A 139228-nucleotide genomic window follows, 5' to 3' on the forward strand; every position below is an offset into this window, starting at 1 on the left:
TCCCAGGAGCTAGTTGGTCCTGCCAGGGACCCGCAGCTCCTGTTCCTCCTCCTTCCTGTTGTTCTCGAATCGAAGTTTTGGTCACTAGGGGTCAGTAGTGCCCTCTGAAACGCCCCAGCGGATTCCACTCCGTGAAAGAGAACCTTGTACAGTTTCATTTCGGGCAGCATGGCGGGAAAGAGGGCGCAGACTTGCGAGCAGAGTAGCCGTCACAGGTACACACACGCACGTCGCCACCGGGCCCCTTACGCACTTTTAACATGTGAGGTGTATGGATGCGATCATGTGCCACAAAAGTCCCCACACAGCCAAGCAGCCTCTTCTGCCGTGCCGATGGAAGGGACCCCCGCAGCGCTCGGTAGTAACAATGGGTATGCTTCCCTTTCCCGATGAGGAGACACAGGGTCAGGGTGGACCTCTGCTTGCCGAGATCACTGCGTCCCTCAGGGTGGCATTAAAACTTAAGCAGACGAGGGCCAAGGCAAGCCACACCCGTCACTCCTCAGCTGTCCCCCTGGCCTCCAACCCCCCACCTCCCTCCCAGGTACCTTATCGGTGAGGCAGGTGCCTCACTGCGGCTCCCGGAGACAGGAGAAATAGAGAGGCTGAGGTTTGTGAGCTGGGGTTTCAACAGCCACCTCTGTCCTCACACCACTGGTAAAGTCAAGTGTGGTGAGGGCAGGGTGGGGGACGTTGAAGGAGGGTCCCTAACTGCTCCTGCAGAGCCCTGAACACATCCCGGACTGCTCCAACAACACACCCATTCCTCACGCTGCTCTGCCTGCTGCTCCCCCATCGGAGCTGTCCCCCTCCACCTGCCCCCGCACCCAATAATCAGCAGGGTACCCAGGGAAGCCCCAGCCCATCCACTCCTGCTTTCTGCCCCGTGGATACCCAGTGCCCTGGTCCCTGGTGTAGGAAGCAGCACACTGATGAAGAGGTGCGTGCAAACATCTCCAGGCTTGGGAGACAGATGCAAAACGGTGTCCGTGCAGCCAGAGCCGGGCCTGTCCCAGGTGGGACAGACACAGCGCCCAGTGTGTCTGCACTTCAGGTCGGCCACGAAGCCGGTTTGCCGTCACTAGCCCTGAACCTTGCGAAACGGTTTTTTAAGGCAGAAGTGATTGATCTGAAAGACAAGTCAATGGGCGGGCGTCTCGTGTTTCTCCTTGTGGAATGGCAGGTTAGGGGCCACATCCTCAGGGGGCAGGGGAGGGGTCTCAGGACAGGTGTGTGGTTCACAATGGAGACAACAAAGGCAGGAGGGAAGTCTTGGAAACGTCGGGAATTCCCAGCTGGGTCCCAGCCAGCAGGGACTTTTCACTTTCTTGGAAAAGGGTTTTGTGCATTTTGGGGAAGTGTGGCTCCCAGCGCCTGAGGGTCATTGGAGTGCAGAGGCTGTGGTTCCTGGCAAGGCTGGCGGCGGGTCCCCAGCCCTCCCTCGCGGGGACGGGGGTGGGGGATGTTTTCTGGATGGAATCATTCCCACCAGACCGCACATGTTCAGCCCCACGGAGCTGCCGCGGGAGGGAACTTAGCCTTTGCAAGGAAGCAAGAACTCAAAGGCATATTTCGGGATCTCCCATGGCTGATGCTTCCTGAGTAATTTCTCAGGAATGGTGGATTAAAGGTTAATCTGTTCGTGATGATGTACAGTCACTTTGTATTCTATTGTTGGTTTCCAGTGGGTTTTCATAAAACCAAGTGCGTGTAAATGCTCCCAAAGGCCTGTTATTTCTTCCTACGCACCTCGGGCCACACCCTGTACTGTATCCTATTCTTGGCTTTTGTTTTTTTCCCTCGTGAACACATTGTAGAGCTAGTTGTGCACCCTGCTGCCGGTGAGACTCATTTCTCCCAGCCGCTGCATTGGATACAATGTAGGACTGGCAACAAAGTGTTCCTGTTCCATGTACTTGTAGACTTTCAAACTGTTGGCACTTTTTGTTTCTTTGTTTGTTTGCTTGTTTTGACAGCACAGCAAGGAGCAGACTATGTCTCTGAAGCCCAGAGCCTCACGGGTAACTCAGGGGCAGCTGGTGAGAAGTTACAGTCCCAACCTTGTTGCCCAGTTCGTCCCAGGGGACTGCGTGCCCCCCACAGAGTGCCATTCGGGGAACACGTGTCTGGCCACGTGTGTGTGCAGTGCTACCTTTATCAACCTATCAAATCGTTGTTTTTATTGTGAGAAAACGCAGACCTTTTGTGTCTGCGTGTGTGCACCTGTGTATATGTGTGCGTACACAAGGCGTGTCCAGCAGGTACCCAGTGATGTACTATGAGAAGTAGAGACATTTACTGAAGAAGGACAAGATACAAGAAACATTGTGCACAGGACAGTGACGCCTCAGTCCCCTTCAAAGTGGGCACCTTGGGACCTCACACAGTTCTCCCGATTGCCATCAGCCACCCTGCCATATTTTCCTGAATCTCATGGACAGTCTGAAATCTCTTCCCTTTCACAGACTTCTGGTCCCCAGAAGTCGCAGGGCACCAAGCCTGGGCTGCAGGGGGCTGAGTCACCTGGGGGATGTGATGCTCCGCCAGAAAACTCTGCAGGAGTCGTGATGCCCGTGTGGCCAAATGGTCGGGGTGAAGCTGCCAACCACCAGCTGCCCGCAGCCACAGCCTTCTGCATAGTTTCCGTGGAGGAACGTTCAGGGTTAATATACAATCTGATGCAGATCCATCGCTCTGCTCACTCAGTCATTTTGAACGTGACGGCCACACAGGACACGTGCTCACTCAACGGTGTCCACCGCCCCCCACGGACTAGTACAGTGAAGTCGTCATTGTTCACACATGCGCCTTCCAGTCCTCTCTCCTTGGCTGCCGGGTTACAGGATGTCGTACAAACCATTCTCATTGTATTAACAATGGATGGACTTTTCCCCGCACAGACCTGGCACACGCACATGTAAGATATCTGTATTATCTACCTGTGCACTGGACGTGTGTCATCCAGGCCAGGCAAAGCAGCTGCCTTTGCACACAAACACACCTGTGTGTGTCTCTGACACAGGACCCGGCGTGATTCCCAAGGGACAGCGGGTCAGCGATGACGTTTCTCAGCTGGTCCGGAACTGGTTCTCTGATCAGGTTGGAAGACACTTGTGACTCTTTCCGGGAGTCACAGCACCACCGATAGTCCTCGGGGAGCTGTGAAGAGAGAGAGAGAGAGATGCCACATAGCACCCTCGAATACTTCCGATCTGATTGACAGAGAGCCCCGCCTCCAGGCCGCCTTCAGGCTTCTGCTGCAACCTGAGCTCTCCCCCGGGGTCTTCAGCCTGCTAGTCCCCCCTGGCAGGTTTTGGACTGGCCGGCCACCACGACCCTGTGACCAAGTTCTTAAAATGTCTTCGTCTGTCTCTCCTCATGCCCACATTCCATGGGCTCCGTGTCTCGGGAGGAGTCTGCCAAATAGAGTTTGTACCAACACTGTGGGTCTAGACCTGGGCCCAGAGGGTGGGGTGGAGGAATCAGCAAGTAAGAGCTTTGGTAGGTAGTCTGTTTGCTTAGAATCCTGCATCAGATTTTCACAATCTCCATCATTGCTGTGATTATCAGCATCATCGCCACCATCATCATCATCACCAGATTGCGTCCCTCCCGCTTCCCTCTTTGCTGGCTCCTCCTCCTCCTCCACCTCAATACCCAGCCTTTGGTCATAATTCCGTCCTGGTCATTCTGCCTGCCCCTGACCACTCACAGCGGTCTGCCCCTGTCCGGCTATCCTTCTGCTCCTCAGCGTTAAGAGACAGCTCACGTAGGGGTCTGCAGCAGCCATGCCAATGTGGCCATCAGGTGCGATGACCAGCCAGGCCAGAGCCGGCTCATCTCAACCCCCAGCCCCAGGCAGCGTGAGCTGTGGGCCCAGCCTGGGTGCGTACCTGCCCACTCACGACAAAGACGCTCATCCCAGCCCAGCGCCGCGCATGACCACCCGCTTCTCCTTTAACTCAGGAGGAAGTTACCACATCCTGTGTGGTAACATGCAGCTCTGAGCTTGTGTCCCCTCCTCCCGTGGGCCTGCTGCCCAGCCTTCTCCCAGTGTGAGCCGCCAACGTCCTTGCTACCCGCTGTGGTAGGTGCCCACACCTGGGGCGCTCGGGAAAGGTCTGATGAAGCGAATCACACAGAACTGGCCCAAGTCCCACAGTAAGCAGGCAGGCATGTGTTACCGAAGACAAGAAGACCCAGCGTGGTGTCCACTCTGAGCCCCCTCGTGAGTCTGTGGACTTCTTGGGAAGGTCCCTTGCTCTGTCGATGCTCCAAGGCCTTGATGGCGTGGGCCCCACTGAAAACAAGAGATGCACCGCCGTGCCCCCTCGGAGCAGGGCTAGCCGGGGTGTTGCTCACTCATTGGCAGGCGACCTCCCCTCAGTTGTGCCTGAAAGGAGGCATCTCTTCCATGACCAGGCAGCCTGACAAACACCTTCCATTCAGTCACCTCTCCTCTGTGCGGTCACGAGAGAGTTAACGTCCAGCTCCCTTTTGCAGGCAGCTCTGTGGTGCCCACAGCCACCCGCGTACGAAACAGAAATGAGGAAGAGCGGCGAGAAAAGGGGGAAGGTTATGGAATGAACACGTAAGAAACCCTTGAGTGTTGAGCTCGCACTTCCTGAGCGCAATCACTGTGTGTAACTTTCGGGCACTAACGAGATGCTCGGAGGTGGGCGCGTCGGCAGACCGAGCGCATAGAGGCAGGTGGGTGCGAGAGAGCCTGGCGTCGGAGGGTAAGCCTGTGCCACCCTCTGTGGGCGCCGAATATGTTGTCACCGCTGTATGTTTTTCTCCTTTCGTTGCTGCTGCTGGCAGGGTCGTGCTCCCGGTCCGTGGGGAGGCCAGGGTGGGACACAGGGGGTGGCAGCATGAAGAGCACCCAGCTAAGAAGCATAGCCAGGCGGTGACTCTAATGCACGTGTGTTAAGGTGGCAGTTGGCCGCAGGAATTTGGCAGCACGCACCGGCAGCTTCCTGATTTCCCAGGGGAACCGGGCCTGTCCCCAGGTGCTTGGAAAAATCTGGAAGCAGCGGCAGGTGTGGCATGCTCGGGGCGAACAAGGGGTCTTCGCGTGTTGGGAGATGGTTTGCTGACAGTCGCTTTATCTCGAAGCTCCGGCCAGCAAGCTGAGCCGCCGGCAGGGCAGAGGTGGAGCTGTCGTGGGGGACCGTGGAGTTCTGTTCTGTGTGTGATTGGACGACACCATCCAGGCTGCGGGGAACTCGAAACCCAAGCTCATCCGAGCGTCCTGCCAAGGGCAGCACTTGATTCTCCGGTCCGACTCAGGGCCACGGGACACTGCGTGCAGAGGTGAGGGTCAGAAGCCGTTCCGCCCAGCTGTCATCGCTAGAAAGCTGAAATCTAGGTCAAGGAGAAGGGGAATGGCGCGGTGACGGCCGAAAGAACAGAAAGTGGGTGGGAAGTCCATGCCAAACACCCAGATATGGTATGAGTTTCCGTTCATCCGAAACGCCCGAGCATGCCTGCAGAAAGCCACGGGGACCCAAGGCAGGCGGTTGCCAGGGGCTGGGGCAGGGGGACAGGAGTGACGGGTCTCATTGTGGGGGACAAAACAGCTGTGGAAGCAGAGAGAGGCGATGGTGGCCCCCCGCGTGGCACAGGAGTGTAGCCTGGGCTTTACAACAATCCCAGCCACGTGACAAGAAATCAGTGGGACGGTCCCGAACTTCAGGTTTGGGGAACGATGCGGTGGGGATGGCAGGGTGTGCTTCGTAAAAGGGGCCCAAGGGACAGACAAGGGACAATGAGGCAGGTGCTCGGCGGGTGACCGCCCTGCTCCTTTTGGGCCGGGTCCGAATCCTCCTGCAGGGGAGGGTGGGCCACACTCTCTTTGCCCAACAGGCCTGTGTTGTAACTGCCCGTGTATTTAAAAGTGAAAGTGTTGGATAGGTTTCTCGGGAACATTTTTTCCCTTGAGGTTTTTCTTCTAAGTGAAGTTTGGAGAACTTCACAGGGTTTCCCAATCGTGGTAAAAGGGCGTTTGGCTTAGAAGAAGCGGATGGGGAACTGTACTTTCGGGGCTCGGATATGGATGTCACTTCTGTCCAGCGGCTACTTCCCTCCTGGAGGGACACCGCTTTCGGGGCTCAGAGCCGGCACCGCTTCCCTGCGGCGGGCACGCGGACACTGGGGTGACGGTGGCAGGCTCTGACAAGGAGAAATGACGTGAGAGACAGGGGCTACAGCCACGGAGGCCTGACACGTCCCAGCCTGTGTCCTCTCTCCTCCTGTCCCTGTCCTCACGGAGCACAGTGCAGCTGCGAGGGGCGGGGCATGGTGATGAGTGGCAGGTGTACAAATGTGGGCAGAAGCCAGGTGCTACTAGAGAGGGGGCCACCGTTGCTGTGGTCACTACACCCAGGAGGGGTCCTCCCCTGCAGCCCCGCCCCCTGGGCAGGGAGCCTGGGGTGGGTGGGCCTGCTTCCAGGTGGAGGAAGTGGGTGCTGCCCCAGCTCATCGCGTGGGGACTGGCCTGGGCCACTCAGAGGTGGTGTCCGGGGCTGCAATTTCCCCTTTGGCAGGAAGGAAGGCTCCCTGCACAGGGCTCACGCAGGTTGGGAGGGATAGGTGGGAGGCTAGGCGGCGCCCCCCAGTGGTCACTGGCCCAAGTGCGCATACCTGACATGCGGAGTGGGTGGGGCTGTCCACAGCGGGCCGCAGCCAGGAGTGGGGGGTCAAAGGCCAGAGCCAGCAAGGCCTCTAAGATCGCGATGAGCCAGCGGACGCTTCAGGAGATGTGGAAGGTGGAGGTGCAGGCGGGTCGGTGGGAGACAGTGGACATTTAAACGTTTAACCGAACGTGCGACGTTCAAGCTTTGTGTTGCCGGGGAGTCCCAGAGATGGCTCGGGGTGCGGGAGGACAGGTGGCCTGGGACTGGGGGATGGTGGCTGGGGTGGGACGGGGTCAGACCCCCGTGCACCGGTGTCTGAGGTGATGGAGTTGGTCCATGGCACGGGGGAAGTCTCCCCGGGTGACAGAGACAAACGGCGGTCAGCTGGGGGTGGAATCCGGACACAACAGGACTTACCCGTCTGTGGAGAGGCCTTCAGCAGGGCGGCGGGTCTTACAGGCAGACAGGGGGCCTTGCGAGACACTGGGGGAGCCTCGGGGTGCGGTTGCAGCTGAGCTCTGAACAGGGAGGCAGAGCTGTGTCCTCAGCTGGGGCTTCGGCTGCACATGGGGCTGAGCAGAGAGAGAAGGAACGACTGTGGACATGGGAAGGAGTGACGAGGACCAGCGGGACCAGGGGCCTCTGTGGTGGGTGTGGTGGCTGGGGCCCCGGAAGGAGACGCTGGACAGGACTGGACGGGAGGGAATTGATCAGGGAAATGCCTGCAAGGGAGGGCAGATGGGGAGGGAGGAAGGGAAGAAGGAAGGCAGGAAGGCAAGCAGGAAGGAAAGAAGGAAGGAAGGAAGGAAATTCCTGGTTATTTCTTGCAGCAGTCCCCAGAAAGCTAACCTACCAGGAAAATCGGTCACCACATACACCGATAGAGTCCAGGAACCAAAAGACACCCCAGAAAACACGGACCGTGAAAAGACAGAGACGACCCACACAGAAAAAAGCATGTCAGTACAGGGCTGATGTCATCGGGGCCACAGGGACAGGAGGGCTGAGCCCGGGGTCCCTGAGCGGGGGACGTGGAGGGAAATACCCAGGACAGACAAGCACAGTACACTTTGGAGCAGCTGCGAGCAAAGACCCCACCCACCCAAAACACCGTCGGGGCCACGAGCCGCAGCTGGACCCGCAGACGCCGGCCAAGCCCCGTGGACTAAGCAGAGCTCTTTGCTTTTCAAACTTAAGCTGTGAGATCATGTTCAACAGACTGGCGTTGGAAGCTGTTTTTCATTCATTTGTTTCCCAGTTGCGGTGTGTACACAGAACATTACCATAGCTGCAGACACACAGCATAGTGTTCTCACACATTTGTATAACGTACAAAGGGACCCCCCTGATATTCCCCACGCCCACCTGGCACGCTGCACAGTTATCACCACATTCCCGACTACGTCCCCTGTGCTGGAGCTGGCATCCCCGTGATATTCCGTAACGACCATCCGTACGTCTCAGTCCCTCCGGCCTTTTCACCCGGCCCCCAGGCCCCTGCCCCGCGGCCTCCATCGTTGCCTTGGTTTCCTTGTTTAGACCCCTGATATCCGTGAGACCATGCGGCGTCTGAGTTATGTGCCCAACATGTTTCATCACAGAGAAGCAGGGAGAGAGGCACAGAGAGCCCCTGGGTGCCCTGGTCCCCTCCACCCCCTGAGATTTGTTAGTGTCTGGGACAACGGTGGCAACTCTGTCCTCATTTGTGAGCTGCCAGAGACACCGAGGAGTCACGGAAGCCCATGGCGGACATCAGGGTGCACCCCCGCTGTTGGACTCTCTGGGCACGAACAAGTGAGGGAGGCGTGTGTGCGCCATGGGAGGGTCACCCAGAGTAGATTCACCGCCTGACAGTCGTGTGTGCTCCCCGATGCATTCTGTCCCAAATCCTGTGACCACCCATCTGTCACTGTCTCCATACACTCTCCTTTGCAGAGTGTCCCACGGTGAGGACACCACCGTCTGTAGACTGTTCAGATGGGCTCTTCACAGACAGATGGGCATTCAAGTTTCCTCCCTGGCTTTCCATGAAGTCACCAGCTTCCTTCTCTCTCTCTCTCTCTCTCTCTCTCTCTCTCTCTCTCTCTCCCCCTCCCTCTCTCTCTCTCTTTCTCTGTTTTCCCCCTCCCTCTGTCTCTGAAATCAATAAGCATATCTTCAGGTGAGGATTAAAAGAGACCAGGAGGAAAAGTAATCAAAGTGCAGAGATGTCTCCCAAAAGCACGTTAAGTCGATGGTGCCTGGGAACCTGGCCTCCCGGCCCACCTGCAGCTCCAGCCAGCGAGGTGCATCCGAGGTGGGCGTGAGGATGCCCCGGGCCACGTAGGCCCCGCCCTCGCTGTGTCTGCCAGGGCTCTGAGTCAGGAACTCGAAAGCAGAAGAAGCCTGTGGGTAGGGACGTGGGTGGGCCAGCTCCAGAGTAGGAGGTGAATTGAGAGAAATGAAACCTTAGCGTGGAGAATAAGGGGGTAAATCGGCCCCACCGCTGAACTCGGGCACAGAGAGAAAGGCGTGTCCTGGTGCCAGGTATGGGAGCCGCCTGGCCACACCTGGACAGTCCATCTTCTCTGTGCTCAGCTGCAGTGCATGGGTGTATGTGGACGTGTGTCCAAGGGACTCGGTCTGGCCGCTGTGAGGGGCTAGATGGCATCTCCCCCTGCATGTCCTCGTCCTAACTGCGGCACCTGTGGCTACCTGGCCTTCCAGGGGATGTGAACAGGCACAGCCAGAGAGAAGCTAGGAACAAAATACCTACACCTGAAACCCAACACCAGGCCGGACACGAAGGGAGAGGCTGGTAATTACTCAAGTTTATTAAAGGCAACTTGGAAAGCACAGGCCTCTTGTGTCGCTGCAAAATGAGGTGCACCCCTGTGAGGGTTAGGGGGCACCCCAGAATTACAGAGGGTGAAAGGGGAGTGGTCGCAGGTGGAATGGGGGCTCCCAGGGACGGAAATAAACTCCCAGGCCTGATTCGGTCGGGACAATAGGCTGTTTCGGGAACCAGCAGGACGCAAGGCAGGATGTGATTTCCGTCAGGACGAACCTCAATCACGACCAGACACACGGTCTCTCAGGGGTGGCGGCAGAAAGCAACCTGCACTCTGGCCCGTGCAGCCCGGGGCCCAGACGGCCCCCCCGTCACGGGACACTCTGTCCCTCACGCGGGGTGAAGGCGCTTTGCGGGGCGTGGGGTGGGGAGGAAGTTCGGGATGGCGACCTGTGGGGATGGTCCCTGGTGATCGGGTCGAGGTGAGCATGCTAATGCCACGGAGTCTGTCTGTCTGCCAGGAACCCCCGGGGCGGCGCTCCTGCTGCAAGTGTGACTCTGTCTCTGTCCAGCGTTGCCGTGCCGTCGGGCGGCCCCATGGGTCCACTGGCCAGGGCCGTCCTGGTCGCGGTCCTGCTCGACCCGGCGTTCCTCCTCACCCAGCACGGTAAGTGTGCGAACGTGCTTGACCACCTTCTGGCCCTGTCACACCGGTGCCTGGGGCCTGGGGACGTGTCCCAACACCTGGGCCCGATTTCATTTTCTCTCTGACGTTGTCTCATGGACCTTGTATGGGGCTGCCACCCACCACGGCGCTCGGCCGACGAGGACAGGGAGGCTCAGGCAGCACCACGGTCTGACCCCAAATCCATGAGCTCACGGTGAGACCAGGCTGCAGACCTGGGTCGATGTGACCATAGGAGAAGGGGGTTGGCGCGCCCCGACCTTGGCCTCTGCTCACGAGATGTGGGATGGGTCGGTCGTGGGGTGTAGACACCAGGAAAAAGTGATTTCGGAATCTGACGGCCGCGTCTTGCAGATCGTCCCACCATGGAAACCACTCCCAGTATAAACTTGCAGTTCGACCCGAGGAGAATGACCTTAACGTGGGACTGTATGGAGAACATCACAGCCATCACGTGTCGTATGATGAGCAAGGAAGTAGGAATGCTAAAAGTGCAGGTAAGAGGGCTTGGGCACACCACGCCAGCGCCCTACACAGAAATCACACCAGGTCAACCGCGGGTGGGAACGCCAGGTGCAGGCACTAGGGCCTCAGTGGGCAGCCGCCCCAAAGGAGTGCTGGCCCAAGTCTCAGAGGTGTCCAGGGCTGGCACCTCCTATGAGACAGAGGAACTCCCCAAACAGGTCTGATGCTAGGAGCCCAGCAACAGCAGCTGCTCTGCTTGAAGCGAATGAGCTGCGGCTGTGAGAGGTGGCACCCTGGGGACCCTTAGCCACCCAAGGATGGGGAGATGGGGTTGGCTGGCAAGACAGGGGACCCGGAGCAGCATCAGTACATGCCAGATGGGCCCTCGAATGCTCCCATAATTTCCAGGGGTGAGTTTCAGGGGGCAGACATCTCCAGCTGCAGTCATAGGGGGAGACACATGGTTTATTCAGCGACTTGCAGCTCTTTAGAGAAACAGGCCACCCCCCGCCTCATTAAACACCAGCCTTTTGTTGGGTGGATCCATCGAAGATCACCCAGAGTTAACCCTGAGAAACAAACAGCATTAACCCTGAGTGCCGAATGGAAACAATGTAGCAGCCTGACTTGGATACAGTGTAGACAGGAAGCCGGGGCAAAGCTGTGGGCTATGGGATAGGACAAGAAAATGCAAACACATCGAAGAGGGCGCGTGGAGCTCTGTGGCGTTTAAGGCGATGCGGGACGTCCCTATTCGCATTGGGCACCATCACATCGGGCATTTCACGCAGGCAGAGAGACAGCGTGATGGAGGTGAGACAGGAGCAAGCAGGATGGTGAGGAGAGGCGATGAGCCTGCCTCCTAAGTCACTGGCCGGTTGCACCTTTTCAGCTGCGGGAGAAAATGTGCCAGTGCTCTTTTCGAGACAGCGTTCTCCACGGGGGAGCCACACTGACGGTGACGGTGAACATCAGCCAAAGGCAGATTACCGAAAAACTGCTCTACGTGAACCCAGGTGGGGACGATGTCACCGAGACCCTGGCCCACCCCACTAGCCCCAAACGGGACGCCCCTGGTTTGAGCTTTCTTGAGATCGGAGTAGAGCATAAGGATTGAGTATGTGTGCGGGGTTCCAGCGTGCTGCGTTGGTGGCCGTGTGCCTTGTGACACGATTTCCACGATCACACGGCTAACACAGCAGCATCTGCCCAGGTCGTCCTTTCTTTCTTTCTTTGATTGATTTTTTGTGTGTGTGGGGAGGACGCCGGGGATCTGCTCTCCGAGCGGGTTTCACGCAAACGACACATCGGTGTCGTTAACGAGACGGTCCCATCAGGCATCGAGAATGTATTCATTCTTACAACACTGAACGGTTGTTCTTTTTGACCGACATCTTCCCATCCTCCTGCCCGTCCCCCGCTCTCCCAGCTTCCCCGTTGTGGGAGTTTGACTCTTTGACGTTTTACATCTGTGAGACGAAACACTGTTTGTCTTTCTGAGTCCGACGTACTTCACTGAGCATAGTGCTTTCCAAGTCCATCCATGGCGTCACAGATAGCTTCACGTCCTTTGTCCTGGCTGGCTCATATTCCATTAGAGAGATCTCCTGCATTTTTAAATTCTCACTCAAGCGTATGTTCATTGATTTTACACAGAGAGAAGGGGGTGAGAGAGAGAAAGAGAGAGCTCGCTGTTTGAGAGAAACATCCTTTGGTTGCCTGCGTTATGCACCCCGACTCGGGGGTCAAACCGGCAACCTAGGTGTGCATCCTGCCCAGGAATCGAACCCACAACCTTTTGGTGAGCGGGACAATGCCCAACCAACGGAGCCACCCGGCCAGGCATCTACCACATTTGCTTTCCCCATTTATCCATCCATGGAGCATGAGATGCCTTCCATTTCTCAACTGCTGTGAAGAACCCTGCAATAAACATTTCTTCAAGGGCTGGATTCCGTTTTCCGTAACTAAATACCCAGAACCGAGATTGCTGAATCATAGGGGAGTTCTATTTTTAATATTTTGAGGAACCGCTTTGTTGCCCAGAGAGGCTACATTAAATCATACTTCCACCCACACAGCATGAGGGTCCCCGTCCCTCCACGTCCTCACCAGCAGTCATGACCCCTGGCCTTAGGATGAGGTCCTTCCAACAGGTGTGAGGTGAAACGTCTCACCTGTGGTTTTGATTTTCATTTCCCTGATGGTGAGTGATGCTGAGCACCTTCTTCGTGTGTTGGGTTGGCCAAAAAGGAAGTTTAATTTTTTTTCTGTAGAATCAAAGACGCGCTTTTCATTTTCACCGATCACTTTATTCATTTGGATATTTTGAGTATGTCGGCTGTCTCCCGCTATTGGCTTCTAGGGGAGAGAGGCCAGGGGTGCTGCTAAACATCTTCCCATGCATGAGAGAGCCCCAAGCACAGAAGTATTTGACAAAAATGTCAACAGTACCAAGAAACTTTGCAAACCACTTCTGACACGTTCGATCAGTCACAGCACCTTCTCCACACATGACACGGCAAAAGCATTGTGTATCTTCCATTTTCAATGTTGAAATGGCTGCACAAAAATTCAATTTGGATTTTTTTTTTAAATGCACGCTGAAATGACAGCTGTCACAGTACATTCTAACAAAATTCCTTGGAATGAAGTTACAGACAACTTAGAGCTGTCATATGGAAAAAACCCACACGGGCTTTTTGGCCAGCCCTTCCTGCTGCCCATCCGTAGGTCTTCTTTGGAAAAATGTCTAGCCAGGTCCTCTGCCCATTTCGCCATCCAGTTGTTCGGGTGTTTTATTGATTGTTTCCTCTTGCTGAGTTGGTTAAGTTCCGTAGGCACCCTGGGTACTAGCCCCTGATCGGACACACAGCATGTGCGAACATTTCCTCCCATTCCGGAGGTTGCCTTGGGTGTTCCCTGCGTGCCAGGAGTCACGCTCTCTTACCCAATTTGAGGGGTGTAGCAAAATGCCTCTCTGAACTAGGGAGCAACTGGCAGGCTGTTATTTTCCTGAGCATCTCTACGTCAGGGTCTAGCCGGCGTATTTCTTGTCTTGCGTCTCCGTTTGACTTTAATATGAGGCTGATGCTGTGCTTATGAAGGGGGTAGGGCTCCCTCTTTGATGTCTCGGAAGAGTTTAAGGAGGGTTGGAATTACTGCATCTTTGGTGGCTGGCTGGGCAGGCCAACCCTGGAGCCATCTGGTCGACCCCTTTTTCCCCTTCAGGCGCAAATTCCTTTGCTTCTGTGTCTCCACAGGCGGGAACAACACGGCCGCACAAAACTTCTCCTGCTTCATCTACAACGCGGATTTCATGAACTGCACGTGGGCAAAGGGACGAGAAGCCCCCGATGATGTCCAGTATTTTCTGTATATCCGAGACTCAAAGTAAGCGTTCCCTTTGCAGACACACCCCCGTGAGAAACTCGGCAAAGAAAGAAAAACAAAACAAAAGAAAGAAAAAACAACGATGTCCTGATTGCTGTCTCACAGGAAAAAACCCGAGAGACAATGTCGTCACTATGTGACAGAGGCAGGGACCCACGTCGGGTGCCACCTGGACTTCGTCTCCGAGTTGCGTCACCAAATTTACATCCTGGTTAACGGCTCCAGTGAGACCGCGGGGATCCAGTTCTTCGACGACATTTTGCTGCTAAAGAAAATAGGTAAGAAGCAGCGCCCGTGATTAGACCCATGCCTGCATGCCAAATGTAGCTGGCCTTGAAATCTGCCTCTCTTTCCCACGGCTGATGTGGGCAAAAACTGGCCACAGGCTGGAGGCTCAAAACATTCACAATTGTTCTCGTCCCACCCTGGAGCCCAGACGTCTGAGGCCCAGGTGTAGCAAGGTTGTGCTCCCTCCACAGGCTCCAGGGAGGGGCCTTCCCGCCTCTTCCAGCTCCGGGGGCCTCAGGCGTCCCTGGGCTGGTGGCTGCATCCCTCCCGTCTCAGCCTCCGTCTCCACATGGCTGCTCCTCTGGGTCTGAGTCTCCTCTTCTGTCTCTTCTCAGGACACTGTCATTGGACGCAGGGCCCCCCTGACCCAGGTCCACCTCATATCACATCTTGTGTTCAGTCTCATCTAGAAAGATGCTGTTTCCAAATAGGTTTACGTATAATAATAGAACTTGCTTCTTTTAGGGCTTGGCCAGGTTAGGCTTCCTCTTGGTTTGTTCCCTTGGACAGCAAGGGACAACGGGGCCACAGAGTCGAGACACATTGCAAACACACGGTGTCCCCTGTGCTTTTACTCTGAAGTGAACACACGGACATATGCTGGTGCTGGTGGCCCAGGGAGGAAGCGAAGGCCCTTCTACGGCCCCTGTGCCCCTAGGCACGCCCTGGACACTCAGGGGTTATGCCTGCTGTCCACAGCAAAGCTCCCCACCACCCCCCAGGACAAAAGGGTGCAGAGCAGGTGGGGTATGCAGGCCCCTACATGCCAGGAGTCACATTCTCTCTTACCTCATTTGAGGGGTGCAGTGACATGTCTCCCCGAACTAGAAAGCCAGCCTCCCGGGAAAAGCAGGCAGATTCTACACCAGACCCTGTATATAACTCCCGGGTGGCTTCCTGTCTCCCCTCTAGACGCCCCTTCAGAATTCTCCAGTCCCTGGTCCTTGTCACTCACTGCTGGAGTGACAGATGCATTAGAACTTCACAGGGAAGGTTGGGTGGCAGGTTTAACAGGGGGAAATCCGCTCGATGCCACTTCTCCTGTTCACGCCCTTGGGTTCGCCACCTGCAGGCTCACCTGTGTCGGAGCCGCCTACCGTACACACCTGGCCAAGCCCGCCCCTCCCTATGTGCATTCCGGGCAGGGCCAGCAGAAGGGGGCTCCTCGCTGCGGAGAAATGTCTCCCTGGACCCTAATTTGGTGGCCAAAAATCCTCGTCCTCTTTTCCACTGTTTCCGACATTTTTATCCAAGCCAAGACGTCCAAACACTAATTGGAAATCTAATTGTGTGATCTAGAATAAGAAATAGATACTTGTCCTGGAGTTCCTGAAACTCTTGGAATTGCCGGTTGTGAGAGGGATAGCGGAGTCTTTAGTTGGGTTGATGGGGTGAGTTTTGCCAAGGCCCTAAGGGCTGGGGCAGGTCAACTGGGGGCAAAATCATGTGATTAGAGAGCTGGAACTTTCCGCCTTCACCTCAAGGGGGGCAGGAGGGGCTGCAGACCGAGTTCAGCCACCTATTTCGTCAGAGTTGCTGATGCCGCGGAGCCTTCGTGAGAACCCAGCAGGATGGGGCTCGGGGATGGTCCGGGTTGGTGAGCCCGTGGAGATTTGGGGAGAGGGGTGCATTGTATGTTCTGAGCTTAGAAATCCAGGATTTGAGGGACAGCGTCTGTGAACTTACGTGTGATCAGATCTCCCCAAGGCTGACATGCATCCCGTGGGGTTTGCAGCCCTAAGAGGGGCTACACGTGGCCATGCTGTCCAAAGACAACCTTGAACGGTTCCAGCGGCCAACCAGGGCGCTGCGTGGGGAGCTGACCGATCGCCGGTTAAAATGGACTCCAGATAACTAGCGATAGGTACTTCTTAACCCGTTCCTCTCGTGCACCCAGCCCCCGCACCCCCGTCCCCGCCCCACTGGGCCACCCGTGGTCCGCTCTCTGTGTCTGCGAGGCTTTCTGTTGTTCTGCCACATTTATCGAGAACACCACCATGTAAGCTATATAAACATCGGACTGTGGCCGCGTGGCGCAGTGGGTAGGAGCGTCATCCCAGGCAGCGAAAGGTTGCAGGTTCGATTCCCAGTCACGGTGCATGCCTAGATTTCGGGTTCAATCCCTGGTTGGGGTGAACATGGGAAGCAACAGATGGATGTTTCTCTCTGAGGTCGATGTTTCTCTCTCTCTCTCTTCCCCTTCCTCTGTCTCGAAAATCAAAAGTGAATACGTAAAATGAAAGCATAAAAACTATTTGTTAAGAAGGACTCAGAAGCAGGGCTGCCGTGCCGTTTGCTGCCAGAGATGCTGAAACGGCTCCTCAGGCACCGAATGGGCATTTACCACTCATGTACGCCACAGGGTCTGCTCACATGGGTGTGTGTGGCCCCCATTGCAGCCCGCACCCCCCTGTGGACCCTGGGTCTCCGCCGCCCCTCACTTTGGGTCACCCCACACCAGCCGATGGGCACGTGAACCTACAGAGGAGCCGCCTCCCTCTCCTTCCAACCCAGAGCCCTGCAGCAGGGTCCTGACGCCCCCATCCCGCGCCCCGGGGAATGGGGTGTTTTCGCTCTCTTTGTCTATTTTTCCAGCTCCTTCTTTTCCCAGCACCCCGTCCCAGGAGGGCCTCGCGGGGACCCTCCCACAGGCCTGACACGGTCTTTTCTTGCAAAGCGCCCCTTGTCTTTGCCCGCAGGCTCCCTGACCCCATACTTTGCCTCACGCCTCTGAAGCTTGTAGACGCCCCGTGAGCCTCTGGCCTGAGCACCCCATGCACCGCTGGGTAACCCCCAAACCCAACTTCCTGTCCTCAGCTATAGAAGGTGACCCTCCAAGAGAGGCCAGCAGGAAGGGTCTCACGTCCACAGTCTCCACTCTGGGGTGTCACCTCCGCGGCCTGGAGGACGCCTCTGGCTCAGCGGCGCCCCCTGGGTTCTCCCGACAGAAATGCACAGCCCACCCAGCAACATCAGCGTGGGCTGCAACGCGTCCCAGTGCCTCATCCGCTGGGAGAGGCCGAGGAGCCACCTGAGCACGTCCGACAGGGACTTCCAGTACCAGCTGGACATCCAGAGGCAGGTGAGCGCCCGCGGTGCCGCGCACACAGCTGCACGGTGCGCCCAGGACCCCGTGGGAGGTCTGGGGCGGGCGACACATCGGTGATGCGCAGCGCATGCGAATGGAGCGCATGCATGCAAGTGGATGCGGAGGCGGACGCAGAGACGGGGGCACCAGTGGATGCGTGCCCCACCTGCGCGCAGGTAGACCAGGAGGGACCCCCTGCTCCCTGTCCCCCTGGATTTTAACGAGGCTCCGTCACCCACTCGGGTCTACAGCAAGGCCCGCACCCGTCCTGCGGACTACCCGCGGGCGTCTGCCTGCGCTCCCTTCGCGGGCAGCCGGGGGCCACCCTGCCGCCCTGCCCTTGGCCTTGACCTTGGCCACGCCCCCCAACGCCAGACAGCACAAAACGTCAGAGATGCCTTTGCTATAGGGGGAAGGAAACGCTGTCTTTTTTTGTTTTTCCAGAACAAGGAGCAGCAAGGTGACAAGCAACTGGTGAGTTAACGCGGTGTGACGGAAACCCTCCGCCCTCTGCAGCTCCATCGGACACTTGGTCAGAGGAACAGAGAATAGAGGCACACCTGGCCCGGGCGTGGCCAGCGTGGGGCGGGGCTGTCCATCCGGGAAACGGAGGTTCCTAGGGGTGCCACTGAGTCACGGGACAGAGGGGCCCTTGTGGGAATCCCCTTTGTTGGGTCCGCACCTTCGTGCATGCATCACGTCCCAGTTCTTGCGATGGCTTGTTCCTATCGTGTTTGCTGCGGAAACCTGTCCGCATCCGTACAAGCAATTCCGCAAGCCCCACGGTGGTTATTCGGTGAACGATGAATCCCTCCTGGTAGTGACTGGGCTGAGCACTGCCCCCCCAAGTCTGCAGCAGGTGACACCCTGCCAGAACTTCGTAAAGCACGTGGTTTTACTCAGTGCCCCTGTCCCATAGGGTGATGCAACAGTTTCGCTTTGCTGGCAACATTGTACGTTGATTGTAAGAGTTTCAGGCAAAAAACGAGTGTGTCTTTTACTTTATTGTCCATTCCGTGTTTGCTGTTTAGAAAACATCTCCACACTCTACCTTTCCTGTTCCTCCTCTAACTTTCTCTTCTCTAACTTTTCTGTTCTGTTTCTCTCACTCTGTGTTCTCTGTAACTCTTTCTCACTCTGTCGTCTCCCCAAAGGTGGAGCTCTCTGGCGATTCGGGGAACAAATACAACTTCCACAGCCCGCAGCCGAGAGCCAGACACACGGTCCGGATGAGAGCCGCAGACAGCAGGTGGCATCAGTGGGGCGCCTGGAGCCCGCCGGCGGAGTTCGGTAGGTACCCACCACGGCGGCCTGGCGGGGGACCGTCACGCCCTCACTTGACCTCAGAGCCAACCCAGGCGCCTGAGGAATTGCTGTGTGGCGAGGACTTGTGTACTTTGCCCTCCCGACCCTTAATGAAGGATCGTGCACCAACGCTGTTCCATCCCCACAGGAAGGGGCGGACACACGGCCTCCCTCCAGTCCCCACCCCACCAGGAAGTACTGCGTCCTGGCCACATCTAACTGGCCCCAGCTCGGTCTCCGGTCTGGATACAGGGCACATCAAAAGGGGGCCTGTTTCCTCCGACAGAGACATCCTTGGAACTGGGAACCACCCAGGCCCCTGGCTTCCTGCCGCCAACTTTTATAACTTGGCAAGCATTTAGGGATTTCGCCCTAACGCCAATCTGGTCCTTAAGAAGTTTGCAGTCTCGTAGTCCCTGGAAATTCTGACACATTTTAGTGTGCAGCAGGCGTTGTTACACAGAGAGGTTATTTTTTTTTCTTTTCCTGACCCAACGGCCATGACTCTTACAACCCCCAGGGTAGAATTTGTATGACATAGGTGGTCAGCAACATCTCGTCATCTGGAAGGGACGGCTTAGGGCAGTGTGGAATCAATTTGTGGTCTTGGATTTAACAACGGATTTTGGGGTGTGACTCCAAAAGCAAGAGTAACAAAGAAAAAAGTAGGTCAACTGGAGTTTATAAAAACTAAAAGCTGTTTTTTCAAGGATACTCTCAAAGCAGTGGACAGATAACCCACAAAACAGGAGAAAATATTTGCAAGTCATGTATCCCTTAGGGAGTAAGCCCCCAAAACGCAGAAAGTAATCTAAGATGTTGTCAACAACCCAATATAAAAATGGGTTAAAAATGGGCCAAAAAAAAAAAAGAATAGACATTTCTAAGCATGCAGCTGGAAACTGATTCACCTGTATTCAGCTAATCATCTCAAGTAGGCCTTTTTTACAAATAATATGTACTTTTTGTAATAAGGGGCATCATATGTTCATATTTGAATATCGCCAAACACTCCATTCGGTTTTGACAATTCTCATCGAGTCGACTGCTTTTATTGGATTTTGAAATGTGGACAGATAAGCTCTGGCCAGGGTGACTCAGGGGGTGGGAGCATCGTCCGGTGCACCAGAAGGTTGTGGGTTCGATTCTCAGTCAGGGCCCATATAGGAAGCAAGTGATTGATGTTTCTCTCTCTCTTTCTGTCTCCCTCTCTCTCTCTCCCTTTCTCCTCAATAAACATATTGATAGGTGAGGATTACAATAAAGATAATAAATACACAACTATAAGCCGATAAGAGGGGCTTCGTGATAACAAGCACACATCCGACGTAGAAAGTGCCGATTCTGGATGAGAATCGAAACTTACAGCCTCGTGATGCAGGAGAGCGAGCTTCGTCTCAGCTCTACGTCTGGAAATCCCTATTTGTATTTTCACGTCCGTTTTTAAGTCGCTTTCTCGGTGTTTGGGAGGCAGGCTTCTCGGCAGAATTTTATGTGTTGGGCCCTCACTCTCACGGGCTCACTCTGTCTCTCGAGCAAATCCTTGCAATGGTGTTGGAACTGGGTGCGTTTTTGTAGGTGACTGTCCCCTCTGCGCACACCTGCTTCTTCAACGTGAGTGTGCCGGGGAAGGAGGTGGCCAAGCGTGGATGAGTCACCCCAATCGGTCCCTGTGTGTCCTTCTCTGCCCTCAGGCTCCGGAGAGCGGGCACCCAGCCTGGTGCACGTATACCTCCTGGTCATCCTGGGGACCGTCATTGGCGTCCTCATGCTTGGCTACCTCTTTAAAAGGTAACCCCGGTGCCAGGTGGCTGCCACCCTCGCCAACGGGCACAATCGGGATGCTTGTTCCAAAATCGTCCCATTTGTGTCATGAAGAGAAAGTCCCCATGTAAACAGTGCAGGCTGTCCTGGGTCTGCGGGTCAGCGGCCACGTCACCAGGGGTGGCCTGAGAGAAATAGCCTTGCAGGGGGCCTGGGTGGAGCTCAGCAAGCCCCCTTGCGCCCTACTGATCTGATGGGGTCTACACAAGCCAGCTGACCAAAGGGGGTCACGTTCTGGTCCCTGATGGACACCCCAGATGCACATCCCAGGCGCCAGTCACTCTCTGGGCCCCACACCTGTGTTCACGTCCCCCCATAACTCCTACTGAGCTCTCGGGGTCCAGCACAGCCAACCCCCTTGCCAGGAGCTCTCCAGGGACCCCAGCCTCTGACCCAGCGCCCACCAGCTCCCTGACTCACACCCCCCCCAGCATCTGAGGGGAACGCTCTGTGGGAGGTCACAGAGTTCTGCCCTGGGCTCCGGAGGGATGGTGTCATCGCTGTTCACTCGTCACACTCTTTCTTGTCACGGCAGGTTTGTTGGGACGCCAGTGCCGCAGATCAAGGACAAACTGAACAAGGAAGATGACGAGGTTCGTACAGGGAGGGGGGCAGAGCGGTGGGCCAGCATGCAGGGGGCCCAGTGAGCCTAGAAATGTCCCATCGCCTCCCTCTGCTGTGTGCCCCGAACGGGGCCTGCATGCACAATGTGGCTGGAACCCTGGTCCGGGGCTCAGGGGTTAAGTCTTCTCTGTGAGCTACTGTATTTTGCTGTGCAGAAGGCACACTTTTGTGCCCAAATGTTTGAGGGAAAAATAACAGTGCACATTATACACGGGTATAATGATTGGTTACCATGAGTATAATAATCCTGTGTATAAGCACACAGAAATGTGAGCATGCTTTATACATGCCAAAATCCGGTAAGTCTGGGGAAATGGACAGACAGACAGACAGACAGATGGGCGTCTGCCCTGGTCTCCTGAAGGATGTGCCCAGGGGAGTGAAGCATGACAGACAGCCGTCCCTCCCGACACCTCGTGTACCCCGGCCCCTGGGGCGGGGGCCTCGTCTTGCTCCTGCTAGGGACTCAGTTGTTTCCTGTGGCCGCCCCCCAGTAGACTTCCCACCGTGGTCGCAGCCACCTCCTCACAGCCCCTCGCCCCACCCTGGAGCTGGATGTGGCTCACTTCACCATCACGACCCTACGCCCTGGCCCCCCGGCTCGCCGGGACCCCCACGGTCCTGTTCCCCTCGTGTCTGCAGGCTGAGCCACCTCCCCTGTGCTCCTGCCCGAGCTCCATCCTGCCCCAGGACCTTTGCACGTGTCATAGGCGACCTTGCGTCTGCCATGCACAAGCCCTCCGCGCAGGCATCCTAGTCACGCAGCGCCACCGCTGCTGGCCGGGCCCCGGAACACCTGACACCCTCCTTGTCTCCCCCCTGCACAGATCATATGGGAGAAAATCCCTGCGGCCGCGGGGAAAGGCGACAGCGACGACGTCCTAACCGTGCAAGAGGTCAAAGAGTCCACAGTCAGCGTGTGAGCTTTATACGCCGCCAGCCGCGAGTCGTTCTGACACGTGTCTGTGTGTTCCGTGGTGTGGAGCATGAGTGGAGCTTTGTGTGTTTTTTTCACTTGTAAACCTTGAGAAAAAGGGAAGAAAATACGTACACAGAAGGAAGGTACTTGGGTAGGTCACTGAGCTGCCCTCCCACCCTGGGTCCCGCCCACTGAGCATCCCTAATACAGCAGTGCCTGGGATCCTGTTTCAACCAATAGGACTGAGAGTTTCCCCATCCAATCAGAGCTGCACAGCCATAGCCCCATCATCATCTTCACTGACCAACCGGAGCGGCTCATTTATGATCAATCAGGACAGGGCCTTTTGGACAATCACACTGCGAGGACTCGGAGCCCTCATTTGCATGAGAACGGACCAATCAGGGACCAGGGGTGGGGACTTGTGTCTATAAATGTGAGCTCCACGGAGTCTCGTGAGCAGGTTTCTCCAGGGCCTTCTGGGTCTCTGGCTTGTGATGCAGCTGCGTTAGGTCACCTGGGTCACCTGTCAGCTGTGCTTCTCTTTCGCCCTTCCCCAAACTGGTGCTTCCTGTGACCCTTGAGTGCATGCAAAATACCGTATCCTCGCACTTCCAACTGGACACGATTGTGCTAAGTGGAAGAAGCCAGATGGCGAAAGACAAATACCATATGGTGTCACTTATAAGTCGAACCTAAGGAACAGAACAAAAGTAATGAATGAAACCACCAGAGATGCGGGAAGAAGGAGCAGACAGTGATGGGGGAAGGGGAAAATCAAGGAGCATGCATGAAGGACCCCCGGACTTGGAAGAATGGGGGCTGGAGAGAGCCATCAGGAAAAATGGGGACAACTGTAATGGAAAAACAATAAAATTTTTTTTAAGTGACCTTTTCCAAAGACACTTCTCACTGCTGGGATTGTGCAATGGCCTTCCAGTGACACTTTCCAGCGTCCCCCTGCCCAAAGAGTCACATCTCTTAATAGATGTCACTTCTAGTAGATCAGGTGGTGTCCCAGCTCGCAGGCGCCGCCCTGCTGGCCAGGACACCTCATGCCCTTGTCAGAACACATTCAGTGTCCTTTTCCTCTCTGCTGTGGTTTACCCAGGTTAGGACTCCCCCCTGGTTACTGTGCAGATGCCACAAGCTTAGCAACTGCACAGCACACACCTGCTGTCCCACTGTGCGCAGAGCTTCCCATCTGCCTTGCGCACGGGCTGTGCGGTGCCAGGAGGCCTCTGGGAAGCGGAACACCGTCGCGCCCCAGACGTGCATGCCACACAGTTCTCTCTCTGCCTCTCTACCTGTAACTATCCCTCCGTGTCTCAATTCATCTATCATCCATCTATGTATCCATCCACCTATGCATCCATTCATCTGTTTATTCCCTATGTCCTCTCTCCATCCATGATCTCCATATCCACTCATCCATCCGTCCCTCATCCATCTAGTCATCTATTTATCCTATCTATCTGTCTACCTACCTGTCTTATCCACAATCTAGCTAATCTTCCTTTTGCTTTCTTCCTCTCCTCCCTCTCCCTGTTGCTCTCCTTTGGTCTTCCTCTTTCCCTCTCCCCCCGACATTTCTGCTCTGATGCAAGCAGAGCCAGCTGACCGGCTTGGCCCAGGGGTCTCAGGACCCCTTCCTCCCTGTGACACCCACATATGGAGCCTCCTGACATGGGGGGGAGCCCCCCTGTAGTCAGGGACGCCTGCTGCCTTCCGTGGGTGGTGGTGTGATGGTAGCACACAATGTGGAAACTGTGAGTCACCACACCAATGTCCTTACTGCCATTTGTTCCTCCTCTGGTGGGACACCCGCCACCTCGCGTGGGGCCCGCAGCCCTGCAGGGTGGGGCTTGTCCCGCCAGAACCCTGGGACGGTGTCCTCGATTGATGCATGCCATGAAACATGCCCATTCTGAGCACTTGCTCCCGGGAGCTTTTGCACACCTGTGACCTGTATGAGACCCTCACGCCCATCACATGGGGCTTCCCTGTGAGTTCCCTCCCTGCTGTGAGCCAGGCCTTAGCAGCGGGCTGCTATCCTTACAGAGGACAAGCACAGTGTTGGCATCTCACAGGTGACACCCCACGGCAGGGGCCTGTTCAGAGGCTTGGCGAGTGTGGCCCGTCTTTGAATGTTCCCATGTTGCTCTGTTGCACGGAGGGGTCACACTCGCTGGCGAGATGGGTAGGTAGCTTTTGTAAGGGGAGGAATTTCACTTCTGTTCCTAGTTACGGAGAGTGTTTATCATAAATCACGCTGATTGTGGGCAAATGCTTTTGGGGATCTGTTGCTAGAAACAGGTGCATTTCTGAGTTTACCTTGGGGATATGATCAATTTTTCAGGCTGATGTCCTCCACACGAATGAAACTAGCATTTGGGAGAGAAAACTCATGTTTCTGGGGGAAATAATCTGTTCCTTTTTAATTTACTGTTTAAACGTTTCAAGTATAGTTTTCATTCAGTATGATTTTATGTTAGTTTCAGGGGCACAGCATCGGGGTTAGACAACCATACACGTTATAAAGTGACCCCCCAATATTTCCCACCCGACCCCACAGCGAGTCATCACAATATGACACATTTTGTCCCCTGGGCTGGACTTCACTTCCCGGTGACCATTCGGTACTGACCATCTGTACTTGTCCATTCCTTCAGCTTTTTCACTCAGCCCCCACCCCCCACTCCTTGGCAGCTCTGTCTGTTTCTGTGTCCTATGAGTCTGTTTCTCTTGTGATTTTTTCCTTCTTTAGATTCCACGTGTAAGTGAGATCATAGGGCATTTGTTTTTCTGTATCCACCTTCCTTCGGTGACGGTAATGCTCCCTCTAGGTCCTTCCATGCTGTCGCCAATGGTAAGATTTTGGTCATTCTTTCCCTCTTTTGTCCTCGGTCACCCATGTCTTGTCCTTGGCCAATGTGGCATCGATCCTTAATACTGATAGAATCTACAAATGATCCCGACAGACTATCATCCCGTCTATTAGTGTACGACCCCTCACTGTGCTGTGTGGCTGTCAGGTTGGAGGTCTTGTGCCCAAACCCCCAGAATGTCGCTGGGCCGGGCTCAAGACATATACCCCTTTCCAGGACAAAGCAGAGGACCGCCCTTCCCGGCACTCCTGGCCCCCAAAAACCTCCCCATTTGCACTGGGTTCGGGGGTAAAAAGATCAACCCACTCTCAAAATAAAGCACAGGAATCTAACAGCGGCAACATGACGGGGAATGAACCAAAACAGTGACCTGTCCTGCGCCCAGCGCCTACCGTGCCCACGGCGGGCCCCACAGCCCACACACAGCCCAGCTGAGCCCTTCCCCGAGGACGCCTCTCAGCCCAGCTCATCCACGTCGTGGTCTTTGAGGACAGAGACCAGGGGGACTCAGCATGTCTCACGAGGACAGGTCTGCAGCACCCCACTTCTGCAGGACACTGGGGGCGTCCCCACACGCAGCTGCTATCGGGGTGTGGGGTGTTTTCCCAGCATGCCCGCTGGGATTCTGCATCCTGCCCCCGAAAGCACAGCTGGCACGCAGGAAGCAAGAGACAGGGTCCCTCGCCCAGAAGAACCCCATCCATCAGTGGGGGCGCTTTGTGAGGTGGTCGCCAGGAAGGGGCATGCCGATCCTGCCTCCCAGCTCAGCGGGGGCGGGCGGACCGGGGCGGGCCCAGAAGCACGCGCCTCTCCGCACTTCTGGCCGAACCGGATACTGAGGAGTCGCCTCCCACCGAGTGGACAGAGGCCCAGACAGACCGCGCTGCAGAAAGGGGAACCCAAGATGAAGATAAAGGAAAGGCCTCGAGAGGGACAGCCGGTGCAGTTACAGGACTTCCCGTCCGCCACGACGATAAGGCCGCCGGGCAGCGCGCTGGGGCGCAAGGGGAGGCTGATAGCGAATGATGCATCTGTTGAAAGACTGACCGGGAGGGAACTATTTTTTTCTAAGTAAGAGAACCAGAGGCGGCTCTTTCTGCTGCTTCTCGCTGCCGAAACCCCGCGGGCTGCCTCCTTGGGGACGTCAGTTCAGGCGGTCATTGCCCAGAACTGGCCAGCACCAGCCGGGGACAGCAGCCCCAGAAACAGTCCAAGAGAGACCCACGAAGTTGATCGGCCAGTAAGTGGTCTTCTCGCCGTGTAGGGGGCAGGGATGGGGGGACGGTGGGCTTGCCACAAGGCAACACAGCTCTGTGGGTCCCTCACAGGAAGCCGGACAGAGAAACAGGAGGTTTGTCACCAGTGTGGCTGGGGCCTTGGGGACAGGGGAGAAAAGGCTTCGGTGTCTATGTCACTTTATAACATGCTCAGTGGGAGTGACCAGGTGTCCATGGCCCTGCGTCTGGACGATACCCACATGCCACCTGTGTGCCCTCATCTGCCACAAAGCAGTTCCTTTGGGTTCTTTTTCAGCATCCCAGTCGTGACGGGTTGGTCTGGGACGTTAGTGTGGCTCTGACCTGACTCCCCAGGGCTGGGTGGCACAGGCCCTGACTTCCCCATCCCAGTGTGGCCTTGACCCTGGAAGCAAACAGAGCAGGTGACAGGTAGGAAAAGCCAGGCACAGGTGCCCAAAACATCCGGGTGGCAGAAATCGTCCTGCTCGGCCGAACAGCATCAGAATCTGCTCCGTCCTCAGCAGCCGGGGACAGGGGACAGGCCGCTGATGCATGGGGACACAGATTTGGGGACCAACAGGAAGAACAGACCCTGATGCCAGAATTAAAAAGAAATCGACAGAACCCCCTTTCATTAGGTGGAAATATTTTCCGGGTGATGCAGGAACTGCTGTTACTTTCTGAAGCCTTTGGAACACACGGTGAGCCAATGAAATAGGAGCTTTGGATCTGCCTCAAAATGTGCGGGGAGGGAGGACCTTGGGAGGACATGTGTGGGAGTCAGATTTGGGGGGGGGGCTGATCATTGGGAGACAGAAAGCAGGGGGTCCACTGTCCCCTGCTCCCCGTGAAGGTGCCCACGGCCCACCACCACACATGGGCAATCTCTTGGAAACTGCCCCCCAAGTCCAGGAGCAGGGTTTCATTTCTTCAGGGTGGTCGTGGGCTGGCAGCCACAACAAAAAAGCAAGAATCACAGCCCTTAGTGAGAGAGAGACAGGAGAAAAGGAGGCCGCAGGACAGCCGATGGACATGTCATTGGCCCAAGGGGACAGAGTCTGTTAAAATCTAAAAGGCAGAGTCCTGGGGTCCCCGGGGGGCGGCAGAGTCCCCAGCCTGGTGTGGGCCCTGGACAGGGCCACGCCGTCCATGGGCGTCCAGCACGGAAATGCAGAGATGCACAGGTTTATTTTTCTGTGACTCAGCAACATCGTTCCTACGGGGAGCTGTCTGTCCGTAGGAGGTGAGGGACAGCAGGAGGTAAAGGAGACAGGCACAGGGAGGTCAGGATTAAAGGGACCGCGTGATTGCAGGGATGGCAGCTAACTCCCAGAGTGTGGACTGAGGGAGGGTGGTCTCCCTCAAGAGAGCTGGTCGCTGTGAGCCATCATCCCCGGAGGTCAAGCACTGGGGTGGCGAGGGGCAGCCCCCCAACCTGTCCTCTATCTCTGGGAGCCCTGCGTGCAGAGCAGGACTCACGGCACCCTCTCCTCCCACTGAGGGGAGCCCAGGGCTCTGAGATCGGAGCTCTTTCCCTCCCCAGCCACCCACTCAGCCTTCCGAGGGACCCGAGCCCACCCCAAAATACAGGTCTTTGGCACACAGGTGATTTTGAGCTAAAGCCGACCGGAAACCAGCCCTGTCCTCTCCTCCTGCAGCCTGAACAGAAGTGTCTGCATTTCCTCGCCTTTGGGGAAGGAAACTTTCCTTTGTAAAGACGAAATCTCTGAGCCTGATGGTATCACGCAGGGACTCTTATCCACAGCAGCAGACAACCCACTCTTTCTGTAGACTTCCTCCCCGTCCCTCCCAGAATGAGACACCCCCCCTCCCCCCTCTGGCCACCTCCTGGAGTCTCCGTGGTGTGTGCGTGTGTGAACTCTCAGGGGGCAGTCACATCGTGAAAGCTAGCTCTTCTGTCCACCTTTTATCTGGTTAATTGGCAGGCACCCAGCACAGAGGGAAGAGATTTTTCCTCCCACGCTTCCACGCACTGACTGGCCCTTTCCCCAGCTGCTTGCTGGGTTCCGGGTTCCATCCTGTCTAAAAAGACTTCTCAGTTGCTGAGACACACAGAGTAGAATCGAGCTTACCTGTCCCCGCCAGGTAGGGTGATGTGTTTGTCTCTTGTCACAGAACAGGTGATGTCTACCAGCAAAGTCATCCCCAATGCTTCATACTTAGCCCTCACTATTCGTAGAGTTGCGATTAGGAAAAAAATCCACTGAAATGAGCAAAACACTGCCCCTTTCAATCACTGAAGGTGGAGAGATTTCCTCAGTCTCTCACTGGCACCTGCTGTTGAAAGGCACAGGTGTTTCTGCACTTCTGCCACCTCCCGCCCCGTCCGCTCTGCAAACACCGCACACAGCCCGACTTCCACCGGCCCTTCCCCCACAACTCTCTGAACCGAGGTCACACTCAAGAGCTCCCTGCAGGGGAGGGCCTCTCAGCTCCTACTGCACCTGGACTTCTTCCAGGTGGCCGCCCCATCTCACAAGGCTGCCTTCCCCTCAGCTTCTGCCACACAGCCCACTCCCAGCTCCTCCAGGCCACCCCTAGGTGGTTTCCAGGCCACATTACTCACCACATGGACACAGATGCTGGTGACCTGCCTAGGCCATAGTTTTTCCCCTGGTATAATGCCAGGACCTTCGTGAGGACCAAAATATTATAGACCACAGGGGCACCACAGCAGAACCAGAGGTGCTTCATAGCGCAAAGTGGCTGCTGTGGGCTTGCACCCTCATCACATGTCCCTTCTTTTTCCCATTGGCGGCCTCCCCACTCCCACTCGTCAGCCACCATGTACAAGAAGATCAGTTGAAACTCTGGGGTTCTGAGCTCGTGGGGGAGAGGAATGTGGAGCAGCGGTGGCCAGGGATGCGGGGTAGGGACAGACACACAGGGCAGGAGCCCAAAGAGCCCTACAATGATCTGGGGGTGTGCTGAGAAGTAGGGGCCCCTGCCTCCCTTGCGATCTGATCTCTGACCGAGTGTCTCCTCTTTGCACGTGCAGGTCCAGCTGGGGACGTAAACATGGGGTTCCTGTTGGGCTTCGCCAGCCTCCTGGTGGTGCCGCTGAGCTCAGCGCACTGTGTGGACCCCCTCCCGGGTAGGTGCAGGCACGTCCCCCGCCACCTGAACCGGACAACGTACCGTGACCCGCGGCCGCTCCCTGAGCAAATCACAGCAGATGTCGTTGCGTTATCCTCCCTCCTGAAGAAGGGAAGGTCCCGCGGCTGCAGCCGCAAACCCCCCACACAGCGAGGTGTCACACCTGCCACCTGGACTGGGGGAAAGTTAGGAAACACCGTCCCCCGCCAACGTGGGAAAGCTGCCTGCAGACGCAGAGGAGGGAGAAAACGGTCTCCGTATTGACGGGGCACGTAGCTTCAAGGGCGTGTCCTTGTCCCCATCCCTGGGTTGTAGAGCGAAGGCGGTACCTCGCATGCCCTGAGGGGGGCGCTCAGTGGGTGCCGCTGAATTCAGACGCTTTTCCTCGCAGGGGCTCCCGACGGGTGCTCCCTACACCTGCCCACAGGTGTATCGAACTGTTTGAAAAAGTCATATCCGTTCTTAAAGGACACAGAGAGAAACTCTGAGAAAAGAGAGAAGGTGGGGAGAGTCTCATCCCAAATTTCCCACAGGGAGACTTAAAATGTTTTCTTTTTTAAAGTATTTTTTATTTGCTCTTCAGTTTTATCTTTTAACTTTATTTTTCAATGACAGTTGATGTTCGGTGTTATTGTGTGCTGGTTTCAGGCGCACAGCTAGAGGTTACACGTTGATGTACTGTACAAAGTACGCCCCCCCACCCCCCGACATTTCCAGCGCCCACCTGGCCCCGGACAGAGTCGTGACTGTATCTGCCTTTGAAAACCCTGTGGTGGTCCATTGCCTCCTCCACCCTGGACCCCAGCTCGCAGGGGACGAATGCCCGGAAGGGAACCTGCCCACGTACCACGGCGGAAGTGGGTGTCGGGGGCAAAAGGCACACACTTCCCGAATAAAATATGTCCTGGGGGTGTGACATACAGCTAATGCAGTCACTCTAGCTAATACAGTAAACGGTCAATGGCACACGGCATGTTTGAAACTTGCAGAGACAGTAGATGTTAAAAGTTCTCATCATCAGAAAAAAAATTCTGCACCTATGTGAGGTGATGGGTGTTACTAGACTCTGACAACTTCTGCACATAGGTGTACACGCCCCCCCCCCCCACATTTGTCAAACCAACAGGAGGTGGACTGATCCAGTGTTATATGTCCATTACATCTCCATTAAAAATGTAAAGACAAGTCTCAACGTGGGTGAATCTATACATCAAAATTTATAGGCTGAATAAACATAATTACACCCCCCCACACACACACAAAAGTAAGGACTCACTTTGTATTCCCACCAATAATGTACAGCTGTTTCCATTTCCCCACATACTGCCGAACAATTATGTCCCGTTTGTTAAATTGTTGTTATCGCAGCTAACGTCCTGTGGGTGAAGTGGCACCTCATCCAGTATTCTTTGCATTCCCTGGTGACGAGAGCTTTTGAGAAGCTTTCAAGTGCTTATCCACTGCCAAACTGCTCACTTCAACACGGTCCCTGTTATCTTATCAGAATTTGGCCTCGATAAAGGAAAAACCAACAAAAACATTACATCCATCCCTGACGCTTTGAAAAAGGCCTCTCTTCTGCTGTAGTTACCTGCACTGAGGGGAAGTAGGTGTCTTCCTCTGAAACTGTTTTGTTTTCTTCTGTTTCCATTTGCAGCAGAGGAAAATGTCTCTCCCGTTATAAATATGAAGCTAGATCCACAGAAAAAAGTGTTAATCTGGAATTACCGGAGAAACGTCACAGAGCAAGAATGCCAGATCGACACCCCGCCCAGGTCCTCCACCAGGCAACGGCCTCAGGTGAGTTCTCGGCGAAGGACGTTGCTCCTCGTAAATCATGAATTTCCCTGAAATGCCTCTTCAGCGCTCTCCCTGATCCAAATTCCCCCTCGGATGGCTCTTGTAGAAGAGGAAAAAACATTTCCTCTGCCTCCTTAGGCTCTGTGACAGGGGCCGGCACATTAAACAGAAAAGAAAAAAAGAAAAAAAGAAATGAACAGAACAAGCATAATCTTCTGTTCATTTGTTTAATGTTTGCATGGAAAAAGAAGTTAAAAATCTAAAGGAGTGGATACTGTCCACTCTGGAGCTTGTGGACAGGACATTTGAATAAAGGGCAGTACCTCTGGGGGAGACACAGGTGAAGGAGAGGGGAAGGGGGCTTTGGGACTGATAATTTGGCAGACGTGACCTGGGCAGCTCACCCCCAAGGTCGCTGTGGGTGGGCTGAGGGAACAGGTCCGATATGGGGCCAGGACTTCCCTTCTGTCCCTGATGTGCCAAATAAAAGTGGTCAAAAAAAAAAAAAAGGAAAAAAAGCCATTCCAGTATAGCACTACTTTGTCTCTTGATACATTTTAGATTTTTTTTTATGACCATTTCCTCCCCAAAGTGATGCCTCTGGAACTTTTGTTGGAAATAAAGCAAGTCTAGAAATTTGTTAGAAATTGTACCACCTTTCATCTTTAATGTGACCGGGGCTGTTGGCACCGGTGGCTCTGAGAGGCTTCCTTTTATGTGTAAACGATTTGGATTCATTGATGAGTTCTGTCTGTTTTCATGGATGAAAGAATTCCAGGAGCCCCCTTTACTCTTCTCTCTCCTGCTACAGATTTACAGGTGCCCACCCCGGTGGAAAATATTTGAAACATTGCGTTACACTGCTTGCTGCCCTGTGGTTAGCAAATGTTACATTGTTGCTGGGTCCTTAGGTCTGAGGTGGCTGGGTGTGTACCCAGCATTTTTTTTCTGTCTGCTCCTGAAAGGATACAGGGTAACAAGTGTTCACCCGCATTCACACTGTCCAGTGTTGCAAGAAATTTAGACAGGATGTGAAGTCTATGGGAGGAAGCATATAGGCTGGGTGCCAGTACCATTCCATTTTATATAAAGTCCTTGAGCGTTCCCACAGTTTGGTGTTCAAGGCCTGTCCTGAAACCAGTCCCTGAAGCTACTGACCGACGGCTGTACTGCCTTTGCTTTTGTGCCTTTGTTTTGTTTTAAGATTTTACTTGATTTTTTATTTTTAGAGGAGAAGGGAGGGAGAAAAGAGAGGAAGAGAAATACAAATGTGTGGTTGCCCCTTGTGTGCCCCCTACTGGGGACCTGGTCTGCCACCCAGGCATGTGCCCTGACTGGGAATCGAGCCGATGACTCCTTATTTTGCAGGCCAGCATGCAATGCACCGACCCACGGCAGCCAGGGCTGTTGTTCCCCTCCCCCCCCCCGCCCATGGATTTGGCACATACACAATATATGTTCACGCCACCGAGGTGTCTGTTGGTTTTGAAGAAATCTGAACGTGTATCTCTGGCTAAAGAGGGAGAGGTGCCAGCAGTTTTTGCCCATACTCTTGGCTGCCCTTTGTCGCTGTAACCTGAGATTCCCGCTACAGGAAATTGTGTGAGGTTTCCCCGGGCGGCTACTTTTTCTGTGACAGCAGCTGCCTCCAATGTTTGCAACATCTCTCCTTGTTTCAAAAATGTTGTGTTTTGTTTGTTTGTTCTGGAATTTTCAAGCAGTCATTTTTGCTTTTTTTTTTTTCCTGGACCAAATTCTTTCTGCAACAATGTGTTTCTCTAGAAATAGCACCTGCTTTGATTCTATCTATAGAAAAAAAGTCTTCTTTGTTTCGAGGGCAGAGTCATTCTGTTGATATTCTATTTGGAGCCTGTTACTGGAGAGCCCAGGTCCAGCCTGGGCCACACACGTGGAGGCCTGATTTTTCTGCTCCCAGCTGGCCGCTCCCAGAACCTTCTTGCAGAAAGTCAGCCAGACAGCAGGCCCCCGAGTGCAGGCCACGGGCACTCTCTGCGTCCCCAGGATGACGTGTCCCTGCTGTCCCTGTACCGAATGGTCTGACGCAGCCCATTCCCGAGACATCCCTGAGCGCTTCGCTTATAGAAAAATAGAAATAGCAACAAAACCTCCTCGCAACCCAGAAAACCGCTCCACCAAGGTGCAAGGCAAAGAACACAGACTCACTTGTTAGTGAGTGTGAGAGGCCTTTGGGAATAAGCACGCAGAGGTCGGCTGGGGTGACGAAGGCCGCCACCGAGCCTCGGGCCGTGGAGCACAGATGCCCCCTAGCGGTGAGAGAGAGGAAAGGCACCCTTGTCCACACTGAGGTGCTGTGGGCAGGAGCCTGCAAATTGGACTGGCGACAGATGAGAAAACGGCAGAAACCGCCCACAAATTTCACGCGGGGTTAAAGATTTGAGCTGGCGTGGGGCCGCGTCGTAGAAAGAAGAGGAGCCGTTCGACGGAGGCGCGATGTGCCGTGTTTAGCAAGGTGCTACGTGGGAAGACGAAGGGCACAGGTGTTTGGTTTCCCCGGGGCAGCGCACTGCGGGAACGGACACCCCTGGAAGGCGAGGGGTCTGCCGTGGGTGTGTTTTCGCAGCTCCTTCTTGCTGCTGGGTTTCCGTCCCCTGCATGGTCGTAAACGTCCCCAGACAGGGCCCCGTGGCCGTGCTTATGTCTCAGATGTCTCCGTGTTTGCGAGATCCAGGAAGCCCCAGGGCGGGCGTCTTTCTGGCTGTGTTGCTTGCCCACGGCCTCCAGCTGGAACCCATCTCTGTGCCGACGTGGGGTGGCATTCTGCCCCCTGCGGAGGAGAAAGAGAGGCTCACTTTGCCCCAGTGGAGGGGGGTCTGGAGCAGATATAGGCAGCTGCCTGCAAGTGGGGTACCCCTGTGGCCGGTGAGGGGTGCCCAGGGGCTTCGTCTGCGTTGGTGCTCTGCCGGGAGTGGACACAACACTGCGGAAATGTCCCATTGTCCACGAAGCTCTGCCCACCGTGGGCCAATGGTTGCAAAAGCATTTGTTGAGCTGCCCGGCTCTCACGACAGGGTGCCTTCTGCTTCCTGCTTCCTGACGGGGCTCCGCAGGGGTGGGTCAGCGTTCCCCGTCTGTGGTCCCGCCGTGGTCTCTCTGGGTATTTATCTGTCCCCACAAGACACTCTGGCTGAGAGATGGCCAAGGCAAAGAGAAATGTGACCCTTTTCTGCAGCTGAGTGGGGACACCCCACTGCGTTCACCCAGTCGAGGGAAAGCCGCCAGGGTTATTGGGTCCTTGTGACCGAAGGTGAGCTATGCAATGAGGAGGCAGGTGACAGCTACAAGCAGGGCCACCTCTTTCCAGGACATCTGCAGGGAGGTGGCGTGGGACCTCCTGGGAGCACAGTTCAGAGATGACCCCGCCCCCGCTGAGTTGGGGGACCGGGCAGAAGCTGAGCGTTTAGTCTTATGCCGCATACACGAACGTCAACTCAGGCACCTGGGGGAGGCGGTGTGGGGAGAAGGCAGGTGAGCTCCAGGCCCCAGCTTTGCTCTGGGGCGGGAACGCTGGGAGAGGAGCAAAGGTTCTTGGTTGAGCTCTGCCCGGTGGCACAGCTGCGGTAGACCAAACACTGCCGACCCCACAAAATCCCAATGTTGACACCCGAAAACTGCAAGGCGGTGTGACTAGCAGGCAGGGCCTTTCAGAGGGTGGAGGACATGAAGGCCGTGCTGGCCCCTGTCAGGTTCCGTGTCCCTGACCCCTGTCAGGTTCGGTGCTGGGGGCCTGCAAATTAAACAGACAGAGGCTGACTGAGAAGACAGAATACATACAATCCCCCCTCTTTTATTATATATATAATAATGAAAATATCTAATATATGTTTATGTGTAAATATATTATATAAATATATGTAATTTATTATATATTTATATATGTTACAGATAGATGTGTATCATTTTATTGTATATATTTATATACAAGTTACAGATAAATATATATCATCTTATTATATTTTATTTTCTATTTTAATAGATATATTTTATTTATTCATTAAATAAAATGTAATGAATAAATAAAACAATATATTTTTAAAATATATTATCTTCAATATATTTTTAAATATTTTATAGTATATTATTTTAAAATCTTCTTTAAATATAATACATTATAAATAACGTATTTTTAAATAGATTTTTAAATAATAGTTACATTTAAAATATATTAACTTAACATACATTTATATTATTTTACAAATACATTTATGAGAAATAAAATATATTATTTTAAGATGTATTTTAATAAAATGGGAATAACGTAATATATTTTAAAAACTATATTATTTTATTCCTATTGTTTTAATAAAATAATATATATTTTATTGTGACATATGTAATAACAATTATATATGTGCAATTTTTATTGACGCTCAATGCGCCCTCAAAAGGCACGCGGAGGCTTCCTAGACGCAAAGTCACGGTGGGGCCGCCGCAGCCCCGGGGGGCGCTCCCGGGACGGAGTCAGGTGCGCGGGAGCTCGCTGCGCGGGAGCTACACCTGCCCCCACTCTGCCTCTTCCAGCTCGGAGACCACGACGCCTACTTCTGCCGCTTTCCCAACGCCGTGCTGCACCGGGGCGCCAGGCTGACCGTGAACGGGACCGCCGACGGGGCCGCGTTCCGCTGCGCGCTGGACTTCCACAACGCAGGTGAGGTCACCTCGCTGCGATCCCCGCTGTCCCGCACGCCCGGCGCGGACCTCCCCGCGGATACGGGGGCGCCCTCGCTGATGCATTCCATTGTCCTCCCAGGCCAGGAAGGGTCCGGGGCCGTGAACTTCTCCTGCGTCATCTACGACGTGCAGCTCCTGAATTGCAGCTGGGCGCCCGGCCCGGCGGCCCCCGCGGACGTCCAGTACCAGCTGTACTGCTGGGCGTGCCGGTGAGCCGGGGGAGGGCCTGCCAAGCCGGTGGTGGCTCCTTGTCTGTGACCCCCAAACTCACAAGCTGAAGCAGCCTGTGGCCGCTCCCTCAACTCAGGGCCCTTGCTTCCAGGACATGACATGTCCAAACAGCCAAGGGAAAAGGGGTTCAACTCAGCGTCCCCTCTTTCCCGTCTGCTAAACGTTTCTTCACTCCTGGAGGGCCGTGGAAATTGGCCGTGTGCCTGAGGCCGGAGCTGCGAAGGGGTGTCTCCGCCCTGCTCTCCAAACGGGAGGCATTTCTTCTTGCGTTGGCTGGCTCTTCCCGATGACCTGGCACCTGCATCCCTTACGTTCATTCCCTGCCTTTTCTTGTCCCTTTTTGGCGGCTTTTTCAGGGGGCTGGGAGTAAGGGGATGCTGTGTCTGCAAAAACGGCGCCCGCTCTGCCTCTCCTCTGATGTTTTTTTCGGAAATTCCAGGGATGAGGACGGAATCGAATGCCCCCACTACATCCTGCACAGCACCGGGGCCCGCGTGGGCTGTCATTTTGATGCGCTCCCAGAGCCGCGGCCGACAGACACCTACGTTTTCCTGGTGAACGGAACCAGCAAAGAGGCTGGCATCCAGTTTGTGGACTTCCCTCCTTTTAAAGCCATTCAGATGGGTAAGGCGGCTTCTCGCCTGGTGCTTGTGCCCCTGCGGGAGGCATCTTGGGTCACTGTGTCGTGGGTGGTGCCAACATTTCTTTGGGCAGCGTTCCGGGTCCCTGACCGGCCTTAGCATCACCCTGGGGTCGAGAACCAGGGTCTAAAAAAGTGCCGAGCGGGAGGTAAGGTGCTCATGCCTTGGCCGAGGGGTGGGAATCAGCACAGGTGCACACACCGCTGTTCCGCGTGAAAAATGGCAGCCGCAAGCGCTTTTCGATATCGATGGTGGCGATGTTCTAGAAACTTCACAAAACTCCGAGTGAGCAAATGCTAAGTCATCACATCTAGGGAAAAAACAAGGCTAGTCCCTGGCCACAGCTTTTCCATCAACGGGTCCACCTATCCGTCTGTGTCTTTGAAGTCAGCTTCCTGAATATATGGCTCATGCCTTCACCTTGAACGTGGGGCCAACGGCTCTGTGCTTTAAGCCCCCGCAAAGCTTATCGGACGCACACCTTCTCTGAGGTCACCTCGTGCTCGGGGAGTATGAGGGAAGAAGAAACTTTTCTCTGCCCTCTGAGGTTCTGAGACCGGGGGCGTGCATTCAAACACTACGTGAAAAACATATGTCTTAAATGTAATTGTGACTTTTTACGTGCGGTTTGGTGCAAGCACTTAGTAAGTTCCTTTGTACCAATTTATCTTTTTTTTTCCTTAGGAGAGAGTCTAGTTTTAAATTTTTTTTAAATATATTTTATTGATTATGCTGGTACAGTTGTCCCATTTTTTTTCTCCCCTTTATTCCCCTCCACCCTGTACCTGCCCTCCCACCACCCCCCTCCCTCCAAACTTAGTTCATGTCCGTGGGTCGTACATATAAGTTCTTTGGCTTCTCCATTTCCCACACTATTCTTAACCTTCCACTGATGATTTTCTACTTATCATTTGTGCTACTTATCATTTATGCTACTTGTTCCGTGTGCCTTTTCCCTCATTCTCTCCCCTCCCCCTCCCTGCTGATAACCCTCCAAGTGATCTCCATTTCTGTGATTCCATTCCTGTTCTAGTTGTTTGCTTAGTTCTTTTTGTTTTGATTTTGGGTTGTTTTTGTTTGTTTGTTTTTTAGGTTTGGTTGTTGATAGTTGTGAGTTTGTTGTCATTTTTACTTTTCATATTTTTGATCTTCTTCAATTTCTTAGACAAGTCCCTTTAACATTTTATATAATAAGGGCTTGGTGATGATGAACTTCTTGAACTTGACCTTGTCTGGGAAGCACTTTATCTGCCCTTCCATTCTAAATGACAGCTTTGTTGGGTAGAGCAATCTTGGATGGAGGTCCTTGCCTTTCATGACTTGGAATACTTCTTTCCAGCCCCTTCTTGCCTGCAAGGTCTCTTTTGAGAAACTGGCTGATTACTGGTGAAGCAATAGGAAAGGCACCTGGTCCATGAGTCGTTGAGGGCCCTCCCAACTTGCACTTTGGCGATCGTAGGTCAGAGTTTTATTTGCATTCCTGGTTGAACAAATACATCTCTGGAAGCTCTCCTTCCGGCAGAAGGCCCGTCTGCGTGGTGTTTGGTTGCAGACTAGCCATCCGGTGCACGGGCAGGGGTGTTCCTTGGCTGGGCACTTGGATGAGTTCGGGATGACAAGAAGCCAGCCCGTTTGGTTGGCTTGACGTCGGTGGTGGCTGAGTGGACCCCTGACGCTGTTGGTGAGGAGACGGGAGAAGGGAAAGGAGGAAGTTCTCCCCAGTTGGCATCTCTAGGTGCGGCTCGCGCAATTGGGAGACAGAGAGGCTGCGGCGTGGGGTGAGGATGTCTGCTCGGCAGGGGTTCCATGCTCTACAAAGGGGACCTCCTCAGAGCCTCAGCTGCCCTTCATGTCTTGCTTCCCAAGACAGTGGTTTTTCCCTCTTATGCAAGAAACATAAAACAGGAGAAGTGACTCACCAGACCATGTCATTGCGTCTCATCCACTTGACATGTATATACGTCCATCGTTAAGCTGTTCGTGGTTTTGCCTTTTCTTAGAGAAGTTGAGCCCCCCAGCCAACGTGACGGTCGACTACAATGGGTCCCACCACGTTATTCGGTGGGACAACCCCCAGATGCGCTTCGACCTTCTCAGGAGCAGCCTGTGCTACGAAGTGGACCTCCAAGTGGCGGTGAGCGCGGGGGCCGTGCCGAGGGGTCCTCCCTTTCTCCCGTTTGGAGTTACATCATCACCAACGGGATCTGCGGTCCACTCCACAGTGTGGCTCTACTTAGTCCTGGGCCCCGCTCTTCTCCCTCAAAGTGCCGTCTGCTACTTTTTGATAAAGCCCAACGATTTCTCTCTCTTCTCCTTCTTAAGCTTTTGGTGTGTGGGCTCGGAAACCACTTGGCGTGGCCCACGGGGTGGTCACAGCCGCACTCTAGTCTGAGAGTCCCACCGTCTGACGCTTACATGTACCTCCGCCATGCACGCAGAGAGAGCTTTTCTGTTCGGCGTGAGGCTGACGTCCCGTGCCGTTCCTCTGTAGGAAGAGGTCTGGTTCTGCCCGTGCTGTTTGTTGCAGAGGTTATCTTTTCGCCTTGACTGCTCTTGCTGGCCGTGTGCACAACCGTCCGGCCACGCACGTAGGGTCCATTTCTGGGCTCTCTGTTTTATCCCGTCTGTCTGTGTGTCTGTCTGTACACCGTTTTGATTCCTGTCACTTTGGGCTAAGTGTGGAGATCAGGAAGTGTGAGGACTTCAGGTGGAGATTGTTTTGGTTACTCAGGGGTCTTTGCCACCAAACGTGAATTTTTGGATGCGTGGGTACAATTGTGCACAATGAAGAAACGAACAAGAAAACAGCCAGGTCTCTCACCTGGCTGACCTCATACATGTCACCTCACACAGGCCACACACAGGTGACCTCCGCCAGGTAAAATCACAGGTGACTTTAGACAAAAGCCGTCAGCATGTGGCTTCACACAGGCGAGCCAGCTTGGTTCTGTCCTCTGCTGGCCCATGCCTGCTCCCAGGCTGGCCCAGGCATCCCCGGCATCGGCCCCGTCTCTGTTAGGTACCGCAGACTCGGAAGGGAGCCTGTGCAGCCAGAACTATAACCATAAAGGACAAGGGAAGGGTCAGCCCCCACACTCGGGCAGGTGTGCTCTCTGCAGAGTGCCTGGCACATGCATTGTGTACACACCCCCTGTGGGATGCCCGAGACACTCACAGCACATGGCACACTTGAGCGTTTACTGAGAGACCTAATGCTCCTGCGGGCTCTCCATGCGCTGTCACTCATGAGGTCCCCGGGGCAGATCCGTTCACCGGCGGGAGCTCGATTCGGAGGAAGCGCATGGTGTGTTCGGTGCAAAAACGCCTCCTCTACCCTCTTAGGTTCTGCACCGGGGGCATGCAAATTAAATCGGCAAGCAGCCGATGAATGAACATGAGCAAAACAGGCAACGTCTATTCCTGTGCATTTGGCAGCTGACAAAACAGCTGAGGCCTCAAGTAACTGAAGACAGGGGCTGATCCACTCACCTTCGTAGGAGAAAGGGAAGGGAGGGAATAACTTCTGTGGAAGGAAACAATGCATCGCTTTAGCAAAGACAAGTGAGAGGCAAGCAAATGGGGGTAATGGTTGTTTATCCAGGTAATGGGTGACCTTTTCTGTCTCCTTGTGGCCATGAAACTCCCCAGGAGACAGGATGTGGGACAAATTCCCTGTTTCCTTCCAGGGAGTAAACTGAGTCCAAAGAAGGAAGTCCCGAGTCATCCCATGTGTGTCCCGCTCTCGGCCAGATAAGGGGAGCTCCCCAAAATCTTCCTTCTGCCTCTGCTGACTCCCAAATAGTTTCAGCTATGAAGAACATTTGCACCAGTCCTGGGGGTCTGGGTGGGGGGCCCTGCCTTGGAATCCAAAGTTGCAAACACCCCCTCTCACCGTCTCCCTTTGCTCTGCTTTCCCAGGGCACCTCGTCCCGGGAAGACCCCGTAAGTATCTGTTTGCTTCTGTAGGACATCTGTGCCGTGGCCATCGGCCCTCACAGTCCAGCCCTCCCTACGCGGGTCACTCAGCTCGGCTGCGGGGCTCCAGCCAGCCCCTCCGGGCTCACCAGGGTTTGGGTTTAGAGGGAGAAGCTGTGTTCTTCACGCCACTGGCTAAGGCGGCCCCTTCCCCATTTCCAGTTTGAATTGTGGTGACAAAAACAGAGTGCACCCCAAATGCACGCCCGCCTGGCACCTCAGGATGGGACCGTATCTGCAGACAGGGTGTTTGCAGATGGGATGAGTGAAGGATCAGAGAGGAGGTCACCCGGGGTCAGGGTGGCCCTGCGTCCAATGACAGTGTCCTGAGGAGAGACAGAAGAGGAGATACAGACCCAGAGGAGAAGCCACGTGGAGACAGAGGCAGAGACGGAGGGATGTGGCTTCTGGCTCAAGGACGCCTGGAGCCCCAGGAGCTGGAAGAGGCGGGAAGGACACTCCCTGGAGCCTGTGGAGGGAGCAGGGCCCCTGCTGAGTGCTCCCTGACTCATCACATGGGACCGTCACCTGCCCCATGCACCATAGTCGATGTGGTCTAACGGTGTCACACAGCCATCACACATGACTTTCCACAGCCCATGGGGCTCCTTGGTGGCTGGGGTCTCACAGTCTGCCTTCCTGGGGTGGCCGGCAGCTCTCTGCGTCCACATTTGCCCTCGGGTCACTGCCCGTGGGCCGTCGTGAGTAGTACAGGAGGCAGCCTGGGACCTGCTGCGTCTGAACTGAGCCGCTGAGAAAAGCCACCATCTGGGACCCCACACAACACAAATGCAAGACAAACACGCTCGGTTCTCTGAGCTGAGAGGAACCTCCGGAGTGTGTCCATCCTCCTAACTACGCTTTGCAGACACATCGCAGGCTCGGGAAGACCAGGAACTGCGTCTGTCTGTCCTGCTCAGTCCCGCTGGGCCAGGGCTGGGCCAGACCTCCCGGGGCATCGGGTGGAATCACTGCAAGACATGCGAACTTCTCCGAGGGGCCTTCAGCGGAGTCTGATTCCCACTTCAGCTGGGCCGCCGACACTGTGCCAGCACGGCTGCCGTCCCCCTTTCTGTGTAACGGGACCCCTCCGCTGGCACAGGGGACTCGCCCCGGTGTGCACAGAACACAGGGGGGCGGGTGGGGGCTGTGAGACCCAGGCGTGCAGGGGGCCCCTCACGTCCGTCCCCTTTGGGCTGAAAGGAGGCAGGACAGACAGTGGGGGCCGGTCTGGGTGGAGCAAGGACGTCAGCGGTCACCCAGGGCGTGACTGCCCTCCTCCAGCTCCTGCCCCTCCCCGCTCGGGTTCTCACCCCTGCCGGGCGCTGCAGGTCCTCTTTCCTTTGCCAGGTTTCCCAGCGAGGACAGGAGAAGAACGTGTACGTGGTGCCCGGCGCGGCCGGGAGAGGCGAGTACACAGTCCGCCTAAGAGGGAAGACGGTGCCCAGCGCCGTGTGGAGTGACTGGAGCACCACGCTGCGCTTGGGTGAGAGCCGCCCTGGGCTGGGCGCTGCGTCCCTCCCGTCCTCTGTCCTGCAGACCAGGTGTCTGAGGTCGACATGTCTGGGGACCGTGCTCCCTCCACAGGCTCCAGGGAGGGTCCCTCCTGCCTCTTCCAGCTCTGGGGGCTCCAGGCCACTCTTGCTGCCTCTCTCTGTAGAAACACACCCTCTGAAGCCTGTCCTGCACCCCCTCCTATGTTTCTGGGGTCCCCCAACAAGGAGGTCCCTCCCAGACTCAACCACAGGGGCACAAGCCTGTCTTTGTCACTCACGTCCACTGCACAGGGACGTGTCTCCAAGGCCCCAGCTGCAGACGCCATGACCGGGGCTCGGCCGCCCTGCTCCACCCCCTCATGTCTCCCTGCTCTGTGGGTGCTGCTGGGTGCCCCTCCCACCTGCCCCCTCTGGAGCAGCAGGTGGGGCTCTCACAAACGGGGCGGCCTGTGGCACAGCAGTTCCCATTCGACAGAACTGTGAAGGCAAAGCGGCCGGCTGGAGCCGTGAACACAGGGCGATGCAGCTGCAAGCATCACTCCGGCCGCCTGGGAGCCTGGCCGCCCCGTAGAACCGGCAGCAAACCCACAGGGCCAGGGTGCTCCAAGGCTGCGGGCGAGCGGTTCCTCAGGCTCCATTCAGGGGCCAACAGGGCATGAATTCTGTGTCGACACCTGCTGGAGGCAGAAGAGCTGCCTTGGCTAGTGCCCTCTAAACCCCCCACTCAACACCCCCCACACAGCCCCCCAAGAGGAGCTGTCCAATCCACACGCGAGCCTGTTTCCTTCTAGGCAGCAGCTTCACAGGTCAAGACGTGGTCCAAGCTACACACACACACACACACCGCATCCCAGCCTTCACATTTCACAGTTACGCATTCAGTCCTTTGGCTATGTCAATGCAGTGTTGAAAGTAAACACCCACTGGGAACGAAAGCATCGCATGGTGTTGTGCCCTCATGGAAATGTATTCAGGGAGCTCTGTCCTGTGAGCAGGGTGTGGAGAAAACGGGGACTCAACGGGGCGGGGTGCACACAGCACCCGAGCAAGGACACATTTGTCAGCACCCATATTTCCAGCTGTCTCGGGTCCCGGTGTCTGGAAGTCCCGTCCACCTGGGTCCAGCCCTGCTTCCCGTGACTGGAATCCCAGCCCACACTCTGATCATGTGCCGGGGAGAGAGGGCTGATGTGTTGACCTGGAGGTCTGGCCCCTGCTGACCGTCTGCTCCTGTCTCCGCTCCCCGGCAGGGCAGCCAGAGCCGGAGGTCAGCGGCACCGCTGTGGCCCTGGTGGGGCTGCTGGTGGGGGCAGTGGTGTTCGTCATCTCCGTGCTGACGTTCCTGTGTACAAGGTGAGTCCCCCCCACAACTTGAACACACTGAGGTCCCGCCTGATGCCCTGAGCCCCCTGCAAAGCTGGGACAGTGCTCAGCCTGTGCTTGCTCACGGCAGCCTCCAGGGGGCAGCAGGCGTTTCCTGTGTCCCCCATCTCGGGTCGCTGTCACGGGGTGGCCCAGGCTTGTGCAGAGTCCCCTTGCTCACACGATGAAGCCGCAGGACGCCCGGCCAGCGTGCCCGGTCGGGCTTCTCCGTGTCTTCCACAGCCTCCTGTGCTCAGCGACTCCCTGCTGGTGGCGGGGCCGCTGGAAAGGGAAACAGGCCCCCCGCCACCCAGCCTTGCACCCGGCTGTGAGCACGGGAGGCCGCATGCACCTTCTTTCTTCGGCAGGTGGCCCCTGAGGCAGACGCTCTTCCCGCCCGTGCCGCGGGTGAAGACGGAGCTTGCGGGAAGCTTTGCGCCCTTCCCCGAGGTAAGCGTGGCCAGCGGCCACTGTGGACGGGCCTCCTCTGGACGTCTCTCATAAACAGAATAAGACCCACAGGACTGTGGGTGTCTGGCGTCTCTCATGGAGCCTCCTCTGTTCAAGGTCCATCCACGCTGCAGGCTGAGTCAGAGCCTCGCCCCCTGTTCCTGGCTGCGTACTATTCCACTAAATGGGACACGCACCCCCCGCCCCTGCATACTTGGGCTGCCGTGAATGCTGGTCCTTCTCCCGTTTTGTGACGGGCGAACCAGGGACACCAGCTGCTGGCCTGTGCTGTGCTGTGTTCTCTCTTAGATCATGTGGGACAGGGACGACCGGCGGCCGAGCTTACAGGAACCTGAGGACATTGTCGCCGTGGAGGAAGTGCCGCCCTGTGGGAGCGGACTAGCAGACCTCGCGGACCCAGCGCCGCCCCGCCCCCCTTCTGAAAACACCAGTTCGGAACATCCTGCCCTCGACGTATAGAACGTGTGACTGCCGTCGAAACGCCGCCCTGGCATCCCAGCCGCGTGGTCTTTTCTGTCTTCTTGCCGCCCGCCCCCCACGCCCAGCCCCACACTCCTGCACGCCCCCCACGGGAGGTGGCCCGGCCAATTGCTCTGAAGCACCTGGCAGGGGCATCGGCTCCCATGTGGAAATGCAGACACCCCTGATGGCCTGCCCCCCACTATGCAGTGCCAAGGCTCCTGCAGACCGTGGACACGCCTGAGGAACCATCTCAGAGCAGTTTTCCCCGGGGCTGGGAGAAACGCCCGTGCAGCTTGGGGCAGGGGCGGAGGGCCAGGCTGGGGCAGAGAAAGCTCCCTGGGGCCCACGCGGCCGGCTCTGCACTCTCACTCACGTGCGTGGGGGGCTTCCCAATTAGTTCTGTTGTTGCTTTGGGGGTGGAAGGCGCAGTCCCTCCTGAGGTGAAAGCTTCCATGCAGGTTTGGGGGTGAAGGGGGCTGCTGTCCCCACCTGCGTGGGGGCCACGCTGGCTGATGGCTGTTTATCTACGTGGCCAGCTGCTGGATCTGCCATAAAGAACGTGCAATAAAGCAAAGAACATGTGTGACACAACTGGCAGGTGTGAGCTACGCAGCCCGCTCTCCCGAAGCTCGTCACCATGCCCTACACTGTCACCCACGGGCTTGTAACAGCTCGCCCGGCCCACACGCTCCGACACGCAGCCCAGGGACAGGCAGCGGTGGGCTCACAACGGTGACAGAAATGCCTGCGTGTTTGCGAACACAGTGGCTGTGACAGCACGGGGCGGCGGTGCAGGGATCGGGGAAGGGGACACGGTTGTGTGTTTGGCTGTAGGACATGTCGCTCCTGCAACATGGGAACATGTATGGCGCGGCTCGCAGGGCGAGGTGGCGTGTGGGTGCGTGTTGATGGGTGTGGGTGCATGTGTGTGGCGTGTGGTCGCACATGTGTGTGCATGTTTGCATGTGTGTGCCCGTGAGAATTTGACACCTGAATGTCCGGCATGTTTATCCTCGAACTTCAGGAAATGTTTAGTCTTCTGTGTTGATATGTGTGACTTTTTAAAAAGCCCGTTTTTACAAGGAAAATAAGCTCGTGCTCAAATGAGGTGGGTACAGCGAGATCTGACGTGGGAACGCACCAGCGATGGGAGGCTGGGGGCAGCCGAGCATGACCGCCGGCGTGGCGTTGTCCCCGACGTCGAGTGTCCTCTGTGCCTCTCTGCCCCACCCCCCCACTGCCTGGGGCACACACGCGGGCTGCTCCCTGTGGCCGGGTGGGGGCACATGTTCTCACGAGAGCGATTCTGCCTGCAGAGAGACTGCGGGGTCCCCCGTCCACTTGGAGAAACTCGTGATGACAGGGCAGAAGCCGGTTTCAGAAGCAGAAACTGGAAGTGGGGGTGTGGACGCCCCAGAGCAGGAAGACACCTGCCCAGTGGGTTCCAGGGAGCGGAGGGGCTCGGTTCTTCGTACTCATACACCCCGACTTGCTAGCTGGATGTCAGGGTCCCATGATTGGAGGGAAGACTCCACCCCCAAAACAGGTGTGTGCGTCCTGGGTGGCAGGCAGAAGCCTGGCCTTCAACCACCAAGGGCTTGGCTCGCACCCTCTCACCTGGCAAGTGGTAGCGGGGGAAAGAGGGTGAGGTCTGCTGGAACCCCACTGTGCCCCTCTCAGCTGGGGTGGGGGCCAGGCGGGCCCGGGGGAAACGCGGGCAGGCACCCAGCACCCTGCATGCACCCACGCTGCATGCACCTAGACTGGCAGCGTCCCCGAAGCCCCCACGCTGACCCCCACCCTGAGTGCACCGGCCCTAAGCTCCAGCCGTCCATCCAGCTGTCTACACTGGCTGTCCCCACAGCGGCCACCTCGGCAGAATGCCCACGGACCTCCAGACTCCCAGCTCCCAGCTCGGCCCCGCCAGCCCCTCCGAGCCCCCAGCTGCGGAGCTGGACTGGACCCCAAGAACAGAGGGTCTTCCCAGCACTCGGCCGGTGGCAGTCGTCCTGTTCGGGGACAGGGACTGCACAGCTCGGCACTGTTCTCACAGGCGGGTGGGTGGGGGCATGTCTGCAGCTGTCAGGACACGCAGCAGAGTCGATGCAGGTGTCAGGCGCCCCTGGTGGACACTCTCAATATCGTCCCCAGAATGGCTTCTACGCACAGGAGGGTCCGATGTCCATCCATGTCTGTCTGTCTGTCTGTCTCTCTCCCCTATCTATCTATCTACCTGTTCCTCCTACAGCTGTAAGGATGAGCAAAGTAATTGAGGAAAAGGGTGTTTAACAACCCCCCAAGGTGGCAGATGTCAGGCAGCCCCAGCTCTCTGAACAAATACCAGGCGACCATCCTCATCCATTTCCTGATGAAGCAACTGATCTTTCACAAGGGACCACAGCCCCCGATAAGGAAGATTTTTGCTTTCAGACAGGCACCCTCTTGGGTGCGGCAGAGCCGAGATAAAGCGGCGGCTAAATCTTTCAAAACATTTTCAGAGAGTAAAACAAGGTGTGTGTTCTTGGAAGGGGATGCCCTTATCGTGGGCGCCGGCTGGGGTTGGGACCGAACATGGCCCGTGTTGCAATCTCCCGACACAACCGTGCCGTTGGTGACCCCCGGGTGGGGCGCCCGCCCCAAGAGGACGGTCCAGGTGCCGCACGGTCCGTGGTGGAAGCATGTGAGTGACGAAGGTAAGTGTCTCCTGGAAACAGAACTGGCAGCTTTGCACACGAGCGGGCCCCCAGTGGGGTCTCTGATTGATGTACATGTGTTTAACTCAACATCAGAACCTGGGAAGTTGGGCCAAGGTTGTGCGGGTGGCTGGCAGGTCATGAGGTGGACGGGCACCTGTGTGGCTCGGGTTGGGGCCCCGAGCTGGGTTCCTGGACACCAGACGAGGGGCACAGCTGAGTGGGGAGCGTGGGGAGAAGAAAACGGGAAAACGTGATTATTATATGAGGGCCCAGGGGCAGCTAAAATAAATGACCACAATCCAGAGACTTCAAATGACTTAAATTCACCCTCCCATGTCCTGGAGACGAGGTGTCTGAGGTCCAGGTGTCCCAGGGCTGCGCTCCCTCCACAGGCTGCAGGGAGGGGCCTTCCTGCCTCTTCCAGCTCCAGGGGCTCCAGGTGTCCCTGGGGCTGGTGGCCACATCCCTCCCGTCTCTGCCTCTGTCTCCACGTGGCTTCTCCTCTGGGTCTGCGTCTCCTCTTCTGCCTCTTCTCAGGACACTGTCATTGGACGCAGGGCCGCCCTGACCCAGGACGACCTCCTCTCAGATCCTTCCCTCGCCCCATCTGCAAAGACCCTGTTTGCATAAGACCCTGTTGCCAGGCTTTCAGGGAGATGAATTTGGGGGGCACCGCTGTCCGGCACGGTCACTACAACCAGCAGGAAGCAGCCACACCCCCAACGGTTGCTGGTGAAGAGCAAACACAGGGTCCCCAGCCTGGGGCTGCTCGGGGCGGTCCAGTCCGCTGGGTCCCTGCAGAGAACAGAGGGTGCTTGTCACTCACATTGATGAGCAGGTCACAGGGCAGCTGTCAGTCACATTGACGAACGTGCCCCGGATCCAGTGCCTGGCAGCGTTTGATCCAGGACCATCCTCCTCCTGAGGTCGGGGGAGGGCAGAGTGCTGCAGGGCGTGTTTGGGGGTTAGGGGACGTTCTCCAGGGAAGCTGCAGGGTTGGGAAACCCCACCGGAGCGGGGAGGCCATGGAGGTGGCCCCCTTCCGATCCCTGGGGCAGGCCAGCTGCTACCTGGCCCTGGACACCCGGGGGACGCTAGGGGCCGGCAGGGCTGAGTCTCTGCTCGGACAGCCCGTGGACATCCCAGGCACATGGCACGCTCACACGCTGTGTTTCGATGACAACAGTGTACCTCCCAGACCTGCTCTAAAACACGTGCTGGTCCCCGCTTATCTCCACACTTCCCGGACCACTGTGCACAGGACACGCAGCCCAAACGTGCCTCGGAAGAACGGAGCGGTGACAGGTGGCCACCCAGGCGTGGGCTCTGGACTCGGTTCTGGGTTCGAGCATCCAGCTGGGGGGCGGCACGGGGCCTGTTCTGGGGCATCGCGTTGTAGGTTCCTCGCCGTGACCGGGGCTCCTCGGAGCCACCTGCCTGCGTGGCAGCGCCCGACAGCCCTCCCGACCCCACGGCTGCGGGGCCTGGGGTTGTCACTCCCGGTCCAAAGGGCCCGAGCCACCAGGAGCTTGAGCCCCTTCCCAGGAAGGCTTCCCGGGCCCTGCCCTTCTGGCTGAGCCCCCCGAGATGGTGCGTATGCTTCGTCTGCTGTGGCTACAGTCGAGGGTGCACCTTGCTGGGCCCCGTCGTGGCTTCCCCTGGTGCAGCTAGCTGGCCCCATGCGGGCCCACTCTCCTTCCCAGTTCCCATTTTCTGTTCCTCTGCCCCCCGTGTGCACCAGCCTGCCCCTCGAGGGTGGCACGTTCCACTCCCAACATGGGATCCCCAACCGCCCACCCCTGGGCGTCCCTTCCCCTCTTCCGTTCTCCGGCGTGTGGTCCCCTCTGTATGTCCAAGGGACGATGCAGGGTGCAGGGCAGCGGGCGGGAAGCAGGTGTGGACGAGAGCCTCCTCTGGCCTCAGGGCACAGGTGCTCGTCCTCCAGCCGGCCAGCCACCCGCGGCCCAAACACGGATGTCTGCTCCGTGTTCCGTGCGTTTCGGCCTGTCGGAGGGAAAAGAAAGAGGAAAGACAGAAAGAAACAAAGAGTAAGAAAAAGAGAGGAACAGAAAAACACAGAAAGGAAGAAAAACAAAGCAAGCGAGAAAGCAAAGGCACAGAAACAGAAAAAAGAAAAAGACTGAAAATAAAAATAAGGAAGGAAGAACAAGGAGGCAGAATGGAGTCTCCCACCCCTGGTGCCCACTGTGGCTGCGTGGCCAGGGGTCCAGCTCGGGGTCAGCAGATGGCCCTCGGGTCTCAGCAGCCCTATGAACCCCTCTGTCCCACCCCCACTGACCTCCCACCACGCACCTCAACCACCCACCGTGCACCATGGGTCCCTGAGCACTGTGAGGGGTCCCGGCACTCCTACACCCCGAGTTTCAGAATTGCCTGAATTCTCACCAAGATGGGCATGACCCCCCCCCAGGTGGGGTGAGGGACGGAGTCCTGGTCCCACCCTTCAGGGGAGAACGGTTCTTGTCCTAACCTGGGGCTGCTCAGCCACCAAGACCCGAGATCCATGGGGTGTGGGGCAGCCACAGCCACACAACCTGGGGGCTCCAACCCACAGGGACTCACCCTCCCCCATCCTGCAGACCCAGCGTCTGAGGTCCAGGCGTCCCAGGGCCACTCTCACATCCGGACGCTCCAAGGGAGGGCTTTCCGCCTCTTCTAACCCTTGCGAGTGGCCGGCCACCTTTGCGTCCTTGGCTTGTGGACACATCTCTGCATCCCTCGTCTCCCCAGGGCTACGCTCCCTTCTCAGCTGGTCTCTCTCTTCCCAGGCCGCTGCCCGTGGAGACCCCCATGTTCCAGGGGGTGCGCCCCCGAATTTCAGGACAGCGGAAGCAGCCCTGTTTGCAGACCTATTCACGTTCTGAAGTCCCAGGCAGATGTAAATGGAGACGGGGGGGTGGGGGGGGTGGGGGGGGCAGACAATTCAACCAAGCAGCCAGCATCTTGGGAGAGGGCTTCGTGGGAGGGGAGGGGGGATGGGAGGGGGAGGGCGACTGAGAGGTGGACTGAGGGCCGGAGGAAGGGCAGGGAGGGACGCACGTCCACAGGGGCTTTGCTGAGCGGAGGGAATGGCCTACAGCCAGAAGGGAAGCTGGGGCAGCTCAGTGCATCTTGGATGCAAACCAAGAAACTCCTTGGGCAGAGACGGACCGGGGACACAGGGTCATCGCCCTGCCCACCCCGCCCCCCACCTGAGGGCACGCGAGCCCCTTTCCCTGGCTCCGTCGGCACCTGCAGGAAGTTGCTCAAGTCCGTCTGTCGTGGGAGTCGGCCTTCGGCTGACAGCAAAGAGGAACCGTCGATAAGAAACAAGAACACGAAAATGGCAGTTTTGAAAAAGGGCTGCATTTCAGGGAAAACACACAGCTCTTGTCATTCTGCCGAACCCCAGATTCAGAGAGAGGCACGCACAAGCTTCCTGAACTAGACGCCCCTACCCGCCCCCCTGGCCACAAGCCTGGTTGGGGTGGGGGTGAGGGGGGCGGTGGCCCCGCCCGGGCGGCTATAAAAAGCTGAATCGGGGAAACACACACTGTGGTTTCTCCTCAGCTCCTGCAGCACCGAGAACAACACAATGCCAGAGGGAGGGGCCTGAAGGGGGACTCCCGGCCCGCAGGACACCCGCCAGGAGGGGGTCTCTCTCACACGGGACTTTGCTCTGCGTCCCAGGTAAGGTGCCGATGTAGGCTGGGGTGACAGCGAGCGGGCACGGAGCGTCCACTCGTGTCCTGGGAGCACCACGCAGCATGTGGACCGGGTCAGACCACGGGGAGGTGGCATCTGCGCCCCACATTCCCACTCCACGGGTCCTGCTGGCCCGAGGCCCTACAGGCAAGGGTGTGGACGGCCTCGATAGGATGCTTGCCTCGCACTGGGGCACGCCACCCTGGGGGCTCATGGGCTCCAGTGGGTCGCAGACCCTACACAGGCCCTGGCTCACACACACCCACCCCGGTGGCCCTTTGCAGCTTCGAACGTCCAGGGCATGTGGATCCTTAGAGCCGTGGGTCACGATGACCACCTGTCAGCCTGGGGCCTGCGGGTCAGGGACTGAGCAGTGAATGAGCAGACAGAGACCTGTCCACCCATACCCACAGCCTTCCCCATGCTGCTGGCATAGAGCCGGGCTTAGGTTCCCAATCTCCAGGCAGGCGGGTGGAGGGGTGCTGAGCCCCGACCCCCTAATCTCGCCTCTTCTCTGCTGACCGCAGCCTCATGTGCAGCTGGCAGGCTTGGTGCACTCCAGGTTTGTAATTGGGGACAACGGGGACGACATTACAGCCGTATGGTTCTTGGAAGCAAGTCCGCTGCGGTGGGCGAGGGAAGATGCGGGCGGGTGAGGGTGCTTACAAAGCAGGGTTCTCTGCACAGGGCGTCCACGCGGACGCCGGGTACCGCGTCCCACCCGACACCCAGGTGGCGGACCGCAGCCACCGGGCGTTCTCTGTGAACGAGAGGCATGTCCCAGGCCGTGCTGATGTTTCAAACGCTGACCTTCCTTTCGTCCCGAGACGGGCTGCTTTGGCCTTCGAATAAACACGGCCTTAAATGTCACACAGTGCAGCGTGGGGACGCGGCCCTCGCTCGCCTCCTCCTAGGCCCTGTACTGCAAACGGACGGCGAGACCTGTGTCCCCAGACGTCTCCACTAACAAGCCAGTCTCCTGTCCTGGAACTGTCCCTTCGGCCGGCCGCCAAAGCCAGAGTGCTGTTTGCGAAAGATGTGTCAGCGTGAGGGTGGGGGTGGGGGTGCCTCAGGAGCGTGTGAGAGCAGGTCATCCTGGGTCAGGGGGATCGTACATGCAATGCCAGTGTCCTTAGGGGACACACACACATGGGGGAAGCCCTGCGGCCCACCGGGGAGGGTTCTAGAAAGAAGTCCCGGCGGGGACTGCTGGCCAGCGCAGGGCTCACTTACCGTAACTGCGTCCCTTCGGAAGTCCTCTCGGCCCTGGCTGCTCGGTTTTAATGAGACTTCCTTCCACTGCTCCGTCCTCGCGGCGCTTCCTGGAGCTTTTCCTGGCGGGTGCTCTCTGGGGTCTGGGCGGGGCGGGAGCCGAGGGGCCGCTGAGAGCCCAGGGCGGGCGCTCCTAGAGGACACACTGAGCTACCCACATGTACCCATGCGTGTGCACCACCACGCATGTATGCACGCACAAAGAGCACACGAGCAGACATGTGAGCACAGACTGGCACGCACGCACACACACATGCCTGCACATGTGTACGAGGCATGCACACACATGCATGCACAATGTGTGTGCACGTGAAGACACTGGCACGCACAGCCTGTGTGTTGCACGTGCATGCACACGTGGAGACGAGGGCACATACGTTGACGCGCGTGCACACGTGCGTGCACCACTGTGTGTGCGCGCGCTCACCCGGAGGCATGTGGGCACACGCTGGCACGTGCGCGCGCACATGTGCACACACGCACGCAAACACGGGTGTGCACACGCACGGATACATGCGTGGACACACGTGCACACAGCCATGCACACGCCCACCTATGCACGTGCCCACGTGCAAGCACACGCCCCAGAGCCTTCCTCCTGCACCCAGCTGCCTGCTTCCGAAGCGCTCAGTTCCCAGGGAGCTCCCACCGCCCACTCCCGTCCCCAAAGCCACGCCCACACGCTGTCCGCCCACACGGTGTCTCGGTTCTCTCGCAGCAGCTCGAGCGCCCCCCAGGGGGCCGCCTGCACCATGGCCTTGCTGCGGCTCGTCGTCTTACTGATACCCGTCTGCAGTGTGCTGCCGCTGGACCCAGGTAGGCGCACCCCCCCCCCCCCCAGGGCGCGGGCTGGCCGCGGCGTTCTGCTCTTAGTGAGACGGTTGGTGCTGACATCCCTGTAGAGTCCCATGCTGCCCAAAGAGGCAACACAGCGCTTTGGGACCCCCAGTGGGACCACGCTGCAAAGCTAGCACAAACCACAGCCCAGGACCCGGAGCTCAGCACCGTCAAGGGGCGGGGCTTGGCCGTGGCTCAGAGTCCACAGCTGATCCCTTCCTGTCTGCGGATAGTGTCCTACTCCTGGGAAGACCACAGCAACAGGTGGAATGCTCACGTCCTAGCCTCCCCACACGCACTTGTGACATATTGAGGGTGGCCTCTCTGCAGGTGTGGCCAACTGAGGTGAGGACCAGCGGGGGCCTTCGGCTACAGCATGGGGTCCTTATAAAAAGGAGGAAGTTTAGGCCCATACACGCCCTGTGAACCCCATCACAATGGGAGCTGAGCTTGGGGCGGTCCACCCACAAGCCAACAAATGCTGAGAACTTGGGGCACCCCGGAGAGGCTGGGCGCGAAGCCTGCAAACATTCCTCCCCAAGCCACCCGAGGCCAGTGACCCTGCCAACAGCTAGATCCCCACCACTGTGAGGATTTGGGGGGTTATTTACTAAAAAACACCAGTGCTTTGGCCCTAAGCGGTGACACCTGGGATCAGCGTCCCTCCGTGAAATGACCGTGTTCTGGGAGACTGCATCTCAGGCTGCCAGAGCCTTCCTGTGGCGGTGTTCTCCCCATGGCCAAGGACGGAGGCCACAGGGACAGAGGACACACAGGTGCTTCTGATTCACAGCCCGTACGCTGCCCTGGGCATCTTAATGTGTCCATTTTCCCTCTGTTCACCCAGAAATAAAGGGCCTTCCAAAGGGAGGGGCAACCGCATTTCTTTGCAATCCATACGAACAGCTACTGGGGAAGCGCTGACTCAGGCAGGAGCCCACACAGGGTCCCCAGGAGGAGACGCAGGGGTGGCACTTAGGAGAAGGGGGAGGGGACAAGGACACCCGCAGCAGAGAGGCGTGGCTGTGGGTGCAGATGACATGACGTCGTGATGCTGATTCTCAACAGCGTGTTTCATTCTCAGTCCTGTGCTCATCCGTCCAGTCGTTACCCCGTCTGCTTTCCCGTTACCTTTGCAGACAGCTCTTTGGGACACAGGGTGGCTTTCGGCCCCATGCGGAGGTGACTCAGTCCTGTTTCAACACCCACAGGTTGGAGGCATCCAGTGCGCGAGGCAGCTCCTCGGGGGGGGCCGGTGGCTCTGTTTTAAAGGGGCTCCATTTGTGTTATTTTTCTTAACACGTAGGGGCACGATTTTAGAGCCTCAGCGTGTTGGAATGAAGGAGGTATTTTTAAACCTCCAAGGCCCGCGCCCAGCAGCTCAGGCTGTTGCATCACCCAGGACGGCAGGGGCTGTGGTCCCGGCCACCAGATTTCATAACCCTTATCCAGGGCCATCCTTCCCCAAAGAGGCGTGGGGGCAGCTGTGGGGTGCTGGTGGGGAGGCTGGGGCATCTGCTCGGGGCGCCTCCTTTGTCCGCTCAGGCTGATATCAGCTTTCCACAGACTTGGTGATTTCTGAGAGTTCTACAGGCTGGAAGTCCACCACCAGAGAGTCGGTGGCTGGTCCCTCGTGAGACCCCCGTGTCTGCCTTTTCGCTGTGTCCTGACGTGGAAGGCGGTGGGGCGAGGTCTTTCCTTACCAGAGGGACACGAATCCCATCCTGGGGACCCACCGTCCTGGCCTCGTCTAATTCCCAGCCCCCCCAGGAAAGCCCTCCCCTCCCAACACCGCACGCTGGGAGTCGGGGCTTCTGTGCATGAATTGGGAGGAAATTCATTCAGGCCCTAACAGCTGCTCCAACCAAGGGCCACAAACTTGGGGCTTAAACAACAGACATTCACCCACTCTCCTCCCCCCGCCCCCTGTTCTGGAGCCCAGACGTCTGAGGTCCAGGTGTGCCAGGGCCGTGCTCCTTCCACAGGCTCCAGGGAGGGGCCTTCCCGCCTCTTCCAGCTCTGGGGACTCCAGGCGTCCCTGGGCTGGTGGCCGCGTCCCTCCCGTCTCTGCCTCCATCTCCACGTGGCTTCTCCTCTGGGTCTGCGTCTCCTCTTCTATCTCTTCTCAGGACACTGTCTTTGGACATAGGGCCACCCTGACCCAGGACGACCTCCTCTCAGATCCTTCCCCCAACCCTCCTGCAAAGGCCCTGTTTCCCTGTAAGTTCCCAGGTTGCAGGAACCATTCAATGACCCAGAATCCTCCCCTGGGGCCCCTCATGTGGGTGGAGGACTTTGCAGGTTCCACCCAGGACATTTTGGGTCAGAGTCGCAAGTGCCCCACATTGCTTCTGCCCTGTTTCTTTGGCAAGCACGTGGTCCCGGGGCGGCAGCCAGGGACCAGAGAGACGAGCAGAAGCAGGGGCCTCTCGGGTGGGGAGGGGGCCTCTCTAGTTCTCAGACCCCCTTCCCCTCCTCCTGGCCTTCTGAGGGCCCCTCTCCGGGTCCCTGCTGGGTCAGTAGTGGTGGCCGTGTTTGTGGTCTCTGCAGGGCTGTGGGCATTCCACCATCACTGACCACAAGGAGGAAGTGAGTCTCTTTCTAGGACAAATTGACTGAAGCCAAAAAGATGTAGGCAACATGCTCCAAAATTGTAACAATTCCCTGCTAAAGACCCTAAAGTGCCCACCTTGTGCGGCTGCACCTCAGAGGCCGTGGGCACGGGACACGATGCAGTAGAAGAGTCACACCAGATGCCCGGCCTCCCTCATGTGTTCGGGAGACGTGGTTAGTCATTCACTATAGAGTCTGAATTAGCTGTAGGGTTTCCATACTTATTTTTTTTGAAATCAGGGTAAGAACACTGCCTTTTATTTCCAGTTTGCTGAGTTTTTAAGCCCAAACGGGTGTGAACAATTTTTATAAATCCCACATGGTTGTCTTTATTTTTTTTTCCTGCTTCTATTGAGAAGATAATCTGTGTTTTGTTATTGATATTGGCGGTGAAGACACCCTGACGGACCTGGAGTTACTAAGTCTCACGGGGCGGGAGGTCTTATCGGTTTCATATGTGGCTGGGTTTTCTTTCATGTCATTTAGGGAAGAAATGTTGTGTCTGTGTTTATAAGGAATATTGGCGTCTACTTTATCTTTAACACCTTGGATTCGGCATCAGCATCACACTGGTTTCGTCAAATCCGTCGGGACATTGTTCCTGGCCCCTTCCTCTTTCAAGCAGTTGGAGGAGGTTGGTATAATTTCTTCCCTGGTAAAAGGAAAGAATCCATCCACAAGGCTTCTGTATGGGAAGAGTTTTATTAGAAATTCTATTCTCTTCTACTTGATACATTTGTAGCAGCTGCGATACGGAATGAATAGGTATCCAGCTACTCAGGGTTTCTGTTTCCTACATCAGTGTTAATTTCTGTCTTTCGAGGAGTTTGTTTATGTTACATATTGTTGACTATATTGGCATGAATGTGCTAAATTTCTTTTATGTTTCTTTCGTTTTTAAAGATTGTGTTTACTTATATTTAGAGAGACAGGAAGGGAGGGAGAAAGAGAGGGAGAGAAACATCAATTTGTGGCTGCCTCTCCTGCGCCCCCTACTGGGGACCTGGCCCGCAACCCAGGCATATGCTGTGACTGGGAATCGAACCGGCGACCATTTGGTTCTCAAGCTCTTCTTTCTTGCACTTCTTAACAGGAAAGTTAGGTCATTGAATTTAAACCTTTCTTCTCTCACATGCAAATTTAAAATTATAGATTTCCTTCTAAGTCCTGTGGTAGCTGCCTACCACATTTTTTTATTTTACTTCTATTCAGTTCAAAACACATCCTCAATTTTCTTGAGATTTCTTTTTTTGATGACCCATGTGGTGATTTAGAAGTGTGCTGTTTTATTTGCCAATATTAGGTGTTTTCCAGATTTTTTAAAATTGATCTTGAATTTGATTCTGTCACACTGAGTAAATATACTGCAAATGAGTTAAATCTTTTTCTAATGTACCAACACTTAGTTCAGGTTATATACGGTTGCAGTTTGCATAAAATGTGCTTCTAGGACTTTAATTTAAGCTGTCTTTACAGTTCTCTGAGAGGTTTTCCAATGACATGAAGCATTGCTCAGCTGGTGAGCTATATAACAACATGAATATCACTAATTATCGTGCCTCGTGTTTCAGGAAGTAGAGCAAAAGATATATATTCTGTTGCAATGTGCAAAGCATTCCGAAAGCATATTCTCTGTGAGAGAGAGTGAGCTAAATATCTACACCAGAATTTGTGGTCGGTTCTCAGCGTGAATCTATCCTCGGAGATACCTGGTTACGAAAGGCCCATTTCACCTATGAGAGGGGTCCCCCCAAAACAGAATTTATTTATGAAACATTGCGTATTTATTTTTGCATGTTTAAACTTCAGTCCCTTCGCAGGACTCTCCATTAGATGCAATACACCTGTCGAGACATTTGTTTTACTGCTGAAAACAGTGTCTGAACATGTCGATTCTGATGCGTTTTAGTGCGTCTACCATTTTTACTTTCACTTCTTCCACATGGGCAAAACGTTTCCCTTGGAGGACTTCCCCCGCCCCCTGGGGAAAATGAAAAAAAGTTACTCAGGGCGAGATTGGGTGAATAGGGCAGCTGGGGCACGGGGGTCATGCCAGTTTTGGTTAAAAACTGCTGAAAACTCAGCACGGTGTGGGCAGGTATCAATGCCCCATCACAAAATGGGGAAATGCCTTGAAAGAGTCTTCAAAAAAAAAAAATTCCCTGAAGCTGAATGCAGCCTCTCACAACAACGCCAGCTGGCGCACTGATACAGATGGGTTCCTAGAACTCACACCCGCCAGGGGAAGCCTGTCCTATAAGGGGCCCACTCTCCAAAAGATAGTTCTGAGTTTTTTACGGGGGTGGGGGCACAGTTCTTTCTTTGTACACCGGCATGGCAGACATGATGTGCCGTTCTGAATGTTCCCCCCATGAAGGGGGGTGGCGGAGGTCAGCTCATGAGTGGAGTAAGACACTATTGCCTGTGACCCCTGCCAGCTCCGGCAACCCCTCACCTACGCTGAACGCCACTTCCCGGGGCGTGGGCTACTTCAGAGCGAGAACAGAGGTCCCCCACCCCCCAAGGTGCCGGCTCCAGCGCGCCCGCTTGTCCTCACTGCACTTGTCTGCATTTCAGGCCTCAACCCGCCCATCACGAACTTACGGCTGGACCCACGCAGTAAGAGGTTGACCTGGGACCTCCGCGGAAATGTTTCCAGCATCAAGTGCTATGTGAATGGAGGTTCTCGCAAAACGGTAAGCCAGCTTCCCTGCACTGGCCACGCTGCCCATGTTCGGCTGTTTCCGTGAAGGCTGAGCCCACCTCTGACTCCACAGAGATGCGAGCTCGGCGCCGGGCACAGCGGTAGGATGTGGGGAGAGGATTCCCGGGCATGGGGCACGGGGCTCGTCCTGTGGAAGGTGTCGAAGGGGACGGGGTGGCTGTGAACGCAGGCTGAGACACTGCAGGGGCACAAGCCAGCCCCACGGCAACGGAGTGCTGAGGCATCCCCGTCCCCCACCCCCTCGCCGCCCACCCCACGCCAGGCCCGTCCTGGCTCAGCTTCCCCTGTGTCCGGCTTTGGACGCCTGAGGACTGGCACTGACCTCTCGGGCGAGCACAAGAGAATTCCATCTGTTCACCACGTGGCGTGTCTCACGAGGAAAGGGAGCCATCCGCTTCCTTGACAATAAACTTGGGGTCCTGGAATCACTGTAAATTTAATGCCGTCCCCATCGCCCTGGTGTTAGTCTGTTCTCGCTGCCCTGATTGAGGACCACAGAGTGATGGGCTAACGGTGCAGGCTCATGTCTCCCCGTTCTGCAGGCTGGAGGCTGAGACGCAGGGGCGGGCAGGGCTGGCTCCCCCTGAGGCCTCTCTCCTGGGCATGCGACGGCTGTCATCCCCCTGTGTCCTCACAAGGGCGTCCCTCTGAGTGTGTCTGTGTCCCCATCTCCTCTTCTTAATAAGGACCCCAGTCCTGTGGGATCAGGGCCCCCCCCTAGGGACCCCATTTCACCTGCATCCCCTCTGGAAAGATGTATCTCCCAAACACAGCCAGATTGGGGTTAAGACCTCCAAATCTTTAACTTCAAACTCTTTGGCCAAATGGCGGACTACCCTCTCAAAATAGCAGCACAGTGTCCTTCAAAGTCTCTCCTAGAAACTCGTAGAAATGCTTGAGTTTGGACTGCTGTCCCGCACGGCGGGCGTAAAACTACCCTTCTAGGGTGGCCCTGCGGCCCCCACCGGCGTGTTTCCACTCCTTCTGGCCTACGCACCATCTCCTCCAGTCGGAATCCTCTTCCTCCCGCCTTCCCGCTTTACACACCCACCTGCTTGGCGGGTGGGTCTGCTTGTTTTTGAAAACCTACGCATCCTATAGGAGCTCCATGAGAGATCGTGCATGGGAAGCACATATTGTGCCACCTGGAGCGCCGGAAAATATCTAGGATCCGCGGCGACCGTGGATGCACACAGCTTGCCTGGCTGTGGAACTGTGAGCGGGTAATTTCTGCCCCGCAGTTTTCCACGCAGCAACACTGGTGTTCAGACGTGCGATGGACGTCATGGCGATGTTCTGTCCTTGGAATATGAAAACGTTTCTTTCTCCCTAGCAGCGCCCCCAAGCGTCTGCCCCTCCGCTCCAAGCCTTGGGTGCCGGAATTCTCGGCATCAGTGGTTTTGTCTGTGGTGCTGCCCATTCAGTGGGTCTTTTCGATCCAGAGACTTACCTCCTTCCGTTCTGGGATGTGTTTAACTTTTTTGTGAGGGATTTTCCTCCTTCCATCTCCCTCTGTCTCTCTCTCTCTCTGATACGAATGCTGTCTTTCTGGTGTTGGTCTTTCAGAACTGGTCCCTTCATTCTCTTCCCTCTTCTTTTATCTGGAAACTGAGTATTCCATACGATTCTTCCATCCCTAATTGCCCTGGGGGATTGGCCGATTACCAACATCAAGTTCTCCTCCATTGCCAGGGCCTGTTAGTTCTCCTGTCCTACAGCTTTACCCGAACACATGTCCCAATCCTGTTATATATGGTCTGATTTCACTTCAGCTCTCGGAGTTCCACAAGCTACTTTTATTTCTGCTTCTTTCACATTTTTTTTAATAGGGTCCTATTCTTGTCTTAGAACTGGAGTGTATCTTATTTGAGCCCTAAGCATATCCCTGCTCATTTACTTTTAAGTTTTCTTCTCCCTGGCTCCTCTCCAGCCCCTTCTTTTAGATTTTGTTCTCCTTTATGTTTTAGTTTCTATCCCGCGGTTACGGGATTTTACCAGAATTCTGTGAGCCTCTGGTGGTCTGCTCACGTTTTACGAGTCAGGGACTAAAGATCTAGTTACACGGGCGTGAGAGAGCGGTTTGAGGTGTGGGGGCTTCTGGCTGAGCGACTAGGGGGAGAATGCCTGATACCAGCAGAGTGGGGGCTTTCCTCTGGGGCCGATCCGATTCGCCAGAAATGACACGTCCCGTGTCCCTCACGGACAGAAAAGGCTCAGCAGCTGCACGCCGGGGCCCACAGGCAAGACAACTCGGCATGCAGGGGACAGACCTGCCGCGGGTGCCTCCACTTTTCCCAAACCCCGGCTCCCTGCTTGAGAATGAGATCTCGGCGTCCCCGTTTTGCACGAGCTCAGGGCGTGAACGCCACAGCGCTGGGGCTGACAGGTGGCCCCAGAGGCGCCCTCGGCACCGGTGAGGCAGGAGGGGAGACACCTGCTCTCCCACACTCTGCCACCCGCCGGTCTTCTGGATACATTTGTAGCAGCTGTGTTACTGGGTGAAACGAGAGTGAATGTCTTTATCTGGGACTCCTAACCCGCATGATGTTAGAAAGTTTGACGTTTTCCTGTGAATTTTTTGTACATGTCGGTCGGTGCCAAGCTGGAACACCGCGTGATTCTGATCTGTTACGCTTTCCTCTGATCTTTGATTCACGTACGTTTCAGTTTTTATTTTATCAGTTTCGGTCTCCCCCATTGCCATGTCTTATGTATTACTGTATCCTCAGGAAGGTATGCTCTGTCTATATTTATTTGTAAGTGGAATTATTTTACAGCCCGTTTCCTAGCTTTCCACACAAGCAAACTTAGTTGTAGCTTCCCCTCACAGCAAAGTTGAGGGGAAGATGCAGAGGGTTCCTGGGTGTCCCCTACTTCCTCGGCCGGGCCTCCCCCGCTAACAACCAACACCTCCCACCAGAACAGACATTTCTTACGATGGATGAACCCGCCCTGATTACCCAGAATGCACAGTTTCTGTCTGAGCTCACTCTTGGTGTCGTGCATTCTACAGATTTGTAGAAATGTGTGATGGCATGGATCAGGCAAAGTATTTCCTCTCCTGTTAAAAAAAAAAAAATTCTGTGTTCTGACTACTCATTCCCTTTCGCTCCTACCGAAGGCCCAGCGAGCCCTGAGGAATTCACGGAGTTTCTTCTTGTCCTCATGTACAGCTGGCCTTGCTGGCATGCAGCCGGGATGGGAGTGAGCCTGTAGATAAATTGGGAATAACTACAGTTTTCATGAAAAATCTAAATATCCCTCTGGCTGGTGTGGCTCAGTGGATTGAGCACGAGTCTGCAAACCAAAGAGTCACCGGTTCGATTCCTAGTCTGGGCACAGGCCTGGGTTGTGGGCCAGGTCCCCAGTAGGGGGCGCCCTACAGGCAACCACACATGGATGTTTCTCTCCTTCTTTCTCCCTCCCTTCCCCTCTGTCTAAAGATAAATAAAATCTTTTTAAAAATCTCAATATCATCAGCATGAGACTCAGTGTGTCTTCTCAACAATACATCCCTATTTCTCTGTCTTAGGCAAAAAACAATCGTTATTGTCCTGTGTACGTATTTCCCAAATGCAAAGCCTGGAACTACACGGTCCATGCCACTCTGCCCAGCGGGGAACGGTTTTCCACGTGGATTGAGTATCCCAGGCAAGGTGAGCACAGAATCTTCTCTTTTGGTTCTCTTTTGCCTTCAATGACGGCTTGCTCTGCGGAATGTCAAAATCAGTCCCTTGACCTTGGAAGCATCTCCAGGGATTGAGGCTGAAAAAAAAAAAAAAAAAAAACCCTGACGTTCCCAAAAGGACAAAACCGTGGCAACAGAGAACAGGCTGCTGGCGGGCAAGGTTGGGGGCTGGAGGGAATAAGGTGACATTCTAGAAGGGCCACGTGGGGGATCCTTGGTTGAGAGACGGCCTTAGCATTTTGCTCTGTCGCTGCGGAGAACCCACACAGAATGTCTCTGTATCCTTCCTTACAGCTCTGGGGGATGTCCCGGGATCTCGAAATCATAACATTACTCTAAAATGGACTTGGCCTTTCTTTCTTTCTTTCTTCCTTTCTTCCTTTCTTCCTTTCTTCCTTTCTTCCTTCCTTCCTTCCTTCCTTCCTTCCTTCCTTCCTTCCTTCCTTCCTTCCTTCCTTTCTTTCCTTTCTTTCCTTCTTTCCTTCTTTCCTTCTTTTCTTTTTTTTTCTTCTTCTTCTTCTTTTTTTTTTTTGCTTATCTTCTTTGCGAGCCCAGAAGGAAACCTTAGGGCGGCCGCCCAGCACCTCCAGTGTCGGCTTCATGACTTGCAGACCCTGACGTGCAGCTGGGCGGTGGGCGCGGAGGCCCCGCGGGACGTCCAGTATGACTTCTACATAGAGGACATCATGTAGGTGTGGCCTGAGGAATGGCTGGGGTGTCCTGGGTACGGGGCAGGGGGCCGTGGGGGGACCTGGGTCCTTCGTAACCACTCCCAATGTGCTTCAGTTCCACCGACACCTGGTTGTGCCCACACTACACCGAAAAGGGGCCGGGGACACACGTCCAGTGTCAGTTTGCTGACGTCTCCCAGTTTCCCGCCGACGAAGACGAAAACCGTCTCTACCGCTTCGTGGTGCAGGGCGCCAGCAGAGAGGCCAGAGTTCCCTGCTCTGAAATATTCAAGTCTTTCTCAGACATTGGTGAGGAAGGATGCGGGATGTTTCCGCTCACCTTACAACGAAAGGGCCTTTCCACGTGAGAGGCGATTTATTTGAGATCAATAGGATCAGCTGTTGGGGAAGTGCTGACTCAGGCAGGAGCCCACAGAGGGTCCCAATGAGGAGGCCAAGGGGTGGGGAGAGGCTGACCCAGAGCAGGGCGGGGGGCGGGCTGAGCAGATGGAAGTTCAACGTCCCAACACCCTTCAGTCCTGCGTCCCTGTCTGTTCAGATGTCCCCCCTCGGTAGCCCTGCACGGAACTCTTCTCTCCACCCCTCCCACCCCCAAATCCGTACGATGCCTGTTTCAAAGTATCTCCCGGGAGAATATTTGGATTTGTGTTACACATCGGTGCTTCTTTGTTTCCTGCCCCAGAGGAATTAATCGCACCCAACCTGACTGCAAACTGCAATAAGTCTGTTGCTCTCCTGCAATGGAAAATGTTAAGCCACTTCAGGAAAACGTTTGAGTATGAACTGAAGATAGAGAAGGTAAATGCTCACCCCGGCAAGTGCCTGTTTGTTGTCTTGGTGTGTGCCCTGGGGCTGCAGGGCTGATCTCTCTCTCTCTCTCTTATACACACACACACACACACACACACACTACAGGAGCCCCAAAAGGATTTAGCTTCTGCAAAACTAAAGTCACGTTGGCTATTCACAAGACACAGAGACGATTGGCAAAAGCAAGTTAGAGAACAGAATGGTTCTTTCTTGCATGTGTACCTGTCAAAGGAATGATGTTTGGGAAAGATAAGGAAGCCTCCGGAGTCTGGACAAGCAACCAGCCTGTCCGCGGCTGGCCCCTGTACACCCAAGTATCTATTTAGGACATCTATGTATTGATTTACATACAATATCATTCATACTCCATCAGTGATCATTTTGTACTCAATTATCCATTTGCATTTATTTTTACTTATTTACGTTATATTTTCATTTATCCTCCACTGACTGTGCCATACTGAATTGTCTGTTTGTATTTATTATTATTTTTTAAGATTTTATCTATTTTTAGACAGAGGGCAAGGGAGGAAGAGGGAGAGAAGCATCCGTGTGTGGTTGCCTCTCATGCGCCCCCCACTGGGGACCTGGCCCACAACCCAGGCATGTGCCCTGACTGGGAATGGAACCGGTGACCCTCTGCTTTGCAGGCTGGCACTCATGCACTGAGCCACACCAGCCAGGTCTCTCTTCGTTATTTTTTTGTGTTGATTCAGTTACAGTATTTGTTCATCCTCCATTACTGGTCACTGTATACCCAAGCATCTATTCAGGACGTCTGTGCATTGGTTTACGTATGGTATCATTGATTATCCGTTAGTGACTGCTTTGTGCTCAGTGTTTCTGGAAACCTAAATGAGCCAGACCCTCTGCAGGGGGCGGGCTGCACACTCACGGTCGTTTGCTTGTGTCTTACAGGGCTCAGAGGTTACCATCATTCAGAACGTGAGTGTCCCCGCATCCCCAGTCCCCCAGCCCTCCTGCCTGGGGCATCCTATAGTGTAGTTTTCAGCGTGAAGGACTCTCTCCCCTGTGGGCCGCGCACCCTTAGGGCAGTGTCTCCGCGGAGGAAAGAGGACCCGGGTGTCTGAGACAGAGGGGCCTGGTCCTGCCCCATAGGGCCACAGTCGCCCCTGAATTCCTCAGTGGGGGGTGAGGGGTCACCAAACTGTGAGCTCTAGGCAGCAAATCCCACAGTGCCACCCAGGGGACCCACGTGTTTGAGAAGAATCCATGAACCTTGGCCGTGAACTCTGTGTCTCTCTGTCCCTCATTTTTCTCTAATACTCTCTGTCTCTCTCCCGTCTCTGCCTCCGTCTCCATGTGGCTTCTCCTCTGGGTCTGCGTCTCCTCTTCTGTCCCTTCTCAGGACACTGTCATTGGACGCAGGGCCCCCCGACCCAGGATGACCTCCTCTCGGATGCTCCCCTCATCCCGTCTGCAAAGGCCCTGTGTCTGAACAAGGCCCCACTCACCTGTTTTAGGGGATGTATCGTTCTCGGTGGGGGTGGGGTGGCAGTATCCCGCCCTCTGAAGCACTCTCCACACAAACCCCGCATGGCTGCCCCCCCATTCTTGGCCTGGCTGGCGGTAGCCGGGCCGTATTTACTTACCTCCCATGGACTATAAAGAACATTTTGGTCTGGACGCCAAGAGCCTGGGCTGAGGCGGGAAGAGGGCTCCAGGGCCCCCCCCCTGAGCACAGCCGTGTCCCTGCAGCCCCGATCGGGGCTGGTCGGATTCCTTCTGGGGGCCTGATGGAGGGTCCTGGGGCAGCTGTAGCAAATACCACAAACCGGGTGTGTTCAAACACCCAAACTTCATCGTCGCCATCCCGGAGGCCAGATGCCCGAGAGCCAGGTGTCCCAGGGCTGTGCTCCCTCCAACAATGGTCCTGTCTTCCTTATTTTCCGTTCCCCAACAGGACCTCTCCAAAGACGCCTGGTTGCTGCCCAACCCTGGAACCTTCACGGTGACCATCCGAGCCACGGGCGGCCGGTGGAGCAGCCCCCAGCGCTTTGGTGAGTGGGGCGCCCTCTCTCTCTCCCTCCTGGGCGAGCAGTGAAGGTTTCAGGCACTGTCCCTCCTCAAGGGAGCCCGTGAAACCTCCTGGGATGTCTGCTACCAAAGCAAGTGGGGGTCACCTCACCTGCTCTGTGGACAGCAGGGTTCCAAGGACAATGGGTGATCACCCCATAGGAAGGCAGAGGGTGGAGACTGTCCCCGAAAGAGGCACCGGAGCCGTGGAGTAACACAGCTGTCCCCGGCGACGGGGCCCTTGTTTGCTGCCCAAAGTCGTCAGTCTGGGGACAGCAGCACTGCCTGACGAGACAGACGCCCCCAGGGAGAGGGCTGCCACATGTCCCTGGCCTGCTCTGGAACCACACCCGCTTCCTGGGCTCTAGGACTGTCCCGTTTTGCGGGTGGCATGGCAGGCAATGTTTCTCTTCAGACCGGCAGCTGATGAGACCAGACCCACCCCCAGCAGGGAGGGCAATCTGCTTTACTCCACATTGACTGGTTCTCACAGTCATCTCACCTTCCAGAACTACCCTCCCCGCTCTGCCCTGGCCCGGTGGCTCGGTGGGTTGGAGTGTTGTTCTGCACACCAAAAGGTGGGGGGTTCAAGTCCTGCTCAAGGCAGAGACCTAGGTGGCATGTTCAGTCCCAATCAGGGTGCGTATGGGTTACTTGGAACCTGTGAGGCTCATGGCCCCGGAGATCCCTGGAGGTCTTCTGGCTCTGGGGCCCCTCGCAAGCTTGGTCTGCAGCACCCCAGCCCAAACCTACTCCTTACAGGGAATCGTTCTGGAGAGACCCAAAGAGCAGGGGGAGAGCCGTGTGCAGCTGGGGGCGCTCCGCCAGGAGGGGTGGGTGCAGACACAGGGCCCCTTTCCCTCCTCTCCACCCTCCTTCTGGGGCCACATCCAGGCTTCCTGGACAAGGAGCTGGCCTCACCCCTGGTGGCAGATGCTGTCACACCTGGGTGCTGCTTCCCTCCTGCTTCTGCCCAGCCCTGCTGCGGCCTCTGCCCTTCCTGAGCTGCGTTCCCTTGCTGGACTCAGTGTCCCCGACCCTCAGGCCCCCTGTCCCTTGGCTGCTGGGCTCTCCGTCCTCTGCCCAGGCTCTGCTGCCTGTCCTGCTTGGGGGCGAGCAGGTCACTGTCGCCAAAAGTTTCGGCCATCAAGATAAATCTTTTAATGCGGTATGTTTAAAAAAAAAAAAAATCAAAATGGACGTGAGAAGTTCACGGTGGGCACAGTATCAAATTCAAGGACTCAGGGAGACAGAACGCAGGAGGCAGGGGCAAAGGTGGTGGTTCCCCTACAGCGTGTCCTCGCGTCCCCAAGGCCACCCCAGCGCGTGTCCCCCCCCCCCCCCCCCCCCCCCGCTGGGTTTGGCTGGGCCACTGACGCAGCAGAATCACGTGTCACATCTTTCAAAACCCTGGCGCTGCAGGGGGTCCCTGCTCAGTGGCCAGGGTAGAGCGCACAGCCCTAGTCCCAAGTGACCCTCGGTGGTAGGGGCGTCAGTCTACAGGGGAGGGTCACGTGGGGTTGGAGGGATTTGCGTGGGTCCCGGCGCGCAGGTGCCCGCCCACCCCTCCGGGGCCCCGGGGAAAGGGGCACAGCTGTGTGAAGCCGCCAGCGCCATCCCGAAGCACCACTCTGTTCCCCAGTGTGCAACCAGGAGGACCGAGCGAGCCTCTCCGTCTGGCTGATCCCACTGGCCACTCCACTGGTGGTGGGGGCCGCGATCCTTCTGTGCAAAAAGTGAGTCGCCCGCATCTTCCTGGAATGCCGCGCTCCAAGCGCTTCCCCCAACCTCCCCCGCGCGTGCGCGTCTGGCCTGCCCTGCCGGGTCGAGCGCCCGCCTGTCCCCGGAGACCTGCAGGCGTCCCAACGAGTCTTTCTGAAACGTGACCCTGGTTTCGGCTGTCGGGTCCCAGCCGGCTGTAGGCAGCTGGTACCCAGTGCGCGTCCTTGAGGTCCCTTCCCTCCCTGGACCCTTCACACGTGCCCAGAGGGGGAGGCGGGCTGCAGCCAGGCACACTTGTGTGTCCCCAGATGCCCCCAACATTGCTCCTTGAAACACTGTGCAGACTCGCCAACCCGCGACGCCCTTCACACGTGTTCCTGGGTCCCTTCCCCGACCCTGAGGGCGGGCCAGCGCCAGCATCACTGCGGGCGCTCCCAAGTGCCCACGGCTCCCGGCGCCGGGTCCTTTCCGTGTGCAGGGTGCTCTGCCTAATTGAGGGGGTGCTGCATGGCCCACCCAGCCCCGGGGTCCCTCCTAGCTTCGCCCCCACAGCCTGAGGAGAGGCTGGGTTTGAGGAGTGGGCCGGCCACCGCCCCAGCTTCCTGCAGAAGCGTTAGAGGAGGAGGTTGCCATGGTGAGAGGCACCTGGGGGCTGGCCTTTGGGAAGATGCAAGGCCCAGCTGCAGGCGAGTCGCTCCACCCAGGCGGGGGAGGTAAGGTGGGCCCCGACTCCTCCCCCAGGGGATGCAGCAGGCCCCACGGGCCAGGTGCTGGCTGGGGCTCAGGGCTCAGGGGACTTTCTTGTAGGTACGCGGTGCTGCAGAGGCTCTTCCCTCCCATCCCTCACATGAAAGACCCCATCAGGGACAACTTTGTGCACGAGAAGATGGTACGTCCGGGCTTCTGCAGGCGGGTGGGTCTGGGGACCAGGTGGCCACAGCCCTGCCTGGGAGCGAGATGCTTGTCTGCAGGCCTGGCAGGTGGCAGCCCAGGAGGGGCCGTCTCCACAGGGACTCCTCCAGGAGGGCAGGTTGGGGCAGGCCCTGGGTGGGTTGGCTCCTGCTGCTGCCCAGGGTGCATTCGATACCCAGCGGGGGGCCTTGTGACCCACGCGGATGTCCCTCACCCCGCAGATGGCCTGGCAGGCGAGCGCGCCCGCCCCGGAGGACTGTCCAGTGGCCGAGGTGCAGGTTGTGAAGGGCCCGTGAAGCGGGACTGGCTCTTCACCGGGGCAGGTCCCCACAGGGCCTGGCAGCCTGTGGACAGCGGACGTTTCTCACGGGCGGGGAGGAGACACCTAAATAAAGTGCTTTTCCAACCCACTCACTGGTCCGGCCCCTCACCCTAAGGCTGCCAGGACAGCCCTTGCTCCTTCCTGAGTCAAGGGGCGCCGAGGGGATTTGGCACCATCTACTCTGTTATCTGCTTTCCGGCGCCATCACCTTGGTGTAGGTAACGAAGGAGCTCACACTCCTGGTGTGGGAGCCCCGGCGCGGCATCTGGACAGCAGGGGACCCCAGGCGACCCCCACTGCTCACACAGCCCTCCCCGGGAACACTGGACACCCACCTGCAAACCATGGAAAAAGGATGAAGCGCGTGGGCGCCCACACACCTGCCCACAGGAACCGGGGTCTCCAGTGGGCCTCCCAGCACATGTGCCTGGCACGGGAAGAGCCTGCCGGTCTTTAACCTTGTTTACTCACATGCCTCAGCTTCCAAGTGCACGGGGCGGGGGGCAGATGCCTGCAGTGTTGGCTTCCAGAAAATGACCCCCTGGAGTGGCAGAACATGGCCTTCACAGGGCACCCTCGGGCACCAAGGGCAGATCTGATCTTGACTCGGGAACGGGTCATTACACAGGCCCGGACTTGCCTGGTCTCTCCGGGGTGGGAATGAAGGAGGGGGGCCGAAGAGAGCTCCCACCCAGAACCCAGCCGCTGCCGCAGAGGCAGGCAGGATGGATGGGAGGGGACGGATCCCCAACGTGTCCAGCGCCAAGCAAAGGCCTGAGTGGGTCGGAAGCCGGTTCCTCTGCTGAGGTGGCAGGGCCGAACAGTCTCGTCCCTTTGGCCTGCAGGAGCCACCTGACCTTGGGGCTGGCACCTGCCAAGGTCTTGGGCCGGCAGGCTGCCTCGCTGGACAAGGATGCCGACAGTCTGGTGCTGGCATGCCTGCACTCGCTCTGCAGCAGGGCCTGGGGCCAGCCCAGGGCAGGTGTAGGTGTGGCACGCAGAGGGGGCACCACGCAGGGTCCCTAGGTGGGAAAGCACTGCAGGGAAGGAGGCGGAGGGACGTGGGGCTCACGGGAGCGAACCTGAGGCAAGCAGGGCCCGTTTCTGGAGGGATTTCCAGAGCAGGGGCACCCGGTGGCCACAGGCGTCTCCCACCTTCACTTGCTCCTCACCCCCCAAGGGCGGCCAGGGGCCTACTTACAGGGCGCACGCAGCCCCTGCCCGACCCCTGGTGCCCCTGCACCGGAAGGAAAGCACCTGAGCTGGTTCTGTGTCTGGTTTTAATTGTTTGCTGCAATGCCCAACATAGAACGTCATCGCAAATGCTCGGCTGTGCAAAAACGAGAGTGCTTAGGTACAAATGGGCGACATGATTTCCTTTAAATAAAACTAAGCCCAGCCGGGTTCCCGGGAGCACGTGGGCCCCGGCTCCCAGCCTGCGTGGTGCAGCGGCCCCGCCCGCACGCCCCGGACGCTGGGGTCCCCTCCCCCTCCCCGTCAATGCATGGAATCAGGGTGCCGGTGCTCATGGTCCCAGGGAGCCGTCCCCGAGCCCTGCCCGGGCACCGCGGGTGCCCCAGCTGGGCGGGGACAGTGGAAGTTCTGAAGGTCAACGGTCCGTGACAGGGAAAGGTTCTGTGTGGCTCCTGGTCCCCGGGCCCCGAGCCCCGAGTGCCGGTGCGGGACGCGCTAGATGACCTTCTTCAGCTCGTCATACAGGACCAGCACGAAGGCGCCGCCCATGCCCCTCAGCACGTTGGACCAGGCGCCCTTGAAGAAGGCCTTGCCGCCCTCGTCCTTGAAGATCTTCCGCCAGCAGTCCACGGTACCCTTGTACATGATGTCGGCTGCAGGCGGGCGGGTGGCGGGGGGCAGCAGGGTCGTCGGGAAAGAGGCACAAAGCGGACCGAGTGTCAGACTGCGAACCCCAGATGCCACCCTCAGGGCCACAGGAGGGGGGTCTGAGCACAGGCCGAAGAAAGGCCTGGGCCCCCAAGCGCCCCGCCAGCCCTGTTTTGGGGGGTATGATCAAGCAGAAGCCTGCAGATCCAGTCTCCTCCCCTCACAGGGCATGTGGCCACCTCAGCCAGCAGGTTGAGGACAGGGCAGGGACAGCTCACAGGTGGCACGGCTGAGGCACCGCCTGGAGAAGGGACACGTCCGTGACCAGGCCTCCCCACCACACAGTGCCACCCAAACCTCTTTGGGAAGGGCCACATATCTTATGGCTCCAGGCTTTCTAGGGCCCCAAGGCCGCCCGTGGGGCCTGCGGGCGGCCTCACCCCCCAGGACTAGGACACGGTACCTCCTTTGCGCCCCGACTGCATCATCATCCGCCTCCGCACGGTGTCGAAGGGGTAGGAGACCACCCCCGCCACGGCTGTCACACTCTGGGCGATCATCCAACTCACCACGATGTGGGTGTTCTTGGGGTCGGGGAGCATGCCTGTGGGGTCACACCCCTGTCAGGCCCCAGCTGCCCCCACGGCCGCCCGAGACCGGAGCTGCGGTCATCAACCACCCCCTCCCCCCCAACCCCAGTGCGGCTCCCAGGACCAGGTGATGCTGGAGAGGTCAGGACAAGCTCAGCTCTGGGGCCCGGGGTGGAGGACGCCACCTGCAAGGCACCGGGGACAGTCCCAGAGCACAGCTGATTGCCTGGGAGGGGCCTCTCCAGCCCAGGGAGGAAACGAGCCACCCGTCTGTGTGAGGCTGTTCCCTTACACAGCTGCCAGCAGGCCTGCGCCCTGACATTCCGGGCAGCTTACTTTAGGGACTGAATTGTGTCCTCCCAAAATTCCCTGCGGACCTCCAGGCCCCAGGACCCCAGAACACAACAGTATTTGCAAACATGTTGCTAAAGGGGAGGATGAAGGTGAAATGAGCTCACTAGGGTGGCCCTGACCTAGTCTGACGGGGGTCTTTATCAGAGGAAATGGGGACACAGACACAGACAGAGGGACGGCCGCGTGAGAACACAGCGGGAAGATGGCTCTTGCCCCCCCCTGGGTCTCAGACTCCAGCCCCTGGGACTCAAACCACAACCCGCTGCCAAGTGCCCTTGTCATAGCCACCCAACCCAGGACACACCCACCTTTGGCTGTGTCGTAGATGCCGAAGTAGGCGGCCCGGTAGATGATAATGCCCTGGACTGAGACGTTGAAGCCCTGATACAGGCCCCGGATGCCGTCTGACTTGGTGATCTTCACCAGGCAGTCGCCGAGGCCTTTGAACTCGCGCTCGGTGCCCGTTTTCCCCACGTCGGCTGCCAGGCGGGTTCTGGCGAAATCCAGGGGGTAGACGAAGCAGAGAGACGTGGCTCCGGCGGCACCGCCCGAAGCCAGGTTGCCGGCGAAATACCTCCAAAACTGCGTGTGCTTGTCCACGCCTCCCAGGAAGATCTGCTTGTACTTATCCTTGAAGGCGAAGTTGAGTGCTTGGGTGGGGAAATAGCGGATGACGTTGGCCAGGTTGCCCCGCCAGAAGGACAGCATGCCCTGCTCCTTGGGGATGCGCACGATGCAGTCGACGATGCCCTTGTACTGCTTGTCGGCCGCGATCTGCTTGCTGGCATGTTGCACCTGCAGGGTGGATGCAGAGGGCTCACGGGAGAAACAACCCAGAGGACGGTGTTCTTAGCAAACTACCAGTTCACAACTGGGCTGTCGCCACAACAATGTCGCCAGCAACCTCGGAACAAGGTAGCAACTAACGCGTTACACTTGCAACAGTTTCACAACACACTGCACCTGACTGACACTTAAAGCTGCACAGATGACTATAAAAGGGAGGGAAGAATTTAAGTCAAACAGGGAGCACTGGCTGGGCCCCGCCGCCCAGCCACCCACAGGGTACGGTCCACGCAGCCGCCAAGCGCACATGTCACCCGCCCGGCCCAAAAAACGCGTGCGCGCCACGGCCCCCGCTCTGCGCAAGCGCACCGCTCACGTGAGGAGCCCCCGGAAGTCTGCGGCATGGACAAAGCAGTGCGGCCTCGCACTTCCGGCGCCCTCCCGCCGGCCGGCCCCGGTGGACGCGACCGGCTAGGCCTGCTGCCCCCTGCCCCGGTCCCGATCCCCGGCTCCCCGAGTTCGCGCATGCGCGCATCGCCCCACCTGCAGCAGCAGCTTGACCCGCTCGATAGGGGCCACAGCCGTCTTGGAGATGGCGGCGGCGATGCCTCCGGCCAGGAAGTCCTTAGCGAAGGAGATGGCCTGTTCCGTCATGGTGGCGCAGCTGGCGGCGCAGAGGGCGCAGAGTGGAGTGGAGGAGCGTAGAGCCGGAGGTTAGGCGCCGCTGGCTCAGCGCTGCTGCGGCCGCCGGGACCGAAAGGACGGAGAGGCCAGGGCGCAGCCGCTAAGGCGCCGACGCCCCGCCCGGCGCCCCCGCGCGCCAATCCTACTGGCTGCGTCGCACGCCTATGCCCCGCCCCTCCCAGCCGCCGCGCCCCCGCGGGTTGCCCGGAGCCGCCTAGCGCCCGCCCCGCGTTCTCGTGCACCGCACCCATTGGCTGAGGCCCCTTCCGCCCGCCGCGCCCGGGGCAGGTCCAGAGCCGGGCCCCGCCCCCGCGCGCTGTGTACCTAGGGGCTGACAGGCCACCGTGACCTTGTCAAGGTCACGTCGGGGCCCGGAAGAGATGCGAGAGGCGGCAGTGGAGCGGGTTAGGGAGAGGCTGGGGGTCGTAAATATCCCACCCGGGAGCCCTTCTCGCCCGAGGCCCGGGAGGACCGTCCGGTTGCGGAGCCCAGAGTTGGAGCCTCCCGACACGTGCTTTCCGAACCCCGATCTCAGGACCCCCCGAGCCCCACACCCGCCCCGCAGCCCGGGTCTGCAGGGCCTGCCCGCCACCTTCCCCGACACCCTGGCCTGTCCGGTGTCCATCCGCGTGGCCCGCACGACCCCGGCCGCGGAGGTTCCCGAGCCCTGACACCGTGATCCCTGCAGACTCCGCTCCGGGCCCTGGGGTCCCTGCGCCAGGCCTGCGGCGGCGACATGGGCCCACCCCTCCCCCAAGCCCATCACACTCATCCTCTCAGGCTCGCTGACCCGGGAAGCCTCTGAGACTCCCTAGCTTGGAAACACTGTGGACGTTTATCTGCATTGCAACCAAATGTCATTCATCCTCACCAGCTCACGCTCACCTGCTCACCGCGCCGCCCCCGGGAAGCCCCTGAGACTCGCTAGCTTGGAAACATTGTGGACATTTTATTGCGCTGTCACCGAACGGCCCACAAGTGCCTTTTGTCACTGGATGAATTTGTATCAGATGCACCACATGTATCAGATGGATCACATGTATCAGATGGGGTCACAGCAGCGCCAACGCCAAAAACAGCTACTCAGTAGCGACTCAGAAGCAGGGATTCTTTCCCTTCCCTTCCTCTTTGTCATTCGCTTCTTTTTTTTTTTTTTTTTTTTTGGTTTTGCTTTGTGTTTGTGTGTGTCCCCACCGGCAGGTGAAATCTGCAGGCCCTGGGCGGATCATGGGCGACGCCGGTAAGTGCCAGAGGCGCCCTGGGCCGGCTGTCCTCGGTGTCCTGGGACGGCCCAGCTGCGTCCTGCCCTGACCTCAGGGAGCAGGCGACAGGTGGGGGCGGGGCCTGAGGCGGGCAGGTGCGGCGGCTGGTCTTTCTGGGGAAGTGGGAGGGCAGACGGGGCACCCTGGCAGCAGGGCAGTGGGCATGCCTTGGAGGTGCTGGCACATTGCTGAGGCTTCACCTGGAAGGGGTGGGGAATGTGCCCACGGGGTCCAGTGCAGGAGGCTGCGGCCACCCTGGGGTGCTGGGGCAGCGGCCAGGGAGGTCGTGACTTCTGAGCGGGAAAGGAATTTGCTCCGTAGGCTGTGCCTCTGTACTGTGGATCGGAAAAGAATCCATCTGCCCCGGGTTTTATCCCAGGACCAGCCTGTTTGGGCGTGGAGGGGCGGGCAGGCCAGGGACTCTGGGGACATGTTCACTCCCCACTTGGCCAGCAGGGGCAGCAGCCCGAGCTGCTCATTCAGGATCAAGTTGGTTGGTGTGTCCTCACACCTGGAGCTGGGTGCTCCTGCTTCAGTGGCTGTGGCAGCTTTGTGGGCAGGTTAACCTCTGCGTGATCCGTCCATCCCCTTCCCCAGGCACCTACATGGCCAGGCCCACCCACCGGTCACCACCGCCCTGCTGGCGCCTCGCAGCACCCGAGGGTCCCTGGATACGGGGACCTGACAACCAGATGCTTCCGGAATGGGAGAATGAATGAAGATTTGTCTCTCTTGCTGACTGGGCTCAGAACACGGAACCATAGAAAGCATTGCGTGAGGGGCTTAGACTCACACAGAGACCTACTGGGTGCAGGGCAGGGAGCGGGAGACGAGATTCCCCCCCACGGAGACTGGTCTCCCCTTCCTCAGCACTGTCCCCAGACTTAATGACAACTTGCACAGGGTCAGAGATCAGCACCGGCCGGGCCACCCGGGTACTGTGATTCAATCTGTGTCCCCGGGTATTGGAAAGACATTGAAAAATGCATAGTTGCATTTTCCAAAACGGGCCAGGGGCAAGTTTTAAATACATCACCTCTCAGGGGAACACTGAGAACCAGTCATGAAGGGGATGGCCTGAGACACGGGAGCTGGGAGCCAGGCCCTGCCTGTAAGCTACCTGGCCTGCTGGATGGCCAGCAGGGGGGCGTGGTGTGGGCACCCATGGGGACGCAGGGGGAACCTGACAGGGAAGGGGAAGGGCTGAGGCCATCTCAACACAGGTCATTTCACTAGGGCCTCATCCCCCAGGCTCTTCCCCACCCCCACCCCCACAGGGCACCCCATGCGCCCCGCCGAGACAGCCCTGTGTCCAGGGCACACCCACACCCCCCTGAATGAGCAAAGGAATGAGGGAACTACACCCCAGGGCAGGGGTCAGGTCGGGCAGCGACCCCCCCCCTGGAGCTCCCTGTGCATTCCTGAAGAGGAAAACCCTTTGAGGAGGGAGACATAGGTGAGCGCCCACCCCACCATCCCTTCCGAGTGGTCTCAGGGGACCCGGGACCCTTCCCCAGTCCCCACACGCGTTACCTGGCCCGCCACTCTCCAGCCGGGGGTCTCCCGTGGGTGGGTCCTCCGCTAAGGGCACACAGGTGAGTGGAGGTCCGAGATGGCCATCCAAAACTGTGCATTCGTGGGTGTGTGTGATTATGTACACTGTACGAACCATATGTGTGTGTATCTCGTACAACACTTTCCAGACTCCGATAAAATGCGTTCTCACACAGAAAGCCACGTGAGTGTAAGCTGTGTGTCTGACAGTCTACTTCAATGGAGATGGAAGGGGTGTCTGGAGGACACAACCTCTCTCCCTTACCACTGCCTCCCGCTCACCAGTGTGCAGGCACTGTCTCAACCTTCAGCAAACACACACTTTACCGAAACACAGTCCCAGCTGCAGAGTTCGGGGGCATGTCTGGTGAACAATCACCTTCATCCCATGAACCTCACCTGCCTAACCTGTGAGCTTCTAAGAGGCTGTTTAACCAGTGGGGAGGCAGAGGAGGACGATCCCCCACAGGGGTCAGCAGGACAGGACAGCTGTGAGGTCACAGGGTCACAGACGACCAGCTTGGAACATGAGAAGGGGGAGGAAACGCACAGGCCGGTGGACAGAGGGCGGCGTGGACGTGGCCGCTGCTCTGGAAGGAGCTGGCCAGGAGGCCCCCCTGCCGGGGCCCCCACAGAGGACCAGTGGCCCGGCATCGTGGAGGGAGGGACCTTGGTTGTTGTTGCCCTTGTTCCACATAGTGTCCCAAACAAGGTCCGAGAGCCAGTGATGGACACGTTCTTTCACCTGGGGGGTGACACCGGCCCTTGCAGCAAAAACTCCACCGGACGGGCCACATTTGGAGACTGTGGGCCGGTGACCTCCCGGGGGAATGACCCTGTGACCAGTGTCCTAGTGGCCGTCAGACTCTGGTGGCCAGGACCGCGTCCACGATGCTCCCGACGTATGCAGCCCGCACGTTGGCAAAGCCGTGTGCCTGCAGCAGGCTGCGGTACTCGCTCAGGGTGCGCTCGCGGCCCAGGGTCTGCACCAACATGTTCAGCGACTGCACCACGGCCGCCCGGGCCTCTCGCTTGTCCTCGCCCGGCAGCATCTCCAACACCAGGAGGCCGCCACCTGGGGGCACGAGAGCAGCCGCTGGGGTCCTGCCCAGGGACGCAGGGGAGGGGGCCTCAGGGACTCCAGCCCTCATGCAGGACAAGCTGCACACAGATCCCGCCAGGCTGGGGAGCCAAAAGGGGACACAAAGAGAAACAGACAGACACACATGGAGAGACAGGAAGACAGGGACAGAAGAGAGAGGCATAGGAAGACACAGGGAGGCACAAAGTGAGAGACAGACAGTGAGCAGGGGCGAAGGAAGGGAGGATGGGGTGGTAAGAGGGGCGAGGGCAGTGAGGGGTGCCTGGTGCTCTGCGGGGAGCCGCCAGGGCTGCCCTCAGGGAACGCCCTGCATAGGACACAGGGGGGAATTTGTATTATGGGGGAGCCCCCGTGAGCCCAGTGGGGACCACGTGACAGGATCCTGGACCCCAGCTGCTTGGAGCAGCAGCAGTACCAGCCGTGTTTAAAAAAATGAAATGGTCTTTTTGTGTCTTAAGAAAGGAACTAAGAGACACAGCCTCACCTGGTTTGCAGCTGCTGGAGATGCGGCTCAGCAACTGGTGCACCTTGTCATCAGACCAGTCATGGAGGATTCTGCAGACAATGTAGAGGTCGGCCTCCGGGAGCGAGTCTCGGAAAAAGTCCCCTGGTTTTAACAGCAAATGAGTCATTCTGTCAGGGACTCGAGAACCAGTTGTCCCCAAGACGGAAATGGGAGGCATCGCCTCTATACTGAAATGAAAAGGGAGGCTGCTTGCAGTGGGGTGAGTATGTCCCCCCAAAAGACATTCTGTGACCTAATGCCACAAACCGCAACCATATGGAAACGGACTTTGCAGAACGGAAGAGGGGAGGATCTCAGAGGAGGTCGTCCTGGGTCAGGGGGCCCTGTGTCCAATGACAGTGTCCTTCCTTAGAAGAGACAGAAGAGATGACCCAGACCCAGAGGAGAAGCCACGTGGAGACAGAGGGAGGGACTCCTGGAGCCCCCGGAGCTGGAAGAGGCTGGAAAGTGCCTCCCTGGAGCCTGTTTAGGCAGCGGGGCCCTGGGGCACCTGGACCTCTGATGTCTGGTGTCTGGGATGGGAGGTGACGGATGTCTGTGCTTTTAAGGCGCCCAGTTTGTGGAGTTTCTTTTTGTAGCCATAGAAGAAAACCCATACCCAGAGAAAGCCATTGAAGAAACAACATCCTGGCTGTACAGTTGGCCAGGGTTACATTGTTACTAGGCAGCGAGGGCAGCTGCCTGGGTCTGCCCTCAGCATGGAGCTGTTTTTCTTGTTATTCCTCACATGACACAGTGTAACAACCCCACACAGCGCGGAGGACATTGTGTCAGCGGTTATAAGTAATGTAGACAGGATTTGACGTCCACAGGAGGCAGTGCGTCGCTGAAAAAGTACTCAGTCATCTTAAACAAAGGACTCGAGTGCTGAGGATTTGCTGCTGGATGGGGGTCCTGGTACCCTTCCCGGGTGGACAAGGGACGGCTATACAGATGGAGGTGAGCACAGCACACAGGGACACACATACACTCCAGCACAAACACACACCCGCAGATGCACACACAGGGGCACACTCAGGGTGAGAGGTCAGCCAAGTGCTGACCAGATGGAAAGGCACAGAACCACTTACCTGGCACGAAGCTGACCTGCCCTGTCTGTGGTCCAGCGGGTTGGAAATACACAGCGTCCTCGACGACCTCTGGCAGGTCGAACACGGTCACCTTCAGACCCGGGTACTGCCGGGCCAGCTGGTAGGCCAGGGCGCCTGTGCAGCCTGGGGGTGAAGTCACAGACTTTACCACCCGCCCTTCCCAGCACTTAGGGATCCCTGTGTGAGACTCCAAAGTGCGACTGACGCAAAACCGAGCAATGTTCTAGAACGTGGATGAATACCTGTGCTGTGAAATAAGGCCACGGGTGCAGATGGCTGGTGTCCCTATGGGCCTCACAGCCTCCCAAGATCAAGAACACACAGGTGAGCAGTGAGTGGGGCTGGGCACTGTGTCATGAGGGAATCCTCAAGGCAAGATGTAGGGGCATCATAACCTTCCCTACTCCTTTCTGCTGTGGGAACGCAGATGTGATGGCTGGTGCTTCAGCAGCCACTCTGGGTCACCAGGAGGAAGGGTGTGCAGAGAGAATGGGGAAATGCAAACTGGCAGCTCAGGAGTCCTCTGGGGACTCTCATCCCATTACAGCCCCTGGGCAGGTGTCTGCTCCTCCTCCATCCTCCATCCTGGGTGAAGACTGGCCAAGGGTGCACTGGAGGGCGTGTGGGGCACCAGCATGATGAGTTGGGGACAGGGGGTCCCGTTCTCTCCCTGACTGCGCAGCCACCAGAAAGGGCCCCACAACCTGTGCTGGGGGCTGGTTGATCCCCAGGACCTCCTAGTGGTTGGGACCTTCTGCCCAAGCCCAGACCCAGCCTGACCAAATCTGAGTCCTTGGGGTGCTTTTTAAACAGATAAACCTGTTTTCAGTCTTGTAAGCAGGTGAAGCCCCAGTGACTTAATCCAACAAAAGAAGTGCACGGGGGCTGGTGGCACCAATTCCTGGTGGGGAGTCCTCACCTCCCAGGTCACAGGCAGAGGAGAATCGGGACAGGTCGAAGGCCGTGGCCGCCTGGCGAGCAGCCACGTTGATGAGGCCGTGCATGGCCCGCATGAACTGCAGCTTCTTTTCCTTGTTCCGGTAGAAGGAGTCCTGAAGCAGAGCAGGGTGTGAGCAGACAGGCACACGCCAGGGGTCCTGCACTCGGGCGGCACTCCTAGCTGGCACGTCCCTGGCACAGGGGCTCAGCACAGCTCGGGGGTGGGCATAGGGCTCCTCAGGAGACACAGCAGTCTTACGGGTCAACCCCAGAAGCCTCTCTGGAGGAAGGGGACATGGGGACCGTGGGGACAGGGGCCGTGGAAGTGCTTGCGAACTGGGGGCTCCTGTGTGATGCACCAACTCATGGGAAAACAGCGTTCTGTCTGTTAGACGGCTGGACCACTTCCTGAGGGAGCCCTGTCTGTCTGGTCCTCTACTCCCCGGGATGCCCTGCAGCTGCGACCAGCCCGCACCCCATGGACCCGTGACCCCACTGTCTCTCCCAGAGTGGCATCTTTCAGTACTCCTGGCATCTAGAAGGGAAAAGCTCAGTGGCTTCCGAGAGTCCGTGGCCCCCCAGGCTGGACAGGGATCCTGGCCCCAGGGGTCCTTTCCCCAAATCCACACATGGAGGGAACACCCTCAGTGAGGCCACCTGGAACGGGTCGTCCACTGTGATCTGCAGAGCCCTCTGGTGCTGGTTGGCCCCCTCCCGGATGGCCGACTCCAGGTGGTTGTAGAGGTGCCAGCTGTGGTTGTTGTTGTGTACGGCCAGGCTGTGGAGGGAGTACTCGCCATCCGACAGCAGGTACAGGCTGGCCAGGTCCGTGTTGCTGTAACCTGAAGTGACAGGTGAGGTCCTCACAGTGACACAGGAGCTGGACTCCCCTCGGGATGCACAGCTGATTTGCACGGAGGACGACCACGAAACCATCCCCCTGACAATTGCACGCCGCATGCTGGCAGGCAGCTCCGCAGGCAGCCAGACGCAGCGGGTGCAGGTGCCAATGGAGGTGAGAGTTTCTCCCACAGTAGGTGCCCCCTAAGGGCCCTGGGATGGTCACTGAGCCTGGCTGTAGTCCATCCATCCATCTGCTGTCTGTCCATCCACCCATCCCTCAATCCATCCACCCATCCATCCATCCATCGGCCGATCTATCCATCCCTCCGTGCCCCTATACCGTCAACAATCCATCCATCCACTCCTGTGCCTATGTATCCATTTTTCCATCTCTCCATCAGCCTAACTAGCTACCTATCTGATTTTTCACCCATGCATCCCTCCACCATCCATCCTCTTATACGTTCTTCCATCTATACTCATCCATCCCCCACCCATCCTTCCACCTTTCCAAACCATCCATCATCCATCCATCCATCCTCCCACCATCCATCTGTGCACACGTCTTCCTACTCATCTATCCATCCATCCCTACAAACACTCATTCACCTTCCTATCCATGCGTCCATCCATCCACCCATCCACTTGTCCATCTGTCCATCTATCCATTTATCTTCCTATCCATGCATCCTCCCACCATCCATCCACCCAGCCATCCATTGTACCTGTCCACCCACCCACCCACCCATGTCTCTATCACCGCCCCACCCTGCACCTCGTCTGTCTATTGGAATAACCCGTGTCTGTGAGGTGCACACGGCAATGTCCTGTTTGCACTCCGTCTCTGCAGATCCCTGAGACACACCCTCTGATACCAGAGACATAAGGAGCCGTTCTCGTCACACACGTGTGTGTGCAAACACGCACACACGCCTTTTCCTTTCTTCCATCCATCCTGTGTCTCACCCTCTGGGGGAACAGCCAGGCTTCCGAGGGCAGAGGGACAGTGGTGAGGTTGTCCCTGCCTGGGCTCAGAGGCCACGTTCACTCAGTGACTTGCTTCTGCCTTCTGAGATTCTCTGCAAAACACCTCCCAGTCCCCTTACCTCTGTCTGTCTTGTCCAGGAGCCCGAAGGCCACACAGATGTCCAGCAGGTGTCCAGTTCCGCACTCAGAGGCGTCGATTTTCCTGGCAATGTCCACGGTACTCAGGGGGCCTTCGTCTCTCAGTAAATCAAACACCTTCATCTTGCAAGCCGTGAACAGGGCCTGAGCAGGAACAGCAGGCGTGCTTACGCTTGGCATGTGGCTCCGCAAGGGCTCTTCACCCCCCACAGTGCAAAGGTGGAGGTCAAGACGGGCCAGACCACGCCCCTCACCCATGGGCCTCTCTTCCCCACAGCACAGAGGGTTGAGGCGCCAGCTGGTACCCGCCCTGCACAAGGTGTAGGCAAGTGAGTGCCTGTCAAGCAGAGACCGTCCCGTGGGAGAACAGCCATGTGCAGCTGCTGTGGGCTGAGCTGTGACCACCCGCACCCACCAGACAAGCCCTGAGTGCAGGAGCTCCGCAGGGGACTGTGCTGGACACAGAGGTCCGGGCCCAGGTGCATGGGTTCCCCATGCTGCCCAGGACACATGCGCTCACGTGACCTTGAGAACTGTTACTCAAGCTCTCTCTTTGCCACGGAAAACCCTCTGTGACAGCTGAGGCATCTCCAGAAATGCAAGACACTGAGCTGTATGGAGAATGAATGAACAGGAGGGACCAGACAGGTCACCTGCACTCTGAGACTCCCTGCAGCATTCCTGCTTGGTCAGTAAGCCTGGCCAGGGGGAGGCCTTTGTGACGTGAGGTAAGGAAGGGCTGAGTGGGTGCACAGATGGATGGGAAGATGAATAGATGACAGACGAATACAGGGACGGACGGTTGCACTGATGGGCAATGAGTGATTGATACACAGGTAAACAGACACAATAGATGCGTGGATGGATGGATGGACGGACGGATGGGGGGATGGTTGGGGGATGGGTGGATGGATGGTGGATGGATGGGGGATGGAGGGAGGGATGGATGGATGGGTGGATGAATGGTGGATGGATGGAGGGATGGAGGGATGAATGGGGGCTTGATGGAGGGATGGATGGAGGGGTGGATGGGGGGATGGGGGGTGGATGGATGAATGGGGGCTTGATGGAGGGATGGATGGAGGGGTGGATGGATGGATGAAGGGACGGATGGAGGAATGACAGGACAGAAGGAGGAAGGACAGGGGGAAGGAAGGAAGGGTCGCCAGACATGGCGGATGGAAGGATGGACGTGGTAGGCGGATGGGCGGATGGAAAAGTGGATCTCAGACCCATAGCTGACGGATGGGAGAGGGAAAGGGCCACCTGCTGCAACCGCAGCACAGCTGAAACTTGGGACGCTGACTCGTGCTGCAGATCACTGATTGAATTCCTCTTTACGCAAATGAGGGAATTTGAGGCCCAACCCAGCATTCCCCTCTTTCTTTCCTAGGTCCATGAGGTCACAGGAGTGGAGAAGGGGAGGATGGTGGGAGGGGGCAGGCCCGAGTCCCGCAGCCTGAGCCCTCCCACCAAGCACCGTCACTCCCCAGGGGCCTTCTAGGAAATGTGGGAGAACCCAGCAAACTCTACTGTTCCCGGAAGTCCCTCTGTCCCAGCCACCTAGTGGTGGCAGATGATCAGCAAGGACACTATTAGGGGCTGTACTGTGGCTCCAGAAAGATAAGCTGAAGTCCTCACCCAGCTACATGGGAACCAGATGCCATTAGTGAAGGATCTGGGAGGAGGTCGTCCTGGGTCAGGGTGGTCCTGTGCCCAATGACAGTGTCCTTAGAAGAGACAGAAGAGGAGACGCAGATGCAGAGACGTCACATGGAGACAGAGGCAGAGAGGAGAGAGACACAGCCACCAGCCCAGGGACGCCTGGAGCCCCTGCAGCTGGAAGAGGCGGCAAGGACCCTCCCTGGAGCCTGAGGAGGGAGTGCGGCGCTGGGACACCTGGATTTCAGACGTGTGGCCTCCAGGACACACAGAGCACGAATTCCTGCTGCTGTTTTGAGCCCCGATTGTGGGCCTTACTCACGGCCTCCCCCGGACCCTAGTGCAATACCTTGGACACTTTGTAGCCATCTATGAGTTCCACGACCGGAGTCGGGGGCAGGCTCTCCACCGTGGGTCTCCGACCTGCGTCCTTCGTGTCCTTCCCGCCCTCGGCCCAGGGCCGGTCGCGGACCCCCTGAGCCCCTCCCTGACTGGACCCTAGGCCCTCCACGTCGCTGGGGTTGTCAAAGGTGTCCACGGCGGGGATGGAATCTTGTTTCTCCCGCTGCAGGTCCTCGGGGCGTGGTGGATAGAACAGCTCAGCCAGCTTCTTGCAGAAGCGGTTCAGGGGGAAGCCCACCACGTTGAGGAAGTCCCCATGGATGGACTCCACCAGCATCCCACCCAGGGCCTGGATGCCGTAGCCTCCGGCTTTGTCCCTGAGTGTGGGGGTGGGGTGGAGGGACCAGAGAGAAGGGGAACAGAGAAGGGGAGAGATCAGAGGGCACCTCTATGGGGTCGGGTGCCAGCACCACGGCCAGGGGCCCGTGGAAATCATGAGACCAGCACAGACCAAACCCAGCAGGGGGCTCCAACATCCCTGCCACTGGCTGGCTCCTGCTGGGGCTCCAGCCCAGTGTCCTCCATCCCCCTGAGCCCTGCCTGCCAGCACTGATGAGGGGGAGCTGGTGTCCCATCCATCCCCAGTACACGGCCACTTCTGGGCACCACAGGAAGGACCACACTGTGGCTGTGCCCTGCTGCTGCTGGGGTCCTGGCCCTCACACGTCACTCGGACCCTGCCTCATGGGGGTCCCCAACCCAGGTGTCCCTGTTGCCCATGCTTATTCCTTTTATGGGGGCAGAGGGGCCTTGGAAGCCCCTTGCTCCACCCTGACCGAGCACCCGGGACTGGTATATCCTGGCCCTTCCACTTCTGTCCCCAGACTCCCATCCATGACAAGGCTGGACCGTCATGTTTAGGGCACAAAGACCATGCCCTGCCTGTGCCGCAGGTGACCCCCCCACCCCCCGGTGCTGTCCCTGTGGCCAGTGTCCCCTGTGACAGAGAGCAGGTCAGTCCAGCATCTGTTCAGAGCCTGAGCCATGGGAGGGACGAGGAGACCAGCTGCTGGGCCCTCCCTCCATGGCGGGGACTGGCACCATCTCCCCCGCTAGGTCCCTGTGGGGGGCACGGGGAGACACTCACATGGGCTCCCCACTGTGGATGTACTCCCACAGCAGCTCCTCCGACAGCTGCGAGAACCTCACCCGCGTCTCCTCGTAGAACTCCCAGACGTCCATGTCCAGCTTGCCGCCTGCAAGGACAGAGCTGGCCCTGAGGACACGTCGCCTCCACGTCCCCACGCGGGCCCCCTTGCACATGCATCCAGACACGGCACTCGAGGTGCTCAGAAGTAACCCCAGAATTCCGGTCACCCTGACTTCCCAGGCAGGGTGGTCGGTAGGGATGCTGGGGAAGGCACTTGAGTTGTCCCCTCAGGCCCTGGTCATCCAGAGTCCCTGGGACCCTCCTCGACCCTGGGACAGAGGCGGAGCTGCCCTGGTACCTTGGCTGGAGCAGTGGACGATGGCCACGCCCGTGAACACGCTGTGTTCTTTCCCGTTCAGCCTGCAACAGAAGTTACGCCTGTGCGCATGGAATGTCTGGGGCAGGAGCTGAGTGGGACCCACGTCCCCAGTCCCAGGGTGACATTGCATCCCAGGGCCAGGTGTCCCTTGCACTTGCAGCCCTATTCCCCCATCGTCCTGGCCAGCAGGTCTCCAAGGGTCCTTCCCAGACAGGCAGGTGGAGGGGCGGGCTGGGGTGGGGTCACCGCTCTGAGAGTGGATCGCAGCCACGGGTGTTGCTTGCAGGACCCCACATCCAGGCCACCGGGGAGCACAGGGCCCCCCGGAGCGGCGGGCTGTGGAAGGTAGACCCACAGGGGACTGCTTGCTCTCCCAGGGGGAAAGGGACACAGGTCCACAGGACCCATCGGGCCCAGGGCCCAGGGCGGACCCAAAGCCCTGACTCGAGCACCAGCTCAGACCTGCTGGGCTGTGGGAAAGTGAAAGAGGGAGGGGGCTGGCGGGGGGGAGCCCTGCTCAGCGGGATGAATATGGATCAGAATGAAGATCAAGGTCGTGTGGATTTCCACTCCAGTCCCGTCTGTGTGAAAGTAATGCAGCCTAAGTTCAAGATGCTGGGTCTGTGCTCTGCTCTGACCCACGAGGCTGACCAGTGAGGGCACGCCATCACCCACAGGACCAAGGCCCCTCCCCTCACGCCGGGCACTTCCTCTCTGAGGAGTGCAGGTGTCCAGGATCTGGGCCAGCGGCCCCCACCTGGACAGCATCTTGTGGGCGTCTGCCTTGTCCACGGGCTTCTCCAGGATCAGCCCCTCCAGCGCCTGCAGGGGACAGAGAGGGCCGTGTCCACTCCCCATGCCAGGCCTGCAAAGGCCGCCCTGTCTACGTCTGAAACTCTTCTTAAAATTCGAGGTGAGAGTCACCCGGGACATGTAAACCAGGCTGCAGGCCCAGGGTGGGACTCACCACGATAGTGTCCGCTCCGATGACGATGTCAGGGGCCCGCAGGTCTTTCTGCAAGAAATCCGAACTTGGCTTCAGAAACCACGCATTTCTGTGGTTTGGTGCATGGGGACAGCCCCTCTGGTGGGATCTGGGCTAACTTCAGAGAGCAAGGCTGGTGTGTCCCCTTGTGCGGAGCGGGGACAGAATTGTGACCCCACATTCTCCCCCACAATATGTGTTCTCCCTCGTGCTTGGGGTGCTATAACCTACAGTGCAATTATTATCCCAACTGACATAAGATGTTACTATAACATGTACTGATAAGTTACATTAATTCTATATAGTGGAAGATACCATTGTGTTCATTATAATAGGGTGTTATACAGAAACACATAGTAATAGATACATTAACAAAAGATACTGTTGTATTAATTACAATGCTCTAGTACAGCGCAACAATGTAACTCATAATCTATATTGTACAGACGATACTATTAGCTACCATAGTATGTTATAAAGTAACACATGGTAATAGGTAAGCTACACGAATTCTTTACTGTAAATGACACTGTGAGGCTAACTGGGATAGTCTATTACATAGTAACAGAGCAGCAGACCAGCTACGTCAGTTCTTTGTGGCGAGCTGTACTACACAGACGCTGCGTGAACATAAGAGTGTTCTACACTGCGACACTCAGCATAAGTAAGCTGCTCTACTGCACACTGTGATGGGCATTTAGGTAACATGTCTACTTAACACCTGACCCCCTGCCCCGCCACCTCCCCCCGTAGCCCGAGAACCTCAGGCTGCAGAAGCAGGGCCCTTGCCTGGTGCATCCTCCTGGCCACCTCCAGGGCCTTCTGCTTGGCCGTTTCCATGGCATACGCATAAGGTGTGGGGAATGAGGCTTTACTGAGCTTCTCTGTAAACCTGGAAGGAACCACCTCGAACCTGAGCCCCTGCAATGGGAGAAGAGGGGCTGTGAAGGTGTGGGGAACGCAGGAATGCCCAAGAGCATGGGTTAGGTTACAGCCAGTGTGGGTTCTCAGTCCCTGTGCCCAACACTGAACTTTCACCAAGAGTCAGTTCCCACAGGGCCGGGGCGGGGGACCTAGAGGGAAGGACTGTGTGCACCCCGGTCACCCAAAGGCCCCAGGGGCAGTGTTGACAGAGGACTTGGGCACACAGATCCTCAGGGTCAAAGGGCTCCCAGATGCCCCAAAGGCCTATGTTCCACCCGCTCCGGGGCCCAGTGACTGGAGATATACTGCCCGCAAAAACGCAAAGGAAAAAAATGCTGACCTGGCAGGACAGTCCCTTGGGGAGGACAGTCATGGACACTGACACCGAGGGTCCTCACTGTGTGTCCTGACCACAGAGGGTCAGCAGCCCCTCTCCTTGGCGGCCCTACAGACCCACGGGGCTCTGGCCCTTCCCCTCTCCCAGCAGCCCCAGGATAGGGGCAGCCCTGCAAACACACTGGCTTGCCCTGCCACCTGAGCCAGGCCACAGGTCGCCAGACCAGGAGGCCTGGCCTGAAGCCCCTGAGCCCAGATGGCAGAGGTTCCGCTTCCCCAGGCCCACAGACCCGCACACCGCAGCCCCAAGCCCCACAGCCCCTGTCTCCAGGTCTCGGCCTGAAGACTGTGGACTTAAACTTCGTCACCAGCCGTCACCGGGCCCGCGTCACTTGGCGCCCCGTTGTCAGCAGCCCTGGGTCCCTCGGCCCCAGGAGCAGCATCCTCCTGCTCGGCCCAGGAAACCCGACCCCTCCCCGACCCGGACATTCACCGCATTGCTTAGGATCTCCTGGCGGCGCGGGGAGGCGCTGGCCAACACCACGCGCTTTTCCAACAGCTTGCGGATCACCGGGTACAAGACCATCGCGCCGAACCCGACGCCCAGCTCCCTGCGCCGCGAGCCTGGTCCGCTCTGCACAGCAAGCAGCCCACAGCTCCTCAGCCCCGGAAACCGTGCCCCGGCGCCGGAGACCGCGCCCAGCCGTCGGGGTTCCGCCCGGAAAAACACCGCCTCGAAAACAGTTCCGTTTCTGGGCCTGAGCCGCACCGCCCCCCAGCCGGCTCCGCCCCCAACGAATGGTCAAAGGCCCCGCCCACACTCCTGCTGAGCCACGCCTCCGACCCAAGCCTGATCTCATCCCTGGCCTAGCGCGGAACCAGGCCCCGCCCCTCAGAGGCTCCGCCCATGCCCTGGGGCAAATGGAGCCCCGCCCCCGACGCTCGCCCCGCCCCCGCTGGGAGGAGGTTATTGCAGGTTAGGGTCCTTCGTGATCCTCGGGTGGGAACGCGGAGATCGGATTTCCCGTGGGCGCCGTGGGGCGCTCGCAGACGGAAGGAAGCGTATCTTCAGGAGGACAAACGTGGGTGGTGGATGGACAGGCCCGCACAACATCTCCGCTAAGGCGGGTTTCTTGATCCCTGCACAGTGACGTCAGTGTCGAATGAGGGCGGGGATCAGCGAGCGGGACGGGAGCTGCCTGGTGTCCGACCACTAGATGGCAGCACCTGCCCTCCAAGCTGTGATCGGGACACTATGTTCAGGATTCGCCTCCCGTTCGCTGGGGACCGAATCACTGCCCCTTGAGAACCACGAGGAGGGGGACAGACAGATGAACAGACAGATGTGAGAGAGATTCACTCTATACAGTTAGATGTTCAATTCATGGATGATAGCTAAACGGACAGAGAAGGATGGAGAATGGTGGATATTGATGATGAACAGGGAGACGAATAATAAGTAACACAAAGCAGGACAGAAGACATACGTACAGGGTAGACACACAGACAGACTCTGATTCTAAGGCAGGCTCTCAGCCTCCAGGAACCCACACGGAGCCCCTCCTGGGGGACCCCACCGAGGGGTGACCGTCCACCTGCCTGCTGCTCAAAATCGGGCTCTGATTCCCTCCTGGCCTCCCAGGGTTCAGCCCACGTGATTGGGGAGTCAGCTCCCGATTGGTTGCGGTTCCTGTCTCCCTCAAATGTCAGAAATAATCATAATAAATTATTGTCAGATGTATCAGGAACATTCACTATCTTTAATCATTAATACTTAATTATCGTTAACTAGTCAAACAATGCTTAGTAATCGTTAATATTTCTTTTTTGTTTTAGATTTTTATTTATTTTTAGATAGGGGGAGAGAAACGTTAATGTGGTTGCCTGTGAAGCGCCCCCTACTGGGAACCTGGCCCACAACCCAGGAATGTGCCCCAACCTGGAATTGAACCAGCGACCCTCTGGTTTGTAGGCCGGCCCTCAATCTGCTGAGCCACACCAGCCAGGGCTGTATATCATGATAACTGTTACTGTGTCAGTCACTCGAGGGTACGCACAGCACCATTACAAAACGAATCATCTCTGGGTACCGCCCAGGACTCTGCAAAGGTCACAATTAAGGTGTAAGCACCTGCTTCTCAGTCGCCAGAGGGAAGGTGTCCAGGGGCCCCTCTTTGTCAACTGACCTTGAGGATGCCCCTCTCCCTTCTCCATGGGCACCGATGGCCTCTTTGTTTTCATCAGGATGAAGATGGGGCAGGACTCATTTCAAAGACAAGCCTGAAAACTGTTTTTGAAGGACCAACCTGTGAGAACCCAGCCCCTGGTCATTCTTGCAACACCTTGGGGAGCAATGAGTGGGGTCACCTCCCACCAAGTCGCTACCAGAGCAGACGCAAGAGTTGCCTATTTCTACCCAGAAAATACCATCTCATAAGAAAAATAGGTGGTTTATTTGGTGACAGTTGAGATTTACAGAGATTGTCAAGTAAAACAGAGACTTTGCATATGCTCATCACATCCTTCCCGTCACGCTCATGTCCTGTGTTCGTGTGGCCCGTGGGTCCCAGCCGAGACCCCGTGTCTGTCTGCACACTGAGTCCGGGACCCCCGCTGCCCAGTGCGCCTTGGGGGTCCCGTTCGTGCCCGTGCCACCTTACTTGGATGAGCCAGAGCCCTTCATCTTGGGACTGCTGAGGAGACCACGTGCCTGGTGATGGTTCAGGAGGGCCTGTATGTCAGTGCAGCGGCCCCCCAGCGTGGGTAAGGGAGACACTGGGGATGGGCCAGGTCCGCCTTAGGCTAGGGAGTGAGGCAGGGATCGCACACCCACCCTGGGCTCCCCAAGGCGTGGGCTTGGGTCCGATTCCAATCCCGGCTCAGACACTCAGCAGCTCCGGGTGAGGGGTGGTGTCCCAACCTTTGTATGCGTCACTTTGCTCCTCTGAAAAATGTCACCAATGCTCACCTTGTTTTAGTGGGATACAGGGGAGCGTCCATGTGAAAAGCTGCACGCACCCCACTCACCAGGCCCTACCGTTGTTCCCCACTCAGGGGGGGATTTACTTGTGAGTCCCTTATACCTGTCATTTTCAGGAAGAAACTCCCTGATGAATCTTCACTCCCATTTATTTCCACAACAGATGTGTTCTAATAGCAGGAAAGACTTTTTTTTCTTTTTTCTTTTTTTTTTCTTTTTTGCATCAGAGAATCACAGATCTGTCCCAAGACAGATCAGAAAATACAATCTTACAAAGTCAGGGTCCAGGCTTGGAGCTTTTGCACAGGCAGTCGGGACCAGGAGTGATTTGTGCTTGGGCAGAATCGCGACGGCCTTCTCGAGGCTGGGTACATCTCGGACTGCGTTTGCCCGTGTCGTCCGCGGGAAGAGTCAGAACGTGGGACGGAAGACAGGTTCCTGGCCCGGCAGGACGGCAGGTAGGGGTTTGGGTGCCGCGGCCGATCGCTGGAGATATTTCGATAGGGTCCTTTGGGGAGGCCGAGGTGAGACTGTGGCCAACGCAGGGTGATTTTGATGCTGTCTGCAGCTTTTGGTGTGAAAACCACCACAGTATTGATGGAAATGTGGTCCCCCCGCCCCGATAATGACAGACAGGTGCATGCCAGAGCATGATGAACCCCGAAAACACCATGGAGATAAGAAGCCAGCAGGTGCCACAGCACAGGTGGCATGTGAGCTGCTCACAGAAGCACAAAGCCTGCAGGATCCCCTCACAGGAGGTCCCTGGGGCAGTGGGGTTCACAGAGATGGAATGTAGAGGGCAGGAGCCGGGGGCTGGGGAGGGCCGTGGGCTCTCAGTGTTTAACGGGGGCAGAGCTTCCGTGTGGGGCGATGACAAAGCTGTGGACAGGACAGCGGGGACGGTGGCACTACCTCGTGGCTGTGCCCCATGCCGCTGAGCTGTGCCCCGCCAAGTGGCTAAGGTGGCAGGTGGGCAGTTGTGTGTATTTGACCACGATGCACAAAACTCAGAAGGAAATTTAAAAAACAACAAGAACAACAAAACCAGGAGTCTGGAGAAGGTTTGCTCCTTGCAGACACAGCAGCTCTGAATGCAGACAGTTCCAGGAGCCCCCAAGCCGCTCGCTCTGTGCCCTGCAAAGTCTTCCTGAGATGTTTTCCCACACACCACGTGCATTTTTATTTTTATTATTTTTAGTACAGAACCACATCGTGAAATGACATGTTCTCTTCACCCACACTCCACTATTCTGTGTCCAGCACGCGGTCGTTTTTCTTCCAAGGCCCCCAGATATGTGTGCATGCAAAAATTCATGGGTATGCATGCGTGTGAGGCGTGTAGAGAAGGATTCATGCATGTGTGTCGCCGCCTGCTCCATCCGTGTGTCCTCCCAGATTCCTGCCGTGTGCCCAGACGTGGGCTGATTGTGCCGTGGATGGAGATGGTTGTCACCGAAGGTCCCAGGGGGCTGGTCGGAGGTAACATGAGGGTTCCCTGTGAGGTGGGGGACTCGGGCGTCCCAGAGAGAGACCCTGTGCACCGGGAACAAGGCAGAATGTCATCGGGGTGCTCTGTCTCCCAGGGCTCCTTCCATCCCCAAGAGCAGAATCCAACCGCCACGGCTTCCATGCCCTCTCGGTTTCCCAGCTGCTGAGCAGGTGAACGGTGGGAGTGTGTATGTGGGAAAACACGCACCGGCGTTGTGAGTATTCGGAACGTGGACCGAGGCCGCCTGGCATCTCAGGTCGGAGGGCAGAGTCTGCCGGACAGAGTGCCTGCCACCAGAAGCCGCAGCACCGTGATGGGACATCCCAGACACCCTGTGTGTGCCCAGGGACCTTGTCGGCACTGGGAGGCCGTGCATAGCGCCGATGGGGACGTCACCGGCTGCCCCGCAGCTGCAAGGGGCTGCAGGACAAAATGACAATGGTAATCATACTGAGGGTCGTGCCTGCTCACATTGCTCCCTCTGAGCCACAGCCGCGGGCCATGGGGAGCTGACCTCCACTCCCAGGACATTCTGACCTAGACAGCTGTCCTCTGGACTCTGGCTGTGGGCCGATCACTCGTGACCCGGCTTTTCCGTTCCACGCACGTGGTTTGAGGTGTCTCACAGCTTGTTTTTGCACCCGAGGACTGAGGGTCCCCCCCCGGAACACGGGTGTGTTGGCGAGGTGCTGCTCCAGGGTTTGTGGCCCAGCTCTTGCTGAGTTGGCCATGCGTTCCAGGGTTTCGGTTCGGGGGAGTCCCCTTTGTGGAGGATGGGGGACCCAGCCTTTTTCCAGTCACCTGCTTCCGTCAGTTGAAGGAAGAGCTATCCTAGGTGCACCTCAGGCTGTCCCACAAACGGCTCAATGGCGGCATCATCACCTTGCAGGCCCGTGGATGTTCAGGGACGATGGGCTCAGGCAGCGCCCTCTGAGGGCTGTGAGCGACAGCCCTGTGTGTCTGTGACCCGGGGAGCACGGGGCTGAGGGGACCCTGAGACTGCTTCCTGGGTCCCCAAGACAAGCTGTCCACCTGCACGAGCTTCTGCCCACAAAGGACGTACGTGGGCCGGAGGCCAAGGCCGCACATGGTTGGATTCTAGCTGTAGACACAGGCGGGGGTCTGGAGCCCCCCAGAGCGGGTATCAGGGTGCGCAGTTTACACACAGCGGGCGACAGGTGGACCCAGAATCCAACAGGCCCCCTCACTCCTCCAAGCCTGTGTGGAGGGTCCCCCACGGGCCCTGTGCAGCCTTCACCTGACTGCAGAGTGGCCGCCCCGGCCCGCGCTGCCGAGGGCTTGGGTCCCAGGAGGCAGGGTCCCCAGGGAGCCAGCCTGTCTCAGACCAGGCACGCACAGGCAATGTGGCAGGTGGGTGGCCCCCGCAGGACACCAGGGTCCGATGGGGACACAGCAGGCGTCTCCGGGCTGGTGGCCACGTCCCTCCCGTCTCTGGCTCCGTCTCCACATGGCTTCTCCTCTGGGTCTGTGTCTCCTCTTCTGTCTCTCCTCAGGGCACTGTCATTGGATGCAGGGTCACCCTCACCCAGTACGTCACATTCAGAGGTCCCAGTGGGACATGCATTTGGGGGGGCACAGTATTCACCCCAGTACAGTTGTGTCTGTTTTCTTCCAAAGCAGTGGGGGCAGGAAGCGAAGCTCAGAATCTCCATCAGCCTGTTGGACGCCCGAGGGGAGGCCGCCTGCCCTGCTGACACCCCATCCTCTTGGCCTCCAATCTCACCACCTGTTGGCCCCTCCCAGCCCTCGCCGGGCAGGCTCAGGGCTGTTCCCCTCTCTCGTGCATTTCTTGCAATGTGTGAAGTGCCAGAACTCTGCTGTTTTGGGCAAGTCCCTGGCCTCTGAGGACCTGCGGTTTTGGCTCCCTAGACGCCCCAGGGCTGGCAGCCCCTCATCTTCCCAAAGCAGCAGGGCCTCGGGGTGGATCCCAGTGCAGGAAGTCCTGTGCTGAGCTGGCCAGCGGGCACCGAGGGGCTCAGCCAGTGCCGCTCCTGTGGGCTCGTGTGGTCGGGCGCCTGCTCCCCCCAAAATGCCGTGGATCAGTCTGGGTGGACAAACCACCTCGGACCTGGGGGCCTCTCCATGGCTCAGGGCTGTCGCCAGGTTGGAGGGAACCCTCAAGGGACTCTGTACCCAAAGTGTCCTGAGGAGCACACTGTAGCCTCAGCCGGTCACTCTCGTCACACAGCCACCTCAGCACCATGCCCCCGGAGGCCCTCAGCTGTCGAAGGCTGACCCACACCAGCTGGTCGCGCTTCCTTCCTGTGGAGACGTGTGATGGAGTGGGAGCCCACACAGCTCGGAAGGCCCCGCGGTTGGCCCACGTGCAGGGCTGGGAGCTTGCAGAGCACAGGGACGCTTGTCCACAGGGGTCTGGCCGCATCCCGGCGCCGAAGTGACCACCGTGACATGTGTATGATGTCCGGGACACACTGGGCCGGAGCAGCAGAGTGCCCCGTGGGCATCTCAGACCAGGCAGGCACAGGCAATGCGGCAGGTGGGTGGCCCCCGCAGGACACCAGGGTCCGATGGGGACACAGCAGGAGCTGGCTGAGCACTCAGGAGGGGACAGGCTGGCCGCCCACCACCCTCAGGAGCAGGGAACAAGTCTGCCTAGCATGCCGCCAGCATCTCCCCCCAAAACCAAACCCCGCTGTCCGTCTGTCCCGCCGCTCCGTCTGTGGGCCAGGGGCCGTGTCCAGATGCCGGGGTCACGCCGGCTTCTGTGGCAGCCTGTGGCCCCTCGCCCTGGCTTCAGGATGGATGCGGCAGCAGCAGGAAGGAAAACGCGGGCCTCCCCGGCGCCCGGCTCAGAACACGCTCTCCTGTCTCTGCAGGAAGGGCCGCGCGGCAGGCTCGAGCCCGTCGACGGGGCCGGTGGACAGCGTCCGGGCGGAGAAGAGGCTGTCGCGGCGCGCGTCCGAGGGGCTGGGGGGCGGCGGCCCCGAGCGCAGGTAGCCGCGCAGCCGCAGCTGGAACTCCTTGGAGGCGAAGTAGTAGACGAAGGGGTCCAAGCAGTTGTTGAGGCAGCTGAGGCAGAGCGTGAGCTTGTAGACGTGGTAGTAGCTGGTGCCCAGGAAGAGGCGGCCCACCATGTGCGCCAGCAGCACGAAGTTGTTGGGGGCGAAGCAGGTGACGAAGGCCAGCAGCACCACGGCCGCCAGCCCCACCGCGCGCCGCCGCTGCGCCTGGCGCTGCGGGTCCGCGGTGCGCAGCAGCTTGAGGATGGTGGCCGTGTAGCAGGCCACGGTGACGAGGAACGGGACGAGGAAGAGCACGATGAAGAGCGTGAAGAGGAACATGGCCCACATGGCCACGCTGGGCAGCATGGTGGACTTGAGGACGTCGAAGCAGGTGACGATGCCCAGCTCCTCCACGGCGTAGGTGAGGTCGGTGCGGGCCAGCGGCGACAGCGCGCCCAGCAGCAGCGCCCACATGCCCACGCAGGCGGCCAGGGCGTAGCGGCGGCGCCGCCAGCGCGCGGAGGCCAGCGGGTACACCACGCCCAGGAAGCGGTCCACGCTGATGCAGGTCATGGTGAGGATGGACGAGTACATGTTGGAGTAGAAGACCAGCGTGACGACGGTGCAGAGGCGCGCGCCGAACACCCAGTGGTTGCCGTTGCAGTGGTAGGCGATCTGGAAGGGCAGCACGGCCGCCAGCGTCAGGTCGGTGAGGCTGAGGTTGATCATGAAGATGATGGACGGGGACCGGGGCCCGATGTGGCGGCAGAGCACCCACAGCGAGAACAGGTTGCCGGGGATGCTGACCAGCGCCACCAGCGAGTACACCGTGGGGAGCACCACCGCGATGGCCGGGTTCCTCAGCATCAGGATGGTGGCGTTGTCCGGGCGGCTCATGTTGATGTCCATGGTGCCGGGCGCCCGGCGAGGGCTCGCGGGCCGTCTGCAAGGCAAAGGGCACGGGAGTCACAGAACGGGGTGCCGAACGCACAGATGGAAGAGGGTCACCCACTGCCCGGGGTACGGCCAGGTCCAACTTCCTCCCCCGTTCCCCTTCCTCTTCCTTCTCTCAGCGAGCAGGCATGTCATCATCTCTGCCAGGGAAATTCCTCTAACTGCCCACCACCCAGTCATTGCCCGCCTGGTAAACCCCTTTCTTCTTGGAAGCCCAGGGAGCATGCTGCGAGGCACGGCACAGTGGCAGCAACATTGGGGCCATGAGGGTGCCAGCACTGCAACAGTTACAAAGTCACAAGTTCACCAAGGGACTCATCCTGCAAGTAGCTCTGTGTCTAGTTGCAACATTGTTTCTCCAGGAATTTGCTGGGAGCCCGGTTTTGTCATTTGCCTGGTGTCCCGTCATGGCAGCCCCAGGTGGTGCCTTGTCCCAACACCCCGGGCCTGGCTTCCTGCCTTCTTCTGCCCTCCGGGCGCCTATTGGGAGCTGCTTATTAAGGGTGGGGGCATGTTGCCAGCCCTTCACACATCATCCCTGGCCCTCCCTCTCTCCTGTCCCCCTGGGATGGTCTAAGGCCATGAAGCCACGGCTGGAGGGAATGGGCTATTGTAGCTTCAAGGTGAGACTCAGACACACCCTGTGCATGATGAGCCTCATGTGCCTGGCGTGGCTGTGAAGCTCCAGCACCTGCCAGCCTCCCGAAAGGTGCAGAGACACTCAGGACCCGAAACCCCCTGAGGACAGGCCCGGTGTCCCATCACCTCCTGTCCGGGGCAGCATGGAACATGCCCGGGCCACCCTCCAGGAAGGGACCCAGGCTGTGTCTCCGGATGCCTTGTGCCTTCCCAGGAAGGGGTCCAGACTCACATTCTTTGCCATTCGTTCCGTAAATACCACTGTTTCCCTTGGTTTAAAACGTCTGGGGCACCCGCTTCCTCGCTCACCTAGAGTCTGATTTCTCTGTTTGAATGGTGGGAAGGTGCAGGGTGGGGGAACAGCCTTAGTGTTCAATGTAAGAAAAATAAAGAAATAAAAGGAAGGCCTGTGCGTTCCCTTCCTTTCCAAGAAGACGCCTGCATCGCAGTCACCTGGATGGGGACAGTTCATGAGGCTGCAGGGCACACGGTCTTGACGTGGAGCTGAGAATCCACCCAGCATTCCACGTGCATGTATGGGGCCACCTGCAAGCCCTGGGAGGACAGTCCTCGCCACTACCCAGCCCTGCTGACACCTTGACCTTGGACGTCCAGCCTCCAGGAGCATGACGAAGAAGTGCCCCTTGTTCGCGCCTCCCGGGCTGTGGTATTTTGGGACAGGCCCGTAGCTGTCGTAACCCAGAAGCCCTGATCCACTGTGTGGCCGCTGCCCTGCTGGAGCGGCAGGCGGTGGGAAGGCAGCACTGCGTTCCCGTGTTACAGACGGGGCCACCGAAGTCCCCAGATGGGACAGGCGTAGAGCTGCGATTTGCCAGGAGCCAAGTGGCTTTGCCAGCAGCCTCCACAGCCTCACCGTGTCTCGGCGTTTTCCCGACCGCGAGACTCACACCAGTGCTATGGACAACGCCAGGCACCTAATGATGTGATGGCCGCAGGCCGAGTCCCTGGGCCTCAACGGTGGGGACAGAAACACTCACAAGTCTCCACAGTCCCTGCCCCTGAGGCCACAGAACCCCTGCAGTGGTCCTCAGACCCGTGCAGGGCTGCTGCTGTGTTCTTCCTTGGGGTACACCGTCATTCTGGCCCCGAAGCCCTTTGTGCCCCTGTGCTGGGGCCACGGAAACCCCAGACACAAGACTGTGGGAGCCGCCCGGAGCCAACATCCGCAGGATGCCACGCTGGGTCCCTGGTGGGGGTGCCGAGCCCTGTCCTCACGCCGGTTTGTGCCCGAGGTCCCACAGCAGGCTCCGGCCACCTTCTCGTTGGCAGGTGGCTATAGGAGCAAGACTGGGGGCTCCTGAAACTGGCCCCATCGCCACGCCTGGCTCACCCCTGTCCAAGGCAGATGCAGGAGGCTGCAACACTGCCCTGTGCCCCGGGGCGGTTCCCCCTCCACCCCCCCACCCCCCCGGCTGCCACTCCCAAGGGCGTTGGCCTTTTTGTCATGGGGTCTTGGGGGGCAGGGTGGCACTTCCTGACCCTCAGTCAGCAGGAAACACTCGGTGCATGTGCCAGAGAGACACCCCTCGCCACCACCCACGCCACACAGGAGTGGATTTTACTCACGGGTCAGCCCACCCAGATGAGGTGTTTGTCCCTGCGGGGAACACGCCCGCGCGCCGCCAGCCTCAGCCCAGAGCTTCCTCTAACCCAGTTAGAAAACGGCCACCCCGCCCTCGGGGTTTCGCTTTGCATGTGCACGCTGGCCCAGGTGCCCCACGCCGGCTGTGTGGGGGCCGGCCCTGCTGCCCCGGCCAGCTGGGACGCCCTGGAACTCAGCACCGGCAAGCACGTGTGTGTCTCAGGGTCCCCTCGCTGCTGCGGGCAGATGTGAGAGGCAGTCGCCATTGCCAGGGACACAGGGATGGGGAGGCTGCGGGGGGCTTTAGAGATGGCTCCACGGCGCAGGTCTGAGAGAGGACGACGGCGGCGGGGGCGGGGGGGGGGGGGGGGGGCGGCAGACGCAGAGCCACAGAAACAGTCCCTCTGCGGCGCGTGGTGCTGTGGGCTTCCCAGGTCAGCAAGCGTCGGGGGAAAGTTCTTTCCACGCCAGCCGGTGTGGCTCCGACCGCCCTCGCATTTGCGATGGTCCCGGCGCGCTTTGAGCTTCTGCGGATGCCGAGTTCGGCTGCCACTGATTGGTGAAGGTCTTAGGACAGGTGCCCAGGCAGGTGAGGGGCGTCACGGGTGTCGAAAGCCCATGCTGCCGCATTCACGGAGTCTTTCGCAATCCCCCCAGGGTTTTATCTGTGTCATCTGCCACGAGCAGTCTGTGACCGACCACCCGAGGGTGGCTTCCCGGCGTCCAGGCCCTGGTGGGAGGCCTGATGCCTGGGGTGGGGGGGCGGTGATGATTCATAAAGAGACCACCTGGCCGGTCACGGCACGCAGACCCAGCGTTTGTGGTCTGCACCCGGAGGAGGCTCCAGAGCGTCAGGAGGGGAATTTTATGAAATAAGCAGAACCGGCTGCTTTGCGTGGCCCCCGGGTGCCGGGCGAGCGGAGGTGGTTCTTGCCAAAGGCAGGGGCACGGGGCTGCCCCGGCAGGTGACCGGCCGCCGTCCCTGGCTCGCCGGCGACAGGCGGGAGCATGTGTGCTCCGCCACACAGATGTCTCGGAGGCAGTTTGGCACCTGTCAAGGGTGACTGTGTATCTGCCCACAATCTGTGTTTAGTTTTTCCGAGCGGCTTTATTGAGGTGTGATTTACATAGTATAACGCATGCCCGTTCAAAGGGTACAGTTCAGTGGTTTTCACTATGATCGGAGACACACAGCCTTCGCCAAAAGCGCCAGCCCGCACGGTTTGCATCGCCCCTACGACCAGTCCTCCACTCCTCGGCCGTCCCCTCCCCCCTCCCCTCCCCCGCCTCGACCCCGGCTCAGGCCCCATTTACCAATGTTTTTCCTTAGCTAAGATCCACACATCATAAAATGAGCCGTGTTTAAAGCTGGCCATTCCGGGGCCCTAACCCCATTCCCAGTGCTTTCTAACCATCACTTGTATTTGTAGAAAAGTTTGAGCCCCACGAAAGGAGACCCGTCCCCGTGAGTTGTGACCACCATCCCGGCCCCCAGCCCCTGAGAACCGCTTGCCCACTTTCCCTCTGAGCGGATTCACCCGCCGTGGACGTTTCCCACACATGGAATCCACACCACGGGACCATGGGTGTCTGGCGTCTCTCATGGGGAATCGTATGTTCAAGGTCTGCCCACGCTGCAGCGTGAGTCAGAGCCTCCCTCCTGTTCGTGGCTGCGTACTATTCCACGATGTGCGTGAGCCCTATTCTGTGCACGTGGCTCCTGTGAATAACTCCTTGTGTCTCTCGCATGCAGCTCCAAGACACCCCATCTGAAGGCCCGGGGTGCTGAGTGCGGGGTTCCTTCGGTCTCAGTTGGGGTGGGTCTCACTCAGGGGGGTGGTGGAAAGGATGCCACCCCAACAGCAGCCCAGTGAGTCCTCCTTAGGGATCCCTCTGGTGTTTCTTCCACAATAGCCACCAGCGTTTCCTGAGTGTGGGGTGGGGGGGTGGGGGCAGGGGGCTGAAATCAGGGTGGGGACCAGAGGGCCCCGTGGCCAGGAAGCCGGAAGCCGGCCCCTTACAGTATGGGCGGGTCTCCCTCTGGGTGTGTGGGGTTTGTGGTCACCGAGTTTGCGGTGTGTTGTCATGGAAACCCTGGGAGGCGAGGCAGCCAAAGCATCCCCAGTGGGTCTGCTTGCTCCTGGTGATGTCGGAGAATCACACGGATGCTCACCCAGGCCGTTGTGCCCTCGCGCCACCAGCGGCCCCGGGAAAATGTCCGGGGGACAACCGTGTTCGTCCCTGCTGGGGGAGGGGCTGCTCCTGGCGTCTGGTGGGCGGGGGCTGGGGAGGCTGCTCAACACCCTCCAGGGCCCGGGACGCCCCACATCTGAGAGCCCTCAAGGCTTCTTGTCAGGGTGCAAGGCTGGGAAATACCAACCTTGTGTGAGAGTGTCTGTCTTTCTGTCTCATCCGTCTGTCTGTTTGTCATCTCTCCATCCGTCCATCAATTGCTTGTGTATCTACCTATTTATTCATCCATCATCCATGCATCCATCTCTCTATGTATCTGTCTATTGTCCACCCATCCATCCATCATCTATCCACCGTCTATCAATCATCCATCGATCTATGTATCTACCTATCTATCCATCCGCCGATCGATCCACCCATCCATCCATCATCCATATGTCTTTATATCTGTCTGTCTCAGCGATCAGCACCCGGGGACGACTCTGCCGTCCAACGTCACCCTGTCCCGACCCAGTCTTCCATCTTCCACACCTCTCGTAGGAACACACTGTCCGTCCTGTAACTACGAAAGGCCCCCACCCTATTTTCTGAGCGCCCCCGTGGCTCCTATTTCGCAGTCCTCACCCTCTTCCTCCTGCCCCGGCCGTATTGTCCTTGTTCCTGCTTCCCACACCAGGGCTCGCCCTCAACTCCGCTCTACCACGGGCTCAGCGTCTGCATGGCAAATGCAGGAAGGGACCCGAGAAAGCACAACACGCTCGGGAAGCAGTGCTCCCTGAAGGGAGCCCGAGCTCACCCCACAACCACGGCCTGAGTGTCTGCCACCTGGGGCTGCACAGCCTCGCCCGAAGCTGGTGTCGCTTGGGTGAGGTCCGGAGGGGACAGCGCCCACCCCAACATGTCCTTCCAGGACGTGGCTATCAACCGGGCAATTGCAGAGTTTGTGGGAACACGAGAGGCAGGCGGTTGGTTGGAGCTCCGCGCCCGCACCAAAAGGCTGTGGGTTTGATTCCACTCAGGGAGGCAACCGATTGATGTGTCTCTCTCACACTGATGTCTCTCTCTCTCTCTGCAAAGTCAATAATCACATCCTCGGGTGAGGACCAGGGGACAACAAGACCCAGAGTGACCGAGGACAAAGCCAGAAGACTGCTGAAAGCGACACTCAGCAGCACAGAGCGGTACTGGGGGGGAAACTGAACACAAACAGGTCAACAGCACAGAATAGGGAGTCCAGGTAAGACCCCATAAAGGCAGGCAGCTGATCTCGGACAAAGAAGACACAGCAATACAACAGAGCAAAGATATTCTCTCTGACACACAGTGCCAGGAACTCAGGATACCCACACGCCAAAATTAAATTAAATTAAATTAAAAATCCAGACACAGGCTGTCCTCTTTCCTAAAAACTAACCCAAAATGCCTCGCAGACCCAGGCATGGCGGTGACTTCTCCCACTCGACACCAAAGACCCGACGCGTGAGCGAAGGAAGAGATGACGATGATGATGCAGCCTTCCTCAACACCAGCAGCTGCTACTGCGCACGGCAACGTCAAGAGAAAGAGAAGACCAGCCGGAGACTGGGAGAAAATGTTTCCGAAAGACACGCCGGGAGGCAGACCGGTATCCAAAATATACAAAGATATCGTCACACTCAGCGTAAAGACAGCCCGGTGTTGGAGACGGGCCAGAGCGGCAGAGACACCGCACCAAAGAAGTCACGCCGATATGGCAGAGAGCCCGTGAAAGGCGCTCCCTGTCTTTCGGGAAACTGCTAATTTGTCACGAGGAGATACCACCCGACTTGTGTCAGAATGCCTGAGCTCTAAGATCTCAAGACCCCTGAATGCCGGGGTGTGGTGGGGGGACACACAAGGACACTTGGCACTCGATGCCGGCCATGATGCGTGGGCTCGTGCCTCAGGAGTGTCCTCCGGAACACTCCACACCCCGGCACGGCTCCCGCCCTCAGCGTTTGCTACTTTTGCTGTCGCGAGACGCCTGGAACGGTCATCTGTCTGGCCCCTGAGCGAACACTGTGTTGTCCCACCGACTTGAAAATGAGGACAGAGGAGCAGCGAGCAGGGCAGGTGGTGAGCGAGCGCATGGGGGAGCCGGGGGACGGGCCCTTCTGTGTTCTCACCAGGACCCTCAGATCAAAGGGTGAGACTCCTCTGCGCTGAGCAGAGGTGTGTAGAATCTGTCCCGCCATGTGCATTTTCCTCTGGATTGCACAACCAAAGCGCCCACTAAGGAGCGTCTGATTTGCATGCCCTTGTCCGTCTCTGGGCAAGTAAGGTTTCATCTGTGGGCCCCGCCCAGATGGAAGCCCAGCTCTGTCATCTTGCGTTCGGCCGTGTTGTCCACCGTAGGGCCCAGCCAGAGGGCAGGCCCAGCAGGCAGAGCCCAGATGCTGCAAAACGCCCGGAGCCCGGGTTTTAGTCTGCAGCATGGTGGCTGCTTCCCGCGTTCAAGGGGCGCACCCCTCACTGCCGTTCACTGCCTGAACTGCAGCTGCAAAACCAGCCTCTGGGGCAGGCGGGCGGGGGGGCAGGAAGCCACTGGGCGTCTGCAGGTATGAAGATCAACGGGAGGCCGCTCTGCAAGAGCAAAGCCAACCGCAGCCGCCGTGGGGGCGGGGGGGCCTCCCGGGAAAAAGGGCTTTGCACGGGCCACGTTCTGGGAGGTTCCAGATTGGGCCAAGGGTCCCTGGACCAAAGCAGAACTTCAGCAGTGCTCCTACGTTGGAGGGATTTGCTTAACAGATTGGGGTGTGGGTGTGTGCGTGTGTGGGGGAAAGAGAGGGAGATAGACAGACACACAGATAGATGGAGAGAAACAGAGATAGAGACAGAGAGAGAAAAAAGAGAAAGAAGGAGAGAAATAGAGAGAGAAGAACAGAGAGAGAGACACGCAGGTACATAAGTAGATATATAAATACATGATTGATTGATAGATGTAGACGATAAGATTACACAGATACGTGTATAGATCATCGGTACGGGTAGATGGATGATGGATGAATGCAGAGACGGACAGGTACACAGGTGGAGAGATAAGCTACGTGCATAGGCAGAGGATAGAAAGCAGACAGACAGACAGATAGAGAGAGAGATAGACCGGTGATAGATACATTTGCAAGGATGATGGATGGACACAGGCAAACAGATGGACGGCTGATGGACAGAGGGCCGGGACGGATGGAAGGGAAAGGGAAGCCCTCTGGCCCCAAATGTTTCCTCGTCGACGGCCTCCTTTCTCCGCGCCGCTAGCTCAGCATCCCAACGAGCGAAGACGTCACCTGTCCCCTGCACCCAGTCTACTCCCAGCCTCCTGCCAGCGTTGATAGTCCCATGAACTCCAATGCTGCCTTTGTTGGCTTCCGAGGAGAGCAAGGTCGTCCCTTGAAGGGAAGGAAACCAGCACGCAGGACCTCAGGGGAGGGGGCGGTGGAAAATGCCCGTGGGCCCCGACGAGACCCTCCCTGTGGGAGCCCAGTTTCCACCTAGAAAGAGGGGGACCCTACTAGGTCCTTGCAGCCAGCTGATTATTCTCTCACAGTTCCGAGGTCTACACGCCCAGGATCGAGGAGTCGGCACGGCTGGTCCCTTAGGGGGGACGGGCCAGCGGTCACTCGAGGTCCTTCTTCAATAAAACGATAAGCTGTGCATTGAAATGACATAATCGAGGGAGAAGCATTTGGGGCAAATATGCTTAAGTGTTGCATTCCTGTAGCCATCTATTGTCTGTCTGTCTGTCTGCCTATCTATCATGTCTTTTAGCCACCTATTTAATCTTATCTTTTCTCTGGACTTTTTTTCTCGACTCTGGGTCATGTCTTCAGTTGCTTCTAAGGACACTGGATGTAGGCACACCCTGACCCAGGGCGACCTCCTCTCATCCCATCTGCAAAGTCCCCGTTTCCAAATGAGATCTCGTTCCGGGGTTCTGGGTGGACACAAATTTGGGGGACTATGTTTAACCCCAAACAGGGGTGTTGATGATGACCCAAAAGAGTGTTTGCAAATGTAAAGGGGTTGCTCAACACTCTTGGTGTGGCCCCACGTGGGAGAAAGTTCTTAATAGATTGTTCATCCCTTCAATCAAACTGTGGGCTCTGGGCTTCGAGCCAGCTGCACCTAGGTGAGGCCTGAGCAGTCCAGGTATGAAGTCGTGGCTGCAGGTGACGTGGAAACCCTCTGTGCACGCTCCGAGCAAGGACCAGACTCATCCCTCCCCCCTCAGCTCTTCACGGCGTGCAAATTGGCCCATGGAAGCCACCCAGCAATTTCTCCATTCAACACAGCGGTCCCACACCCCAGCCATTCTGCTCCTAGGTGGAGCCCCAGAGAAATGAAAACATACGTCCACACAGACACAGGCCCCCATGAGCTGATTGCAGCATTATTCACAGTCTCCAAAGAGGGGGAGCAACCTGAGGGTCCTTCCACAGATAAATAGACGCACCGAATGGGGCCCAGGCACACCGTGGAATAGTACGCAGCCAGGAACAGGAACGAGGCTCTCACTCAGGCTGCAGCGGGGACGGACCTTGAGCACAGGAGGCTCCATGAGAGACGCCAGACGCCCACCACCCTGTGGTGTGGATTCCCTGTGTGGGAAACGTCCACAGCAGGCCAATCCACAGAGGTAGAAAGTGTGTCGGTGGCTGTCAGGGGCTGGGGGAGGGGGATGGCAGTGGGGCTCCTTGTGGGGAGATCAAAGTGTGCTGGACCCAGACAGAGGGGGCAGCAGCAGGACATCGCGAATGTACTCGATGCCCCCTCATCATGCACTTCCTGGGTCCAGTGCATGTTGTGGGAGATTATATCTGCATTTCACAACTGCCTCGAATTGCAACAAAAAGTCAAAAAACATGACTGCTTCCCTTCTCTGTGTCTTTGCTGGCCGGTGCCTCCCCACCCCCCACGGTGAACTCCTGGCCCCTGGTCCTGGCACATTGTCACACTTCCGCCCCTTTGTTTGGGTGTCCTTATCTCTTAGGTCACCGGTGCCGGCCGCCCACGCTTCTGGTCCGTGGTCCCTGCCGGTCATTTCATCTCAGGCTCGACCCGGGTGGGGAGCAGCGGGAGGAGCTGCCACCTCTGCCTACTATGCTCCCAGGTTGCATCTCTCACGCTGTGATCCCGGAAGCCAGCGCTGGCTGAGTCGAGGTCTCCAGGGGCTCTTATTGTTCCCATTTCCTCCATGTCCAAGGCCACTGGTCTTCCTGGCATGAGGGCCTGGACAGGACGTGGAAACCTCAGGCCAAGGCTTCCTGCGGCCCTCAGCCTGCACCTCCGCTTGGTGGAGAGGCGTTTCCTCCTAGCGCTGTCCTCGGAAGACCCTCCGTACAAATGGGGAAACTGAGGCATAGAGGGACTGGCATGCTGGGTGGGAGATGCAGCCAGCACGGAGGCCCGACGTTTTTGGACCAGAGGCGGAAATGCCGCAGGGCACAGCCCAGGTTCTGGTCAGTCATCGCCGAGCCTCTCAGGCTCTGTCCTGGTAGACCTGCTCCCTGAGCTGTGGGCTGTTGTGGGTCCCACCCTCCTGGTCCCCCCGGTGGGCCTTCCGGGGCTGCCCTGCGCCATGAGAGGTTGGTTTTCCCTAAAGAGGGAAAGTGCCCTCATTTCACACTATTCCACCCTGAGCAGCCAGGTGGCCGCACCTGCTCCTCAGGGGAAGGGAGCCACAGGCGTGAGGACAAGTCACACCAAAGGGGAGAAGAGACACAGGGTCTTAGCCAGGTGCCCCGACCAGCTGTCTACCGCTGCCCAGCTGAGCTGCCCTGGGTCCTCTCGGCCTGCCCGGGCAGTGCCCTGTGGGAGTGGAGAGGCCAGTGCAGCTCCCAGCCACGGCCCACCATGGAGAGGTGCGCAGAGGGCCACTGGTGGCTGTGGATCCCAGTCTGGGCAGGTTTGCCAGGTCGGTGTGGGGCACAGAGAGCGGACTAAGCCCTTCCTCCTGACTTGTTGTCTGCCCAGATGTACAGCCATGCCGGCGGGACCCACTCCCCGACGCCTCCCATTTTCCTGCCCAGCAAACCCCTCACCCCTCTCTCTGCACCTGCGCCATGCTGGGGGCCACAGGCCCACTCTCCCACCTCCCCCTCCCTGCCCAGCCATTGCTCCAGGCTCGTGGCTGAGGGCCTGCCCCTCAGCCAGGCATGGGTCAAGGACCCCACTGTCCTGAGTTTAGAGCTGGACACACAGGAGGGTGTGGATAAATGCAGAGCAGATGCATGAGTGACACCCCACATGTTTCTGGAAAGTGTGGAGGGAGTGAGTGAATGCATGCATGCATGGATGGGTGGATGGATGGATGGATGGGTGAATGACACCCAGGATGGTCTCCATAGATGCAGAGTGATGAATGAATGTATGTATGAATGTATGAATGAATGAGTGAATGAATGAATGGATGGATGGATGGGTGGATGAATGGATGAATGAATGAATGACACCCAGCATAATCCCCATACATGCAGAGCGAATGAACGAATGTATGTATGAATATATGAATGAATGAGCGAATGAATGAATGAATGGATGGATGGGTGGATGAATGAATGAATGAATGAATGACACCCAGCATAATCTCCATACATGCAGAGTGAATGAATGAATGTATGTATGACTGTATGAATGAGGAGTGAATGAATGAATGAATGGATGGGTGGGTGGACGAATGAACGAATGAATGAGTGACACCCAGGATACTCCCCATACACACAGAGGACTGAATGCATGAATGCACAACTCAATAAAACAGAAACAAGGTATCTTCCCTAAATGTGCAATGCGTGAATGAATGGTTGACTTAGTGGTTGAGTGAGTGAATGAGTGTGATCTGCAAGTGCAGAGAGAATGAATGATTAAACGCATGGACGCATGAGCAGAAGGAAGGAGCGTGTGCAGTTGGGTCCAGTCCCCCACTCCTAGGCCCTGGACCAGCTGTCCTCCTGCTACAGTGGGACCAGGTGTTCAGCCCTTATCCCTCCCCTGGATCCTCCCTCTTGAAGCTGTGTGGTCCTAAGGACTGTCAATCATACAGGAGTGGGTGTGGCCTACGCCTACCAATCACAGAGCTCCTTCTAGCTATGCACAGGGACTGGTCCAAGGGGTGGCCGTCTGACCCTGGCAGAGAGAGGCCAGGGCTGTCAGGGACCCTCTTTCCCTCCACACAGAACAAGTGACCTTCTTCAAAACTCCCGATAGCCTGAAGCTACAGGACACAGAGATGGAGCTAAACTAGCAGACAAGAGAGAAAGAGAGACAGAGGGAGAGAGGGAGAGAGAGCAGGAGCTGATGACCACTCGAGCTCCTGGATCAAGCCATGCCTGAAGCTTCTGAATTTCCTAATGACCCAAGTTAGCCATTTCTACATTGAGCTCAGCTGACATGAGTCAACAGTGCAGAGCTTGCCAGCAAAAGCCTTGTGACTCACCACCCACTAGGAGCTGGCAGTGACCCAAGTCGCCGGACACAATCCCAGAGGGGTCAGGTTCCAGGGGACCTCACCCCTCACCACCATGTGCAAGAGACGCCCCGCACCTCCTTCTGCCCCTGTCTGGATATGGATCTTGGCCAAACTTCCGAACTCACAGCCTTTGCTGGTTCAGTGTGTTAACATGTGCAAGAATCACAGCTTTGCACAGCCGCCTCTGCACAGCACACCGGCTCCCATGCAGACCCTGTGTTCTCTCTGCATGCCCCACAAACAGGTTACAGGAACTTGGGGGGCCCAGTTAAAACAACACACCCTGAACATAGGTGAGCTGAGCTGAGCTGAGCTGCACAGAGCTGCCCCCCCCACCCCTCTAATTAAACGGCACCTTTAAAATGGAGACGTCCCCCTCGCCCAGGTCTGCCGTCCCTCCCTGGGGACGCTGTGCTGTCCGCCCCATTCTGGTCCCGGGACTTACGGCCGAGGTCCTGGGCGAGCTGGGTGGCGGTGACCCTGACCCTAGGGCTCCCCTCGGAGGAGGCTGCCAGCGGACGGGGCAAAGGTGCAGCTCTGTGCTTGCTCCCTGGAGGACCCGCGCCTGTCTCCCAACCGGACGCGTAACTGACACAGTCCCCCAACCCTCCGGGGACCACGAGCGTCGTTATAACGGCAAGCTGTCATCCGCAGATTTAATGAAACGCAGAAAGGTTACGAAACCCAGAGCCACCATGGATAAAAGAGGTTCCTCTTTTTCACGGGAGGCCCCCCGGGGCCAGGGGTGGGGGGGGGCACACAGCCACCCGAGGGGACTTTACGTATGTCTTTAAAAGCACATTTCCAAAATCATGTTGTTAGGAAAAAAATAAGTTTCTCCTCCACAGACAGAGGAATCATTTCCTGCAGGTTTGTTGTGGGGGCACCTCGTCATGCATTGCTACGACTATATTTCAGAGTCGGTTGTTACTTTTCATTTAGGTTTTCCATCTGTGTTCATGTGAAGTCCTGACATGGTGCTCATTTGACTGTGTTTGAAGGGGCCTCTGTCTTGCAGTGAGGAGCTGAGTGTTTGCTACAATGTTTCCTGGTAGTGGGTGCGCTTTCTTGGTTGGAGTCCACCCGTGCAGGAACTGAGAAGGGACCCACGTTGGGAGAATGCGGGCACAGGGAGCCTGACGGATGTGACCTTGTTAAAATCGAGGTTGTGGAGTCGGATAATAATCCTGGGTGACTGGGGACAGAGTGGGTCTTTGCAGAGGGGATGCAGGTGAAGTGGGGTCCGCAGAGGGGCCCTGATCCCACAGGACTGGGGTCCTTATAAGAAGAGGAGATGGGGACGCAGACACACCCAGAGGGACGCCCGTGTGAGGACACAGGGGGAGACGGCCGTCCGCCCACCCAGGAGAGAGGCCTCAGGGGGAGCCAGCCCTGCCCGCCCCTGCGTCTCAGCCTCTAGCCTCCAGGACGGGGAGGAGGTGTCTGTTGTTGAAGGCGGCCAGACCGGCAGCCCCACCGAACTACCACGGGTCATTCTCCAACTTTCAGAAGAGATGGAAAAAATCTAACCCAAAACAATATACAACTGTGCTGACAATCACGCAGAGCAAAGGGCAAAACTCCAGGCTTCCTTTCCTGTTCTTTTTTTCCTTGTAACTCGAGGGGAAATGACTTGCAAAGAGTGCAGAGAAATGCCTTGTGCCTTGCGCATGGCCCTGCTGTGTCCTCAAGGAGGTGGTCACGTGGGGGAGGGAGGCCCTCTTACTGTCCCAAACTGTCACTCAGCAGACCTTCAGCCCGTTCCCCCAAAGGCCCTCCGGCTCTTGGACACCGGACACCCCTGCAGGCTCAGGGGTTTGCAGGCCGCCGGCCCCTGGGACAGCTGGTTTCCCTCTGTGCTAGCGTGTGGGCTTGCCTCTGGGATTTTTCACATTAGCATTGTTTTATAGTGTTTTATACTGTTTTGCGTTGTTTTATGGTGATTTAAAGATCTATTTTATTCTCATTGGAGAGAGAGACACAGAAATATCCACGTGACAGACAAACATGAATCAGTTGCCTCCCGTAGGTTCCCTGACCGGGAATCGAACCCACAGCCTCTCACTTAGAGGATGACGCTCCGACCCAGTGAGCCACACCGGCCGGGGCCCACGTCAGCTTTGAAGGAGCTAAGTCACTGCAAAACCACGCCCCACGGAGGGAGAGTGATGTGTAATACAGTGGTAGCTCGGGATGCTGTCTCGTGTTTTTGAAGTGCGGCCTTCCTTTTGCGAACGCCAGGGAAAGTGAGGCAGGAGGGGGCCAGGGAACCCATCTCCGTGGGTTCCCTGACCTGGGAGCAGCATCCCTGGGGCTCCAGGCCACACGCACGGATTCTCTGAAGCTCAGGAGTCCATTGTGGGCAGGCGCTGCCCCGGACGAGGGGGATCTTGGGGGGTCTCTGCCTCTCTCCAGCCTCCACACGCCTGGGCCGGTGCCCCCTCTTTCTGTCTGCAAACGGGGTCCGTTCCAGGAACTGCTCTCACCAGACCACACGGCAGCTCTACTTCTAATCATTGGATGAACAGGTAGATAAACTGTGCTTTATCCACGCCGTGGAATACGACGCAGCCGTGAACAGGGGTGAGGCTGCCGCTCAGGCTATGGTATGGACGGACCTTGAACACAGGAGGCTGCAGGCGAGACGCCAGACACACAAGGATGGAAACTGTAGGATTTCCTCCGTGTGAGGTCCCTGGAGCCAGACTCAGAGACAGAGAGCAGAACCGTGGGTGCCAGGGCCTAGGGAGGGGGGTGGGGACCCAGGGTTGAGTGGGAACCGAACTCAGTGAGGGACGAGGCCAACGTCCCGCAGAGCAAAGGTTTAAGGGACCCTACTGAGCCCTTTGGTGCTTGTTAAGAAGGCCCATCTCAGGACTGGGGCCCCACGGCGAAAGGGAAACCAGATAAAGCGCAAGAAAATGAAATGAAGCTCTTGGTAAGAACACGGGGCTTCCGCCCACCGGTGTCCGAGGAACTTTCTGGTTGGCTGTGGACGGAGGTAACGCCACACGGCGGTCACCGCTGTGGGGGTTTGCTGGCCTGGGGGCAGCCCGACAGATGGGCGAGAAATCTGGGCGGCTGGGTGGCCCTGTGTAACTACAGGGTCCCCATGAATGCGTGGTGCAGGCGCCCGGTTCAGAACGCAAGTGCGGTGGGGGCAGGATTCAGTTGGGGGGCACCCATGTGTTTGCACAGCCAGCCAGGCCCACAGGAAGCTGTGGATGACCTCGCCTTATCAGCAGGAGGTGGCCTGTGGGCCTGGGGTCTGCCCGCTCTGCTCGGCCCCCTGGGTCCCCCTCAGAGCTCACCTCCCTCCCCGCGTGTTCACAGCCACCTATCACGTGAGGACCCCCCTTTGGTTCTGTGTGCGGCCCCAGCCTCCCCAAGCTGTCAGAACAGACACACCTGGGCAGGTGGCCCCCCAGCTGTGGCCACCAGATGGCCAGCTTTGTGGGGATCCGGGGTTTCCCAGGACAAGGGACTTTCAGAGTCCCTGGCAGCAGAGGCCAGCCAGTCATACCTGTGGGTGACGGGGGAGGGAAGTGAGCCAGGGCAGAGCCAGGCTGGGCTCCAGCCTGCGGTCCCCGAGCTGCTGTGTGATCTCGCTACTGTCCTGCGGGATGCGGGGAATTTCAGCCCTGACCTTTGGACGAGTCCCAGGGCCGTGCGGGGCCCTGTGTGACAGAGAACAAGACAGTTGTGAGTGTCTGCAGTTGGCCCGAGGGTCCGGCCCTTCCCTGGATGGGCGTGGGGCCGGCTGAGGTGCGTCTGTCCGCACTGTGGAAGGCATGGACATATGTGTGCGCCCTCCTGGGAGGGAGCGCTCAGGACTTCGCAGCCCCCGGGTTTCGGTTTGGCTTTCGTTTTTATACTTGGAAGTCAAGTCATTTCTCGGCTGGGGTTGCTTGCAGCCGCCCCAGACGGTCCAGCTCGCAAAGAAATGAATCAACGGCCTGGATCCTTATTTTGTCTTCCTGCCCTCCCCGCCCCCGTGACACGAACTTTGTGTTGGTGACAATGGGATAATCCCCATGGGGGCGTGGAGGGGAGTTCCTCTTTCTATCCCCCCCCCCCCGGGACCCTGACTGCTTCTCCCACACGCACCCCTGTGCGGCCCCCACTCGGCCCTGCTGCCCAAAGCTGCTGCCCCTCTGCCAAACGGCCCTCTCGCTCCCTAGCTGACCATACAGGATGGGCCCCCACACGGGCAGCCTGATTGACGGGTTCTCTGGTGTGGAGGGCTGAATGGGGGCCCCCTGAACATGTGTGCGTCCAGGTCCTGGCCCTCGGAACCCGGGAACGGGACCTTATCTGCAAACAGGGTCTTTGCAGGTGGGATGAGGGAAGGGTCTGAGAGGAGGTCGTCCTGGGTCAGGGCGGCCCTGCGTCCAATGACAGGGTCCGGAGAAGGACAGAAGAGGAGACGCAGACCCAGAGGAGAAGCCACGTGGAGACGGAGGCAGAGATGGGAGGGACGCGGCCACCATCCCAGGGACGCCTGGAGCCCCCGGAGCTGGAAGAGGCAGGAAGGCGCCTCCCTGGAGCCTGTGGAGGGAGCGGGCCCGGGGACACCTGGACCTCAGACCACTTGGACCTCAGACGTCCGGTCTCCAGCGTGGGGGAGGGTGACTGCCAGTACCTTCCCCCTTCCTCTGTACTTCACGGTCCTTTGTCAAGACCACCCTAGGGAATTAGCACAAAAGGCTTTTTCTGGGCACTAAATAAGCACTTCCAGGCCGAGGGCTCATAGTCTAAGTTTTAAGATATGCAAACAATTTCCAGTATAACGTGAACATTGCTATTTAAACAGACAGCCGCTGGGGACCACTTGAAAGGTCTAAGAGTCGCGAATTCTTAACGCTATGGGCTTTAGAAGTCCTCACTTAGATGAGCTATGGACCAACTCTCTTTAGAGATTAGAGGATTTCTGATGGTCCGCTGGTCACCTGGATTTGCCCACCCCATTGTTGTCAGATCTGCGTCCTCTGTCCCCTGCAGCTACCTTTGAAATTCTTTTATTGGGGAGGTTTGCAACCGTGCCCACTAGGAGGATGAAAATAGGGCTGTGCATTCAAACGAGACCACCTGTTTCACTTCCCTTCCTGCGCGCCCACGGGGCCAACCCATCTCTCCTCCTTAAATTCGTCCCGGGGTCCAGACTGGTCAGAGCAAGGGAATACGGGATGCCCCTCGGGACATAATTACTGAATCGAAGTACATGTCTGCTGGACGCTACTTCCCGAAAGAGGTTTCTTATGAATTTCCTAATGTGCTATGTTCACCCCTCTCGTGCACCTGGGAGGCGGCCCCTGGCTGTCAACACAGGTGTCGCCAGGCAGGGGACGCGGGGCCTCTCGGTTTGGGGAACCTGGGTTGAATATTAACGAGGTGGGTGTTCTTGTTGGTTGGGGACACTGGGGTGATGGACCACGGTAAGACTTCTCCTGCAGGACAGCTTCCTCAGGTCCACCCAGCATCCGAACATTGTTTTGACCTTGAACTGTAAGGGATCAGAATGGGGACCAAAAAAAAAAAAAAGATTTTTCTTGTCCTGCGTTGGACGGGGAGATAAATAAAGGACTTTTCAACATGGGTCGCTGAGACAAGATGTTCCTTATATGTTGGGGCGTCTGAATGGAGACGGCTCGAAAACCAAGCACGGACAGAGACCCCAAACCCTGCGTGTCCCCATTGGAAGGCTCCTTCTGTCCCAGATCTTTGGGCAAGGAGGCGGAGGGGACAGCCCAGGACCCAAGGGGACAGGCAGGGCTCAAAACCCATTCTGAATGGGTTTGCTCTGGCTTTCGTGTGCTTGGAATTGCATGCTGACCTCTGCCTCCACCTCACGAGAGACCACGCGTTTCTGTCCGTCTGTCATTAAAAGGCTTTTCTCCGTTGTCCTCGGGGTCTCCTCTGCAGCTGCTGGGTTGTTTGGAAGTGTGCAGCCATAGAAGGCTCTTTGGTCTTCTCTTAGTTACTCGCTTTCCCCCAAAGTCCTCTGAGGTGAGAGAGTGAGTCCTTAGTGGATTCATGCGGTGCCCGGCTGAGGCCTGCGTCAAACACACCAGGTCCATTTGGTGACTGTCGCGAAAATGTTCGTGCCCGGGGGGTGCAGAGCCTCGATAAGGAAATCTTGGGGAGCCACAGTCTCAGGACTGGGCACATGTCCTCCTCGTGTCCTCTGTCCTGTGGGGTCCCCACCTTCAGCAGCTATCAGGACAAAGACTTGTCTATTCATTTGTCCTACAGAAGGGTCCAGCCAAAAGTGGCCTCGGACCGCTGAGTCTCACCTGAAAGCCACCTGCAGACCACACTGAGGTGCAGAGGCCCGTGAGCCTTGCTGTGGGCAGAAGGCCTCTCTCATCAGGCCACGGGGTCAGCCTCTCTTCAGAGATGGGTCACTGGTTTTGAGAAATCGCAGGTGAGGAGAGGCAACCCCCCCCACCCCGGGGGATTACTCGTCTTGAGGCTGTGTAGAAACGTCTGTCCCGTCTGCTATAATAGAGGACCACTGACTGAAATTTATTCTCTTAAAAAATTACACGTAGACATTTCTTCCTCCCCGCCCTGGAGGCTGGAGGCTGAGACCCAGGGGTGGGCAGGGCTGGCTCCCCCTGAGGCCTCTCTCCTGGGCGTGTGGGCGGCAATCTCCCCCCTGTGTCCTCACACGGACGTCCCTCTGGGTGTGTCTGTGCCCCCATCTCCTCTTCTTACAAGGACCCCGGTCCTGTGGGATCAGGGACCCACACTGACCCAGGATGACCTCATTGGAACTAATGAGCCTGTCTCCAAAAAGGTCATATTCTGCGGTCTTGGGGACCAGGACCTCCACGACTGGATTTTGTTGCCCTACAATTCTGCTCTTAACGAAGTCCTTTGCCTACATGGGCCGTCTTTTGTCATTCGCAAGGGGACCCATTGTTTCCCTCACCCAGTGTCTTATTATTCTGCTGGTTTCTCCCGTAATGAAGTAGATAACAGTTCCCCATAGGCGCTGGGCCCGTGTGGGTGCTTCAGATGGCTAACGACCACAGCCATGTGCTTCTGCAGATACAAAACTTCACGCCCAACCTCCTCCGGCAGACTCTCAGGCCCCGTTTCCTGGGTGATGTGCAGGCCAGTGGAGTGATCGCTACAAAGCAGATTTTTATCTTTCCGGGAACAGAGTGACAGGCGTCCCACCACGGGCCTTCCTGTTTGGCCTGGGGTCCTCACGAGCACATCCACTGTCTGCTCGGTGCGTTCCGTGGGGTTGTTCACGGTGGGAACTGGCACACCACGTCGCGTCTCCTGCTGACAATCTTCAGAGACGGAACTAAAGATTTCAGTTGCCTCTGACCACAAAGTTCAGACTGTGATCAGTTAGCTTAAGACCAAAAAAAAAAAAAAAAAAAGCAACAACAGCAGCAACAAAAGAAACTATGGGCAAGGACTTTGCAAGGAATGCAGTAACATAGTTACACTTCTTCCTTTCTACTACTGAATTCCTAAAACTCCTTCACCGTTCTATTCTTTCATCGTTTCCCACTTGTGAACTTTGCAACAGATAACCGTGCTGATGGCTCTTTCAGCAAAGCATCTTCTTCGCTTCCCTAACAACACGCTCCCGCAGGTGAATACCTATGTGATGTCATCATACTCTACGCCTGGGGCTGGAACAATGTTTTGGTGTGTAAAACGCGTGCGCACGAAGATTGCCCAAGACAACCGAACGCGGATAAATAACCACGTCCTCTGGTGCTCTGGCCCCTGCTGACATGAGCCGGGTGCTTTATCGCTCAGGCAGGAGAAGGAGGAAGCTCACTGAGTTAGTTAGGAAAAGAAGAGGCCCATTGGATGAGTTTGGGGGGCAGCTGAGTTCCCTACTTCCTGAGGGATCTTGAGACAGCCCATCTCCCTTGCTGACATGGGGACTGGCGTCCGGAGGCTTGGCCACATCCCCATGGCCATCAACATTTCCATTACCTGGGTACTTGTATTTTTCTGGGGTGTGGGGAGGCCCTGAAAGCCCTCTCACCCACAGAGTAGGATTTAGGGGGGCAGCTGAATGGAGAGCCAGGGGCCACACGGAGCCGTGAGGGGCCGGCCACAGAAACCCAAGGTGGACATCAGACTGGGTAGACCCATGGCAGGCACAGAAGACCCTCAGGGGGCGTGGGATGGACACCGGAGTCAGGCAAGTGAGTGTGAGGGTCAGTGAGTGTGAGCAAGGCTCCGGGACCAGGTGTCAGCCAGGAGAATTGCTACCAAACTGTGAATATTTTGCATCACCCCGGTGCCACCTGCGGGGTCTGCGTGTGGGGTCCCACAGTGGTCTGCCCACTGCTACACAGGTATTGTGTGGGATGCGATGAGCATTGAACGTGGTGGACTTTGAGTGAAACAGGTTGCCTCCCACCCCCTGGGTGAGCCTCACTCGGTCAGCCCGTGGACTTGAGAGAAGACAGACGGAGAGGTCCCTGAGGAAGTGGGACTCCCGTCTGCAGAAGGCCTTCGGGATCCAGCTGTGCCCACAGCTGGCCTGCGGCCTGCTGGGGAGTCAAAGCTTTAAGGAAGCCATTCTCTCTGTCTGTCTGTCTGTCTCCCTGTCTCCTCTCTCACCCATCTGTGTATGAATGAACGCAGGTATGTGCCTACCTGTCATACACCAGCCACACATTTATCTTCTGTATCTGTGTACCTGTCTCTCCTGTATTCTCTTATCTTCTATCTGTCTTTCTACCTGTCATGTATTTATCTCTCTTCCTCTCTCATATTTATTTCTCTTCCACATCTGTGTATCTATCCCATATTCTTTTATGTTCCGTATCTATGTGTCTGTCAATCACTATGCATCTGTCTTATCTACCTACGTATGTCTATACGTGTATTTATCTTGTCTATCTCTCTACCCATCTGCCATCTGCCTCGGTTCCTGTGTTTTCACTGTCCTGCAGCCCGGACAGAAGCGGTACCTTCCCACGAGATGTGTTTAAGGAGTCAGCTCCCATGACCGTAAGGCTGAGGAGAACCGTGACCCGCCGTCTGCTGTCTGCAGACCGGGCAGAGCTCCTGCTGTGTGTCTCAGCCGGAAGGCAGAAGGAGACCGAGGTCCCGGCTCAAACACATTCAGCCAGTTTGTGCTGTTCAGGCCTCCAACTGATGGGAGGGTGGGCCCGTCTTCTTGACTCAGCCCCCTCCCCCAGATGTTGGTCTCATCCTGAAACACCCTCACAGAACCACCCAGAAAACGCTCCACCCGCTTTGTGGGCACCGTGTGGTCCAGCCCGGTTCACACCCCACGGACAACCGGTCGGCTTCCTGGCAGAACCCTCACGAACACAGAATCTGTCAGAGAAGCAAGACTCCCTATGTCACTGCTGACTTTTCCCAGCATGCAGGGTGAACGTGTCCCGCTCTGGGATGCCCGAGACCCCCCCTGTCCCCTTGGAGCCCTCACATCACCTGCAGCCAGACCCCTGTAGCTGCAGCAACAAGGCCCCCCATCCACAGTGGGGTCAGCCCACGATGATGCACCTGGTGTGACTGGGGCTGAGGAAATATGGATGAGGGCCCACATGACCATCGGTGCCACTTGGCTGAAAGTCTCAGACACTTGGGGTCCCAGGAGCTGGGCAAGGTTGAGGGGAGGGAAGGCTCAGTCTTGGGCATGACTTGAGGGACCCCCTTTCTCCATGTTTGAGTCATAGGCCAGTTGGGTCGAGAACTCCCCTCCCCTTACAATGAGGCTACTGGAGGCCCCTCCTTAGGTGAAGGAGCAGGGACGGGAGAGTCAGGAGAGAGGGGAGACCAGGACGGTCCCCCTGCATGGGCTGCTGAGCACAGCCTTGGGCCCACGGTGCATTCCCCTTGACTCGCCAACACGACGCAATTTTAGGTTCCCCCCATCTCTGGGCACCCCTCCTGAGCCCCCACGTTGTGGCATGAGAAACATGGGGACCCCCCAAAACACCGGAAAATCACCACAGAGCTGGGAGCTGACGCTTCCTGATTTCCTGTGCGTCCGAGGTGAAAGCGTGCAGCTGAGTGAACACGGAAGGCCGTGGAAGGACGACACGCCCTTGGCACAGAGTGGTGAACTGAGGCACGGAGGAGCTGAGGGCACCCCGCCCAGAGCTAGGAGAGACTCCCCGACCACTCAGCGGAGCACCTCCCTTGTCACCTGCGGTGCTACAGTCCCCCGTCACCTCGATCACGGGTGCGCACCTCGCCTGTGTGTGTGGCCTGATACTCGGGGGAACGTGGGTATCAGCACGGGACTTCTGCCGCAAGGGGAGAGAAAGCACCATTTTTCCTGTTCGATTGCAGAGGAAATCGAGGTCAGGGCATTAGGTCACGGAGCGGCCACAGGCACACACGCAGCTGATGCCAGGGAACGGCGCCACGTCGGAGGTAAAATGCACGGCAGGCCGCGCCCACACAGCCACGTCCTCACGGCGAGGAAGGCCGTGCACAGCCCACACCATGGCCCCATGGGGGACCCTGCGGGCCTTACCCCCACCTCCTGACCCACACAGGGCCGGCGGGAGGGCCCTTTCCCTCTCATCGCAGAGCCCCGAACACACACCCTGTGGGTTTGGGGACAGGGCCAAGGGCTAGGGTCACTGGACCCAATGCCACACGAGCAGCGTTGGCTGGTCTTCTGAGCGCTGCTGCTGCGAGTTCCCGAGAATACCAGACGCCCCCGTTCCTCAGAGCTCTGGGTGGTCAGCCAACGAGACGCTGCTAACGTCATGTCAGCAGGCTGCCTTTTGGCCAAGGTCCTTTCACAGGGGGCCATGGACACCCTGCCCCACAGACACTTGGAAATATCTGCAGTTGTTCTGCTTGTGATCACAGGGAGGGGGCGCCGTCGGGCAGGTGGCGACCAGGGAGGCTGCTCAACACCCTCCCACATAGGGCCCCAGACGCCCCACCTCTGAGTGTCCTCCAGCCCCAAAGTCAGGCTGTGAGGCTGAGGGAGAGAGGCTCTGAGTTCAGCATGAGACACTCTCGTCTTTCTCTTTCGGCACCTTTCCTTCTTCATCCATCTGAGTATCCACCTACCTGTGTACCTGGGTACCTGTCTGTGATCTGTGCATCCGCCCGTCCGTCCATCCACCCATCCATCTATCCATCCATCCACCCATCCATCCATTCACCATCCATCCATCCATCCATCCATCCTCCCATCTATCCATCCACCATCCATCCACCCATCCATCCATCTACCATCTATCCATCCACCATCCATCCATCCATCCATCCATCCTCCCATCCACCCATCCATCCATCCACCATCCATCCACCCATCCATCCATCTACCATCTATCCATCCACCAGCCATCCATCCATCCATCCATCCTCCCATCCATCCATCCATCCATCCACCCATCCATCCATCCACCCATCCATCCATCTACCATCTATCCATCCACCATCCATCCATCCACCCATCCATCCATCTACCATCTATCCATCCACCATCCATCCATCCATCCATCCACCCATCCATCCATCCACCCATCCATCCATCCACCATCCATCCACCCATCCATCCATCTACCATCTATCCATCCACCATCCATCCATCCATCCATCCATCCTCCCATCCATCCATCCATCCATCCACCCATCCATCCATCCACCCATCCATCCATCTACCATCTATCCATCCACCATCCATCCATCCATCCATCCATCCATCTATCCATCCATCCACCCATCCATCCATCCATCCACCATCCATCCATCCATCCATCCATCCATCCATCCATCCATCCTCCCATCCATCCATCCACCATCCATCCACCCATCCATCCATCTACCATCTATCCATCCACCATCCATCCATCCATCCATCCATCCTCCCATCCATCCATCCATCCATCCATCCCTCCATCCCTCCATCCATCCATCCATCCCTCCATCCCTCCATCCATCCATCCATCCCTCCCTCCCTCCATCCATCTATCCACCCATCCACCCATCCATCCACCATCCTCCCATCCATCCATCCATCCATCCTCCCATCCATCCATCCATCCATCCTCCCATCCATCCACCATCCATCCACCATCCATCCATCCATCCATCCACCATCCATCCATCCACCCACCCATCCATCCATTCATCTATCCACTGTCCACCCATTATCTAGCTAGCCGTCTTCTACCTGTGTACCCAATTCATCCACCCCTCATCTATTTACCTGTCCATCCATCATCTACCTTTCTATCTATTATCTCTCTCTCTCTCTATCATCTGCAATCTCTGTCTCCATTTTTGTACCTCGCTCTGTCTACCATCTGTCCATCTATATTCTCAGATATATCTGTCTGTCACTTGTGCATCCATCTGTGTGTCTTCTATCCTCTGTCTGTCTGTCTATCATGTATGTACCACCTATCTATCATCGATCTGTCCTGTATCTATCTATGTCCCACAGCTATTCAGAACTGGGGATGAGATGGCCACTGAGAAGGACACGTGGCCACGTCTGGAGACACTGTTGGTCTCCATATCTCGGGGGATGGTACTACTGGCACCCAGTGGGTGGAGACCAGAAATGCCCAGGGCAGCCCCACCTCACAGCATTATCTGGCCCCAAGTGTCCACAGAGCTGAGGCCAGGGCGTCCAGCCTGGGTCGCTATGTCCTGGATGTGAAATCAGAGACTGTGGTTTCCATTGACAACATTATAGGATGTTTCCTGAAGCTTTACAAGGCCCCAGGCTCTGTCCCTCAGTGTCCCAGGTGCTCAGCCTGGGGGATAAAGGCAATGTTGCCACTCACCAGGTGGGCGTCCATGAGCTGCGGTCCGTAGACCCCCTGTGTGGGCTCACCAGACGGGAGGCTGGGCCATCCTGAGAAGGAGCGCAGCAGGGAGGAGGGGTTGGAGGTCCAGGGCCCAGGTCAGCATGGGGACCTTGTCACCAGCCTGTGGTCGCTACCACTGGGGACGTTAGTGAGAGGCTGCCCTCAGCTGCCCCCTCCCAGCTGATTTCTGTGATGACCGGGTGCGCTGCATTGCCGTGTCTTGTGATTGGGGATGGGGCTGTCCGGGGCCAGGCCGCCACAGAAGCATGGAATATTACCTGGCGGCTTGTGGCATGGGCGACCCACCACACACTCACACCTCATAGAGAGTGGTCATGGAGCCCAGGCTGGCCCTGGGCACGCAGCCAACAGGTGGGGCCCGGCCCTTAGCAGACGCCTGCCACACAGGTGAGAACAGGGGAGTCAGGATGGGGCTGTGTTGCACTTGGCGGGGGGGGGGGGGGGGGGGCGGGGGGAGGCTGGGCGTTGGGGGGGGGGGGGGGGGGGGGGGGGGGGGGGGGGGGGGGGAGGCTGGGCGTTCACTGGCACAGGGGCCGGCAAGAACACACTGCAGAGCAGATGTGTGGATGGGAGCAGCAAACAGGGGTGCAGGGAGCCTGTGTCCCCTTCTGCCTCCCCCCAGCACCCCACAGAAGTCCTGGCGCATGACTGCCCTCCTGCAGCCTCCCCCTTCTGCCCCGAGGCCGAGGACCACACGTGAGGCATAAGGAAGTTGTCTGAGGCTGTCAGCCACAGGGAAACCACTTCAGTGGCCGAAGGGGATCTGGGACCGTTGTGTCTGCTGGGCTGGGGCAAACACCTGGACTGCTGAGCTCAGACATTTGGCCACAACCCACACATCCCACGAGCATGTCCAGGTAAAGTGTACGTGACCACACCACGAGCTGAAAAACATCCCCAAATGCCACATAGTGAGGATGAAACCTTAGGCCCGTGCCCCTAATACTGCAGCTGCTCCCTAAGAATCTATCTCATCCTCAATATTTTCTTTGGCCCCTCCAATAATCCCTCTAGTCTTCAACATCTATTGTGGTCCCCTATGTCCTGTCTGGGTTCCAAAACTCTCTTCATCACCAATATTCGCTCCAGGCCCCAATATTGCCCCCAGCCCCTGATCTTGTCTCTGGACCCCAATGTTCTTTCTCTCTGATACTCAGTTATTTCCGTATTCATTCTGGTTGGTCTTCATCCTATTGATTGTGGTCTTCCTCATCTCTCTGCTCCCCAATATTTACTCCGGTCCCTTGCAAATCTCTGTGGTCCTCAGTGATTGGTCTGATGTCCGACATCCTCTCTGGTCCCCCAGCATCACTGCAGTCCCCAGTCATATCTCTGGGCTCCATCACCTTCCTCATATGGCCCCTTCTGATCACAGGCAAACCTCTGATGCTGTTACGGGGCGGTGGCGTGGGAGTTGGTTGTGAGTAATCTCTGTCACCCTGACATGAATCCAGCGTGAACTATGAATGTGAGCTCCCGGCAGGAGGACGCCGGAGGGGCTGCCCGGGCGCCCCCTCCCCGCCAGTGCAGAAGCCTGCCTCTCCTGTCCTTTGCCTCAACTGTGCACAAATACCACGGGTGCTTTTTATTTAGAAGGTGGGGGGACACTCGGGGGACAGGCACCGAGTGTTGGGGTTCTGAGGAGCACCCCTTGGCCGGTTATCCGAGCGCGTGACTCGGGGACCGTCGGAAGCAGCCGCCTGCCTGCCCGCCCGCCGTCAGGCAAGGGGAAGTGAGGGTGGGCCCATCACACGGGTCTGTATTTCCCTCTCTGTCACTTGAAAGTTGAGACACGACCTTGAATGACTTAGTGGCTCATGGGGCCTTCACAGTATTGTGCAACCACATCCCTGGGCGAGGTCTAGAACTGTTCCGCCCTCGCCCTGGCCCCACAAGAAGCGGGGCTGAGCTCCGACGACAGTGGACAGGTAGGCCACTCAGAATCTGCACGTACGGACTACCGACAACACCGACAACAATAATAATAGCGGTACTCGTAGCAGGCGGCCTACACCCCTGACGGCCGGGTCACACTGGCTACCCCACTGGCCTCTCCGGGCCTCAGTTTCCCCACATGTACAGAGCTGTCGACAGCTTTCTCAGAGGGACCTCACGAGGTTTCCATGAGTCCCTGTGAGCTGAACACAGAACGGAGGAATCCTTCACCGTTTGGGAGAAACCGCCTGTGAGACCGACACTCATCGGGGATTTCATCCCCACCCCCTGCAACAGCCGAATGAATGTTGTTCACAGGTCGACACCGCCCCACGGGGCAGACACCCCTGGGGGGTTTTCTGCACCACATGGTTGCTCTGTGTCCTGCTCCTTGTCATTTCCCTCCTACTTTCTTTGGGTTTGATTGAGACCGAGAAACACTTTTCTGCATGCTTGAGAATGGGTTCATTCATTCATCGTTCCCGTGTCTACGTACATTCTTTGATCTATACGTCTATCTCTCCAGCATACACCTACCAGCCCGCACACCCATGGACTCACCCACCCGCTCACCCACCCATCTACTCACCCACTCACCCATCCATTCATCTGTGCTGCCATCCTTCCATCCACCCACCCATCCATCCATCCACCCACCCACCCATGCACGCACCTAATCCATGCGTGCACCCATGTATCCGCCCACCCATATACCTAGCCAGCCAGCCAGCCCGCCAGCCAACCAGGCAGCCTCCCACCCTACTCCCACTCTCTGCCTCGGGTGCACGGGTGGGCTGCCCGCCACACCCCTAGCAGTTATGCATATTAAATAAACACCTGGAGCTCCCACACCTCCAACCACCCATCCACCCTGGTCCCCAGACTTCAGGGGCCACATCCTGGGACCCCATCTCCCCGCATAAAGGCTGGCTGTGGCGATGCCCCAAGAAAAAGACCCTTTTTTCCAGCACGGAAACATCCTAGCAGACAAATATGTGTTGATGTCCAGCCCCGCGCGCCCCACCCGACTGGAAGCCAGCTGCCCGGACTGGAGTACGCTGCTGCCGCTCCTCAGCCCTCCTGCCTCGGGCCCCGCTGACCAAACGCACCAAGAACATCAATCTTGTTCTGCCTGAACACAGCACCCCTGGCTGCACAGTTCCTGTTCACAGGCTGTGACCCAACTGCTGCTGACTGCCTTCCGTTTGTACGGCCGCGGGAATTCCCAAGCCGGCTCCCCCGGCAGCACATGGGGTCCCCTGGTCCTCCGACCCTTCTGGGACCATCGAAAGAACGCACTGAGATGCCCGGTTTGTAAGCGAAACTGGTGGCAAGGCACCGACTGCGGTCTCACAGATGCAGGACGGCGGGTCCCTGGGACAGACACCTGCCCGCCCCTCACCCGCCCGCCCTGGGTGCAGCGGGTCTGGCCCAGCGGCAGGCAGTGCACGAAAGTGACTCTTTGGAGCTGAGTGGCTTTGCCAAGCCTTTTTGGAGGTCTTTCTTGTTCTGGGTGCAGAACGCTGGGGCAGGTTCCTTGCACTTCCCATGTTCCCCACGTTCGCACCCTGGGCCTGCTGTTTCTCCTGAGCAGGCGGAGGACTCACCTGGGACAGGCAGCAGCTGGGCTGTTGGGCGTGTGCAGCCCAGGGGGTCAGGAGCAGGTAGCACAGCCTGGAAGCTTGCTGTCAGCAAGCCGGTCCTCCTGTGCGTCTGAAGCAGCCCGTGCCCGCACACCGCTGCGGCGCCAGTGGCCCACACGTGGCTCCCTGTTTGCACGGGGGGGCCGTGGTGCCCGGCTGACAGCAGAGTCTTTCCGAGCCCAGAGCCCGGCTGGAGAGTCAGGGCTCGCAGAGAGGAAACATGTTCTGAGTTTCCTGTGTAACTGTCTCTGAGTGCTCTGGGGGAGGCCAAGCCTGTGGGGCCCCCGCCTCCTCGCGGCGCTCACGGGGAGCCTGCCAGGGGAGGGGTGGCAGCTGCGACAGCCTGCCGCCCCAGGGTGACTTGTGCTGCGGGGACACGCCCCACACAAGAAGCCAGGACGGGGTTTCTGAAGCAGGTGGGAAAATGAAGGCACATTTCTACACAGAACAAATTCCAATTTTGGTTTTTTGGGTTTTTTGTAATGAAGGAAAAAACAGTGAAAGAAGGCCATGCTACCACAATATTTTTCCATGGACATTGGAAAGCTCTTGCATATTGCAGCTCCCTCTGCTCTGCAGCCAGAAGGTGATGTTGGCTTTGCAGGCTTGACTCACAGCAGGGGGTCTGCCCAGGGTGCGGGTGCAGTTTCTGGCTCCAAAGGAGACTGTGGCTTGCGCACCGGTGACGAGATGAATTCCCAAACACGGGCGGAGGCGGAAGCTGGGTGAGTGCTCCTGGGAAGGTGCACCTGGGAAGGGAGCCCTAAGGCCCAGCAGCTGGGCGCACACAGGAGGTGCTCCATGCTGGAGATAGTCCGTGGTTCTGTCCTGAAAGTCGAGGGGGCTGCTGGGTCTGCCCATATTGAAGCTCTATTCTGGAAAACACCCAAGGCTTTCTGTCTGTCTGTCTGTCTACACTGCACAGACTGTGTCTTTACCTCTGAGGTGCTAGCGGTCGCTCATCTGTAACAGCCTAGATACTTGCTGTAACTTGTATTGATCTGTGTCTATTACCTGTCTGTTATCCACCTGTGTCCGTGTATCGTCTACCTTCTATCTGTCACCTACTACCAGCTGTCTACCTCTACTCATCCGTCCACCCCCCCAGCGTAGCTCTGTCCCACACAGATGCACATAGTTGTATCATGTCTGTGTGTGTGTGTATCCATCCCTCATATCTATGTACCATCTCTGTGCATCTATGTGTCAGCTATCATCTGTTTACATCCCTCCCTCTACCCACCCACCGTAACTATGTATCCATGTATATATCTATGTATCTATATACCTATGTATCCATGTATCCATGTATCTGTGTATCTATCTTGTATCTACACATGTATCTATATATCTATGTATCCATGTATCTATCATGTATCTCTCTATAGATGTATCTATCTATGTAACTATATATCTATGTATCTATGTATCTATACACCTATGTATCTATGTATCTATACATATGTATTCATGTATCTATGTATCTATATATCTATGTATCTATGTATCTATCATATATCTCTCTATAGATGTATCTATATATCTATGTATCTATGTATCTATACACCTATGTATCTATATACCTATGTATCTATGTATCCATGTATCTATATATCTACGTATCCATTATCTAGATATCTATGTATCTATATACCTATGTATCCATGTATCTATGTATCTATATACCTATGTACCTATGTATCCACGTATCTATATATGCATGTGTCTATGTATCTATGTATCCATGTATCTATATAGCTATGTATCCGTGTATCCATGTATCTATGTATGTATCTATGTGTCCCTCATGTATCTGCCAATCAGCACCCCACCCACCCACCCACCGTCTCTCTCCCTCTCTGTCTGTCTGTCCGTCCATCACCCACCCATCCACCCATGTACGCGCACACATCATTCTTCCATGGCCGGTCCCACCCCTACGTTGGAAGCTCTCAGTGAATGACGATGGATTGGCCCCACATTGAGGAGGTCCCAGGCCGCTGCCCCAGCCCCGGGCCAGTCTCTCTGTGACCTCGTGCTGTGGTCTGCAGGCCTGGGAGAGGGCCCATCTGTGCGCACTCAGGTCTCCCAGCGTGCCTCCCGCACTTCGTTACGTCCGCCCCAGAGACGGGGTCGGGGCACTGCTTTGGTGACAGGTTTGCCGCCTGGTCTGCACCCTGTGCACCCCTGTGTGCCGCACACAGCCGTCCCAGCCATCACACCCGTGTGCGTGAGACAGCGAGGCCCCTGCAGCCAGGACACGGTGGCACTTTGCACCCTCCTCACCCGTCCTATCTGTGGAGGCTGCTCCCAGGGTGTGGCCAGCCAGGGGCCCACGTTCCTCCCGCCACCAGGGATGCCACACTGCTGAGGGGCGTGCAGGGGATGGGAGGACCGACACCGGCCACAGAGGGGCTGTCGTGCTGGCCACGGCTCTCTCCCTCCTTTGGCCGGGCGGTGTGGCCATGGGGACTGTGACGTCGCGAGATGAGAACGGACGAGCTTGGTGGGACAGAGGCACCTGCAGGCCCCGCGGAACCAGAGCTGAGAGCCAGCCCAGGGGATGCTGCGGAGCAGAGTGTTCTCCTTGCCACGCGTTTGTGAGTGTGAGCACACCGAGCTGAGACTCACGCCGTGGGACTTTTTCATCCTGTCTGCTTTAGGGGCACTTGGTGCTTTCACAACGCTGGGTAATCGCCCCTTGTGTCTAGTTCAGATCTGTTGTTTTTAGAGAGAGGGGGAAAGGGAAGGGTCTCGGATGAGAAACATCGATGTGAGAGAGCAACGTGGTCCAGGGGCCGAGTGGGCGGGCACTGAACCCGTAACCTACACACCTGTTTCAGGAACGGAACTGGTTACCTTTCTGTTTGCAGGATGACGCCCAACCCACTCAACAACACGGGTCAGGGCTTAGTTTAAAATATGTTTCCCAGCCCAAAAGGATGTCTGTTCCCACGACTAGTCAGTCCCCACCCCTCTTCCTCAGCTCCTGACTGCCACTGACCCCCTCTCTGTCCCTGCGGATTGGCCTGCTCTGGACATTTCCCACACACGGAATCCACCCCACGGGACCATGTGCATCTGGCGTGTCTCATGGAGCCTCGTGTGTTCAAGGTCCGTCCCCGCTGCAGCCTGAGTCAGAGCCTCGCTCCTGTTCATGGCTGCGTACTATTCCACAGTGTGCATGGACCACATTGCGTGTGCCTGTCCCCTGGGTGATGTCCCTTTGCATTGTTTCCAGCGTTCAGCCATGGCCAAGCGTGCCGTCCACATGCACAGAGGGATTTTGTTTCACTGTTGGTTTCTCAAGCCTCTGGAGCCCATTCCCAGAAGTGAAATTGCGAGGTCATTAGGTAACTCTGTTTCACAGTTTGAGGAACTCCCAGCTCCTTTTTCCCAAGCGGCCCGAGCATCTTGTACTTCCACCTGCTGTCCACAAGAGTTTCGATGTCCCTAGATCCTCGCCCACGCGTCTTGGGCTGTCGCTGACGGGGGCAGACCTGGGGACTGGATGTCACGCAGACTAGGCAGGGGGTCTGCTCCCAGCCTAAGGAACCTCTGAGCTGGCATGAGATACCTCTCTGCAGCTTCTTCACAGCCTTAGTTGTGTGTTTCCATCGGTGTGCTTTTCGCTGGCAACACTGCCGTGTGAAAGGTTCCCCTGCCCAGCACGGTGTGGAAGGGCTGTGGGCACTCTGAGCTCACCGCGCTGTGAGGCCACAGGTATGGGGGTGCCCGAGTGTGTGGGGGACCTGTGGGAGCGAGGGACCGACAATCCCTGGCCGTCTCCCACGGTGCGCAGCAGACGCAAGGACGGTTTGTAGCTGGAAACCAGACGCAGCTTATTTCGTGAGCTCCTTCCTGCCCTGGCCGCAGGAACGGTCCCCCACGGAGTGGCGTGTGGGGACAGAGGGGACCTGTGCCTCATCGTCCCGACTCACATCACCCTTTCACAGCCAGTCACGGGCAGAGAGGAGCCCCTTCTCCCTGCGGTTTCAGATAATTCAGCCCTGCTCAGCCCAAACTCCAAGACAGTCCACTGGGGCCCTTTGCAGTGGGTGAGGGGACAGGTGTTCTTTACCCAAATGCTTGGGAATCCCAGCTTTGGGTATTGGGGGTGCTGGGTGGACAGCCCACCAGCGAGCAGGGTCAGCAGCCCCCCAGTGTGATCGCAGGGGCTGGCTGGAGCAGGCACGTGCCCAGAGCCCATGCGGGGAAGCTCAGACACCTGAGCCTCAAAGACCAGACCCACGGCCAGTCCAGAACCTCTGCCTCGTGCACTGATCTCAGGGCCAAGCTGACGCACGCAGAGGGGCGTTGCCCGGCCTCGGCTGGTTCTAGTGCTCAGGCACGCTTGGTGCCCGTCCTGGGTGCAGGCTGGGAGCATCGGCTGCCACTGAGCAGAGCAGGATGAGCTAGAGGAAAGGACACACCCTGGGCCTCCCTCTGCACCGGGGGTGGCCGGGGCGTGGCTTCCCCCCGCGAAGGTTGTGGCCGATGCCACCTCGAACAACAAACACAGTTTCGGGCACACAGGGCGCTGGTAGCTGGTTTCACTTCCCTGTCGAAGCAGCTCGTGGCCGGGGAGCAGGGCCTCAGCGTGCACAAGTAGGGGGCGCTCCCTCCTCAGGAGGACTTGGAAAGGCCCTGTGCCCATCCCAGCAATGCCGGGGGCGGTGGCTTTGCGCTGTTCCCTCCTCCTAGTCACAGCATCCATGCCGGGGGCTCCCACCTGCCCTGTCGGCTATGGACAAAAGGAAGGAGCGACCTGGTGTCCGTGGAAGGACAGGTGGACGGTTCAGCAGAATGGGGTCCAGCCACACAGTGGAATAGTACGCAGCCAGGAACATGGGGCGAGGCTGTGACTCAGGCTACAGCGTGGACGGACCTTGAACACAGGAGGCTCCATGAGAGACGCCAGACTCCCACGGTCCCGTGGGGTGGATTCCGTGTGTGGGAGATGTCCTGAGCAGGCCGATCCGCAGGGACAGAGAGGGGGTCAGTGGTGGTCCGGGGCAGGGGGAGGGGGACGATGGGGACGGTTCCTAGGGACGGGGCTCCTTCTGGGGAGATGACAATGCCCTTGCACGAGACAGAAACGGTTGTCCCACGACATTTTGAATGTGCTCAGTGCCGCTGAGGTGTCCACGTTCAAACAGTGCATTGTGGGTTGTGTGGATGTCATCTGCAGTTTTAAGAAGGAGATGAATGGAGACTTCTCTCCATCCATGAGAATGCGGCCTCTCTGCTGTTGCCCCCGCTGGGTCCACGCCGCGCGCCCAGACTCCAGATCCACACGCCCATCCCGTCGGGGCCCCAGCAACACGCTATGCCCAAGTCAGAGTCTTCCTCAGCACGGTCCCTGGGCAACGGGGACCCCGGTGGCGAACACAGACAAGGAGCCTCCTGAGCTGCTTCTCTGAACACAAAAACGAAAAGTAAAACGGAATCAGAGGCTGTTCCACAGCTGAGCTCATCCCCCACCCCAGCTTCTTGCTACGGCCACATGACTGGGAGTTCCTCTGAGGCTTTGTGACAGGGCCGCACTGATATTTAAAACCGAAACACAGCCCCATGGGTGGCGGAGGCCCAGCTGGGCTTGAGGGGCCACAGTGAAGTTTCTGGGTCTCAGCTGAGGGCCCAGCCCCCCAGAGAAAGCAGAATTCAACACCCAGGCTGGTGCTTCCCCTCTGGGTCTCATGCCCTGGGGTCTCCAGGGCCCTGGTTTTTCTCCAGGGACAGAGAACGCACAAACTTGCATATTTTAAAAGCAAGTGCCCTGGGACACCTGAAAAAAACAAAAAAGGCCAGAAATGGGGGGCTTAGAACCAGTGAAATTCATCCTCCCGCTTTCCTAGAGACCAGGCATCTGGGATCATCCAGGCATCCCAGGGCCGTGCTCCCTCTACAGGCTCCAGGGAGGGTCCTTCCTGGCTCTTCCAGCTGCAGGGGCTCCCGGCGTCCCTGGGGTGGTGGCCACGTCCCTCCTATCTCTCCATCTTCTGCAGATATGACTCACCCACGGTGCAAACTGGACCCATTCAATCTTCCTCTCTGTCCAAATTCACGAATCCTCTGAGGCTAACCGGCTTGTCCAGAGTTATTCAGAGGTGGGCCACGGTCACACCTGGAAAGAGCAAAGAGGCAGCAGGCAGGGAGAACGCCACCTGATGGCCTGGATGAGACTGCCACTGGCACAAAACCCTGGTTTCTAAAACCCTTCCTGAAGGGAAGTTCCCCAGCCACGGCCCTGTAACTATTTCTCACCTCTGCGAAGCGGGAGGCAAGTTTTGTAGACACTTTTGTATACGGGCCCCGAGTTAAGTATCAAACGGTCTAAGGACCCAAGGCGGACGGACAGGAGGGCCTGGGAAGCAGCCGGGAGGAGTATGAGGAGGGACCGGGAGAGGGGTGAGAGTCAACAGGGGGTCCCCATGCCAGAAAATTCAGGAGAGGCTGTCAGTGATGACCCCACTTGAGCAGTGAGGTGTGGAACGGAGAATTCTGATCTCACCTCTGTCTTTGATGTGGGCACGCCTTATCCTGGGTCTATTCCCATCTCAGTTGGAAATAAAGCATTTTCTGCAGGTGTGCTGGTATATAAGGGGGCTTCGGAAACTGTCTTGTCAATGCTAAAGGAATGAATGTCTAATGTGAAAGTCTGAGCAGGGTTGCAGCCCCATGGGGGGTGAGGACATGGCTGAGGATGGGGCTGTCCCATCCCCCAGCAGTTGTCCCCACCTGGCCCTGGTGCCTGGACCACAGCAGTAGCCCCCTGAACATCAGCCTTCTGCAGGAAGTCCCTGGGTGGACAAAATTAGCGGGCCCTGGGCCTTGGCAGGGGCGGGAGATGAGAAGGTCTGAGAATTTTACTTATCAGTTTCCCCCATTTCTGGTAAGCAGCTTCTGCTCAAGTTTCCTGTTAAAATCTCACACACGGACAGAGAAAACTCACACCCCTGAGTGTGGGTTATGGTGTCCTTGCAAAGAGCAGACAAGGAACCAGGGATGGGGGGCTACCGTATCTTTACCAAGCAGACACACACACCTCGGCCAGGTGACTGAGGCCACATCCACGGCAGCGACTCATGCGGACGGCGTGCATGCTGGACATAGTGGGACCTGTACTTTACCTCCTGCGAAGCCACAACCTCCGTCTGGCCTGGAGAAAAACATCACTCAAAACCCGAAGAAAGGGGCACCCTGAAATTGCCCGGCCAGCGCTCCTCAAAACCGTCCAAGTCCCCAAAGCGAGACAAGTCTGAGACATGGTCACAGGCCAGAGGAGGCCAAGAGGAGGCCAAGAGGAGGGCACAGCCCAAGGTCACACAAGTTGTGGTCCTGGCACAGGAGAAGGGCATCACTGCAAGGCTGCAGGCTCTAGCTGGCAACAATGTATTGCTCTCCTGCCCACAGATGGTAACAAATGTATCAGACCTAGATGAGCCTTTGGGAACTGTCTGTGCTAACTCTGCCTTGTCCAGCTCTCCCCTCCATCTCCTCTGAGCCCGGGAGGCGGTGCCCACCACAGTGGCCAGACAGGCCTGCCCTCCCAACTGGGCCCCTCCCTGCCCAATGCTCCCCCTGAGGCCTCAGGTCCCAGGGCTCACTGCAGGGGAGGGACCCCAGGTCAAGGGCGTGCTTTATTGTGGAAGACAAGTTCATCCTGAGGCACGCTGGGGGTTGCGGGCCCACCCACAGAGGGTGCCCACCCCCATGCGGTTTGGGGTTTTCCTCTGAGGCACATGCCGGCCCACCCCACATCTGATCCTCTGTCAGCAACTGAAGACAGGCCCGCTCAGGGGCGGGAGCCCCCTTTCTCTCGTCCTCAGATGCCCCGGCATGCAGCAGCCCAGAAATGAGGCAAAGAGCCTTCTCTACCTGTTACCAGTTTATCTTTCTCTCCCCTATCAATTGGTATCTGTCTGCTTATCTATCTATCTATCTCTATCTCTATCTACCAATGAACCACTTATGGATCATCTATATCTGTCAATCACCTCTGTATGTATCTATTATCTCTCATCTATACACGATCTAGCCATATACCTATGTATCTACCAGTTGATTATTTATTAATCTACCGCTCTGCCTTCCAATGAATCATTTATGTATCATATATCGATATCTGTCACCTCTCGATGTATCTATCATCTATCTACATATCTATTTATTTACAAATTGATTATTGATTTATCATATCCGTATATCTGTCATCTATCATCTATACAACTACAAATTGATCATTTATCTGCTATCTACATCTATGTATTTATCGCCTATCCATTCATCTATGTATCTATCATATATCTATGATTCTTCCATCTATAAATCTACTTATCTACCAATTCATTTATCTATCATCTGTAGCTCTCCATTTATTTATCTAATCTATCATCGATATTCTTTCATCTATATTTATCAATTCACCAATCAATAATCTATTATCAATCATGTTTATCTACGTATCAATCACTGACTCACCACTGTATTGAACTACATCTTTACAGGTATACCTAGTATCCTGGAAAAATAAGCAAATTCCTTTACAAAGGAAAACATTCTCCGTTTTCCCCAGAGCCAAACATCAAGAGACATGAGGCAGCCAGCCTCAGTAGTTTTGTGAGGAAAACGTTTTCCACCCCAAAATCTTGTTCTGGGAAGACGTGACCTAGCAGGTAGGCGACCTCAGCTGCGCACGAATGCAGACACATGACTCATCTCACAGTTTTCTCCTTCTGTGTGGCCGCCACTGTAATGGGTATGAAGGGAGAGCCCCCTGCCTGTCATTTCTCTGGGAGGAAGACCCAGGGGATACCAAGGAGACGGCAGTCTGCGGGGCATCCTGGGCACATGGGGCCGACCCCCTCCAGGTAGAAGAGAAGGCGGACATGGCGGCCAACCATGCTTCCAGACACAAACTCCCCTCGAGTTCTGCACCCCACCCTTGTGACAGTAGCCACAGGATGCCCGGGGAGTGACGGTAAAAATAGTACCAGAAGGAGGCAGGAAGTGAACTGCCAGCCTCACGTGCCTCCTCAGCCCCGTGCAGCCCAGCAGAGCAGCCGAGGAGGCCACACCTCTGCGAGGGGGCCTGCATGGAAACGGCTCCTCTGAACCAGGGTGGAGGGACAGAGGTGTGGTGGCAACCCAGCTGCCGAGGAAGAAAACAAAACAAAACAAAACAGGATCTCTGAGTGACAGTTTCCAGGTGTTTGCTGACTGCGTCTCCTGGTGGGGTTGGGGGTGGGGGGCAAGGAAAATATGGCCCCAAGCTCACTCACCCACATAACAATGATCATCTTACGCAATACTTAAAAACAGTAAAAACGCATGCAAAAATCGAGGATTGATAACATGTTGCCATTTGACATAAGGCCGGTGAGCCGGAGGTAATTTAAATATCATGAAAGGTGGAGACTCACTTGGGCATGAGAAGTGGTGAAACGTGGATGCTCTCTTGATTGAACATGAGACGGGGTGGAAGGAGAGTTTGAGAACATGTTTTGGGGAGCATCATGGGAGTAGAAGTGTGAAAACGATGGGTGGGAGGCAGATGGGTGTGTAGGTGTGTGGATGGGTAGATGGGAGGATGAATCAGGGAGTAGATGGATGAAAGGATGGATGGATGGGTGGATGGATGGATGAGTTGAAAGATGGGTAGATAGCAGGTAGATGGATCAATGGATAGAGGGAAAGGTGGATATATAGGAAGAAGGGTGGATATATGGTTGAAAGTGTAGATGGTAGTGGATGGATGGGGAGATGGATAGATAGATGGGTAGGAATAGTGTGTGCATATAAGGAAGTATAGTAGACCAGAGATGAGATGGATGGGTGGGTGGATGGGTGGATGGATGGGTGGATGGATGGATGGGTGGACAGATGGATGGATGGACGGATGGACTGATGGACGGATGGACGGATGGGTGGATGGGTGGATGGGTGGATGGATGGATGGGTGGAAGGGTGGATGGGTGGATGGATGGGTGGACAGATGGATGGATGGGTGGATGGGTGGATGGGTGGATGGATGGATGGATGGATGGATGATGGATGGATGGGTGGATGGATGGGTGGATGGATGGGTGGATGGATGGATGGATAGATGGATGGGTGGGTGGATGGATGGATGGACGGATGGACGGATGGGTAGATGGACGGATGGGTGGATGGATGGGTGGATGGATGGATGGGTGGATGGGTGGATGGGTGGATGGGTGGATAGAAGGAAGTACAGGTGGATGGAATGTGCAGATGGATGGATCTGTGGCTGGGCAGGTGGGTGATGCTTGGGTGATGGACAGGCTGACAGTGAGGACAAAGAGGGCCAGTGCTGTGATACTGGATCCCAGTTTAGTTACCTGGAGTCCCTGGGACTCCAGACCCTCGCATCCCCACACTCGGGACCCCGCCGTGGGAAGTGAGCCTCAGTCCCTGAGAACGAGGCCTTTGGTTGCTGCCTTCTCCCATCTGGGTGCTGCCCATGCATCTCTCTGGCAGGCCAGGGGCCGGACCTGTCCCTGCCGTCTCTCACCTGCCTCTGCAGCCGCCAGCAGGCCCACCCCTGTGCACTTTGCTCTGGAGGCCCTGTTTTTTTCTGGTTCTGCCCATCCTGGCCAGGCACCGTACCCTCTATTCTGCAACACAGCTCAGTTACTCTGACAAGGAAAAGGAAGGCCGTCGTGTGAGTAATAAGCCGATGTCACGTCTTTATCTTGGTTTTGTATCTCGGCCTTCTGTCCTTTGATCTGGTCTTCGCAACATCTGATCCCTCACTCTTCGTGAGGAGAACAGAGCTCCCTCCCCCACCCCGACACATGGGTTTAGAGTATCACTCACACATCCGCAGCTCATTGATTCCTGGAATCCGAGTGTTTCTCATCGGGCTGTTGTCAACGGTGACCGTCCCCACACGGTTCAACCTCGGCCTCACGGGTTAGGACAGAAGCTATCACACACTGAGTGGCAGGTTCCTGGATGTCACTGAACACAGTGGTAGCATTGCTTCTCGGTCCTCAAGGCTCTTTGTTTCTGCTGAGCTTATCAGTAACAGGGCTGGACACGGACCATCTGCTTTGCAGCTTCCCCTGTCCCAGGAATTTTCAGAGACTGGGGTGCCTTCGCTCCCCACCGCACCCACACCAAAGGGCAAGGAGGGCTTTATCGAGCTGTGCAGCGGGGATGGGGGATGGGACAAGGGGATAAAGGACTCCAGAAGACCCAGGATTAACACGTTCTCTCTGTGAGGATTTTCAGAGGCGATGCTGGCACAATTTATTTAAAAAACCAAAAATCTCCATGCTAACTATGCAGAACTGGGCATAAGAAACAGAGGGAGCACCAACAAAAAGACCCACGTCTATAAAGCAGGAGCGAACCTTGCTGAAAATACAGTGTGCCTTTGAACAAAACGAGCAAACATTCCGCTCCAGGAAACACCGTTTCTCTAAGTCGGAGCTGAGATTGTTCTTAACCCAGTGAAATGTCACCAGAACCTCCACCAGGTGTCCCTGCTCCTGGGAAGCCCACAGAGGCTTGCTGTGACCTTTCCCATGGAAAGTCCCCTGAGCACATGCAGACACGCCTCACCCCCACTCCTCGCTAGGTGCAGGGGATGCCACTGTGCACCTGGAGGCCTGGGTCCCCTAACTTCCTTCCTCAAACCTTGAACAACTGGTCTCTTCTCCTTGGGGGACTCCACCCTACCTCTTTGTCATCACGCTTTCGTATCTTCCTTCCCTGGAGGTGGAAGCTCTTCTTTACCTTGTTTTGCTGTAGAGATGACTTACCTGGAGCCACAGAGGGGTCTGGGTTTCATTCTGTGCTCCTGACACGTCATCCGCAGGTCCCTGGAATGTCCTCATTGAGAGGACCGTTTTTGTTTGCCTGGAGATTGGACCACTGGGCAGTTGATGTGGTTTCTGCTGAGGTCTCGGGGACATGCTGTATCAGTTTCAACATCCAGGAGGGGAAAGAGCTACAGATACTCTGTGGGACATTTGGGAGGGGCTGGAGACTGGGGCTAGCCATGGGGACAGTACCGGCTTGAGTACTGATGGAAACTGGATGTTGAGGCACAGGCGAGCTTCCCTGGTTCTCAGTGTTCTTTGTACATTGTCACACATTGATGCCGGATGTATGGATGGATGGATGGGTGGATGGGTGGATGGATGGGTGGGTGGATGGATGATGGATTGATGAATGGATGGATGGATGGATGGAAGAATTGGGAGGTGAATGGGTGGATGGATGGATAATTAAATTGATGGGTAGGTGCATGTAGGGATGAAAAGAGAAATTGGTGGGTGGATGAGTGGATGGATGGATGGCTGGATGGCTGGTGGGTGGATGGATGATGGATGGGTGAATGGATGATGGATGGATGGATGGATGATGGATGGATGGATGGATGGATGGATGATGGATGGGTGGATGGATGATGGATGGATGGATGGGTGGATGGGTGGATGGCTGGGTGGGTGGATGGATGAATGGAAGGATGGATGGGATGGAAGGATGGGTGGATGGGTGGATGAGTGGATGAATTGGGAGATGAATGGATGGGTGGAAAATTGAACTGAGGGATAGATGCATGCAGGGATGAATAGATAAACTGCCGGATGGCTGGATGAATGGACAGATGAACTGGGAAGAAAACGATGTGTTGCTGGATTGTGCACAGTTTCTTCTCTTTCTGTCCTGGGACTATGGCTCCTACGCCATGTTTCTTTCTGCTTCTGGACTCACTCTGGGCTCCTGACCTCACCAGCAAGCAGGCACCTGCAAGCCAACAGCAGCCTGACTGGAGCCACCTGCCTCCTTCTGCCCCAAACTGTCCCTTGTCCCATTTCATTTTCCTCTTGGAGCTCATGCTATTGACCTCGCCTTGTGGCCAGAGCCTGGACTTCAAGGTCATTGTTATGCCCCCACCGGGCCCGTGCAATGTCGCCAAACACCCTTCACATAACTTGCAGATTTTTATTCTATGGTCACACACACACAGATGTATTATGAATAGACACACCTGTGACATGTAACTGGCACATCCCCCTTTGTGCACCTGTGAGGAAACCCCACAGAATGAGTCGCCAGCAGTAGGGTGGGGGAGTCCATCAGAAAGCGTGCACATGCAGAATGGTAGTTGTCACAGGAGGTTGCGTTGACCATACTATTGAAAATCAGGTTCATGAACACACCTGACGCCAGTGGAGATAAGAGTGTGTCTCCCGCACCGTCCCCAGTGCCTGGTGCAACTGCTTCAAAGACCACATCATACTCTCTCCTTTTTACTCCGCTGCTCGGAACGTGGCAGGTGTGGTTACGTGAAGTTTGGGGATAAGTAAAGAGTTGCCTCATTTGGCCAAGGAAATAGACATACAAGTCCAGGAAGCTCAGAGAGTCCCAAAGAAGCTGGACCCAAGGAAGCACACAGCAAGGCACATAATCATTAAGTTACCCAAGATGAAAGAAAAGGAGAGAATCTTAAAAGCAGCCAGAGAAAAGAGGAAAGTTACCTACAGAGGAGTTCCCATCAGATTATCAGCTGATTTCTCAAAAGAAATGTTACAGGCAAGAAGGGGCTGGAAAGAAGTATTCCAAGTCACGAAAGGCAAGGACCTCCATCCAAGATGATTCCACCCAGCAAAGCTATCATTTAGAATGGGAGGGCAGATAAAGTGCTTCCCAGATAAGGTTGAGTTCAAGGAGTTCATCATCACCAAGCTCTTATTATAGGAAATGTTAAAGGGACTTATCTAAGAACAAGAAGGTGGTCAAAAATATGAACAGTAAAATGACAACAAACTCACAACTTTTAGCAACCGAACTTAAAAACACCAACACAAAAGCAAAAACGAACTAAGCTGACAACCACAACAGGAACAGCATCACAGAAATGGAGATCACACGGAGGGTTACCAGCGGGGAAGGGGAGGGGGAGCATGGAGGGAAAAGGCACTGGGAATAAGAAGCATCAATGGCAGGAACAAAATAGACAGGGGGACGTTAAGAATAGTATGGGAAGCGGAGAAGCCAAAGAACTTACATGCACGACCCATGGCCGTGAATTAAGGGAGGAGGGACTGCAGGAGGGAAGGGGGGTATTGGGCAGAGGGGAGCAGAAGGGGGAAAACTGGGACAACTGTAATAGCATGATCAATAAAATAGACTCAAGAAAAGATTTGCCTAATAACAGAATGAGTTGCAAAGAGCAGTTTTCTTACATAGGGTGACTGCGTGGGGAACCTCTGGGCCCAGGTCTTTGCTGACGGGAGCGGGTGGGTTTATCCGGTCTCCAGGCCTTGGCTTCAAGGCTGGTTCCAAGGTTGATTAGGGTGCGGGGTGCGCCCCCTGGTGGAAAGCAGTTGTTTTCAATGATGGCTTAGGAGGCAAGTGTATCTCAGGTAGGTGGAGGTGGAGAGACGGACGGAGGTGGGCGTTGGGCGGATGGGTGGAGGGGCAGGCGGATGAGTGGACAGACGGAGTGATGAATGGATATATTGGTGCACGGAGGGATGGGCTGGTGGCCAGGTAAATGGACAGACGCATGGAAGGATGGATGGATGGGCGGGTGATGGATAGACGGACCGATGGGTGGATGTACGGGTTACATTTAGGGTTCGTAATTGGCTTGAGGTACAAATTAGTGTTAGCGTGGGGCGTAGGCTTGAGTTTAGGTAAGTGCTGAGGTTAGTATTAGGGTTATGACCCTGTGTGGTTAGCATTAGGTTTCGCATGTGATTTGAGGTTAGGATTAAGGTTGAATTTAAAGGTCATTTTCTGTACAAGGCAGCTGGCTGCATCAAGGCAACCACCTTTTTTGTTTTTGTTTTTTGGTTTTTGTTTTTTTGCTTTGCTTTCTGCTGCTTCAAACCTCACGTTTCCGCTCTGACTCCGACACCTGGTTAGGCCAGGCCCACCCGGAGGAATCTGCTTCCCTTCAATCAACCGATTAGGGACTTGATCGCAACAGATTCTTTGACCTTTGCCATAAAATCTTTGCGGGGCTCTGCCGTCATGTTCCCAGTCCCTGTTCACACGCAGTGAATGTGATTTCCACACTCATATCACAGTAGGACCAAGGGTGATGGTGCCCATATCCAGGAGTTTCCTTTTGCTACTTCGAGGTGCCTCCAGAGGAGAAGTATCTTGCTCAAAACTTTAACAGGCGTTTCCTCCAATGTTTCACAAACTCGTTCATCTCCTTGGGCTGGCTGGTTCCCAAGGAGAACACGCCAAAGTTCCCATTTCTTCGTTTGCTTTGGAAAGTCTTTGGAGAGCGTGGCTCCCAAATTTAAGAGGTCTGCAGGGAAGCAAGGCGCCGTCGGTGGGCAAGGCAGCGGTGGGGAGAGCAGTTGAGCAGGGAACAGCGAACCTGTCTGTGTTCCCAGGACAAGAGGGGCGAGCACGGCGAAGATGCTGGCCCTGCGAGGGAGCCTGCCGGGGTTCTAAGGCTGGGCCCCCTTCCTGGGGAACCCGCGAGCCTCGCTTTCCTCCGCGTCAGGTGCACACCAAGGTCAAGGTCAAGATCGCGGGACTAGTGAGGCACGCAAGAGCACACACCCAGAAGTTCCCCAGGAGCCCCTTTCTGTTTGAAAGGCCA

At 57.0% G+C, this 139228-nt stretch overlaps 6 protein-coding genes across 10 annotated transcripts; 3 read left to right on the forward strand and 3 right to left on the reverse strand.

Moving 5' to 3' along the window:
* Positions 1-4550: 4550 nt before the first annotated feature.
* LOC139440566 (granulocyte-macrophage colony-stimulating factor receptor subunit alpha-like) lies at positions 4551-22877 on the forward strand. The gene is made up of 13 exons (XM_071220355.1): positions 4551-4710; positions 5119-5316; positions 9930-10075; positions 10448-10590; positions 11451-11574; positions 13822-13951; positions 14057-14229; positions 17188-17321; positions 17772-17801; positions 18482-18617; positions 20327-20423; positions 20992-21049; positions 21908-22877. Exons 3-13 carry the CDS (start codon positions 10006-10008, stop codon positions 22001-22003), a joined length of 1191 nt encoding a protein of 396 aa, XP_071076456.1. The 5' UTR covers positions 4551-4710; positions 5119-5316; positions 9930-10005; the 3' UTR covers positions 22004-22877.
* A 3068-nt stretch (positions 22878-25945) lies between these two features.
* Positions 25946-44969, forward strand: LOC139440567 (granulocyte-macrophage colony-stimulating factor receptor subunit alpha-like). Its single transcript, XM_071220356.1, has 13 exons — positions 25946-26127; positions 26764-26826; positions 29145-29240; positions 30900-31042; positions 35603-35729; positions 35832-35961; positions 36423-36607; positions 38625-38758; positions 40543-40566; positions 41950-42085; positions 43351-43448; positions 43826-43907; positions 44217-44969. The coding sequence occupies exons 2-13, from the start codon at positions 26784-26786 to the stop codon at positions 44261-44263; spliced, it is 1245 nt and encodes a 414-aa protein (XP_071076457.1). The 5' UTR covers positions 25946-26127; positions 26764-26783; the 3' UTR covers positions 44264-44969.
* Positions 44970-50319: 5350 nt separating this feature from the next.
* Positions 50320-70026, forward strand: LOC139440577 (interleukin-3 receptor subunit alpha-like). Of its 2 annotated transcripts, XM_071220372.1 has the most exons (12): positions 50321-50776; positions 52782-52879; positions 58091-58209; positions 61771-61894; positions 62482-62614; positions 62713-62906; positions 63301-63416; positions 64347-64373; positions 65353-65449; positions 67108-67201; positions 67995-68076; positions 68321-70026. In XM_071220372.1, the coding sequence occupies exons 2-12, from the start codon at positions 52816-52818 to the stop codon at positions 68393-68395; spliced, it is 1125 nt and encodes a 374-aa protein (XP_071076473.1). In that variant the 5' UTR covers positions 50321-50776; positions 52782-52815; the 3' UTR covers positions 68396-70026. The 2 variants fall into 2 exon arrangements, with proteins under 2 accessions (XP_071076474.1, XP_071076473.1); XM_071220373.1 differs by lacking the exon at positions 64347-64373 and having other exon boundaries at positions 50320-50776.
* Positions 69685-72765, reverse strand: LOC112313387 (ADP/ATP translocase 3). Its single transcript, XM_024569941.4, has 4 exons — positions 72537-72765; positions 71516-72002; positions 70727-70867; positions 69685-70268 (listed from the first exon to the last, which is right to left on the reverse strand). The coding sequence occupies exons 1-4, from the start codon at positions 72645-72647 to the stop codon at positions 70111-70113; spliced, it is 897 nt and encodes a 298-aa protein (XP_024425709.1). The 5' UTR covers positions 72648-72765; the 3' UTR covers positions 69685-70110.
* Positions 72766-72910: 145 nt separating this feature from the next.
* Positions 72911-87680, reverse strand: LOC139440576 (probable bifunctional dTTP/UTP pyrophosphatase/methyltransferase protein). Of its 4 annotated transcripts, none has more exons than XM_071220368.1 (13): positions 87391-87680; positions 86400-86558; positions 85620-85667; positions 85410-85474; positions 84632-84693; positions 84271-84379; positions 83131-83500; positions 81101-81263; positions 79809-79993; positions 79132-79264; positions 78192-78335; positions 77080-77202; positions 72911-76568 (listed from the first exon to the last, which is right to left on the reverse strand). In XM_071220368.1, the coding sequence occupies exons 1-13, from the start codon at positions 87481-87483 to the stop codon at positions 76354-76356; spliced, it is 1869 nt and encodes a 622-aa protein (XP_071076469.1). In that variant the 5' UTR covers positions 87484-87680; the 3' UTR covers positions 72911-76353. The 4 variants fall into 4 exon arrangements, with proteins under 4 accessions (XP_071076469.1, XP_071076470.1, XP_071076471.1 ...); XM_071220369.1 differs by having other exon boundaries at positions 86427-86558; positions 87391-87679; XM_071220370.1 differs by lacking the exon at positions 85410-85474.
* A 2400-nt stretch (positions 87681-90080) lies between these two features.
* On the reverse strand, positions 90081-107775 carry LOC139440578 (S-geranylgeranyl-glutathione receptor P2RY8-like). Its single transcript, XM_071220374.1, has 2 exons — positions 107671-107775; positions 90081-95296 (listed from the first exon to the last, which is right to left on the reverse strand). Exon 2 carries the CDS (start codon positions 95260-95262, stop codon positions 94201-94203), a length of 1062 nt encoding a protein of 353 aa, XP_071076475.1. The 5' UTR covers positions 95263-95296; positions 107671-107775; the 3' UTR covers positions 90081-94200.
* Between the last annotated feature and the right edge of the window lie 31453 nt (positions 107776-139228).

Source organism: Desmodus rotundus, chromosome Y, assembly GCF_022682495.2.
Source record: "Desmodus rotundus isolate HL8 chromosome Y, HLdesRot8A.1, whole genome shotgun sequence".
Classification (NCBI taxonomy): domain Eukaryota; kingdom Metazoa; phylum Chordata; class Mammalia; order Chiroptera; family Phyllostomidae; genus Desmodus; species Desmodus rotundus.

Excerpts from the sequence above, each read along its gene's own strand:
- LOC139440566 (XM_071220355.1), top strand. The coding sequence starts at position 10,006 with ATGGGTCCACTGGCCAGGGCCGTCCTGGTCGCGGTCCTGCTCGACCCG. Across the intron at positions 10,076-10,447 it reads GTTCCTCCTCACCCAGCACG|ATCGTCCCACCATGGAAACC; the intron begins GTAAGTGTGCGA and ends CGCGTCTTGCAG. Across the intron at positions 13,952-14,056 it reads CTGTATATCCGAGACTCAAA|GAAAAAACCCGAGAGACAAT; the intron begins GTAAGCGTTCCC and ends GCTGTCTCACAG.
- LOC139440567 (XM_071220356.1), top strand. The coding sequence starts at position 26,784 with ATGCAGGAACTGCTGTTACTTTCTGAAGCCTTTGGAACACACG. Across the intron at positions 29,241-30,899 it reads CTGTGTGGACCCCCTCCCGG|CAGAGGAAAATGTCTCTCCC; the intron begins GTAGGTGCAGGC and ends TTCCATTTGCAG. Across the intron at positions 38,759-40,542 it reads AAGTGGACCTCCAAGTGGCG|GGCACCTCGTCCCGGGAAGA; the intron begins GTGAGCGCGGGG and ends CTGCTTTCCCAG.
- LOC139440577 (XM_071220372.1), top strand. The coding sequence starts at position 52,816 with ATGGCCTTGCTGCGGCTCGTCGTCTTACTGATACCCGTCTGCAGTGTG. Across the intron at positions 52,880-58,090 it reads TGTGCTGCCGCTGGACCCAG|GCCTCAACCCGCCCATCACG; the intron begins GTAGGCGCACCC and ends TCTGCATTTCAG. Across the intron at positions 62,907-63,300 it reads CAAGTCTTTCTCAGACATTG|AGGAATTAATCGCACCCAAC; the intron begins GTGAGGAAGGAT and ends TTCCTGCCCCAG.
- LOC112313387 (XM_024569941.4), bottom strand. The coding sequence starts at position 72,647 with ATGACGGAACAGGCCATCTCCTTCGCTAAGGACTTCCTGGCCGGAGGC. Across the intron at positions 72,003-72,536 it reads GGGTCAAGCTGCTGCTGCAG|GTGCAACATGCCAGCAAGCA; the intron begins GTGGGGCGATGC and ends TCCACCCTGCAG. Across the intron at positions 70,269-70,726 it reads GCAGTCGGGGCGCAAAGGAG|CCGACATCATGTACAAGGGT; the intron begins GTACCGTGTCCT and ends GCCCGCCTGCAG.
- LOC139440576 (XM_071220368.1), bottom strand. The coding sequence starts at position 87,483 with ATGGTCTTGTACCCGGTGATCCGCAAGCTGTTGGAAAAGCGCGTGGTG. Across the intron at positions 85,475-85,619 it reads TCGGAGCGGACACTATCGTG|GCGCTGGAGGGGCTGATCCT; the intron begins GTGAGTCCCACC and ends TGTCCCCTGCAG. Across the intron at positions 79,265-79,808 it reads CAGTGGACGACCCGTTCCAG|GACTCCTTCTACCGGAACAA; the intron begins GTGGCCTCACTG and ends GCTCTGCTTCAG.
- LOC139440578 (XM_071220374.1), bottom strand. The coding sequence starts at position 95,262 with ATGGACATCAACATGAGCCGCCCGGACAACGCCACCATCCTGATGCTG.